This window comes from Stegostoma tigrinum, chromosome 4, assembly GCF_030684315.1.
Source record: "Stegostoma tigrinum isolate sSteTig4 chromosome 4, sSteTig4.hap1, whole genome shotgun sequence".
Taxonomy (NCBI): domain Eukaryota; kingdom Metazoa; phylum Chordata; class Chondrichthyes; order Orectolobiformes; family Stegostomatidae; genus Stegostoma; species Stegostoma tigrinum.
The window spans coordinates 96785162-96907057 of NC_081357.1; the positions used below are offsets into that span (position 1 = coordinate 96785162).

Sequence of the window (121896 nt, forward strand, 5' to 3'; positions counted from 1 at the left end):
GTTGTGAAGAAGGCATTCGGTACAAGTGTCTTTAGGGTAAGTGCATTAAGAATTGGAATTGGGATTTCATGTTGCAGCTGGACAGGAGATTGGCTAGGCCATTTGGAGAATACCATATTCAGTTCTGGTCTCCCTACTGTAGGAAAGCGATGTTGATAAACTTTAAAGGGTGCAGGAACAATTTATAACGATGTTGCTGGGTTTAAAGTTTTTGAGCTATAGGGAGAGGCTGAATAGGCTGGGGCTATTTTCCTTGGAGTGTTGGATGCTGAGGAGTGACATTGTCAGCAACGTTTGTCTGATTTCTCAGCAACAAACCCAAACAAACAGACAAAACGTGCCCAGAAACCATAACCACTCTGCCCAACTTCAAAGACATCTCGGAAATGACTGCCAGACTACTCGGACCTCTTGGCATCAGGGTAGCCCACAAACCCACCAACACACTAAAACAGCAGCTAATGAACTTAAAAGACCCTATACAGACAACAAGCAAAACGAACGTCATTTACAAAATACCTTGCAAGAACTGTGACAAACACTACATTGGACAAACTGGCAGGAAGCTAGCCACCAGGATACACGAACATCAACCAGCCACAAAAAGACATGACCCACTATCACTCATATCCTTACATACAGATAAGGAAGGACACCACTTTGATTGGGACAACACATCCATCCTAGGACAAGCCAAACAGAGACACGTACAAGAATTCCTAGAAGCATGGCATTCCAACCGGAACTCCATTGACAAACACATTGATTTAGAGCCAATCTACCACCCTCTGAGAAAAAGAACAGGAAATGACATCACCAACCCAAGGAAACCTAAACATATAAATAGAAAGCGGGACATAACACCAGTGCTTCACCAGAGGCTCACTGATGATGTTACCTAGAATGGTGATGAAATGTCTGAAAATGAACCTTCCAGCTCAGTGACCAAACCTACATCTGGGAGTGCAGAATGGTTGGCAAGTGGACTCTGATTAATACAGACATTGCTATGGCGAGTGTACTTGGTAATTCTGGTTGCCAGTTAACATCGTAGCTTTGTTAAAGTTTAAACCAGGCAGGCTGACTCTGATTGATCATGACACTGCCCTGAGAAATGAACAAGCAAAAAGTTGTCACCTATTTTGTTGAGTTGAAACAGGGGCAGTATGTGGACATGTTCTCTCTGTTTGAAAAGAACAAAGGCCTTGATCTTAATATAAATAGCTTCTATTAAACACAAGTGTGCCATGTTATGAGCCTGACTGATATGTTAAACACTGAGAGAATTGTGGATGCTGTAAATCAGAAACAAAAACAGAAGTTGCTGGAAAAGCTCAGCATGTCTGGCAGCATTTATGAAGAGAAATCAAAGTTAATGTTTTGGGTCCAGTGATACTTCCTCAGAACTGATGATGGCTAGGAAAATGTCAGTTTATATGCAGAAGATAGGAGAGGTTGAGGGGGTCAGGAATAAACAGTAGTAGAGACCAAAGAGAGGGAAGAACAGTTGGACAGACAAAAGAATTGATAACAATCTGGCTAGGAGGGTGAATAGCTGTTAATGAAGACTGTTAGTGGCTAACAATAGGTAATGTGTAATGGCATGCTATGTGATAACAAGGCCTGGTGTGTGGGATAGGGGTCTAGGACATGACAGCATTCAGGCCCTAAAGTTATTGAATTTAATATTGAGTCCAGAGGGCTGCAGGGTCCCCAAGTGGAAAATGAGGTGCTGTTGTTCCAGCATGTGCTGAGCTTTGCTGGAACACTGCAGCAAGCCTGAGACAGAGATATTGGCCAGGGAACAGGATGGTTTGTTAAAGTTGCAGACAACTGGAAGCTCTGGGCCATTTTTTGTGGGCAGAATGTAGATGTTCTGTGAAGCAGTCAGCTTTTCTTTGCTTTGTTTCCCCAACATAGAGGAGACCACATTGTGAGCAGTAAACGGAGTAGGATAGATTTTGCGAAGCGCAGGTTAAGTGCTGCTTCACCTGTAAGGTATGTTTGGGCCCTTAGATACTGAGAATGGAGGATGTAAACAGGCAGGTGTTACACCTTCAGCATTTGCATGGGAAGGTGCCATAGGGCTATGGGGGGGCGGTGGGGTGGTTGGGGTGAAGGAAGATTGGACCAAGATGTCCCAGCGGAACCAGTCCTTGCAAAAAGTGGACAAGGGAGGGAGGGGGAATATGCGTTTGGTGGTGGCATCTTGCTGGAGGTGGCAGAAATGGTGTCTGATGTGGATGCTGGTGGGATGATAGATAAAGATAAGCGGAACCCCATCATTACTGTGGGAAGGAAGAGAAGGGGGTAAGGCGGAAGTGTGGGAGATGGGTCAACCCAATTGAGGACCCTGTCGACACTGGTGCTAGGGAATCCTTGGTTGAGGAAGAAAGTGGACATTTTGGAGGCTCCTTTGTTGAAGTTGTCCTCATCTGAACATATGCGACCGAGATGGAGGAACTAAGAGAATAGGATGGAGTCTTTCCAGGAAGCAGGTTGCTAGGATGCATAGTCCAGGTAGCTGTGGGAGTCAGTGGGTTTCTAATGAATATTAATGGCCAGTCTAGCCCCAGAAATGGAATCAGAAATGTCGAGGAAGGGAAGAGCGGAGTCAGACAGACCAGGTGAAAGTGAGGGCGGGGTGGAAATTAAAGGCAAAATACAAGAACTTTTCCAATTCTGGATGAGAGAGGGAAGCAGCACTGATAAGATATCAATATAGTGGGGAAGGAGTTTTGTGGGGGCCGGAATAGGACTGGAACAAGGAATGTTCCACATACTCCACAAAGAGACAGGCCTAACTGGGGCCCATGCGGGTACCCATGGCCAACCCTCTTACTTGAAGGAGCACTTAAAAGAGAAGTTGTTGATGGTGAGGATGAGCTTGGCCAAGCAGAGGATGGTGGTTGTGGGTGGGGACTGTTCAGGCCTTTGCTGCAGGAAGAAACAGACAGGCCTGAAACCCTCCTGGTGTCGGATGGACATGTAAAGGGATTGCATGCCCATGGTAAAGAAGAGGTGGCCAGAAATTCTCAAACTAGCATAAATTCTCACAGGAATTGTGGATGTACATGGGCAGGTACTGGACCGGGGATAAAAGACTGAGTCAAGGTAGGAAGAGGTGAGTTCTGTGGGGTAGGTGCAGGCTGAAACAATGGTCTGCCCACGCAGTCCTGTTTGAGGATTTTATGGGAGGAGGTAGAAGCAAGCTGTGCCAGTCTGCTGGACTATCAGCTTGGAGACACTGCAGGGGACGTCACCAGGTGAAATGCAGTCAGTGATCATGGTGGATACAATGGCCTGATGTGCCATGGTGGGGTCATGGTCCACCCAGGATTGCTGGTTTTTCTGTGATGTTTAATGCTCCACAGTCAGCTGCTCTCGTCGCATCCTGAGGTACACTCAGTGCCATGCGGTGCCACATGCACACTCTCAACCTTTCTCTCCAACAACATCACATTACTCTGCATCAGGGTTGCATCACACCGCAGTTCCACTTCATACTCCAGCTCATTCATCATGCTGACAAGAAACTTTTTATTTTCCTTTTAGGCCCAAGATACACAAGGTGCAACAATTCAGAGATATTCATGACCCTCTGGAATCTTCCTCTCTCTCCTTCCTCTGACTCCATCCCCTTCCCCAACTCTGCCTCCTGTCAGGTATTCACCATCCCTCCTAACACTTTGCTGTCGGAGGCTGAACATTTTGTACCCAGCAGAGGTTTCAGCTTGATCCCTCTGCGTTCCACTTTAACGAATTTTGGGCATGACATGATGTTGAACTCTTCTTCCAATGTCTTCGCCACAGTGCCCATTTCTTTGTACAAGAGTATGCTCCCTGTCCCACAGACCCCTTCACCAAGTTCCAATACTGTCCCTCCTCTTGGACCCCTCCCCCTGGCCTTTTACCTGCACTCGAGCTGTTCATTGAGAACTGTTGATCTGACATTGGTCGCCTCAGTTTCTCTGCCGTCCTCACCAAATCCAACCTATCTCCCTCTGAACTGATTGTGTTCCATGCACTTAGAACTAACCCTGACTTTGTTATTAAACCTACCAGTAAGAATGGTGCTGTTGTAGCCTGGTGTATTGACCTCTACCTTGCAGAGGCTGAGCACCAGCTCTCAGATACTTACTCCTATTTTCTCCTGGTCCATGACCCCACCATGGCACATCTGGCCATGTATTCATGCTGGTTGTGACCTTATTTCATCTGGTGACCTCCGCACCCCGCACTGCCTGCAAGAAGATAATACTCCAGGCCTGCACAGCTCGCTTCTGCCTCCTTTCAAAAATCCACAAACAAGATTGCCTGGGGAGACCCATTGCTTCAGCCTGCTCCTGCCCCACAGAACCCATCTCTTCCTATCTCAACTTTTCTACCCAGCTCCAATCCCTGCCCATGTACAATTGTGATTACTCTGATGCTTTAAACAAATTTTGGAATTTCCAGTTTGCAGGCTCCAGCTGCGTCCTCTTTACCGTGAATGTACAATCCCTTCATACATCCAACCTTTGTTAGGATGGTCTCAAGTTTCTCCACTTCTTCCTGGAGCGAAGCCCTGGACCATCCCTGCACACCAACATACTTCTCTACTTGGTTGAGCTCGTTCTCACCCTCAACAACTTCTCTCTTAACTCCTCTCATTTTCGTCAGGTCAGAGTGGTGGGTACCCACAAGGGCCCAAGTAATGATTATCCCTTCATTGGGTACAAGGAACATTCCTTGTTCCAGTCCTATTCCAGCCCCCACCCACAACTCTTTCTCGATATATTGATGATATCATCGGTGCTGCTTCCCTCTCTCATCTGGAATTGGAAATGTTCATTGATTTTGCTTTCAATTTCCATCTTGCCCTCACTTTCACCTGGTTTATCTCTGACTCCTCTCTCCTCTTCCTCGACATCTCTGTTTCCATTTCTGGAAATAAACTGGCCACTAATATCCACTGTAAAACCACTGACTCCCACAGCTACCTGGACTGTCCATCCTTGCAACCTGCTTCCTGTAAAGGTTCTATTCCATTCTCTTAGTTCCTCCGTCTCCATTGCATATGCTGCAATGATGCCAACTTCGAAAAGGGAGCCTCCGAATTGTCCACTTTCTTCCTCAACCAAGGATTCTCTGGCACCAGGGCCCTCAACCGGGTCCGACCCATCTCCCGCACTTCTGCCTTCATCACCTTTCTTCCCTCCCCCAACAGTGGTCGGGTTCCCCTTGTCCTTACCTACTATTCCACCAGCATCCACATCCAGAAGATCTTCAGTCGCCACTTTCACCACCTCCAGCAAGATGCCACCATCAGACACATATTTCCTTCCCCTCCCTTGTCCGCCTTCTGCAGGGACTGTCCCCTCTGGAACACCCTGGTCCACTCTTCCTTTACCACCAACACAGCCCCGCGGCACCTTCCCCTGTAACAGGCAAAGGTGTAACACCTGCCTGTTTACCTCCTCCCTCCTCAGTATCCAAGGGCCCAAACATACCTTACAGGTGAAGCAGCACTTTACCTGCATTTCCCACAATCTATTCTACTCTGTTCACTGCTCACAATGTGGTCTCCTCTACATTGGGGAAACAAAGCAAAGAAAAGCTGACTGCTTCACAGAACATCTACGTTCTGCTCACAAAAAAGACCCTGAGCTTCCAGTTGCCTGCCACTTTAATGCACCACCCTGCTCCCTGGCCAATATCTCTGTCTCAGGCTTGAAGCAGTGTTCCAGTGAAGCTCAACGCAAGCTGGAAGAACGATACCTCATTTTCCACTTGGGGACCCTGCAGCCCTCTGGACTCAATACCAAGTTCAATAATTATAGGGCCTGAATGCTGCCATGTCCTCACCCCCTACCCCATACACTAGGCCTTGTTATCACACAGCCTGCCATTACAGACTACCTATTGTTAGTTGCTAACAATCTCCATAAACAGCTATTGACCCTCCTAGCCAGACCATTGTCTACTCCTTCATCTTTCCAATTGTTCTTCTCCTAGTTTGGGCTCTGTCCCTACCTATCATTTACTCTTGACTCCCTTCCCCCACTCTATCTTCTCCATATAAACTGACATTTTCTTAGCCACTATCAGTTCTGAGGAAGAGACACTGGACCCGAAACATTAACTCTGATTTCTCTTCATAGATGCTGCCAGACCTGCTGAGATTTTCCAGCCAGTTCTGGAATCCAGCCAGTCAGTAAATTGGTTGTCAGTGCAATAGGTTACTCATTCAGGGTTATCCATTGCTGAACAATGTTTGACGCTGGACATCGTGTCTCCAATTTTGCAAGCTCACGTTGGGTGGGTATGTTCAATACTTTGTCTGTTGCAAACAGCAGAAGGGACATTCTGTTTGATGTGATTTGCTGCTGTTTGAGACATATGGCCTATGTACCTGGCACCATATACCACATTCCTCATATGTGAGATAGGCAGAATGTCCTTTTGGCTTGATGACAGCAATCCATTAGTAGTGGACACCACTTTGCGTAGTAGCAGTGTGAAACAGGTATTGTTCAAACCCGGAGGTACCTTATTTTCCTGATCATCTGAGGTAGAATGGGCACTTTTCAGGATTAACACAAAGGTGATGAGAACTTTATTTCACCTCAAAGAGTATTATGAATCTTTGCAACTCTACTTTAAAAGGTTGTGGAAGCAGAGTCTTTGAATATTTTTGAGTATCAGTGAATGGATTCTTGATAAGTAAGGAATGGAAGGTTAATGGGGTGTGAGGCTGCAGGAATGTGGAGTAATTGAGATAAACTGGAGCATACTGTCAGCAACAGAATAATTCAATTAACAGATTCTCACCACTGCTTTGGGAAAACAGTGTATCTGTCCCTTGGTAATGAAGCAGCATTCCAGATGGAGTTTCTGCACTTACATGCGGAGCTAGTATGGAATCCAGGGAGAGCTTGCCAATTGGATAGAAATTGTCTTGAATGTTGGAAACAAAGAAGGATGATAAAGGGTTGTTTCTTGGACTGGAGGCCTGTGATCAGCTGTGTGCCAAAAGGATCGGAGCTGGGTCCACTGCTTTTCCTCATTTATGTAAATGATTTGGATGTGAATATAGCAGGTAAGGTCAGTAAATTTGCAGATGACACCAATTTTGGTGTCATAGTGGACAGTGAAAGAGGCTATCTCAGAGTACGAAGGGCATTGATCAGATGGGTCAAAAGGGCCAAGGAGTGGCAGATGGAATTTAATTTAAATAAATGTGAAGTGTTACATTTTTGGTAAGACAAACCAGGACCCCAAGGAGCATTGCTGAACAGAGACCTAGGAGTGTACGATTGCAGGAATGTGGAGTAATTGAGATAAACTGGAGCACACCGTCAGCAACAGAATAATTCAATTAACAGATTCTCACCACTGCTTTGGGAAGACAGTGTATCTGTCCCTGAGCAATGAAGCAGCATTCCAGATGGACTTTCTGCACTTACATGCACAGCTAGTATGGAATTCAGGGAGAGCTTGCCAATTGGATATAAAGTTGTCTTGGATCGGTGCTGGGTCCGCTGCTTTTCCTCATTTATGTAAATGATTTGGATGAGAATATAGAAGGTAAGGTCAATAAATTGCAGATGATACCAAAATGGGTGTTATCTCAGAGTACTGTGGGACCTTGATCAGATGGGTCAAAGGGCCAGGGAGTGGCAGATGGAGTTTAATTTAGATAAATGTGAGGTGTTACATTTTGGTGAGGCAAACCAGGGCCACAAGAGTATTGCTGAACAGAGACCTCGGGGTGCAGGTGCATAGTTCCCAGAAAGTGAAGTCACAGGTAGACAGGGTGGTGAAGAAGGCATTTGGCATACTTGCCTTCATTGGTCAGTGCATTGAATATAGGAGCTGAGATGTCAAGTTGCGGCTGTACAGGACATAGGTTAGGCCACTTTTAAAATACTGTATTCAGCACTGGTCTCCCTGTTATAGGAAAAATGTTGTTAAACTTGAAAATGTTCAGAAAAGGTTTACAAGGATTTTGCCATGATTGGATGGCTTGATCCAAACAGAGAGGCTGAATAGACTGGGATTATTTTTCCCCAGGAAAATCATTAAGGGTATGGGTATCCGAGGATTTTTTCCTAGTGTCCTAAACTAGACGGCATAGTTTTAAGTTGGGGGGAAAGGTTTATAAAGGATCTAAGGGACAACCTTTTCATTCAGAGAGTGGTGTCTATATGGAGCAAGTAACCAGAAGAAGGTGGTGGAGGTTGGTACAGTTACAACATCTAAAAGGCAACTGGACGGGTACACAAATAGGATGAGCTCAGATGAATATGGGCCAGATGAGACTAGGTTAATTTAGGATTTCTGGTCGGCATGGACAAGTTGGACTGCAGGGTCTATTCCCGTGCTGCTGTGACTATATTACTACGAAACATAGTCCCGTTGAATGAACCAGCTTCTGGACTCATGTATAAAGATTGATCATGTAAGTGAGCCACTAGGGGGCAGCTTGTGGTCATGCGAATGTATAACAGTAAAAGTACAATTTGAAGAACAAAAATCTGTAAATTTGAAAAAACGATTAGCTCAAAAGTTAAATCCATAAAATTATTGACTTGATCTTACCTTCCCATATTTATCCTCAATTTTAAAGCTCTGCTTTCTGCGTTCAAATCCCTGTATGTTCTTGTCCTGCAACAGTGCTGTAACTTCCAACAGCCCTCTCATTGTCGAAGCCCTCCGTTTGTCCACACCCAATTTCCTGAAACTTCCTTCCTAAAAGTATTCATTTGGTCACCTGTCCCAAAACCTCCTGAGAGCCTGGTGTTGAATTTTTTTTCAGGTTATCTTAAGGTACATTTTGGACATATCTTATAACATGTTAAAGTTATATTTCTTAAGTGGGACAATGTAACTACACATTTGTTGCATAAACATAGTGGGATGGATCAAAACTGACATTTTCAATGTTCTGCGATCCCCAGTCAATTTGCCCATTTTCACCATGTTGGACATTGCACCCTTTAGTTGAACATGAGAAGGTTCTGCATGGTAGACTAACTAGGAAAGTTAGCTCACATGGGATTTGGGGTGAAGATGAGCTTGCCAATTGGACATATAATTGGCTTAATGGCAGGAGACAGAAAGTTGCTTTTTGGATTGGAGGCCTATCACCAGCGGTGTTCCACAGGGATCAGGTCTGGTTCCTCTTTTGTTTGGCATTTATATAAACAATTCAGATGCGAATATAGAAGGCATTGTTAGTAAGTTTGTGGATGACACCAAAATTGGTGGCACTGTAGACGGAGAAGAAGGTTTTCCATGAGTAATAAGGGACCTTCATCGAATGGGTCAATTGGCTGAAAAATGGCAGATGGAGTTCAATTTGGATAAATGTGCGGTAATGCATTTTGGTACAACAAATAGGAGAGATCTTATTACAATTAATGGTAGGGCCTTGGATAGTGTTATAGAACAGTGGGACCTAGGAGCTCAAGCACATAATTCTTTGAAGTTTGCGTCACATATAGATTGGGTGGTTAAAAAGGTGTTTAGCATTCTTGCCTTCATTGCTGAGTACTTTTGAGTATAGGAGTTGGGAAGTCATGTTGAGGATGTACAGGATATTGGTGAGGCCTCTTTTGGAATGCTGTGTCCAGTTCTGGTCACCCTGTTATAGGAAGGGTATTATTAAGCGAGAGAAGGTTCAGAAGAGATTTATCAGGATGACAAGATAAGTGTGGAGCTGGAGGAACACAGTAAGCCAGGCAGCATACAGTCTGGAGCTGAGGAACACAGGATGATGCCTGGAATAAAAGTTTGAGTTATAGGGAGAGGCTGGGACTTCTTTCACTGGACTGTAGGAGGTTGAGAGGTGACCTTAAAGAAGTTTATAAAATCATATGCCAACTGATCACATCCTTTTTCTGAAGAAGGGTCTAGGCCCAAAGCATCAGCTTTCCTGCTCCTCTGATGCTGCTTGGCCTATTGTGTTCATCCAGCTCTACACCTCATTATCTCAGATTCTCCAGCATTGGCAGTTCCTACTATCTGATCACATCCACTCCTGTTTACAATTGGATCCTGCTTGCAAGACATTTGTCAGTGGAGTGGGTTTTGTAAAAATCACAGCTCATGCTGCAGACAATTTATCTTACAACCAGTAAAGCCTAACCACTCTTGTAGGAAGTGGCTGAACCACAACTATTTTCCTGCTTTGACAACTTGTATTATGTAGTATCTTTAATATAGTAAATGTTACAATGTGTCCTGCAGAATTCATCAAAACCAAAGCCACACAAGGAGAAATCAGGACAATAATAAATAGTGAGTCCTGAGGAAGGGTCACCGGACAAACCTGCCAAACTTTTCCAGCAATTTCTGTTTTTGATCAAACAGTTTGTTTTACGAACTGCTCCTGAATGTGAACAAGAAGTGAAGGCACAGAGAGATTTCAGGCCGAATTTCTAGCGATTAGAGCCTATGCCTGCAGCTGAAGACTCAATCATTAATGGCAGAACAGTGAAAATCAAGGATACTTGAGGTGCTATGATGTTGTGGCCATAACAGAGACATGGGTTTCTCATGGGCAGGAATGGTTGCTGGATGTTCCAGGGTTTAGAACATTTAAAAAGAATAGGGAGGGGGGAAAAAGAGGAGGGGGTGTAGCACTACTAATCAGAGAGGGTATCACAGCTACAGAAGCTTCCATTGTCGAGGAAGATCTGCCTACTGAGTCAGTATGGGTGGAAATTAGGAACAGCAAGGGAGTAGTCACCTCGTTAGGGGTTTACTACAGGCCCCCCAATAGCAGCAGGGAGATTGAAGAAAGCATAGGTCGACAGATTTTGGAAAAGTGTGCACGCAGTAGGGTTGTTGTAATGGGTGACTTTAACTTTCCTAATATTGATTGGAACCTCCTTCGAGCAGAAGATTTGAATGGAGCTGTTTTTGTAAGGTGTGTTCAGGAGGGTTTCCTAACGCAGTACGTTGACAGGCCGACGAGGGGAGAGGCCATTCTAGACTTGGTGCTCGGAAACGAGCCAGGGCAGGTATCAGATCTTGTGGTGGGAGAGCATTTTGGTGATAGTGACCATAACTGCCTCACATTCTACATAGCTATGGAGAAGGAGAGGATTAGGCAAAATGGGAGGATATTTAATTGGGGAAGAGGAAACTATGATGCGATTAGACATGAGTTAGGAAGCGTGGACTGGGAGCAGTTGTTCCATGGTAAGGGAACTATCGACATGTGGAGACGGTTTAAGGAACAGTTGTTGGGAGTGATGAGTAAATATGTCCCTCTGAGACAGGCAAGAAGGGGTAAGATTAAGGAACCTTGGATGACGAGAGCGGTGGAGCTTCTAGTGAAAAGGAAGAAGGTAGCTTACATAAGGTGGAGGAAGCTAGGGTCAAGTTCAGCTAGAGAGGATTACATGCAGGCAAGGAAGGAGCTCAAAAATGGTCTGAGGAGAGCCAGGAGGGGGCACGAGAAAGGCTTGGCAGAAGGAATCCGGGAAAACACAAAGGCATTTTACACTTACGTGAGGAATAAGAGAATGGTCAAAGAAAGAGTAGGGCCGATCAGGGATAGCATAGGGAACTTGTGTGTGGAGCCTGAGGAGGTAGGGGAAGTCCTAAATGAGTTTTTTGCTTCTGTCTTTACGAAAGAAACGAACTTTGTAGTGAATGAAACCTTTGAAGAGCAGGTGTGCATGCTGGAACGGATAGAGATAGACGAAGCTGATGTGCTGAAAATTTTGTCAAACATTAAGATTGACAAGTCGCCAGGCCCGGATCAGATTTGTCCTCGGCTGCTTTGGGAAGCGAGAAATGCAATTGCTTCGCCACTTGCGAAGATCTTTGCATCCTCGCTCTCCACTGGAGTCGTACCTGAGGACTGGAGAGAGGCAAATGTAATTCCTCTCTTCAAGAAAGGAAATAGGGAAATCCCCGGCAATTATAGACCGGTAAGTCTCACGTCTGTTGTCTGCAAGGTGTTAGAAAGGATTCTGAGGGATAAGATTTATGACCATCTGGAAGAGCATGGCTTGATCAAATACAGTCAACACGGCTTTGTGAGGGGTAGGTCATGCCTTACAAACCTTATCGAGTTTTTTGAGGATGTGACTAGAAAAGTTGATGAGGGTCGAGCTGTGGATGTGGTGTATATGGACTTCAGTAAGGCATTTGATAAGGTTCCCCATGGTAGGCTCATTCAGAAGGTCAGGAGGAATGGGATACAGGGGAACTTAGCTGCTTGGATACAGAATTGGCTGGCCAACAAAAGACAGCGAGTGGTAGTAGAAGGAAAATATTCTGCCTGGAAGTCAGTGGTGAGTGGAGTTCCACAGGGCTCTGTCCTTGGGCCTCTACTGTTTGCAATTTTTATTAATGACTTGAACGAGGGGATTGAAGGATGGGTCAGCAAGTTTGCAGACGACACAAAGGTCGGAGGTGTCGTTGACAGTGTAGAGGGCTGTTGTAGGCTGCAGCGGGACATTGACAGGATGCAGAGATGGGCTGAGAGGTGGCAGATGGAGTTCAACCTGGATAAATGCGAGGTGATGCATTTTGGAAGGTCGAATTTGAAAGCTGAGTACAGGATTAAGGATAGGATTCTTGGCAGCGTGGAGGAACAGAGGGATCTTGGTGTGCAGATACATAGATCCCTTAAAATGGCCACCCAAGTGGACAGGGTTGTTAAGAAAGCATATGGTGTTTTGGCTTTCGTTAACAGGGGGATTGAGTTTAAGAGTCGTGAGATCTTGTTGCAGCTCTATAAAACTTTGGTTAGACCGCACTTGGAATACTGCGTCCAGTTCTGGGCGCCCTATTATAGGAAAGATGTGGATGCTTTGGAGAGGGTTCAGAGGAGGTTTACCAGGATGCTGCCTGGACTGGAGGGCTTATCTTATGAAGAGAGGTTGACTGAGCTCGGTCTCTTTTCATTGGAGAAAAGGAGGAGGAGAGGGGACCTAATTGAGGTATACAAGATAATGAGAGGCATAGATAGAGTTGATAGCCAGAGACTATTTCCCAGGGCAGAAATGGCTAGCACGAGGGGTCATAGTTTTAAGCCGGTTGGTGGAAAGTATAGAGGGGATGTCAGAGGCAGGTTCTTTACGCAGAGAGTTGTGAGAGCATGGAATGCGTTGCCAGCAGCAGTTGTGGAAGCAAGGTCATTGGGGTCATTTAAGAGACTGCTGGACATGTATATGGTCACAGAAATTTGAGGGTGCATACATGAGGATCAATGGTCGATACAACATTGTGGGCTGAAGGGCCTGTTCTGTGCTGTACTGTTCTATGTTCTATGTTCTAAGCCTAAATTAAAATTCACCTCCTCAACTGAGCTTGGGGTCAGCTGACACTATGGCACGTTATGTAACTCAGTATCAAATTGTGTTAGATAATACGCCCATGAAATGCCTTGGGATGTTTGACTCCTTTATAGGTACTGCGTCTGTTGCTATTAATGATGGTGGCAGGTTAGAGCTACTGCTGTAGGCCTATTCCACAAATCAACTGCTGCCTGGCAAGATAGATTGACAACTTGATCCCAACTGGTGAACAGCATTGGAAGGAGTGGAGAAAAGCACTATTAATTCCATCAAACCATAATGCATTTAAGACAGGTGACAGAGGAAAAAAAGTTATGAGTGTTGATTCAGATGCCATAAGAATCATATGGGACCAGTAGACCACGTGCCCCTTTATGCATGGTTGGCCATTCAATATGGTTATGGTGGGTCTTCTACTCTAACTCTGCTTTTCCCAAACATTCCATCATGCTATTGTACAGGGACATGAATTTTTTTAAAAATTCATTCTTTAATGGAATGTGGGCACTGCCAGGAAGGTAGCATTTATTGCTATCCCTAATTGCTCTCGGATGGTTTGCTTGGCCATATCAGAGAGCAGTTACCAGTCACCCACACTGTTGTTGGCCTAGAGTCGTATGTTGGCCAGGTTTCCTTCTTTAAATGATATTAATGAACCAGATAGGTTTTTACAATGATCAATGAGGTAATGCAATGAAAATCAATGCCTAATTCCAAAGTCATCACAAATTATTGTGTCAGTGTGCACAAAATCCCCTCATACACTGGTCTTTTAGACCCAGGTTAACAGAAAGCACAGACCCGGTTTCTGTACTTATCAACAATTATGACTTGTTACAAATAAATAGATTCTAGTTCCAGATAAACAATTATGAACTGCTGGCATATAACCCTACTACTTAGCACAGGTTCAGGCGCACACACACACACACACACACACACACACACACACACACACACATACATAGACGTAGACAGGAAAGACAAGGGTATGATGGCTGGAGTGAAAGTCAAGGAAGTGAGTTTAATGGTCCCTGTTCGTAAAGTTTGCTAAGATGGTACTTTTGGCTTGTCAAGACTTGCTGCTCCTTGATCCACCTGTCTCTGCCTCCCTAACCGGTTCTTCCTCTCACCATCCCTTCCTCCCACCCCAAGCCGCACCCCCAGCTACCTACTAACCTCATCCCACCTCCTTGACCTGTCCGTCTTCCCTGGACTGACCTATCCCCTCCCTACCTCCCCACCTACACTCTCTCCACCTATCTTCTTTACTCTCCATCTTCGGTCCGCCTCCCCCTCTCTCCCTATTTATTCCAGTTCCCTCTCCCCATCCCCCTCTCTGATGAAGGGTCTAGGCCCGAAACGTCAGCTTTTGTGCTCCTGAGATGCTGCTTGGCCTGCTGTGTTCATCCAGCCTCACATTTTATTATCTTGGAATTCTCCAGCATCTGCAGTTCCCATTATCTCTCTCCTTTTCCAGGTACTTCTTTGCAGGAGACGCAGGGCAGTTGGTGAACACTGTTAATGTCTCTGGCTTGTTGGTTAAGATTCACAGCTTACAGCAAATGAGGAAAATGAACTAGTTTTCTTCAGGCTTGAGGTGATTTTACTGCAGAAAGAAGGATCATGTCTTTCAGAGATCAAATGGCTTCCTCCTCAAAATTCACACCCACAAGTTGTTCAATAATTGTGGGAACCAATGACTTAGTTGTTGGCAGGCAAAAAGCTTTTGCTATTCACAGCTGGTCACCACTCCACAGACCAACCAGCTATTTGAGCTCCAAAGCTCCATTGCTATATTTCCCTTGGCTCCAGCATGTCTCTAACTAGACTTCTCCCATTATTTGAACAAGCAGCTGTGTAAACAATCCTTACTTTTTAAAGGTGCAGCAAACCATCAGCTACCCTTGGCTTTTAAAACAGTCCTTTTCCCATTTCACTCCACAGTCAAAAACAAGAGATATAGAAAGAAATAATCTTTCCATTTATGATAGTTTTATGCTGATCATTAACTGAATATGAATCCATCAATTTCTGTGTTGTAATTCAAACTGATGTCACCATAAGCATTAGATTGGGCTTCTGGAATACTAGTTCAATATCATTTCCACTATATCACCATCTCCTGTCAGAGGACTTTATGGTAATAAGACGATTTGTGAGATGTATGTAAAGCTGTTTCCACTTATTAAGGTGGCAAAAGAAAAAAGGAAAACTGACGTAAACAGTGAGATTTATATACATCATTTTTAACAATACTTGGTTCTGGCTTTTGAGTTAGTACCCAGTGAATTTTCCTGTCTGTTAAATTAATAGTTAACATGTAAGTATTTCTGCAACCATGGTGATTTCTTTTAGAAACACTTTTTGAAGGCTAGGTGTAAAGTGAGTGAGGTTGTTGATTTGGTCACTGAGCTGGCTTGTTCTCGTTTACATGTTTCATCACCATGCTAGGTGGCATGCATAGTTGAAGAGGATGGCTGCATAGAGCAATGCTCCTAAGAAGTGATGGATGTGGTGATTAGGTTAAAGTGAAAGGTTGATGTGGGTTCCAGACCAGATTAAGACCTAGAAGTGTCTACTTAAGTTGAGTACCCACTGAAACTTAAGTGAAAGATATCTTGAGGAAGATGCTTTACAAATTTTCAATCTATAAGGTACTGGTTTGGGATTAATGAGATCTAACCTTTACAGTGTGTATAAGCTTGCATCTGTATTAGTGGTAGATCATTTAGATTATTCTATTCTATTGTCATCTCTTTTGTAATAAACTTCTGTTTTGTTTGTTACAGCACAATCTGCAGCATTGTGTGCTTATGGTTCTGTGAAAGAAACTTAAAATCAAAGCCACTAATGTAGTGATCTATCAAGCTGGGTTTCTGTCTAGGATGACTTGTCTGGTACAAAACTGTCAATAATTCACTGTACCAGCCACATTTACTTAGACATGCATGGCTTAATCTTTGAGACAAATACAGGCTACTGGCAGGATATATCAGGTATTACGATCTGCTCCAGGTTATCTAGAGTCACCAAAGCTGCTGACTGAGACTAGATTGGTTTTGGTCTGATAAATGCACACATCCCTGTGTGAGTCAGCACTCGTTTGCTCAGTAGTGAGCACTGCTGCCTCACAGCTCCAGGAACCCAAGTTCGATTCCACCCTCAGGTGGCAGTCTGGGTGGAGTTTGCACATTCTCTCCGTGTCTGCATGGGTTTCCTCCCACTGTCCAAAGATGTGCAGGTTAGGTGGATTGGCTGTGCTAAATTGCCCATAGTGTTCAGAGACGTGTAGATTAGGTGGGTTATAGGGGGATGAGTCTGGGCGGGATGCTCCAAGGGTCTGTGTGGACTTGTTGGGCAAAGGGCCCGTTTCCACACTGTAGGGATTCAATTAATAATTTAATCCAAAATAATTCAGAAAATAACCTCTACAGAAATATAATGACAATATGGAAATTACCATCACAAAGAGTGGTTGAGATGAAAAGTGTAGAGGTATTCAAAAGGAGTCAGGTTAAGTGGATGAGACAGAAAAGAATAGAAGCACTAAGTAAGATGGAAGGTGATTCACAAGAAGCATTGTTACTGATCTTTATCTACACTGTACAAGAAGAGCTGTTATTGCTAAAAGCAACTCAAAAAGGAGGAAGGAGGAAGACATGGAGCAGAATAGGTTTGACAGGAGAAAGCTTATTGCAGCTACTGCCTGGAGTACTACAGCTTGATGATGGATGGAAACATGCGGGTGAGTGAGAAAAAGGTTTAGTTCTTTGTTTTGCATCTATAGCTGGAGTTCATTACAGCAGCAGTAATTCTACAGAAGGGAAAAGAAACAAGTCATACTTGATGGAAGTGAACCATAGAGGAATGAGTAAACCCTGGAATTGCCATCAACTTTTTCAAAAGAAAGGAGACAGCACGGTGTAAAATATATCAGAATGCAACATTGTTATGAGTAGGACATGAATAGTTGATGCCCAGTACTATATACAACAGATTGCAGAAGGGGTGTGAGAGGGAAACTGAGTCATCTGTAATATTTATATTTGAATTGAATCTAAACAAAAATGTAGGACAATGTTTTGTGACAGTGTGGGAAATGACTCTTTCATAAACTTAAGATAGGTCAGATGTACTTAGTGACTCTCAAAAATCTGTATCTCATTGACATTCATCGGCATTCCAATGTTGTGCAGTCTGGTCAGGCTTTTGTGAACAAGAACAATGTGATGCAAATAACCACAGAAATTTTTAAAAATCTGTAAACTATATCTAAATAACTTCACTAATAAAGCTAAAAGGCTGCACTGAAAACGTTGAAGTTCACATTTAGGAATGCTGTGTATATGGAAGGTAGGCAGGTCCAACTTGGCACCATGTATTGCAGGCTGGTAATCGGGGTTCACCTCCCAAAACCTCCATTTCCCTTTCCTCCTGGCACTCCGTAGAAAGCCCATCACCACTGAATCCCCATGTTTACACCCATCACCGGGAATTACAACTGAAACTGTCATCCTTACCCCTGAGTCGCATCCCTACACAGTTTACTGCTGCCCACCATCATGGCGCACACTCCCCCTCAATGATACAGTGGTGGTGACTACCAATAACTTCCCCAACTCCGACAACATTCCATGTCCTCCCATGCAGCACCATTTCCCCCATCTCTTTATATGTTGAATTGCCCCCCTCTCCTTTTTTGTCCCCTCTCCATCCCAGGTTGCCATCTCCAATCCACAACACTTTCATACGACAGCAGAGGCCTCTCTCCCCACCCTGACTTTCATTCCATTGATCTCCAGAGGAGTCCCCTGATTCTCCTATGGCCTACCCTCTGGTAACTTGAATAGAAAGAGCTGACCCCTGATCAGTTTCCATACATCTCCCAACTGACAAATCACAAATTTTTCACCATGACCCATATTTTCAGAGGGCTGGTAAAATTCAGCCCAAAAACCGAATGCAACCGGCAACCCTTCGCAGTTCGGTACAATGAAACATACAAATTCTTTCATAGCGATGCGTCAAATAAGTGAACCAATCTCACTCTTAAATAAAATCTATAAGTGAATCTTTGCTATATCACTCATCCAACATGTGGAGCTCACAAGGCGATTTCACTGGTAAAAGATTGTTCATTTAGGAGATGAGTGTTGTTGAATGGGCCAAAATTTATTGCCTATCCTCCTTTGCTTTTGAGAAGGTGGTGCTAAGCTGCCTTCTTGAACTACTCCAGTGCTTCTAGTGTAAGTACATCCACAGTGCTTCCCAGAATGAAGTTCCAGGATTTTGACTCAGTGACAGTGATGGAACGGTGATACCTATTACAAATTGGAATGGCGTGTGGCTTGCAACTGGTGGTGTTCTCATATGGTAGAAGAGGAAGCAGGTTTGGAAGGTGTTGTCACGGGAACACGGGAACATATGCTGTGGTATTTCTTCAGATCAGGGGTTTCCAAACAGAGGGTTGAGTCCTCAAGTGGAGTCACAAGCTGAAATTTTGGGGGTGCAAGGTCAAAGCAGCAGTAGCCAACATGGAGTCTATCCCCACCCCTCACTCTCACCTATTTTCACTCACCTGTCCCATTCTCTCTCAGGTGTTCCCCATGTCCAATTCTCAGTTTTCACAAAAAAAGAAATAATTTGGGAAGCAATTTTGGTCAATGATATACACCGCTGAAGGGAACAAATGTTGAAGGTGGCAGATGGGGTGCTAATCAGGCAGGTTACTTCAACTTGTATGGTACAGCTTCTTGAATAGTGTTGGAGCCGCACTCATCCAGGCAAGTGGGAAGCGTTCCATCACACTCCGGACTTGTACTTGTAGATGAAGAACAGGCTTTGGGGAGTCAGGTGACTCAGGATTCCTAGCCCCTCACCTGCTCTTATATAGCAGCATTTATGTGTCTGGTCCATTTTAGTTTCTGATCAATGGACCCATGTCTATACTGAAGGACTCAGCAATGGTTACTGAAAAATCAAGGATTTTGATCAGATTCTCTCTTGTTAGAAATGGACACTGTGTGGTACAAATGCCACTTGCCATTTGTCAGCCTAGACCTAGATATTGTCCAGTTGCTGAACATTGTATAATGGTCAGCAAACATCCTTACAACTGACCTTAACACAGAGGGAAGGTCACTAATGAAGCAACTGGAGATGGCCTAGGACACTACCCTGAGGAACTCCTACAGAGATGTCCTGGAGCTGAGAACAACTGACTTCCAATAACCACAACCACTTGACACCAAACAGCGGAGAGTTTTCACCATTGACTGCGGTTTTGCTGCAGCTGTGTGTGCTTGGTCAATGCAGCCTGGTCCAGGGAAGTCACTCTCACCTGTGAAATTGAGCTCATTTGTCTCTGTCTGAACTAAGGCTGCAACTTGGTCAGGAGTGGTATGGGTCTGGCGGCACTCAAACTGTTAAACACTTGCCCGTAGCTAGCAAAACATTGGAAGCAGCAAGGGAAGAGACCTTAAATGAACAAAAAATTTCTTTTCCGAGAATATACTGACTGGCAAATGCAACCTTAGCGCTGTCTTGCTGCAGCCTTATTCCATTACACAGAAACACGGCTCCTTATTCCATTACTTGCAACCAGCTCAGCTTCAGAGTTTCTGTTCATGCTGGTCAAGCATCTTGCAGGGATCTGGTGTGAGCTAAACTCAAATTACTGGGCACCATGAGACCCCAGTGTCGTCTTCATAACCAGATGACCCAGGACAGGGTGGGTGCATAATTAAGTTGGTGAAAATACTTTCCCAGAGGGCGAGGTGACTACTTAACCAGGTTGGTTGGCAGATAGAGGCAGCTTGGTGAAGACCCCACCCCACCAGAGTCATCTCACAAACATACCGTGGGTATTGATATTTACAAATGCAGGCTTGAGTCTATGGATTGGTATGGAAGGATCATTATCTCTGTGGTCCGCATTGGGGGTTTTATTTAGGGTGAGATACTGTTGGAGTTGTTTAATCTGGGGGATTTTATTTAGGATTTGTTATTTGTCGGAGTCCAACACAGAACTAGGAGAGGAGTCTCCACAAAGCTTCTAGGGACAGAGCAGTGCACAGGGCCTGGCTACAGGACAGTAGCAACCAAGGCCCAGATAACAATGATGAAAGAGGAGGGCTGGTGCAAATTTGGATAATCTCCCCTGAAAGTGACCCATAAAGCAACAGGACTGAGGGATCTGGGATGTGAGGAATTATGAGCAATGAAGAACAAGAGACACTCTCATTGAAACCTACAAAATAATTTTAGATAGGTTGATTCAGCTAAGATGTTTCTCTTGGTTGGAGAGTCTAGAACCAGGGGGACAATTTAAAAATAAATGGTGACGCCACTTAGGACCAAAGAGAATTTTTTTAACTCAGCAGGTTATAAATCTTTGGAATTCTCCAGACTATGGAAACTCAGTCATCGTATATGTTTAACGTAGAGTTTGATAAATTTTTGATTATCAATAGAATAAGGAATTATGGGATAGTGTTAAAAGGAATTCAAGTGATCAATCAACCAGGATCATATTGAATAGTGATGAAAATTTTATCAGAGAGAGACAAACATGAGGGACGGCACTGTTGCTCAGTGGTTAGCACTGCAGCCTCACAGCGCCAGGGACCTGGGTTCGATTCCGGCCTCGGGTGACTGTCTGTGTGGAGTTTGCAAGTTCTCCCTGTGTCTGCATGGGTTTCCTCCCACAGTCCAAAGATATGCAGGCTTGGTGGATTGGCTATGCTAAATTGCCCGTAGTGTTCAGGGGTGAATAGATTAGGTGGGTTTTAGGGGGAATGGATCTGGCTGGGATGCTCCAAAGGTTGGTGTGGGCTTGTTGGGCCGAAGGGCCTGTTTCCACACTGTAGGGTTTCTATGTGTGGATTCTGTGTGTATTCTATGACAGCGCATTGCAACACCTTCACTCATTCAACCATGTCATTGCCTGAGTAAGGGACCACATAGATGTTCACATCACCCATGCCATATTAGGAGCTGACAACTTCTGGACCATTGCCCAATCCAATCCATCATCGGCATGGTGGCTTAGTGGTTAGCACTGCTGCCTCACAGCGCCAAGGACCCGGGTTTGATTCCAGCCTCAGGCGACTGTGTGTGTGGAGTTTGCACATTCTCCCCATATCTGCATGGGTTTCCTCTGGGTGCTCCGGTTTCCTCCCACAGTCCAAAGATGTGCAGACTAGGTGGATTGGCAATGCTAAATTTCCCATAGAGTTCAGGGGTTTGTGTGGGTTATAGGGGGATGGGACTGGGTGGGATGCTGCAAGGGCCAGTGTGGACTTGTTAGGCTGAAAGGCCTGTTTCCACACTGTAGAGAATCTAATCTAATCTCCACCAGCTTGTTCAAAATTCACAGCAGCAGATGCATTGCCACAGGAAATTCAATGCGGACATACTCGCAAAGGAAGACCTACTCAGTCAGTACCTTACGAATCAACTTATGAGATCCAATGAATGGGAAGCATGATTTCTACAGCATTGGTCTCCTCTTTAATTAATCTGTTCTGCATCAGAATGATGGCACTCACGAGCCCAAGGCTGACAAATTAGGCGATGCAGAATCTGCAGAAGAGCTAACCATTTCACGTATCTCTGCCAGGCCCTGGTGGAGACCCAATGGAAGGAGCATGAAAAAAAAAGTACCCTGCCCACTCACTTCAGCAAATGCCATCTGCCCCATACGAGGCAGGGTATGTGGATCCAGTATAAGACTATTAGTCACCTCAGGGCCTACAACACTGGGGTGCCACTCCAAAGGATTACACAAACCAATGACATTGCCTACTCTTGCTGGATTTGCAGAAAGTCCAGTAGAAACAGAATGGGTAGGGGAATGGGATACTGGAGGAGAATGTGAGGGAATCCTAATGACAGGACCTCTTAGGGGCAAGGACAATGATGCCGTGGACGCACCATCACTCACAGGTTTCACAATGTTTTAACTACAATGCAAACCAACACTCCATCATCTCTCAGTCATATCCTGAAAACTCCCCTCCAAAGGTATAAGCTTCAAGTAGGTAGCTCTACCACCAGTTTCTCCAGAGCATGAGGGATGGGCAATAACTATTGGCCCAGCCCAAAATAAAGCAACAAAACTCTCTCTAATAGGTTCCCCCCATGTGAATAGTGTGCCCACTCACAGTTGTGTTGGACCCTGACCTGAATCACCTCCTGTAGCACACTCAGGGGTACGTTGCAATGGAAAACATAAACATGTATAAAAAGTTTTGTTTTATTTGATATATGATGAAAAGCTGTACAGAGCATATCATAATACCTGATGTGTTGGCTTCATTCATGGTGAAGTGACATTACAGTAAAGCACCATAAAGTTAGAATTAAACATCACTCGTAGTACAATTTAGTGAATCATAAGAAAACATATTTACAGTTGTAATTTTTCTTTAAAAATGTGAATAAAAATCCAAATAAAATTTTTTTAAAAACATAACAAAAAATGTTTAAAAAATGATATTTTAAAAATTAAAAAGGGTTTTCAAATCAGAATTTTGACTTTGAGGAAGAGACTTGATTCTAAATAGTAATGGAAACTCCCTGAAATACTTGGTTATTAGTTTCTTTCCACACAGCTGATCCCCACTGAAGCATCAGGACAGCGACAGGACCGGCTCAACGGCGTAGCCAAACATAAATGGGTGCAGCCTCCATTATTTACAGCACAGTGATTCTGTCCTATCAAAATAAAACAAACATCAAAATTGAAATTGTTTTATATACCTTCTCTCAAGACAACAAATGGTATTTAAACTTTAATTTCTGTGTCAGTGTCTGAAGGTTGTGGACTCAAACAACACTGCAGGACTTTCAGGATGACAATATATGTTGATTTCCCCTGTGCTGCACTGCCAGAGATATCAGATTTCAGAGGCTATTTTAAAGGGAAGATCCACTTATTTACAATATTCTGTGTCACGATATCAAAGGGAGAGCAGTTGAGTTCTCTGGTCTCCTGGCCTAATTTTTTAATCCCTGAATCAATATCACAGAACAGATTATCTGGTCATTGCCATGTTGTTGTTTGTGGGAGCATGTTGCATGCAAATGGACTAGTGTGTTTCCTACATTCCAACAGTGAGCACACTTCAAAATGCATTTCATTGTTTGTAAAGTACTTTCAGACACTATGCAGTCATAAAAGGTGCTACAGAAATGGAAATCTTCCATTTTAGCATCTTTAACATAGTAAAACATAGACCATAATATGCAGGATATTTGTTGTTTGAGTTTGTTCTGTCATTCAATAAGATTGTGTCTGATCTGATAATCCTCAACTGCTTTTCCCTCATGATCCTTAATTCCCTTACTGATTAAAATGTCTGTCTCAGCCTAGAATATATTTAATGACCCAGCCTCTGTAGCACTATGCAGTAAAAAATTCCACAGACTCACTGCCCTCAGAGAGAAAAAAATTCTTCCTCATCTGTCTGTGAAAATGACCGAGCTTCCAGTCACGTGCTACTTCAAAACACTGTGTCCCATGCCAAAATTTCTGTCGCAAGCCTGAAGAAGTGTTCCAGTGAAATTCAGACCAAATTTGAAGAACAGAATCTAACTTTCCATCTGGGGATCCTGCAGCCTCTATGACTCAACAATAAAACTTTAGGGCCCAAGTCCATCCTTCTGTTTTTTATTCACTCCACAACAATGTGGGTAGATTTCAGCACAGCCTACCCATTCCCTTCCACCCTCCGTTCTCATTGCAGCATGTTCAGCTTCTCTCTGCCCTGGCCTACTATTAATAATCCCCTTGCCTGCCTACCCCTCTCTAGGCTCTGTCTCCACCAATCCGTTCACCTCTCCTCCATTTCCCCCCACCTCATCTTCAGCATAAATTCCACCTTTTCCTCACTGTTATCAGTTCTGAGGAGGAGTCACTGGACTTGAAATGTTAACTCTACTTACTGTTACAGATGCTGTCAGACCTGTTGAGTTTTACCAGCAATTTCTGCTTTTGTTCCTCCTCATTTGCCTCAGAGTTTGCCCTCTGGTCCTGGACTCTGCCAGAAGGAGAAACAACTTTTCCACATCTACCCTGTCAAGTCCCACAAGAATCTTGTCTGTTTCAATAAAGTCTCCTCTCATTCTAATAAACTCCGATGAGCACAGTCCCAATCTGGTTAAACTCTCCTCAAAAGAAAATCCTCCCGGGCCCAGTACCAATATAGTGAAACTTCCCTGGGCTGCCTCGAGTAGTTGTACACCTTTTCTTAAATAAGGGAACCAAAACTATTCACTGAATTCTAGCTGGGGTCTAACTATGTATAGATAGGAGGATGCAAGGCCATGGAAGGATTTGAACATGAGGATGAGAATTTTAAATTTAAGGCCCAGAAATTCCTAGAGTTGAAGGAGTTCAGTGGGCTGATATGTTGACTGGATCTGGGTACTAATTCCACTCTCACAGAAAGAGGTTAGATCGCAATGGAACCTGGTATCAGCCTGTTTTGCAGCAGATATTCTGATTGAAAAACACTTCAAAGGATAGTCAATCAATACTTATGATGTTAGAATCCAAAATAACCTACTCAGCCATCTGGTCAATGCTTACACTCAAAAGATACAGATGCTGAGACAGAGCATGCAACAGTGAGTGTTACCTGGCGGACACTGTGAGTAAGCTGTGGTTATTCCATAGAGACGAGATTGTTTGGATGGCTGTTGCTCATCGCTCTCTCGACCAAAGATACGATCTACAGCTATGACAGATTCCCTGCATGATTACAAAAGTGAAGACACAATTAGAGGTTGTGCAGTCAAGAGTCCAGCTCTAAGTGTTACATTTCTTTAGCATACTGGTGTCAATACACGTTAGAAACAATACAATTAAGTCAGAACTAAACTACTGTAGATGCCGGAAACAAGAACAAAAAGAGCTCGATGAAACTCAACAGGTCAGGCAGCAACGACGGGGAAAGAAAGATTTAATGTTTCAAATGATTTCTCAACAACCAGAAATGTCAACTGTCTCATTTATCCCCACATATGCTGCTTGGCCTGCTGAATTTTTGTTCTCATTACACCTATGTTAATACACTATGTTCCTCAAATAACAACTTACGTGACAGTCATTTAGCCCATTTTAGTCCCCACCCATCTCATGGTAATTTAGCTGCAAAGACGAAACTTTACTTTGTTAACTGCATAAAGTCGCAGTGGATGTTGTGCAGACACTTCATAGCGATACTGTTTTTCCTCTTCCGAAATCAGAACCTTAGCAACAACATTGGAACAGCTAGCAGACAGCGCCATTGCCAAGCCCAACAAAACAACCTTTTAAAGGAAGTAGGTTTCACTTTTTAAAACTTTCACTGCAGATACACACGTTTTACAATTTTATTTGGATGCAAAGGGTGAAGAAACATTTAATTTGCAAATTAAGGGCACAAAAGCTTTTGAAAATAAATCAATGAAGCTGAAACTCAACTTGAAATAACTGCATGCCAGGTAATGGTACATCACAATTACAGTAAGAAATGTTTCACAGCCTAATGCAATGGGATTCCTCTAACATGGTGCAGTTTCAGATCAGTTATTTGGGTTCAAATGTTCGAAGTCTGCAACACAAACATTAAATTCTAGAAATACCAAACAGATTTGTCAGCATAGAGATAGTAGGAACTGCAGATGCTGTAGAATCTGAGATAACAAGGTATAGAGCTGCATGAACACAGCAGGCCAAGCAGCAGAGGAGCAGGAAGAATTGTTTCTGAAAAAGGGTCTAGGCCCAAAACGTCAGCTTTTCTGCTCCTCTGATGCTGCTTGGCCTGCTGTGTTCATCCAGCTCTACACCTTGTTATCTCAGATTTGTCAGCATCTTTGGAGAGAAAGAGTTCATGCTTCAGGTTGTTGGCAGATCACTGATCTGAAACATCACTTCTTGTTCTCTCTTTTCACAGATGCTGTCACGTGGGTAGGGTGTTTCCAATATCTGTGACAGGATGATATGTTAAATGAAGTTTATGTCAATTAAATTAATTATGGTCACAATTTTAAATGGTCCAAGGCCAGATTTAGGTCAGACATCAACAGGTGCATTTTTCCCGAGAACAATGAAAAAGACCCCTGTCTCGTGCATAAGGCACCAATTTGCTGAATCCTAAATGAAAACTGGACTTATCTCTGGTGGGTCGGTTGGGGAGAAACAAAAACAAATTTTCTGTATTAGGTTTTCCTAAATTGGCCCAGGCATTTGATCCTCCCTGGAAATCACATGGTTTTGATTAGGGTGGGATTGTATATACTGCGATGGTATCACAATTCTATTTGACCTCTCTGCTACAGTTTGTATATTCAGGAGAGACTGAAAAAAGCTGGGACTCCTTCTGACTGGGGGAAAAAACATGTTGGCAAATGACTCATCAGACATTTTCAAAACTATGAAAAGCTTAATTAAGACAGACATAAGGAAACCATTTCAGCTTGTGTGGAGTCCACAACTAGGGTCCATAAACAAAAGACAGGCACTAATAAATCCAAGTGAGTTCAGAAGAAATTCATTTACCAAGAGTGGTTAGTGCAGGGACTCACCTCTGCAAGGAATAGCTGGGACAAACAGCTTAGATATACCCTAAGGGTAAGTTAGTTTAAATGCATGAAGAATAAAGGAACTGAAGAATATTCTCACAGGGGTTGATGATGATGGGTGCAAGGTGTTTTATGTGAAGCACAAGCAGCCAACATGGAGCTGTTTTAATCGATGGCCTGTCTATGTGTCCTAAGTATAAATGTCATTCAAGGCACAATCTGGTATAATCTCAGAAAACCTCACTGTAATGGACATTGTACCTTTTCCAGTCTGTATAGTACAAATTCCTTCCATAACTTGTAATCCCAAAGGGATAATGGATGCCGTCAAGTATTCTTTTGCGTCCAGGTCGATTCGGGTTCATGCATTCCAACCTTTGAGTTCCTGCAGAGAGTGAACAGTTACAAACCCCGCATGGAACAGCATAGATCAGGCGAGAGAGAGAGCGCGTGAGTGGGTGTAACAGAACAAACAGAGGTCTTGTCAGCAGTTTAAAGGGAAGCTGCTATCCATTATAGATCGGAAACATGGTCCACAGGCAGCTTTGTTTTGGCAGCTCATTCATCGAAATAAAATTAAGCTAGTAATCATTAAATACGCAAACTGTACTGCAAGAATTAATCAAAGTTAAATCCTGAGAAACTTCCAGAGGAGATTTCAAAAATCTATCACATTAAAGCAGTTTTCCACATCAGGAAAACATGATCTGGAATAGTAAATTGGTCCTCTAGCATTTATTCAGTAACATTGTCACACAACTGCAACATGAGATGCACACAGCTTTAGGCCAAACATTTACAAGTATTTTTGAAATTAGAGGCTAACTTGGTTTTTATCCCTCGGAGAACCTCTGATATTTTACTCCACTGTTGTTGTTGAAACTCTATTAGGATAGATTTAGTGCTTCAATATCACAGACACAAAGGGCACTTATAAATCAAGAGCACAGCCTGTTTATTTACTGTCAAACGTTACATGTATGTCACCCATCATCCCTGTGCTTGCTGGCTGAATTTGGAGGTGTTCCTGGATTGGGCACCAAATTGAATTTCTCATCCTGTGTGGTCAAAACCATGACCATAAATGGCCAATAGATCTCTCTTAACTATAGCGTGCTCTAAAACTGCTTGTGCAGTGAGCGATACATCAGCTCCATCTGAATGTTCCCATACAGAGAAAATGATCCAGTTTTGTCTATCGCATGGACCAAAAGACTAAATGACAACAACTTACAAAATACTTACAATGCAATAAAACATCCCAGGCTGTTTGAAACAAAATTAAATATTAGAAATATGTGAGGCAACATTAGACAACCAAACATTTTCAGGAGGTGATAAAGAGGAAAAGGAAGAAAAAGGAAGAAAGAAAAATAGAGAGGCTCAGAAGGTTTTGAGAGCAAAATTCAGAACTGAGGGGCTTGGCACATCAGCCAAGGTTGCCAACTGCAGAGCCATGAAAATGAGAGATGCACAAGATACAATCAGAGAAGGACAGAACTCTCAAAGCGGTAGTGGCTGGATGATGTTACAGACAGTGATAGACCGGGCCATGGAAGAATTTGAAAAATGGATAAATTTTACAACTGAGCCATTGGACCAGGAGTAGAAGTAAGTCACCTAGCCCAAGGGTGTTGGGGAACTGAGATGGGGCACAAGTTAGAACATGTACAGCAGAATTTTGAGTGAGATTATGTCCAATGATGGAAAATGTAAGGCTAATCAAGGAAGTAATGGAATTATAAATCCGCAAGTTAACAAAGGCATGGATGAAGGTTTCAGAAATAGATGAGCTGAGAAAGGAACAGAGATCAGCAATGTCAAGGAGAGTAAGTTACATCCTCAAAGAACCCAATCAAATTTATGAACGTGATTTCCCTTCCATAATCAACCAGTCAACATGGTTTGTGCTATGATCTTCCAAATGCCCTGCTACCACCTTAATAACATTTTCTAACATTTCCTCACAACAACAGATATTCAAATAAATGGTGCGTGGTTTCCTGCTTTGTCTCTTTGCTTCCTTGATTACAGATATGACCATTGCAGTACTGGATGATTACAACCAGTGCCTTCATTACTTGTACAGCCATTTTCTTGCAGATCCAGGGAAGTTATCAGCATTTAGTCCCATTACTTTGCTTAAACAATTGCACAAAATCTCTGCCTTTTCCTTTTTTCACATCACTAATTTCTCAGTTCACCCTCTTTGGGGTCAATGCCTATTTTTGCCACTCCTCTTTCTGTATACTTGTAGAAGATTTTACTGTCTGTTTTAATATTGTGTGCAAATGTTCTCTTAAGCTTCAATTTCTCCCTCTAACCCTTTTTTGTTTTGGTTTGCTGCTTTCTAAAAATTATCCAATCTTGTAGTTTTACCCATAATCTTCGCAGTATTTCAACTTTGTAGCATCCTTTCTTTCAATTTGACCTTTTTAGTTAGCTATGGATAATGCACTTTTCTTCAGCTTTTCTTTCTCAGTGGCATATATCTTTCTTGAGTCATAAAATATCTGCCGCTGATTCTTTATGATCTTGCCTTTTAACCTGTTTTGTCATTCCACCTTAGCCAGTTTCGTCTTTTATAGTTTTGTAATTGCCTTTAAGTTTTAAGACACTACTTTCAGAACTACATTTCTGACCCTCAAACTGTATGTGAAATTCTATGTTAAGATGACTCTTACTTAGGTCATTCTTTACCACAACATACTTACTTCTCGCTTATTACACTACACCAGGTCTAAAATAGCCTGCTTCTGTAACTTATATGCAATTCTACAGTATCAGAAGTTACACGACACCAGGTTATAGTCCAAAAGGCTTATGTGAAATCACAAGCTTTTGGAGCGTGGCCCCTTCATCAGATGAAGCACTACATGAATCAAAATTCATTCTTCCCACGTCAATCCTTGAACTATGTATTCAGCTCTGTGATCGTATTTACCCTGTGGCAATTTGCTTGCAGGTCCAGTAGTAATCCAGACATTACTACCTTTCGGGTTCTGCTTTATTAACTTTAGTCCTTAGCTGTTTATAACCATCAGTATAATCTCTTTCTTGCCCTACTTATGTCCTTGGTATCCACATGGACCACAACTGGATCATCCTGCTAGCACATCAAGATCCCCTCTACCCCTAAGGTGAAGCATTAGCTCTTACACCAGGGAAGATGACATAGCCTTTTGGATTCTTACCTTCAGCTGCAGAGAATGATGTCCATCCTCTCAATTTATACTGTGTTAAACTACAATTACATTCCTTTTCATTCCCACACATTAATGGTTTCCTGCACCACAATATCACAATCCATTTGCTCATGCTCTCATCTACATAGGCTGCAATACCAAATCTGCTGGACAACTTCAATGGAGATAGCAAGAACTGCAGATGCTGGAGTCAGACACAATGCAGTATGGAGCTGGAGGAACACAGCAGGCCAGGCAACATTAGAGGAGTAGGAAAATTGACGTTTCAGGTCAGGATCCTTCTTTAGAAATGGGGAGGGGGAAGGGAGCTCAGAAATAAATACAGAAAGGATGGGTGGGACTAGGGAAGGTAGGTGGGATGATGATAGGTGAGTGCAAATAGGCAGTGGTGGGGATTGGTCAATGGAGGTGGGAGGAGAGAATAGGTGGGAGAGAAGATGGACAGGTTGTGTCAGGTCAAGGAGGCAGAGATGAGAGAGGGGGTTGGACATGGAATGAGGCCGGCAGGGGAACAGATTTTAAAACTGGTGAAATCCATGTTTAGGCCATTGGGCTGTAAGTTCCTGAGGTGGAATATGAGATGCTGTTCCTCCAGTTTGCAGTTGGCATCGCTGTGACACTGGCAGAGGCCCAAGATGGACATGTCACCCAGGGAGAGGGAGAGGGAGTTAAAATGGTCTGGTTCTGAGGAGGGGTCACCAGACCCAAAACGTTAACTCTGATTTTTTTCTTCACAGATGCTGCCAGTCCTGCTCAGCTTTTCCAGGCAACTTCTTGTTCCATTTAAATCCATTTGTGCTTTTAAATCATCGACTTTGTCTGAAGCTCAGACTCTAGTTCATCATCTCAAAGCTAAGATTATAGGAAATAAAATTCAGATATTAACTTTATAAATCACATTTTAAACATTTCTTGTGGAAATTGTATCTAAGTTCAACATACCTGCATCAGCCCAGCACAACAATGCACTATAGGGGTCATAGGTCAATCCATTAGGAAGGCCAAGGTCATCTTTCACAAGGATCCGTCTGTTAGTTCCATCCATGTATGAGGTCTCAATTTTGGGAGCAGCTCGATTCCAATCTGTCCAGTACAAGTTACTAAAAGAACAAGTTTGAGAAATAGGTCAGGTAGCACAATGAATGAATTAAATCCGCATAGACCTCAGGGGAGGTAGGTGGGCTTGCATTTTGGGGAGTGGAATGAGAGTTGGAAACAACATACTAGTTTTGGTTTCTCCTCTTTTAAGGTTGTATTCACCTTGCAGGGTGCACAATTTCCATCAGATTGACTCCTGGACTTGGCAATACATACTTACATTCTAGGACTATCTGGAACATATTTTGAAGACTTTGAATTATTTGGGTTGAGGGGGGTTTCATGAAGTGACTTGTTGAAGACTGAGTTAACATTTTATAGTGTGCTGTAGGCCATTAATTTTTAATGGAAATCAAGTGAATTTGGAGGAATAGCTAAGGAATGCTTTCAAAGGAGATTAGAGATGGAGTTTAATCCCTTAATTACTGAAGAAAAACTGTCTTTGAGAGATCTAGAGGCCTTTATGCTAATTTTTGTCTAGCAACCCGCCGTTCACATGGATTGCCGTTCTACAGACAGGAAGCAACATACAGACAGAGAAGCTATAAAACTCTTTGCCGGAATCTTGTTCTCAGTTGAAGGTCCTGGGAACTTGACAGTGTTCCTGAACACCAGCATTTCTGTCTACTTAGGAAACCCTAAAGTGACCAACTTTCAAACTCTGGACTCCAAGTTGGTTAGAATCAGAAGTGAACATATGTGATCAATTTAAGCTGCCAGCAATTCAACTTAGTCAAAAAAAAATTCTGGGAAAAAGAAAATACTGGGACTTGCTTTTCAGCATTTTGCTCCTCTCATAGGTGTACCACTGGTATGGCAGGATTACCCTATATGGGGAGATCAAGTAGGTAATCAAGTTAACAACAATGAGAGCTGATCCAATTGATATATATCAAGACCTTCAAGAATTTTGTAAGGTGAAAATGTACGTCCCTTGTTGGCGCTGCAGGTCTTAGTTTTTAAATAAAGCAGCAGCAATTTAGGACAGAGACAAGGAGAAATTTCCTGGTGTAGAATTACCTACCACAGAGGGATGTAGCTCATAGTCAATGATTTCTGTCTTGATTAAAACTCTCAATGAATTTTTTGCATGTTAAGGAAATTAGGGGACATGGGGAGAAATTTAGAAAGCGAACTGGAGTAGAAAATCAGACTTGAAGGGCTAAAGGATCCACTTCTGTGCTTACTCCCTTTTCTTACATTCAGCCATTCAATATTTCAATTAGTTCTAGTCCCCTGCTCTTGCCACTTTGTCCTGCATTTTCTCCTTTTATTGTAATGTACACCAGATCATAACTTGCTGCACAAAATAAGCAGCAACTCCCATCTGATTCCACTTGCCAAGCAACTTAAAACAGCATCTTCTGGAGATTGAGAGATAGTAGGAACTGCCGATGCTGGAGAATCTGAGACGACAAGGTGTAGAGCTGGATGAACACAGCAGGCCAAGCAGCATCAGAGGAGCAGGAAAGCTGACGTTTCGGGTCTGGACCCTTCTTCAGGCTTCCTGCTCCTCTGATGCTGCTTGGCCTGCTGTGTTCATCCAGCTCTACACCCTGTTATCTCTTTTCTGGTGACTGATCCTCGTTATTGACCTTCTCTCCTTTATGGAGAATAATCCCATCTCTTTTACTTTGTTACATATCTGAATTCTCTCACCCTTCGCACCATTTCATCAAGCCTTCTCTGCACCTACTCTTACACTATAAAACACAAAACATTTGTTATGACAACTTTAATATAATTGTTGTAAAAGATTAGTGTCGATGTTTTAGCTGCCCATCTCAACATGCTCCTACATCTGAATCAGCACTGCTGTCATAAGATCCTGTGCTTTGACCAGTGTTAAGCTGAACTCCAATCTACGTGAACCAGAAACATGATCCATTGCCATTGACACTGACCAGATTTCCCTCATTTCCTTGTTCAGTTTGCAACAGCTACTCTCTCTCGCTAACGATTTCTCTCATATTTGCTTATGCAATTTTTGACTCAGGTTATATTAAAAAAAAAATCAGCTGTGCTCAGCATGATGCTCTTTCAACACTTCAAAAACAGGACCAAAGGCTCCCAGTACAGAAGTGTCTATTATACAAGGCTTGGAATGCACCACGTGAGATTCAAACACAGTGGGATGCAGTTGGAGTCACAAATGTGCCATACCAGATCTCCACACACAGGAACTGCATCTTACTCTTTTATGTTTAATGAAACACAATTAGCGAGCAGAACAGGAAACCAGAAAAATCTGTTCCACTGAAGTTCTGAGTGGGATAAACTATAGCTGATGAAGTTTATTGCAGATATGTTATATTTTACACTCACTATTGGGTTGTGGGTGTTGCTTGTCTACTGTTCATTCCTAGTTACACTGTGGTGATAGTGAGCTACCTTCTTGATCCACTGGTGGTGGTTTGATATGACTGAGTGGCTTGTGCGGGTCACTTCAATGAACAGCTATTCACATTAACGTGAAAATGAAGTCACAGACAGGCACAAACTGGCCACAAATGAAAGGTTTTCCAATTCATAAAGGACATTAGTGAACAAACTAGATTCACAGGCTGCAAAGGACCTCTCCTGTTTTTTATTCTTTGTAGGATCCACAGCCTGAACTCTCAATTCTACTCGCCTTTTTTTTGGACACTAAAAACTGAAAGTACTTTAAATTTACTGGAGCCTGCCACCCTACCCAAGACCTTCCCCACCATGCCCCTGCCACCATGTGGCCATCTTCGCAGCACCCACGGATTCCACCGATGACGTCAATCCGCTGCTGCCCGGTACGCCACTTCCGGTACAGCCAACGCCATCAACACCACTACTGATGCTGCCGCCTCTGTTTCCAAGGCCGACACCACAGACACTGAGGACACTGCTGCCACCAACATTCAAGATTTACCAGCCTACAACACTCCGCCCGCTGCCGAAGCTGACATTGCTCCAGCTACCGCTGACGTCGCTCCCCCCACAGCCAGCAGCTGCAGAGGAGACAGCTACACTGAGCCCTGCCGAGTCTTCACCATCCCCCCAGACCTCCCTCTGACTGAGGACGAACTGTCAGCCCTCAGTAAGGGGCTCACCTTTGTCCCCCTCCACCCACACATCAACAAATACCGGTCACGTTTGGACACTGAACAGTCTTTCCACCACCTTCGCCTCCACACTTACTTCTTTAACCGTGGACCTAACCCTCCCTCTACAGACCCCTTTTCCCGCCTCCAACACACCCACACCTCCTGGACACCAGCCCCAGGCCTCCTACTCTCCCTCGACCTGTTCATCTCCAACTGCCATTGAGACATCAATCGCCTCAACCTCTCCATCCCTCTCACACACTCCAACCTCTCCCCTGCAGAACATGTAGTCCTCTGCTCCAACCGCAACCTCACCATAAAACCCACGGACAAGGAAGGCGCAGTTGTAGTATGGCGCACTGACCCCTCCACCACCGAGGCCAGACACCAACTCTCTGACCCCTCCTCCTACCACTTCCTGGATCATGACCCCACCCCCAAGCATCAAACCATCATCTCCCAAACCATCCACAACCTCATCACCTCAGGTGACCTCCCACCCACAGCCTCCAACCTCATTGTTCCCCAACCCAGCACCGCCCGCTTCTATCTCCTTCACAAAATCCACAAACCTGACTGCCCTGGTCGACCTATTGTCTCCGCCTGCTCCTGCCCCACCGAATTCATCTCCACACATATCAATTCCATTGTTTCCCCCTTGGGGTCCAGGAACTCCCCACCTACGTCCATGACACCACCAAAACCTCCGATTCTCTGGTCCCCAACACGTCAACTTTACATCTGCATTCCCCATGCAGATAGCCTAAAGGCCCTCCGTTTCTTCCTGTCCCGCAGGCCCGACCAGTCTCCCTCCACTGACACCCTCATCTGCTTAGCTGAACTCATCCTCACCCTTAACAACTTCTCCTTCAATTCCTCCCACTTCCTACAGACAAAGTGGTTGGCCATGAGAACCCACATGGTCCCAAACTTTGCCTGCCTCTTTGTAGGTTACGTGGTACAATCCCTCTTCCAAAGCTACACTGGCCCTATCCCCCACTTCTTCCTCTGTCACATCAACGACTGTATCAGTGCTGCCTCCACTTCACTAACACTTTCCACCAACCTTAAGTTCACTTGGACCATCTCTGATACCTCTCTCCTTCCTGGAACTGTCTCCATCTCTGACATGCACTTGGAAACTGATATCCATTTCAAGCCTACAGACTCTTGAGCTACCTAGAACACATCTCCTCTCACCCACCATCCTGCAAAAAGGCCATCCCCTATTCCCAATTCCTTTGCCTCTCAGCATCTGCTCCCATGATGAGGCATTCCACTCCTGGACATCCCAGATGTTCTTGTTTTTCAAGGACTGCAACTACACCACCACCAGCCCCCCCAACACCACACCCCCCCCGGCCAGTGGTCAGAAACACCCTCGACTGTGTCTCTCGCATTTCCCGCAATTCATCTCTCACACCCGCTACCCGCAATAACAACCAAAACAGAATCCCCCTCGTCCTCACGTACCAGCCCACCAGCCTCTGAATCCGACACATCATCCTCTGACACTTCCGCCATCTGCAATCTGACCCCACCAAAGACATTTTTCCCTCCCCACCCTTGTCTGCTTTCCAGAGGGACCATTCTCTCTGTGACTCCCTTGACTGCTCCACACTCCCCACTAGCCCCACCACACCCGGTACTTCTCCCTGCAACCGCAGGAAGTGCTACACCTGCCCCTACACCTTACCCCTCACTCCCATCCCAGGCCCCAAGAAGACCTTGAACATCAAACAGATGTTCACCTGCACATCTGCTAATGTGGTATACTGTATCCGTTGTGGCCTCCTCTACATCGGGCAAACCAAGCAGAGGCTTGAGGACTGCTTTGCATCGGTTCACAACAAACAACTACACCTCCCAGTCACCAACCATTTCAACTCCCCCTCCCACTCCTTGGATGACATGTCCATTCTGGGCCTCCTGCCGTGCCACACTGATGCCACCCGAAGGCTGCAGGAACAGCATCTCATGTTTCGCTTGGGAACACTGCAGTCCAAGTGTATCAATGTGGACTTCACAAGCTTCAAAATCTCCCTTCCCCTGACTGCACCCCAAAACCAGCCCAGCTTGTCCCCGCTTCCCTAACCTGTCCTTCCTCCCAACTATCCTCTCCTCCCACCTCAAGCCCCATCTCCCTCTCCTACCCACTAACCTCAGCCCACCTCCTTGACCTCTCCGTCCTCCATGGACCGACGTATCCCCTCCCTAACTCCCCACCTACATTCGCCTTTATTGGCTCCAACCGGCCTCTTTGACCTGTCTGTCTCCTCTCCACCTATCTTGTCCTTTATCCATCTTCTATCCGCCTCCCCCTCTCATCCAGCTCTACACCAGGTTATCTCAGATTCTCCAGCATCAGCAGTTCTACTATCTCTCTCCAACAGCTTCATGATTATTTTTACTGACCAGTGAGTGATCACATTTTCTACCACAGAATCTATGGAAAGTTGTGAATTATGTGCTTCCTTCTGTTCGTTAAAGGTAGTTTAATGTCAACTGGTAGAAATGTTACCTGACAGTTGTTGGGAGTTAAGTAGTTCAATTGAATCATGAAGATACAGAAACCGGGATGGCCACTTGTACTTTTGCTGACTCTTTATAAGAGCCATCTATTAGGTCCACTCTTCTTTCCTCCTGTGTGTGAAAGGACTTTTTCCCCCAATTATGCCATTTTTCAAATGAATGAAAGACAAAATAATTTACTTTTAAAATAGGTAGCAGCTACAGCATCAGAATCCAATTTATGTTTTGGAGGGGTGGGGATACAGCCAGCTTTCTAAACACCACTCTGGGGCTTTTCAAAAGGGAACCGGTGAAAAGAGCAGAGAAATACTGGTTTGAGTCAATAGCGAGGCATTGATATTGATGGTAATCCCATAAACCAGGTACCCACCTTTCAAACATTTCCTCAAATAAAAAACGACTGTTGAATTATGTGAATTCAAGGTATTGAGAAATCATAACAAGAGGTGCAAGGAAGGAATTCCTTGCACTTAGTTGGCCTGGAAATGCTTCGGGACATTGAGGATTAGAAAAGCACTGAGGAAATGCAACTTCTTTCTTCCTGGTGCATTTTGAGGTTTTAGAGGAGGTTGGGAGAGCTCTCATTCTAGTACATACCCGTGGACAGGATCTGCAACAATTGCTCTTGGATTCACAAGGTCATCAGTAAACAGCACCCGCCTCTGGTCTCCATCCATTCTGGCCACTTCAATTCTGTCCAGTCCAGAGTCCGTCCAGAAGATGTTGCGGCCCAGATGATCAACAGCGATTCCTTCAGGGCTCTCCAGATCTTTAACACAATAAGACAGACAAGTCCTAGCACATAGCGAGTGAAGATCCATACAAACATGATCCAGAGCAGATATCAAATTAAAATGTTGATATTAAAACTACTGTATCATTACAAGTTAATCAAGGAATCTAAGCCATTTCCCACTCTCAGCATATTAACTATCTTCCACTATTAGTACGTTGGCAGTCTTTAACTGGAGAACTTTTATTTATATAACTGGAATCTCTCCTCTAAGGTGAGTGACACAGACTGTGTCAGTATTTCACATTTGAGAGAAGTGGAAATAGCAGAAGCTTAAATCCATGATCATGTTCAAGACAGACATCAATATATTTCTGCATACTAATGACATCAAGAGAGATTGGCAGGGTGGAGTAAAATAGCAGAGATAGATGATCAGTGGGCCTTCTGCTCCCTTTACCCTGCTCCTGTTTGAAAGAGGTTTAAAGTATAAGAAAAACAAGTGAGGGTGACCTTGAGTCAGAGCTGCATTATATGTAAAAGCAAAGCAAAACTTCATAGAAAAAGTTTAGTTCTCAAGTTTCAAACTTCCAGATTTTGTAAAATGTCGAAATGGTCTCTGTTCCCTTATCCCAAAGTGACATTCGCAGTTTATGTAGGACAGGTGGCCGGATAATTGACAATTCACCTTAAAGGAAAAGGGAGTGGTCAAGAGATGGAGACACTGAGGAGGGAATTCAGGAGCTTGCAATCTAGGCAGCTGAAGGTGCAGCACCTACAATGGAGCAACAGAAGTCAGTAATGATCAAAAGATCAGAACTCAAAGTATGCAGAGTTCTTGGAGGTTGAGGGAGTGGAGCTAGTTACAGAGATTAGGAGGGAATGAGGCAATAGTGGGATTAAATAATAGGGCATTCAACATTTTTACCAATAAAGACCACCAGGAGGTTGAGAGTCAGAAAGTCAGCAATGAGCAATTTTGAGCAATGTCTGTGTGTATCCATCTTGTAAGAAACCAACGCCCTTGCTTATTTCTGTAACCTCTGTATAGAAAATAGTCGTATTAACAGATGGTAACTGTATGGACAACTAACCAGAGAAGTCCACGTATGATAACTGAATATTCTTTGGAGGGGGCGAGGGTTTTCTGACAGAATACTGCTCCTTTGTGGTCACAGTTTAGGACTAGGTTAGGGCACAAATGCAATAAACAAGTTGCATATTAAAACAAAGCTGCCAAATTGCATCTGGGATCAAAGCTACAGATAATGACACATTAATTTTCCAGATTGTAAATACCAAGCATAATTACCTGCAGTACTATACAGAAGTACTGTTGAATTTACATTTAATCCTGGTAACCAAAATCACAGATTACACAAACAAGAAAAAGAACAAATTGTGATTAACAAGTTATAGTGTAGGCTTAGGGACTACGCCTACCAGGTCTCAACTGATACTGCAGCCTGGGAGAACACAGGAAATTAGGAAAGTCAGCATCCAGAACTCGATCACAAAGTCAAGTTGTTTTGTTCTTGGCATGTCGGTGTTGTTGGCGGGGTCACATTTATTTCCAATCCTCTCGTTGCCCTGATAGGTGATGGTGAACCTTCTCTTTGCACAACTATAGATATCATGGCGAGGATGCAACCATGCAGAGTTTAACTGAACATGGAGTGAATTCCTAGCAGAATAGGCAGTCAGATAGGTAATGCAATTTGAGACAGAGATGGGTCAAGGTAAGAAAAGCAGATAGGAAAATCAAGAAAGAAAAGTATACTTTTAACAAAAATACTCTGAAAAGCACAAATAAACAGACACACCAGGCAGGTGGATAAAAGGTACATGACACCAGGATCTCATTGTTTATAAATAGGGATTTGGAGTACAACAGCAACAAGTGAAGAAACACATTGATTCTTGATAACTAGAATGCAACAGTTTCACAGACTCAAGATACCAGAACTATTTGTACAAAAGAAATTACAAGATTGATAAAGGAATCCGCAGCATCAGTGATGAGGACAGTCAATTTAAAATACACATTAAATTCATAGAAAGAGAGAGGAACATTTCTTTATTCAGATTTTTGCTACATGAAGGAGCTGGGATCAATACAGTTTTTTAAAAAAACCTGGATAAATATTTGAGGCAGATAACAATTTAGAACTAGAGACATAAAGGGATGATGTAAACAGTTTGCCCTAACAAAGGTCCGGCGTAAACATAACGGACAACCATTAGATTTGTTAAGTGCTTAAATCAGATAAGATCAAATGAGCAAGAAAAATCACAATTCCAATATAATTGCTGTGGCCCTGAATTTCATCTCCAACCATCAGCTGTCCTGCTCCCTCCACTTCAATCTGATCCCATCATTCACCAATGCAGATATTAAGGTCAGACATTTCCACAGTGCCATCCCTTCTGTCAACTCCATGGCACGTGCACTCTTTGCATGAGCCAGTAGAGCCTTCATAAAAAACTGGCCTCTTAAAAAAAAAAGCAAATGGAATGGGATATTTTCTGTTTAATAGCGAGGCAAGGCCTAAACTTTACTGTCTCATCCAAATGACAGCATTGCCAACAAAGCAGCACTTGTTCAGAAGTGTACTAGGAAATGAACTCAACCTCCTGATTCAGTGGGTAATACCACCAACTAAACCACAAATGATGCAGAAAGGCATGCAATACCAATTAACCATACGCCAAATAACTCCACTGAAAATTGAGATTAAATCTACAGACATGATTTGGACTGGCTTCAAAAAAAAAAGTGGGCCCAGTGGAGTCTTCATTTCCATACCAACCTATTCCAATGATAGTCGAGGGCTCCCCTCCATGGAGGCTGGCTCGATTGATAGTGCGGCCCGCAATGTCAGTCCAGTACACCATCTTCTCTACACAGTCATATGCGACACCAATCACCACTTTATCCTACAAGCAGAAGAAATAACAAGTTAACAGAGACCAGATACTTTATAGGACAGTGAAAGAAGAGTCATGTGAATAATTTAGTGGCTTGTGACAAAGAATCATTGAGGTGATTATCATTACAGCAATAATGTCCATGAGTATCGCCTTCAAAGAACTTTGGGAGTGAACTATGAACTAATTTCATGTTCTACTAAATTTCACCTCTATCTGGTTGCTGATTTTAACAGGTCTTCCAAATTAGAGGCCAATAAATTTCAAACAAGGCAAATTAATCAATGAGGAAGATGAGAATAAATTCATGTCTGAGCCTTTGAAGACAGGGCTGCCAGGGCCCAGTGTTACATGTGGCCTTTCTGGACAAAAATGTTTTCACCAAACACGCACTTCTGCATTCCAATGATGCCTTTATGGACTGTGATAGTTTCTTCCAGATGCTGACAAAACATATACATCGTAGTCAGATTTAGTCCAAAGTTAAATTTTACTCCAAATACTCTTGCAGCTGTGAACATTCCCACGCCAAGTACCATGTGGCTTAGACATAGGAACTCTGAGCTGCTGCTAGGCAGATTAATTCACTACATCAATCTAGTTTCACTAACTTATGTCAAACATGGCTCAGTTGGAATTTCCTTGCCATAGTATATTTTGGTTCAGGGTTCACACTATGACTGGAAAAATCCAGGTTGACACTCCAATATTGCAGTATTGAGGGGGCGCTGTTTTATCACAGGTACTGTCTTACGGTTACAACGTTAAAACAAGATCCCATCTGCCCTGACAGGTGGTTCTAAAAGCTATTGTGGTACAATTTTGAAAAAAAAAATCAGAAAGATACTTGTGGCCATTATTTATTTCTCTATAAACATCACAAATACAGATTGTATGGTATAAAATTACATTGCTGTTTACCTGAATTTGTTGGGGCAAAATTGGGAGGTCTGTTTCATATATTACAAATTGGATGGCTGTAAAGTGTTTTGGAAAGATGCTGAGACTGCAGGATTGACTACATAAACAACAGCTATAAACCCGCTTTAATTCAATACTATACATAAATAAAATGAAGCAGCTGCAGAAAGACACAATGCATGAATGCTTTCTCCATACCAAGAAAACTGCAACTCCTGCTTCTGTTATTGTTGGTGCTCCCCAGCCTTCGAAGTGAGTGCACCAACACTGGATCAGCAACATGAATATAAATAGCACCTGTAACTAAGTAAAATGTCCCAAGGCACTTTATATAGAATGCCTAGACATAAAATTGACACAAGGCCAAATAAGAAGATGTTAGAACAAATCACCAAAATCTTGGGGCAGAACATGGATTTTGAAAGGTTTAGAGGAGAAGGGAGGCAGAATGATGAAGATTTTTAGGTAGGAAATCTCAGAATACTCAAGAGGCCAGACCAGAAGAATATAGAGTTTTCAGTGTATTGGAAGGCTGAAACAAGTTACAGAAATAAAAAAAAGGGGAAAGATCAATGAATGATTTGAAAGCAAGCCACACATGACATACAAAACCTCCAGGATTATTATCACTTTTATAAATGCTAACTGTGTTTTGAAAATTAGCAGATGGAGGGGTTTCTACAGTTGGACCACAATAGTTGGCCCATTGGTACAGTCCTTCTACAGATCTAAAGAAATTTCTTTTGAACAAAGCCTGCAGAAGTAACAATGTTTCAGACCTCATAGTCAGTGGTGACACAAAAGGAAATGCTCACCAGTGACCTCAAAGAAAGCTGACCAAAAAGATCTAACGATTTTTGTGGTATGAATTTCCCCTTTCCTGACCCCAGTTTGAATCTGATAGCAAAACAAGGGGATCAGGAGGCATCCTGCTGATGCAGTAATACCACCCACTAGAATAAGCAGTCAACCACAAAGGAGTATTCTCACAAAAAGCAAATAAGGAAGCAAAGTACCTTGACTTTTCATTTTCAATCAAAAACTTTAAAATCAGCAAAATAGATGATTCAGGCACATGGTATAAAGGTAGAAGTTGGAATATAAACAAATGTATTAAAACAAGAAAAATTAAATGTGATTGTTCTATAAGAATCAAATTGGAGAAATTTGTCATTCCAAATATAAAACTAGTTATCCACAGTCAATTAAGACTCTTCAGCTGAATTTTATGCAGCTACATTTCATTGAACAAACTGCAACATTTGTTAGGGATTTACAAATAGCATAATTGCATTTGGTTGGTGATCTCTACTTGCGTGCCATGCAGGGAAGTTTCAATAACGTAACCAAGGAGCAGTGTAAAATCAATGGCAGTAACTTCTGGATTCCCACACAAACCTGCACATGTGCAAACTTCACAAGTTTTCTGCCAATTGCAGAGTAATGACTACAAACATTGTGGCAGTATTAATAGCAAAATTGTCAAAGTTTAGACCATTGATTGGATTTAGCAAATTGCTGCCAGTTAACACTGGAAGACACATGAACTGGAACAGACATAAAATTCCAAGTTAACATTTGCTACGTAGTTTGGCTTTTGGTCAAGCTTATTGAAGTCTGCCTCGTGTTTGGATGATACTTGACTGTTGCACAAAATGTAATCATTTACAAAATACATTCCGACATAACTATGCTCAAATAATTTCATGAACACAAATGGAAAAAAAAGTCACTTGGATGGGAAGGTGTTTTTTGTTTTTAACTTCTTGGTTTTTTTCCCCCAAAGACAAATATGACTACTGAAATCCCTTCCAAATATTGCAGGAGGAATCTGAATAACGCTTCAAATTTTTTTTAAAACACTGAGGTCTGCATATGTTTTGAAGAATGTAGCACGTATAGTAGACTGCCCTTTAGCACATCAATCAAGTAGTACACAATGATATCAACTTCCAATATAGTGAAGCATCATTTCTTTTATGCAATAGTATGGGTAGGAGACACAATTTTTCAGCCATTCTCTTTTGTTGTAGTTATACAGAGGAAACCACTTTGAATGCTGTGCCTAGATAAATAATTTGAGGATGGCCAAAGTGTTATCTGAATCAATATTCTTCACCTACTCATCTTCCCTCCAAGAGAATAATGGCCCACTGTAAACTTGATATTTTATATTAGCACAAATTCTGTAGTATTCTGCAATATTGGCTGATGACAACATGTGAAGGGATTGTGACTGTGAATAGTAGACTTCAAGAGGGGTAGACAGGCAGGTGGAATGGCAGATGTGATTTGATGCGAAGAAGTGAGAAATGATACATTTTGAAAGGAAACACAAGGAAAAGTAATATAAAAAATGCTACCCTGGGTGCAGGAGCAAAAGGGCCTAGGAGTATATTACTGAAATTATTGAAGGCAATAAACAGATCCAGAAAGTAATTAAAAAGATTATAATATCTTGGGCTTTATGAATACAGATATATCACAAAAACAAAGGATTAATGATGAATGTTTAGTTCAGCTTCAGCTGGAGTATTGTCTTCAATTCAAGGCATCACACTAGGATGTGATGGCACTGGAGAGGGTGCAGAAAAGTTACAAGAGTTCAGAGATGAGAGACTGTCATGTAAATAGATTTGCAAAGCTGGAGCTATTCATCTTTAAAAAGGTTGACAGGAGATTTGTTAGAAGTACTCAAAATCATGGGAGGTCAAGTCAGAGTAAATAATCAGGAACCACTCCCATTAGCAGAAAGGTTAAGAACATGAAGACACAGATTCAAGGTAATGACCAAAAGAACTAGGGAAGTTATGACATAACTTTTCAAGTGCTGAGGGTCTAGAACATATGAAATAGGAAGACGAGCAGGCCGTTCAGTTCACTGAAGGTCATTATTCAGTAGAATTGTGGCTAATCTGATTGTGACCTCAACTCCACTTTCCTGACGTGTGATAATCTCCCTTCTTAGTTAAGAATCTGTCTTGGTCTGTTTTAAAACTCTCCAATGACCCTGCCTCCACTGCGCTCTGGAGGAGTTCGACAGACTCATGACTCTTCGAGACAATGTACACTTGAATGCAATTTGGAGGCAGACATAATTGTGGCTTTCAAAAAGGACTTACATAATTATCTAAAGAGAAAGATTTTTTGCAAGGCCCAGGGGGAATGGCAGGGAGAGTGGAACCAGCTGTGTGTGTAGCTCTTATAGAGGCATTGGGAGATGCAAGAGCCGGCACAGAAATAGTGGGAGAATCAATGTCATTGTTCTGCTTCATAAAGTGACTGTATTCTGTAAAATATTCTAAAATATCCGTGCATCACCCCATGCTTGAAAATTGCTCATAACTGTCCAGATGAAACTTAACAGAATTAAGTTTTACCAAAGGTTCCTCATTTTTGTACTCTATGAATGTATCTATAGATCATGGCATCAGTACTTATTGAAAATATAAACTGTTTCAATGAACTTGTCTGCTAATTTCAAAAGGATCTGCATCAATACAGCCCTAGGTCATTCTGCTCCTGCACTCCCTTTATTGTTGTACCATTTAGTTTACATTGCCTCTCCTTACTTTTCCTTCTAATAGAGAAACTTGAGACAAAGCAACTGTTCTTATTTGTTTCCGTTGACACCCATTAATACAGAATATGCAGAAAGAACGCACATTTTCAGATACTCTTGTGCCTTTTGTGGATTTTTACAACAGGTGTCTGTGAGGGGAGGGTGGGGAAGGGAAAAGAGGAGGGATAGTGAAGGAATGACATTAAACAGCTGCTGACCTCAGTGTGCCCAGTTAATGAGGGAGCTGGAGGGGAGGACCTTGTGGGGGTGCGAACTGGAAATGGAGTGGGGGCTGGGCAGCGCTAGCTTTAACAGTACTTCAGAGCACACTGCCAAATCTGGCCAAAGACCAGCTGTTTTCACATTCTTGCTTAGACATTGGATAGCAGTAAAATCTGTTCAGGTAAGCGCATACTAATAACATATTGGAGAATCCTCTGGATACAAATAAAATTATACCCCTTGAGGTAATGGAATTCTTTTGCTCAGATAGTAATCAATACTACTACTTCAGAATCAGCAAACAATCCCAATAAAAATGGCCAAATAAAATGTCTGCAAGTTCCTGCCACTCTCCAAAAGGTAGGTGTTTTAAAAAAAATGGCAGTGACCAAATTAATTGCATTCAGTTGTCTATATGTCTCAAAGCCTTCGAGTTAGGAGTGTAAGGACTTAACCATGTCAGCCTCAGTGGACATTGTACAGTGTGCAACTTGTTTAAGATCAATACAATTGGTTCTTGCACAATGCCACCTTTAATTGCTCCAATTTTGATGACTCTACCCTCAGCCACAAAGACCTTAGCTTGAAACTTTCTCCCGACACATCTCCAAGTTGCTCCTACTTTGAGACAGTGTTAAAATCTGCCCCTTGGACCAAGCTTTTGGTCAGCACTGCTAATATCTTTGGTTGAGGGCAGGCGTCAATTTTCACCTGATTAGGCTCCTGTGGATGACTTTGAGACATTTACAAAGTTAAAGCTCCACATACATAGGTTTTGCTGTCGCAGTAACAGACACAAACTGAATGCGAGTTCAAACCTGATTGATCCCCGAGAGGAGAAACATCTGAAAATCAGACACTAAATAACCTCTGCTCAATGGGACAAGGATGGGAAAGAGAGAATAAGGTTAGCATCATTTTAACAAGAGCAACATAGAGAAAGAATAGTGTTGAGAAGAGTGACGTGCTGAAGTTTTACACTTTGCATTCATCAGGACAAATGTAAGAATGTCAAATTTTGGTGGCACAGCGGTTCAGTGGTTAGCACTGCTGCTTCACAGCACCAGGGACCCAGGTTCAATTCCAGCCTCGGGCGACTGCGTTCGCACATTCTCCCCGTGTTTGTGTGGATTTCCTCCGGATGCGCCAATTTCCTCCCACACTCCAAAGATGTGAGGGTGAGGTGGATTGGCCATGCCAAATTACCCTAGTGTTCAGGGATGTGTAAGTTAGGTGGGTTATACAGGCAATGGGTTTGGCTGGGATGCACTGAGGGTCGATGTGGACTTGTTGGGTCGAAGGGCCTGTTTCCACACCGTAGGGATTCTATGATTCTAGTCAACTGATGATGAGAATTTGTACTACAGGAAAAAACGTGCTGATAGGTTAACAGTTTGACTGATTGGCTGAAGCTTACCATGCAGACAGCAACAAGCAACTACAGGCTCTTCAAGTGCGTGATTAATTCAAAAAGGAGAACGTATCCCTTGGGTTTGCACAGAACAGGTGCCTGTGTATGAATTTCTTAAAAAAAATTGTCCTAAATTTGGCACTCAAGTGCAAGGTAGTAAACTTCAGCAACTTGTCTGTCTTTTCAATAATATTCAATTTCTGTACTAACAAGTGACTGTTTATACAAAAAGGCATGAACCTGCTTTAAAATACCACATTTTTATGACCTCAAGATGATCCAATGCACTTCTGGTCATTAATTAATTTTTGAAATATAGTTACTATCATTATGCAGGAAGCAAAGAGAGACAACTTGCACAAACAGCAACAAATGAATCATTATCTCATTGTTGCCTCTTCTATCATGCCATAAAATTTGGTAAACCCACCCAAAATCAGACAGGACCTAAGTTGAATGTCTTATTCAAAGTTTAGCACTTTCAAGAGTGCATTTCTCTCTCAGGTCTGCACTGGCAGAGGTGCTGAGAATGCATGTTCAAGTTTAGAATAACAGCTTAATCTATTACCTAAACTTGGTACCTGAACAATTTGATAACAAATTAGTTACAAGATGGCACCACCACGTACACTGGATCAGTTAAATGTTTAAAATAAAATTCATGAAAATTCTGCACAGATCATCAGAAAACTGTTCTGTTCCACTGCATTTATCTAACAGACTTTTGACGAAGTAAGAAGTTTCGACACACTGCTTACAGGAACGTGAAGTAAAGTCTTTGCTTCGTTTTTCTTCAGGCTGGAACCCTCCACTGGGATGTGATCTATTTTTCCACTTTGTGCATAGAGGAGGTGTGTGCCTGGGGGCAGTGGAATGACATCTGGTCTAGGTGTGGGCCCAACTATAACAGTAGGAGTGACTGTCTCAAGGCCTGTCAGAACAGTGGAAGGAAACCAGATGGTCAGGTTTAGATAGCACTACATCATACCATTTAAACAAAAGCAGGGCAGTACATAAATTAATTCAGCCAGTCTCTTCTTCAGAAATGGGATAGAATACTAAAGTATCAGGGTACAGACATTCAAATCATTAAGAGTAACAGCATAGGTCTAACAAGGCTTTTAAAAATGCAAGTTGGGGTTCTTTTCAACCCAAACTGAACCAAAAAGCAGGGAGGTTTTGTTGAATTTACTTAGAACTTGGTGAGATCACACTTTCAGAACTGTAGATAGACAAAATAACAAATGTAATATTGTCTTCCATTATTACAAAAAAAATTGAGATTTTGGAGAGATAGCAGAGAAGATTTGTAAGGATGATACCAGAGTTGAGAGGTGATAACTATTAGAAAGAAGGTAAATAATGGGAAGATAACAAGGTATGGAGCTGGATGAATACAGCTGGCCAAGGAGCATCTTAGGAGCAGGAAAGCCGATGTTTTGGGCCTAGACCCTTCATCAGAAATGGGGGAGGGGAAGAGGATTCTTAAATAAATAGGGAGAGAGGGGGAGGTGGATCGAAGATGGATGGAGGAGAAGATAGGGGGAGAGGAGCCAGACAAGTTAAAGAGGCGGGGATGGAGCCAGTAAAGGTGAGTGTAGGTGGGGAGGTAGGGAGGAGATAGATCAGTCCAGGGAGAACGGACAGATCAAGGGGGCAGCATGAGGTTAGTAGGTAGGAAATGGGGGTGCAGCTTGAGGTGGGAGGAGGGGATAGGTGACAGGAAGAACAGGTTAGGGAGGCGGGGACAAGCTGGGCTGGTTTTCGGATGCAGTGGGAGAGGGGGAGATTTTGAAGCTTGTGAAATCCCCATTGATACTATTGGGCTGCAGGGTTCCCAAGCGGAACATGAGTTGCTGTTCCTGCAACCTTCAGGTGGCATTGTTGTGGCACTGCAGGAGGCTCAGGATGGATATGTCACCTGAGGAATGGGAGGAGTTGCCAGCAGAGTGGTAATATTTTAGGACTAGTAACTGAGAGGCCCAGGCTAATGGGCATATAGGGTCAAATCCCATCATGCCAGCAGCAGAGATAACATGTGTGAAGCTGGATGAACACAGCAGGCCAACCAGTAGAGGAGCAGGAAAGTTTGATGTTTTGCGTCAAGACCCTTCTTCAGAAATGAAGAAGGGTCACGACCCGAAACGTCAAACTTTCCTGCTCCTTTGATGCTGCTTGGCCTGCTGTGTTCATCCAGCTCCACACATGTTATCTCAGATTCTCCAGCATCTGCAGTTCCTACTATGCCAGCAGCAGAATTTAAATTCAATTAATAAATCTGGAATATAAAGCTAGTCTCTGTAATAACAACTGTTATTGGTTGCTAAAAAAAACCCTTCTGGTTTTTAATACCTGATAGAGAATGAAATCTGCTATCCTTACTTGATCTGGCCTACATGCAATGCTATAATGAGAGATTATGTTAGAAACAGCAATTCCATGGAGTACTTTTAGACAAGGACAGGATGAATTACAATTTGGAGGAGCGGAAGAGACTTCTCAATGTAATGGGAGTTACTACAAGACTGTGAAAAGGATAAAGAATTCAGTTCAGAGTGGCAGAGAATAATTCAGTTGATGCTCTGTTACAAATCTTTACATCGTTCTTGGCCTTGAAACTTTTTTTTTCCTTTATTCATTCAGAGGATGAAGGTGTTGCTGGCTAGGCAGCATTTATTGCCCAGAGGGGAGTTAAGAGTCAACCACATCACTGTGGGATGGGAGTCACATGTAGGCCAGACCAGGTAAGGATGGCAGTGTCCTTCCCTAAAGGACATTAGTGAACCAGATGGTTTTTCCGACAATCGGCCACCAATTCACAGTCATAGTTAGATCGGTCATTCCAGATATTTATTGAATTCAAGTTCCACCATCTGCCATGGTGGGATTCCAACTAGGGTCCCCAAACATTATCTGCATGCCTGGATTAACAGTCCAGTGATAATACCACTAGGCTATTGCCTCTTAGCAGTGCTTCAATTGATTACGATTTTTAAGCTTTCCCAGTCAGAATTTAGCTGTTCACATATTTCCCACCAATATCCTGTTCTCTGTCCTCTATGCGGCTGTACATCAGACAACTGGGAACGTGTACAAACCTTAAAAGGGCAAGAGCCTCACCTCCAAACTGAAGACTTGTGTTAATTAAGTGCTATCTTCAGTTTAAGTACAGGCTTGAGACAAAATTACTGTAAGGAGTAAAGTCTTCATGCAGCTGTGACTCTGACCTCTGAATGTGGAAACCCTTCTTCATAAAAGTAGACTATTATATCAAGAGTTGTTTAAAATAAAACACACATGTACTGGGACATTTGTCTCTCTTGGAGCTGTTTGCCAGATCAAAAATTTTCAAGTGCTTTCTTTAAAAAAAAAATTCACGTGATCAAAAATAGTCATCAATCTATTGCTGAAAAGGTTCAGAAAGTGATGATCTGTTTTTGCACATGTTGCCTTATAAGTATTAAAAGTTCACTTCACAATTAGTTGTACTATGAATAACACTTACTTGCAAGTATTTATTGCAACAAATAGCAAATTCCAGAAATACCATCTCTTTTGCAAACGTAGCAGGAGGGCAGGGGGCAAGAAAATCTTTGCGAGGCTCAGACTCAGTCAAGTGCTTGGCTGTATTTATGCACAGGCATTCTACTGCAATTCAGTTCTTGTTTCCATATAAGAACGGGAGGTCAGAACTGCAACGTATTAACTGGCCAATCTACCAATATCCACTGATGCTGCACAAGATAAACTTGCAAGCTGAGAACCATGCTTTTAAACTTTCAAGTGGACTAATACTTTCTCAAGGAATGTTAAAGGAAGGAATGAGGATAGCAGGAGAAAGTTGGAAGTAAACACTTCAAGCAATTTTATTTCCCATAGGATCTATCAAAATGACTCTTCGAAAACAACAAACTCAAGCTTTCATTTTACGCATCTGGTGAAGCTGTTCAGCTGTATAAATGGTCCACAAACAAGGAATCCAGCAGTAAATGGAAAATTTTAGATACACATACTTTCAACCCTATTCAATTTTGACAGCTTACACAGGCCTCACTCTTTTCATGCTATCATTAGCAGTGCCTTCAATTATCTAGGCTGTAAGCTCTAAAATTCCCTTGCTAAGCCTCATTCTGCTTCTCATTCCTCATTCATGACCCTCCTAAAAATCTTTGGTCAAGCTTTTGTCATCAATCCAAATGCTCCCTTCTTTGGATCAATATTCCCGTCCCTTCATAGGGCTCACCAGATTTAAAAGATGCTAGACAAAAGCAATTTGATGATGTTAGGTAAATATTGCAAACAATACCTAGCCCCAGATAATTCCAATATCACATAAATATTTAGAACATCTACTACTGACGTCTCCGGTTTCAAACTGGATTTAGTGGATTATTTGTATTCATTTAGTGGATTATTTGTATTCATTTATCATTTCTATTAACTTAACCCAAGAATGCCAATACTTACATGGGGGTTGCACTCCATGGCTAGTCCTGGTTCCTGCAATTTCATTACCATTTGTGTCCACACACCAGCAGTTCTCTTGGTTTGAGAGGCACTGGACTGGCAAGTAATTCCCATGAACATCACACTCAGGAATGTAGAAGCCAGCAGGCCTGGGTCCTCTTGGCTGCAAGTTACTCCGAATACTGTCCCTGTGAAGCTCACATTGCGTTTTCCCTGAGCCTATTCAGCAACAAATAGAAAATGCAGTAGTTTAAGGGTCAAGTGCACACAGAATGGCCATCTATCCAGCCCATGCCCAGGTAAGGTATTCAGATAACTCAGACACAAAAATAGCATGATTGAAAAAAAATACACAGCCTGGTCTTAATAATGTTTTTAAACGGACTCTTTATTTCACTGTTGTCTTGATCCATAAGTTGTCTGCTATACCAACAAAGAAGTTGGCATGTAGAAAACACCTGCCAATCAAATGAGCAGAGGAAGTTTGAAGAAGAATCCATTCATCATTAATGATTAAATCGATCCCACTGAATAGAACAGTACACTCAAATTCTGCGAAGGCCTAATATCTGTTCTCGACTTGTGACCCTGCTCCTATACCCAACCTCCCATCTAATCCTTAATCTTACTGATGCCCATCCATAGTTATCTTCTGGGACTACATTCCAAACAATTCCCAAGCTAACACAAGAAAAAAATTAAATGACTCCTAGCTTCTCCTAAAAATTTAATTCTGCAAATTTTCTCAAAGTCTGTTCCCCATCCTCCAGTTGAGATTTGTAACGTAGTCTCCATTGGATGGTTGAAGTCATCAATACTACGTGGCACCATGGCTTGTTTTCCTTTCTTTCTGGACACCAAACATGCTCACAAGACCAGAATGAACCACTTTCAACACAGTCCATCCCAACCTCCTCCACATGATACTACAATCCAATGGTTCCACTTACATCTACCTGTCCATTAAGACCCACCACATGACTAAATGTAAGACTTAGTGTCCCTGGTCAATACGTATCACTCAATCAATACCATTGAAGCATATGTCTGCATTTGTCATTCGTGAACAAGTCAGATCAATCCTAAAATGGACTCATTGCACAAAGATATCTCCTCCCAGTACGGCCACAGCTTTCTATTCATAAACCCAACCTAATCAAAGCGTCACCGGGCCTGAAACGTTAACTCTGTTTTCTCCTCCACAGATGCTGTTAGACCTGCTGAGCTTTTCCAGCAACTTTGTTTTTGTTCCTAATCATCAATTATATATGAACCCTTGGCTAAAAACAACAGGAACAGCACCCATAACATACCATCCCACACCATCCCACAGATGTCCACCAGCTCCCACAAACTGTCACTCCTACCTGAACACCTTATCCAGCATTAGGTTTTGGATCAGTAACAGCCGCCATCAGACTGTAACTGGGAAATAAAAGCCAGTCTCTAAGGCTGCCAGTAACAAAGATAGGCTTTTTCATCCAGTCCAGCTGTCTCCCATACCCTTTTAAATTCCTGGGAGTACAATTTTGGTTTGTGCAATGTCTCCTCAGTCCAGATATCATTTTGAAAAATTTACCAGATTTACAGTTTCCAAACAGAGTTTGGGAATTGGACAGCCAGCTTTGAATTGGGCCAGCACATCGATACTTCTGCAAGGAACTAAGTATAGAACAGGCTCATTGAAGGTCAAGCCCTACTCACGAGAACTAGTGTCAAGGTAAGTCAGTCAACATGCTCATGATTAGGACCAAACCATAATTATAAAATTTTCTTATTTCATCCTCCTATGTCTGCTTTCAGGAACTGGTTTGTGGGAGCGTAAGCACCCAGGGAATGAAGTGCAATTATTTTATATCTTGGCTAGACACGCTATTAGGTTATTCTTTTCTGCATGCAAATTCCCTCTAGCTTCCAGCCACATGATAGTTTTTATCTCCAACCACAGTCTGCACTACAGTCATGCTTAATGTTTACATGTTGTCAGGTTCTGGAGCTAATTAACAATTTGAGTACACCATTTAACTGGGATTAATTGTTCTCCACTTACTCAGCATGTGCTTATTGAAGTTTCTTTATGGCTTGTAAAATAGGAATCAATAACATATAGCTGAAACATGTAAAATATTAACTGGGACATAGCTCCAAAAGATGATTATGGGACATTGGCTCAGACGTGGCTCCAAAACAACCATTGGCTTAATGGCTGTCAAATCTTGTTGGGCCAAAGGGCCTGTTTCCACACTGTAGGGAATCCAATCTAATCTAATCTAAAAAATATTGATGTGTAAACCGTCCAGCAATTTCTCCTGAGGACGCAACTTCTGGATTGTGATTTGCCACCAGTTGGAGGATTAGCATGGTCCACGTACTGACTGTTTCACAAAAAATGTTGTATATTAATTACCTATTAAATTTGCAGCAGATATTTAGGTATTTAGGGCTGGTATGTAAAGACCCTTTTAATTAGACAATTTATACTCCTTGATGCCATGTAACTTGCTGGCTAGAAAAAAGTTAACAGCTTGAACTGTGGTGTTTCATTTCTACAGTAATTATTTTTCAAAATTTGATTATTTGTGAAAATTGCTTTCCCTTTTTCTCTTTTCCATCTTTCTTGATTCAATCCTTCCTTCTCTTGATTTCTCTTTCTGTACCGAAATTTGACTCCAACTCATCCTCCTTGGCTGTTACAGTCATAGATGCCCACAGCACAAAAAAAAATCCTTCGGCCCACTGAATCAAAAATGAACACCTAACTCTTTTAATTCCATTTCCCGGCACTTTGCCCATAGCCTTCAATGCACTGGCATTAAATATGCACATTAATCATTCTTAAATGTTATGGCACTTTCCATCTCTACCACCCTTACTAGTAGTGAGTTCCAGATTCCCACCAATCTCTGGGTGAAATCCACACATTCCCTTTAAATTACATTCCCTTTAAATTTCCTGCCCTTTACCTTAAAGGTATGCCCTAGGTCATTGATCCGTCCACCAAGGGGAAAAAGTTTCTTACTGACTACCTATCTATGCCTCTCATAACTTCATACATTTTCACACAAAGGGGGAACAAGCCCTACATGAACAAGTGTCCAATTTCCATGGTTTGAGCTTCATTTACCAGAAACGAACGGCTGTCTTTATGACAGGCAATTGTGATGTGAAAATACACTGTTGGGACAATGAGTGCTGATCCAGTTAAACCTTTCAAGGCAGAAGCAGATAAATGTGGGTAAAACCTGCAGGACAGTTTAGAAAAAAAGGAGTGTAATTAGTTGGATAGTTGTTCCTGATTATTCTTCAGTCTTTTAATCTTATTGGTTAAAAGAGGTAGATTGCTGGCCTCATGGTTCTCATCATACCATTATCACTTCTCACTTTCAGAGGTATACAGCAAAAAGCACAGGGCTAAAGGATGAAGCAATAAAATGGAACACCACGAGCTGTACCATTCCAGAAAATTCTGTGGCATTAAGTTTACCATCTACAGATATTCATTTACGCGTCCACTATCAAGGGCCAGTAATTCTGCTTGTGTATTGCAATGCAACAATTGAAACCAGTCTAAAAATTTGTGGCTGCACTGGAACATATTCCCATTTTGTCAGTTCTGGTATCACAGGGCAGCACCCTCAGCTGAGTCAGAAGATCTTGCATTCAAGGTCTATTGCAGAGGCACAATAACGAAGGAGTGCTACATTGCAGGCTGCTGGCCTTTTGGATGAGACATTAAATCAAGACCGTGCTTTCCCTCTTGGATAGCCATAAATCCCACAGCACTATTTCACAACAGTAGGTGAGTTCTCCCCACTGATCTGGCCAAGATTTATTCCTCAACCAATGTCATTATCTGGAACTTTGCGAATACAAATTAACTGCTGCACATCCTATATTACAAAATACACCAAAAGTAGTTAGTTGGCTGTAAATTGGATTAGGAAATCCTCATGTAGGGAAGTTTCCAAAAAAAATTAAAACTTCTCTTTAATAGCTGCATCTACTGCTCAGAAAGCAAAAGGTGTTTCAGTCTTAGAATCTCATATAGAGAGTGTGGATGATGGACAGAGAAGGTACCTAACTATGTAAAACATCCCTCCATATTTGGCCACACCTTCCTTTACCTATTAGAACTAAACTATATTCAGAAATAAAAGGCTTATTAAGTAATTTTCCCTTCTCCAATTCAAAGAGCTTAAAGTTAAGTTCTGCTAACATCCCTTCAATGTTTCAATCTGTGCTCTTAGAAGAATTATTCACCTCACAAATGGCTAAATTCTGCTGTAATTCCTTGCATGTGATATTATGACAGTTGCATTTTATAAAAGTAATTTCTGACTCACAGACCACAACGTTGATTATTGTCTTGACAAAGAAAACTATTTAAATAATAATTGACTTTAGAGAAGGGGACTGCACATTTTAACAAGGACTTTCTAGTAGTTTGCCTAATCTGGGGTCAGCATGTCAACTACACTGCTTTCGTGCTTATAAACTGTTTGACTTTAAACATTACAACACCAAAGAAGTTCCAGGTATTCATGTTTTAAATATTTGTTATATCATCTGCTTTTGGGAAAATTAGCTTAAAATCAGTATACTTTCTCACACTCACAAGCAGATGTGTATTTAGATCATAGATATTTTATTAGATATTTGGATAATATGTAATCCATAAAAGTTATTCTGTTGATATTATATGTTGTTACAAAAACTTGGTCTTTTGTTAATTGTGGGCTTAAGGTCCACTCCAGAGACTTGAGCAGATGAAGCAGGTTAACACTCCCAGTGCAGTTCTGAAGGAGTGCTGCAGTGCCGGAAGTTCTTTCTTTTCAATGAGGTGTTAAATTAAGGTTCCGTTTTGCCCAGTCAGATGGATAAAAATATACTATAATTTCGTCATTTTCACATTGATGGCAGTGTGCAAATTTGACCCAGCATTTCCAAGATCACAACAGCAAATGCATTTCAAGAGCTACCTAATTGTCTGAAAAGAGTTTTTGGATATTCTGATGTTAAGAAAGACACCACAGAAATGCAAGTCCCTTCTTTCTTTGGCTTTGCAGAAACAAATTCAGTTCATCAGGTGATGTGCAAACTAAAATTTAAGGATTTATCATTACTGATTTTTTTCCCTGTTTTATAAGAATATAATAAATGAGTAGAGGGGCTCACATGGTGCAGCAGCAGTGTACCCATCCCCAAGCCAGGAGGCCCAGGCCCAAGCCCCACCTGCTCCAGAGGTGTTATGCTGAAAATTAGTGGAATAAGATGGTTAACATTAGGCGATAGCATTCCAATTGAATGAATTGGATACATTAAGCATTAGCTACCTACAACTAAGAGTCAAACTTATTTACCTGGCTGGGCCATTGGGACAGAGGTTAAACTGCTTTTCAACAGTGATGGGAATTGGATAAAAGTGACGGGGATAACTTGTTGGGCCATGAGAAACAGCAGGGAAGTGAGAGACTAATTAGACAACTTGCTCAAAAAAAAACCAGCATAAGTATAACCAGCTGAATAGCCTCACTGATCTGTATGATTCTATTCTTACAGCGCAGAATTCCAGGACTTTGTGCTGCATAAACATGTGGCTGGTGCATTTGGCAGGTTCGCCACAGAAGACTGTGTTCACAGAAGAAAATGAATTGAACTATGGCTTGAAACAAACCTCTTGTAAATGCAAGATTATGTTGAAAATCACAACTGTGCCAAGTAACAGTGTTAACTACCATCACTATTTCAGATGTTACTCATCTGAATATAGATATTCCCTAAAATGAAAACTTCATTTCAGAAAAAAAATACACAAGACACATACTGCATCTCACTTTAATCTTCAAGATCTTAAGAATGGAATTCACTAACACTAATTCATTGGCCTATTTCTAATTTCACAACGGAAACAATGATAACCTCAAATAATTTCTGACTGAATAAATGGTTGAGAAAAAAAAAGATGAGTTTGTGTCAAGGAATGTAGTGGATCAGTATTCCAGAGAGCTGATTGTGTGGAAACAAAATCTAAAATTTAATGTACAACAGAAATCTTGCATATGATAAATCGTTTACCAGTCCCTAGTGTTCTTATTTAGATTGCTAACTTTAGAAACTTACAGTGCTGGTTCATGAGGAAGTGACTAAGTGAAGATTAAAGTGGGTGAAATAATTTCCTTACCTACAGGTGTACACTGGAACCCATCACCTTGATAGCCAGGGGAACAGCGACAAGTGAATGATCCAGGCGTATTGTAGCATTGAGCATATGGATGGCATCGGTTTGGTTGACATTCATCAATATCTTGAAAGAGGAAAATTGTTTTTTTGTCACTGAAGACGTGGCAACACAAGTAGCCATTCAGCACCTCAGCCTGGCTTGTCTATTACTGAACTCCATCTACTATTTTTGATTTTGTGACTTCTTCTGACCAAAATTCTTATTAAATTGAGTTTCCAACATTGAACACCCACCAAACTCCCCAAAAAGCTTCCAACCTCAACAGGATAGAGGGATAGCGATTCATATTACTGCAACTCTGTGAAAAATGGTGTTTCTTAACGTCATTCCCACCCACACCCTCACCCCTATAATCTCTCTCTAATTTTAAATATATTCCTTTGTTCTCAAATCCCTCACCATCATCAGAAATAGTTTCTCTCTACCCTTTATTCACCATATACAATGCAATTAAAATCATTATCTCATTGTGTACCCAGGACAAAATAAATCTAGGCTTGCCTGCGTTTAGCCTTATTGAACTATTAAAAATAATCAATATTGTCATTTCAACAGAGGGCCCAGTTCTCTGAAACCTATGCAATTGATTTTTCATATGCATAAAATAACTCCAGTTAGCTAAATACAGAAAGAATTACATAATATTGTCTTTGAACAAAAAGAAAGAAAATTATCTTGGCGTTAACTTCATTCAGTTACAGCGATCTAACTCTTGGTTGCTGTTAGTCAGAAACATGGGGCACAGTGCAGCCAAGTTCAGAGCTTTTCATAGAGCACAATGACCATTTTGTCTAAATAAAACCCGAAAGATCTGCAGATGCTGTAAATCAGGAACAAAAACAGAAGTTGCTGGAAAAGTTCAGCAGGTCTGTCAGCATCTGTGATGAAAAAATCAGAGTTAACATTTTAGGTCCGGTGACCTTTCCTCAGAACTTCATGTTCCGAGGAACAGTCACTGGACCTGAAACATTAACACTGATTTTTTTTTGTCATAGATGCTGCCAGACCTGCTGAGCTTTTCCAGCAACTTCTGTTGTTGTGACTATTCTATATACCTTGCTTGTGCTAGCTCTTTAAGTTACTTCAATGTTTTCCCATGGCTCTGCAAATGTATTGTTTTGAAATATTTTTCCAAATTCTCTTTCAACCTGCTTTCACCAGCTTTTCAAGCAACACATTCCAATTCACAATTTGCTGTAGAAACAAATACCCCATCTTCCCTCTGGGTATTTTACTGATCATTTTAAATCTGTGTCCTCTAGTTACTGATCCCTGTCAGTGGAAACCATTTCTCCACTTATTTACTCCATCAAAAACTCTCCATTTTCTCTTGGCTTCTCCCTCAGAGTACAATATCATTCTGCTTGCATAACTGAAATCCATCATTATTTATTATGGGAAGAATATTCAGTTTCACTGCATCCCTATTTGTTTACATGTCCCATTTCCATCATCATTCCTTTGTCATTTGATCTCTTCTGCCCTCTACCACATCACAGGCACCCTTCTCTCCTTCTTCTCTCCACCTTCATCCTCCTTTCTTGCAGTTCTGTGCTTACTGATAAATTGTTAAATCCCCATAATCTTCTAACAACAGACTGTACGTCTAAAATCTTTCTTGTCCCACAGTTGCTGCTTGATCTGTTGCACATTTCCACTACTTAGACTTACTTTTGGAATTCCAGTATCACCAATAATTTGCTCTTCTATCTAATCTCAATTGACCCAATTGCTCGGTGAAACTGTGCTTCTTATTAACGTATTACCTTAAGGCATTACTTCCACCTTTAGAATCCTTTGGGAGCCTCTAAAAAAGTTGTGCAAAAGGTGGACCTGGCTCCTCTCAAATGGGCCTGCAGCACCTAGATGTCCAAAAGCATTCCGGCTGATACAATTTTCGGTATAAGTGTGTGAAAATCCCTTAAGTAAAGGCTGATGATGGAAATCTGAAACAGAGAATGCTGGAGAAACTCAACACATCAGGCAGCATCTGTGGACAGGGGAAACAGGGAGTTAATGTTTTGAATCCAGTATGACACTGTTTCAGAAGTACCTGCAATAGTTCTGAGGACTGGATTTGAAACATAAATTGGTTTCTCTCCCCATGCATGCTGCCAGATCTACAGAGTTTCTCCAGCATTTTGTTTGTTAAAATATCTAGTCCTTCCCCATCTTCCACAACTCTGATTTATGCACGTAATCAGGAAGAAAACTAACATGCGTTTTATTGAAACAAGTAATTACATACCAACGCAGGATTTTCCATCGCCCGAGAAACCAGGTAAGCAGACACACATGAAATCTGAACCACCAGTGTAAATACAGCGAGCACGGTCAGGTGAGTCACAATTGTGGGTTTCAGTTTGGCAGGGATTGTCAGGACGCTGAACAGCTGCAAGAATAAAAACAGTCAATAACTGTAGGTTATTTACATTTTATTCATCATTGGGAAGAGGGGATCTTCCTGCTCATCACTTTAGTAATGAGAAAGGAGGCAGCAAAGCTTGCATTTATTTTGGGTTTTTAACATTGTAATACATTCCAATGTGCTTCACAGCAGTCATATCAAAAAATGTGTTGACACTAGGACACGCAAGAAAATAGCAGGAAAGTGACTAAAATCTTTGTCAAAGAGACAGACTTTAGGGAATAATACAAAGGAAGAGAGAGTGGAATAGAGAAGAAGAAATGATAAAGTCTTGGCAACCGAATGTATGATTGCCAACAGTAATGCAATGGAAATCAGGGATGTGCAAGGGGCCAGAATTGGGGGAGTACCAAAATCTCAAAGCATGGGCGAGCTGGAGGATGTTAGAGATTCAATGAAGGGATAATGCCACAGATGGAGTGGCAATAAAATCCCCTTAATCCTGGTTTATATTTTATCAGTGAAACAGCAGGACATCTCACTTCACTAGACTGAACATTGTAAAAACAAGATCTTAGTGTCTTAACGTCTTAGTAATTGAATAAACCAAACTGCATCTATTTGTCTTTTTTCCCCACTGCAAGTTGTTTTGAAACATGGTTCTGAATTTAAGTCAAAGCTGGAACAATGAGCATTGGAAGAAAGGGGGTTGCAATGTAGAGAAATTTATGTTAAAGGCAACAATGTTAGGCATTCACGCACTCCAAAAAAAACCGAAGTATCAGATGCTTAACAGTCAGAATGTATTTGACATTGTCCACCCACATTCACACATGACTTCAGCAGCTGCAATCCGACCGCAGGGCACTGAACTAATTAAGACAGGAAGCCAGGGGACGGGGGCGGTCAGATCAGGGTTTGGTGGTTTCTGATGGGGGGGGGTGCATTTTTTTGGGAGTAACTTGTACTGGGTTTGACTTTGACTTCATATTACTTTGGAATTTGGCACTTTGAACATGGGCTCAATCTACTTAGTGGCTTCATCTTTATATAAACAAGTAGTAGAACAAGTTTTGATAGTTTAAATTTTAAACATGTGATCTTTGTCATTTCTTCTGAGTCCTTGATGACAAATCTTTTGTCTCAGTTTACTTGTACACATATCTCAGTCCAAATCTCCCAAATGTAAAATTAAACAACCACACAGCCAGTTAACCCTGTCTTTACAATGCACTGGCAGTTTAAATGATTGGTTAAAAGCCCCTGAGATGGGCAGCCTTTAATGACTACATTGTGCATAGTTAGCTGATCTCTTGTGAAATGTCGGCACTCTCAGTTAGGAGCAGGTATCAAAACGAATTATATATATATATAAAGTAATAAGGAAAGCTAATGAAATGTTATATTTTATTACAAGGGAAATTAAATGCAACAGTAGGGTGGTTATACTTTTGATATACAGGACATTGGCAGGACTACATCTGGAGCTTTATGTATAGTACTGGTCACCATACTTACAGAAGGATGGTAATACATTAAAAACAGTTCTTAGAAGGGTTACCAGACCTGAAATAAGCAGATTGCCTCAGGAAGAATAGCTGGCCTGTATTCTCTGGTGTTTAGTACACTCAGAGTTGACTAATTGAAATACAAGATCCTGAAGGGATTTGCCAGGGTATATGTGGAAAGGATGCTTCCTCTTAAGGGAGAATCTAAAACTAGGAATCACAGATTGAAAATAAGGGGTTGCCCATTTAAGGCAGAAAATAAGAAACCAGGGTAAGGTTTTGCAGCAAGAGTAATTTAGGGCATGGAACAGGAGGCCTGAAAGAGAGAGATTTGGGGCCGTGAGCATGTGTCTGCATGTGTATTTGTGCACGCACACACGTGTATTTGCACATTTGCATGTGCATGCATGTCTGGTGTTAAGCAGTAGAAGATACAGAAAAAAAAATGCATTTGTTCCTAGGGCCAAATCCTGCATAATTATTTCCTTTCTTTTGAACTTGTTATCTACTTCCTGTTTTAATCTATTTGGATACAATGTTTTTATTCTCTTTGTTTTCAAAGACACTGAATTATTTTGACATGCCTAAATGATCCTGGTGAATGATATTCCAAATCTCAGCTCCACTCATTCAGGTTTCTCCAGCCAACTGTAGGATAAACTATTTTGCTGCTGTGTGGGGAAATGGTGAGTGGCCATGATGAATTACAAATTGCTGCTATTTAAAGTAGTAAAATTACAGCTCCATGCACATTTAGCTCACACTTGAAACTCTGGTCCTTGAACACTGGGGGGAGAACTGTGGGTCTTTAAAACAGCTCAAAGAACAGTCTCTACTGGTTGATTGACAATCTCATCTCCATCCAATCCCCATACCTCTCATTCCCCCAATGTCCACAAATCCTATATATCTCCCACCTTGAATATATTGATTGTTTTAACATTCTCTACACCCAAGAACTGAGGATGCTTAAGATTTACAATCTTCTTAATGAAGAAATTATGAAGTATGAAGACTTAGAGGTTGCATATACTATCTTGAGATGATGCCACAAAGTTGAGAGTCTCAGAAGTTCTCAGAATATTGTGCTGTTTTTGTGGTATTCCCTCTTTTCAGAAAAACACAGAACTAATTGAAGGCAGAGACAGAGGTTGAACAGTGAGCTTTAATGAAGCTTCAGCTTCCACATGCTAGCATGCACATGCAAAAGAAATGAATCACACAACAGTACATCACTTCCTTCAATATTAGAACATAGAACATTACAGCACAGTACAGGCCCTTCAGCCTTCGATGTTGTGCCGACCTGTCATACCAACCTGAAGTCCATCTAACCTACACTATTCCATGTACATCCATACGTTTGTCCAATTAGCATAAACATGTCTAAATATTACTCATACCAACACTATACATTATCTTGACATTGCTAATAAAATCCAATATGGTATAAACAATACATCCATTAATACGCAACCCCTAAGAGACATATGAAATCTGACAGTTATAGCACCTGTTAAATAAAATAGTACAAGAACACTTGGACCTCTTCTCATCAAGGTGGTGATTACATTTCATTGTTGAATGATTTTTTTTACTTTATTCGTTAATGGGAAGAGGATGTCACTGGCTAGGCAGCATTTAATTCCCATCCCTGACTCCCCAAGGGCAGGTCAGTCAACCACATTGCTGCAGGTCTGGAGTCACATGTAGGCCAGACCAGGTAAGGATGGCAGTGTCCTTCCCTAATGGACATTAGTGAACAGACGGGTTTTTCCTGTCAATTCGCAATGCATTCATGGTCATCATTTGACCAAACCTTGTGACATCAAAACATTAGTGTGTTCCAGTTATCCATCCCAATCTGACTGAAGATTGTCCTCAGCCGTCGGTGCACTGCTTATAATCTCTTCATTTGCAAAGTGAATCTGGGTACTCACAGGTGATGTTGATTGCTTGCCTTGGTTAACAGAGAATCCCCTGATATGGTGTCATCTCCTTTGAGATATCTCACCACTTGGCCTATCACCTCATTACAAGTGTGGGTCTTTACACACTGCTGCAGGAATCCCTACGTTGCTGCAGGTGTAGAACCCTCACCTTCTGGACAACTGCGGTGGCAGGAAATCTCCACCTGGATGCATATCATATACGGGTTTCATTTCAATCTTGTTTCTGGTGTTGACAGTCTGTCATCAAATACAACTTGTTAATGTGGTTCTCAATGGGTGACCAAATGAAACGTCAGCAGATGATTAAAACCTGGAGTCTGCTGGCATCACATGAAGAGATAACGACACAACTTTAGTATCTGCATGGTTTCCAACTGTCCTCACCATAAATTCAGTCACCCCATTTGAACAAGATTATCATAGTGATATGATGTAGCAATGGTCAATTGTTCATACATGCCCTAAAACTGTTTCCAACGTAGCAATTCCGTCTGGACGCTGAACTGTTTGGATATCATCTTTACAGACATTTCAGACCATCAGGCTGCAAGTACTGCCTCCCTCCCAGTCTTGTATCTGCACGTAGCTTGTAATATACTCTCGACATCATGTTCCTCGGGTTTTCCAAGAAATTGAGGCAATAGTAATTTCCATATTGTGTTCTATCACTTCAGCAGAGAAGTTCTCACTTCGTTGGTTAATAAAGTTGTCCAAGCTGTTGTTGGATTTCTCTCCATATTATGAGTTCCTCAGTGTACACAAATTTACTTCCATGAGAAACTGACTTTATGCTGCCCATAACTTTGGATTCTGCTGGTCAGCTTCTGATAATTGCATCAATTCTGCACAGACCTCTATTTCCTATATCGATCGCAACTTTTAAAGCCTCCTTCTCTGCATTCGCAACCTGGTCTTCTAGTAAGCATGGTGTGCACAATAAAGTATTTAAATTCACAGGCATCAGATACTTTCCAGTTCGTCCCTGAAAAGCTGATAGCACTAAGACTTCTCACGTAGAACAAAGCTTACTTTAAAAGATGCAGCAAGCTGTGATGTCTGCAGAGCTGTGCAGGAGCTGCAATGTGTGGCTGCAGTGCATGTTTCAAATTTGTGTGGCCTTATCACTGGGGTCAGCCAAAATCATCCAATGCAACAAAAGCAGGAAGGAATCCGCATCAAAAGAATAATGCTGAAGAAATCTCTAAATTTTTATTGTTAGCTCAGTGCAATACAAAAAGTGCATCCAGATTGCCTTCCACCAATGGTCAATGTTATCCTGATACAAGAGTTGTGATCGAGTCTCAGTACCTCAGGCAGGTCCTCTGCTTTGAATTGTCATTTTCTGCGGCTGATCAGTGCCCTCAAGTTACTTCACTACCACTATGTTGCATTCTCTCTTTCTACGTTCATACAAGGGAAGTTCAAGGGCAGGAAGACAGATTGAACACAGCACTTTAATGAAGGGTTGTTACTTCAGCTTGTATATGCGAGCTTTGCAAGAGAACTGAGTTGCATGGTATTATGCCACTTCGTGAAAACAGGTATATTAGTATAACCATATTTAAACGATAATATACATGTCATTACCTACCAATAAATGTACAACCAAAACACATAACGATTTCTGTATTACGCAGTTCGAGCATTTTATTCGATTACACTCTTTGCTCCTCTCTGTCGGGGAGGTACAAGGTAGATCAATAATGGTTGCCTGTTGCAAGTCCACACATTAATCTTTTCTCAGTGCAATACACAGAAAGATTGCAACAAGGTGGAGGTGGAATTTTCCTTTACTTGTTTTTTGAGAAATTGAGTGAAGAAAATAGAAGTTCCAAAAATATGTTACTAAGTTTGATTTTGAAGAGGTTTGAACTATTTGAAAGATTAGTTTCTGTGCACACAATCGGTCAGTATGTTACGTAAATAAACAAAATAGCAGTGAAGGCATTTTTGGGAACAATGGGAAATTCAACCCTTACAAAAAGAGGGTCAGTACAATTATAAAAGGCTCCACACCTGGCTGATGAATTGAATAGGTGCTTTGCATGTCTTCAGTCTAGACGATACAAGAAATATCCAAGAAGGAGCTATAAATCAGGAAATGGGAGGAAGGGCAGAACTCAGGAAAACTACAAATCGCTAGAGAAGTGGTACTAATTAAATTGTTTAAACTATGGGCTGACAAGTGTCTGGGTCCTGATGAACTTCATCCTCGGGTCGTAACGGAACTGGCTAGTGAGATAATCAATGCATTGGTTTCAAAACTCCTTTGATTCAAGGATGGTCGCTTCAGTATAGATAGCAAATAACTCCTGCACTAACAAAGACAGTGAGACAAAGTAGGAAACTACAGGTCAATCAGCTTAACATCTATGTGGTGAAAATGTTAGAATCTATTATTAAAGAAGTTACAACAAATATAAATTCAATGCAATCAGGCAGAGTCAACATGGCTTTCCAAAAGAGAAATCAGGGAATAATGGGCCTTTTCTGAGTTAGCAAGTGACGTGCCTTTGGAATTAGTGTTATGACCCCAACTATTCATAACTTATGTAAATGATAGAGATAAAGAAACTGAAGGTATGGTTGCCAAATTTGCTGACGACAAAAATAGGAAGGAATGTAAGCTGTGAAGAGGACACAAAGAGGTTACAAAAATATATTAATACGTTAATTGAGTGGCAAAAATGTGCAAATGCATTACAATTTGTGAAACTGTCAAGTTGTCCTTTTTGGCAGTGGCAGATAGTATTATTATCTAAATATTGCGAGACTGCAGAGTTCAGGGATTCAGAAGGATCTGGAGGCCCTTGTACATGGAATGCAGAAAAGAGTGATATGTAGGTACCGCAATTAATTAGGAAAGCTAACAGAAGGTTATCATTTATCAGGAGGGGAAGTGAATACAAAAGCAGGGCGCTGATGACAGCACATTTAGAGTGCTTTGCACAGTATTGATCACTTACTTAACAAAGGGTGCAAATTCATTGAAGACAATTCAAAAACAGAAACTGAAATAATGTAGAACTGGAGCTACTGTTTTAAAGTTACAGGCTGTCCTCTTAGGACAGAGATGAGTGGAAATGTTTTTTCTCCTGTTGCGCTACTTTGGAACTCTGACTTAGGTGGTAGTAGAGAAAGGGCACTGGATTTTTTTAAAGAGATGGACAGAATCTGGTTAGGTAGGGGAATGAAGGGTTATTGGAGAAAGATAGATAGATCAGCGAGGGTCTTATTGAATGGCAGAGCAGGTTTGAAGGGCTGTGTGGTGTACTTCTGCTCCTAGTTCATGTTTGTGTGACATGGATGATCACTACGACAGAGAAGGAACACAAAAGATGAACAAAGTCCAAGATCAACTTCAAGGACACAAACTGTTTTGACCCACTATAAGCCCAAGAAATGATTGGTTTAAGTATGTGATACCTCACTGTGGGAGTTTGATGTGGGATTCTCACAACGTCAGATGGTGTGGAGAGCCTTGTAGTATATGCTTTGTCAACTTGAACAAACACAGGGACTTGGTCATTTTTTTGAATAATTTTATCATCAACAATCGCATACTGTGCTCAGAGTTTGACAAATACTTTTGCAGAGCAAGCTCACCTTCTTAACTGACTATCAAACTCCCACAATCATTTGGTTCAGAGAAGGAAGCACATCCTTCCAAAATTATGGCCTCAGAAATGGGCATTGAATTTGACAGTCAATAAGTAAAAAACATTTAATATTAAAAGTCAGCAGATCAAATGTGGCTATCTTTTCAAATTTCCAATGAGACTTATTCATTCATAGCCATGGACTTACAATTGTCATCCCAGTGTCTTCCAGAAAAAGCTTGTAACAAAACTCACAAGGACACAGCTCAGTTAAGCATTCAATTATGTCATGTATCACCGGCCTAGAGTGTATGATGAGAAATTCCAGGAGTATTTCAAGAGTAAAAGTGAATTGAGCCGAGATTAAGGCTGTCTCCTACAGGGTGCAAGGTTTTGTACCACCAAGGCTTTGACAGAGATGAAGAACTTCACCAAAGACTACTTCAATAGTCCAGGAATGCACAAAGATTTTGCTAGTTATTCAGCAGGCAACAATTTCAAAAGGATATCAGGGAAATAACAGTGACTAACTGGTGGGATGACTTTTGGGACTGGGCTCAAACATGCGGACACACCCATGGAAGTGTCTCCTATCATACCTGGCTGTGCTGTTCATCCTATTTATTTCGATTACTTAACCGTCCTCAGTTAAATTCATCAGCTGGAAGAAGAAACTCATCCAGAAACTAACCACAGACTACGCTCCTACAATGGGAGCCAAGAAATTAATGAAGGGTGACTTCGTTGTGAAAGAACTATGTAAATTGTTGTGCAGAATGAATTTTCGTTTATCAAATGCTGCTGATTGCCAAGAGGCTCAAGGGTTAGCCAGTGTATGTAAACAATGTTTAATTCTCAATTTATGTATTAAATTACAATTAAGCTTATTGATATGCATAAAGAAGATAGTATATTGTAGTCTGTATACAATGGGGAATCCAGATATTCAGGGAGTTAGGCTATCCATCTGATACTTGATTACTTGCCTGTACAAGAGAGTGTGCTGAGCCTGTGATCCCACTTTCACTAGACACTTCAAGGGATCAACGGAGGGACCAGGGTCAAGTGACCATGGGCCCAAAATTGGACATTCTAAACTGACCGCACTGACAGAAAATTGGCCAAACTAAATTAAACTCCAGCAGCTAACGGCTACATGAGGACAGTGGAAGTCCAAAGAGGCACAAAGGTTCCGGGCAGCCAGTTAAACTAGCCCAAGGATTGTGTACTGGAGAAGCAACAATCAGACTTTCAGGCACCCTGACTTCCAGCCAGGCGTGACAACAATGAAGTGTCTTGGCATGATATCAGTAGATGATTCAATCCAGCTCAAAACCCCATCAGCCAAAGGCCACAGAACATTTTGTGGTCCAGGGCAAAATGTGATAAGAACACACACCTGGAAGCCACCCCCTTGGCAAAGACTTGCAGAGAAGACTCATAACAAGACTCATGACAGAAGACCACGTGACAAACAAGATAAGCCACAGGACGATCTGGCCAGACCCGCGAGATCCACTTTAGTGGAAGAGAGCCAGCCCTACGTTGGAGGGAAAGATTGCAACAGCCCAACTTAAACACATTGATCATTGCAGGTAATATTCTTTATCAGACAGGCAGAGCTAGTGTAATTATTATGTGAACTTGGGAAATGTTCACATGGTGTTTTCAATAGGAAATATTTTATTAATAGAGTTGAACTGCAAATCGAAGTCTGTGTCGCTTTGTCCACCTAACCAGGTGCTTGTCAGTGAAAGTGTATTTAATACATGAACTGGTCAAAGTGTGCATAGCTCAGATAATACCACTCTAGTGCCACCATATAAAGTCATAGAGTCACACAGCATGGAAACAGACTCTTTGGTCCACCTCATCCACGCCAACTGGACATCCCAATCTGACCTAGTCCCACTTGCCAGCACTTGGCCTGTACCCCTCTAAACCCTTGCTATTAAATTTTGTCATTTTGCCTGCCTCCACCACTTCCTCTGGCAGCTCGTTCCATACATGCACCACCCTCTGTGTGAAAAGGTTACCTCTCAGGTCCTTTTCAAATCTTTCCCCCCTGACCTTAAACCTGTGTCCCCTAACCAGATGCCTCCATCCAAGGACAAAGACCTTGGCTAATCACCCAACCACGCCCCTCATAATTTTATGAATCTCTAGAACGTCACCCCTCAGTCTCTGACACTCCAGGGAAGAAAGCACATCATATTCAGCCCCTCCTGATAACTCAAACCATCCAGTCCTGACAACAGCCTTCTAAATCTTTTCTGCATTCTCTCAAATTTAACAACAGCCATTCTTTAGAAGTGAGACCAGAACTGTACAGCATTCCAAAAAAAAAAGGGGCCTCACCAATATCCAGTACAGCCATAACATGACATCCCAAATCCTATGCTCAATGTTATGGCCAATGAAGGCAAACACGCCAAATGCCTTCTTCACCACCCCTGCCTCCCTGTAACTCCATTTTCAAGGAACAACATACCTGCAACCCTAGGTCTCTTTGTTCGGCAGCAGTCCCCAGGACCTGACCATTAACTGTATAACTCGTGCCCTGGTTTGCCTTACCGAAATGCAACATCTCACATTTAAGTAAATTAAACTCCATCTACCACTCCTTGGCTCATTGGCCCATCTGATCAAGGTCCTGTGGTACTCTGAGATAATCTTCTTTACTGATCACTACACCTCCAATTTTGATATAATCTGCAAACTGACTAACCATGCAGCATATATTCACAACCAAATCGTTTATAGAAAATGACAGGAACGGGCTGACCCAGGACTGATGCTCGTTTCATCTCGTTCTGTTTCTTGCTGCAGAAAGAAATGTACAAATTGTAAAACAGAATTATTTGCAAAGTGACAAGCCAGGCAGGCATGGCCACATTTCTCTTTGCCGCATGCTAGATGATTCTCTGTTCTCTTATAGATTAACTCCAGTCTCTTTAAAAAAATTGCTCATCTTACCTTATGAGTTAGTCATTAAACACATTCCTAGGACAAGGTTCAATTTGATTAAACCAATGTCAATAACAAGGTAAAAGGAAAGTAAGACAGAGTGAAAATGAGTCACAAGACACAAGCATGAAACTTAAATGATCAGAAGGTCATGATGAAAGACCACTGAGTTAAAAAGTAGTATGTGATTGGAGTTGTTGTAATAGGTGCATTCACTAATCCAGTGAGGACTGGTGAGAATCTGTCTGTTTCATGCAGATTGATCCCCTTGAAAGGGAAAATCTGACAAAGAGAAAGCAGGAGAAACCTCCTATATTCTAATACTTCCTTACAGCCCAAATAAGTGCCAGAAAGGAAGGCAAAAAGACAGTGGATGTCTTCTCAAATCACAGAATTCATAGGGAGAGCAAAGTAAGTCAATGCCGTTGAATAAAACTGAAAAAAAAAATCACTGAATCTCACAATCCTAACAATTATGTGCAGTCAAGCTAATGGAAACGGAAGGAAAAAACCAGAGAGAAACAGAAAGAAGCCAATTAGGTTAATTGAGAGTATGGAGGAAAGAGGAAATAAAATGTTTTTCTTTTTATTATTCCTTGTCAAATGATAGTATATTTGTTAAATACAACAAGAACAATTACTTTGGTAGTATCAGTTGTTTGTATTTTGGTGCAGTTACAGCTAAACAAGTATGCCATGACAAGCATTGCAGATGTTAGTTTAGTCATAAAATATCTTGGGAACATGTACCATTTTATATTTGTTTTAAGTGGGAAGTGTAATGCTGCAAGTCTGAGCATTTGATATTGCCTTCCTTGCCACCCTGTATTGGGGAGGTGTAAATAAACTTAGTTCAAAAATGGCTGCCTGGTCAACCCCACCTTAATTCTCAGTGTAATATACAATTCTGCCTTATGAAAACTCCTAAACTGGGAACAAATGCAGTGGTTCACCAAAGGTCACTACAGCAATGGATTAAATAATTTGATAAGGAGTCTGAATTGTAAATCATTAAATGGAGGAAAAAAGAATGCAGCCAAATTGATAGACAGGCACAGAGTGTTAATGGGTCCTGCAGTAGAGGCGAGCCTTGCATTCCAGCATAAACACTGAATGAAAAGGGGGAATCTATTGTCCTCGAAGTTTATAAATTGACTCCTCATTCCACAAGCAGAAAGAAGGCATGAATCTTGTAAAATGGAGTGGAAACAACCAACAAGGGTTTTGGTTGAACAGACATGGATCAAGTTCTTAATGTCAATATAGTCAGTAACCAGAGGAGAGAGATCTAAGTCAAATCAGTGAAAGAAACAGAAGGGAGATGAAGTTTTTATTTTTAGTTTATAAATTTGGACATGTAGCTAGTTTTGATCTGGAATGCACTGCCCCAATTTCCTTCAAATAGGAATTGGATAAATACTTGGGAGACAAAAAAAAGCAGGGCTGCAGCATATGTCTAAGAGAATGGGTATAATTAAATTGCTCTTTCAAAGAGTCGGCACAGGTATGATTAGGGCTGAACAACCACCTTACCTGCCATACAATCTTAGGTTTCTAATGCCTCATTTACTGTTTAAAATAAAACAGATTTTCCATTTCCACAATCATTTTGACTTCCATAAGCTCTTCCTAAGTAAACTGTTTAAAAAAAAACACTGCAAACATAAATAATACAAAGTCAACAAGCACAACTTACCCACACAGGTTCGGCCGTCGTCTGCAAACTGATAACCTGTGAAACATTCACATCGGAAAGTTCCTGGCTGATTGTTACAGACAGCATAATTTCCACAAATGGAAGGATCATCTCTGCATTCATCAACGTCTATAAAGGAATCATGAGACACGGAAATTTATCCAGCAGAAATCAAGAAGCTTACTTGCTTTTAAAAGTTGCAACAATTTTAAAGGTAGACATTCTTTCACATGTTAACAGTTCTATGCTATTTAATTTGGGCAATTTAATTATGCAAAATTTAAGGTCTTGGTTTGAGGGCTCTTGTTGTGCAATGGTAGTGTCCTATCTTTGGACTGGGAGGCCTAGATTCAAGTCCCAAGTCCCATCTGCTTCAGAGATGTTAGTAACATCTCTGGTTTGTGAACTTTTCTTCAAAAGGAAGAACTTAAATTTCTACAGCACCTTTTAAGCTTAGTGAAATATAAAAGAGCTCATCATGGATTGGTTATCAGACAAAGTGAGATACTGGGCCACAGAAGGAATTACTGTGACAGGAAGGCCATTGACTTAAAGAAGCACCCTGAAAGGAGGACATAAGCAAGAAGCGATAGGCTTAAATAAGAATATTCAAAGCAAACGGAGAAAACTATAATTTTAACTTCCCCATTTCAGTATTTCTTTAGGCTTCTCCACGAGGAGTCATTCCACATCAAAAGCAGTCTCGTGTTGTGGTTCTATAAACAACAACTAATATGCTTCACAGGATAACAAAGTTTGAAGCTGGATGAACACAGCAGGCCAAGCAGCATCTCAGGAACACAAAAGCTGACGTTTCGGGCCTAGACCCTTCATCAGAGCCTCTCGGTCTAGGCCCGAAACGTCAGCTTTTGTGCTCCCGAGATGCTGCTTGGCCTGCTGTGTTCATCCAGCTTCACACTTTATTATCTTGGATTCTCCAGCATCTGCAGTTCCCATTATTTCTGATGCTTTACAGGATATATGTGCCCATCTTTCAGCTAACACTCCTAACACATCTAGTATGTAAAGAATGTAAGCACTATAGAAACCAAACAAAACGCAGCCAAGTCAGCACTATTCTGAGTTATATACCCTTTGATCAGCGATTTCTGTACTTTGCTTTCGTCCCAAGCCCAAAACTCCTGATTCACCCTGCCCTGATCCTGAACTCATAGCTTCAGTTTTTTTCTTGCAATACCTCAGGCCCTCTCATTTGTTTTAGATGTTTACTGACTGATGTGCTTCTGCAACTGGGCAGGACTTGCTTAAGAATCCTGCCTGCATTAATAGAGACACTGGCAGCCATTTTAAAATAATTAGTCTCACCTATTTAGTAACACATTTATTTGCAGGAACTTGCTCTCTGAGGAAACAAGATTTTTTCAACACTTCCACCTTTTCTTGAAATACCTGGAATCTTGGAGAGTTTACAGTTTACTGTCATTTGACGTTCTTGTCATTCTTGTGTTTGCCCTCATGAATCAAAGCCAAATGCTTGAGCAGCATGTTGTCTTTCCAACAAGATAAATAGATTGTAGATTTCCCTGTCCCTGAAATTGACCAAAACTGAAGAGTCCCCATGAAATGTAAATACAGATATCTGCAACTATTCTGGTTTCAACTTGTGCAGATATTTACAAGTAACAGGAGAGACAGAAACCTCACCACCACTTCAGATTCTACAACTCCTTCAGGCTAAAAATCACAGATTTGTCAGAGTGCTGTGGGAGACACTTCAGAGCATTGCTTTTGTATCAGCTCTCCAAATGAGCAAATCCTTTAGTGCCATTTTTCTGCCTACTCGTGGTAACCCTGCAGTCGTCTTTTCCAGTTAATTTAATTCCCTTCTGAGTACTTCGATTGAATCTTCCACCACATTCAGGCAGAACATTCCTGACCTCAAAGATGAGGAGGGACAGTGCTTTAGCAGTAATATTGCTGCACTGATAATCCAGAGGTCCAGGCTAAAGCTCTGGGGTCACAGGTTAAAATCCCTCCATATTAGCTCGCAGAATTCAATTCCTTTTACAAACATGGAACATAAAACTAGTATCAGTAGTAGTGACCATGAAGCTATCAACAATTGCTGTAAAAGACACGTTTGGTTCACCAATGTCGTTCAGAGGAGGAAATCTGGCATCCTATTCTGCTCTAGCCTCCAATCCCACAGGCATCTGTTTGACTATTAAATACCCTCTGACTTCACCCATCAAGCCACTCAGCTCAAAGGCAATTAGGGATGGACAACAAATTTTGGCCTTTCCAGTGATGCCAACATCATGAATTCATAAATTTTAAAAGACACCCCCGACTGAAAAACAAACTTTCCTTTCCATAATTTTGTTAACTTATAGTGATGAGTACATGGTAATAGGGTAAAATAAATTCTGCTTAGAGGAGGCTCATGTACAACATAAACACTGGCTGGTTCAGAAGGACTTTGTGTGGTGTAAACTCAATGCAAAATGACCAGCAACAATTCAGGCTCCCAAACATGATCACATATGGGGGCAGGACAATAACATTGGTCCTATCCAACCTGAGAGAAGAACAAAGGACATAAAAAAGTGTTAAAGAAAAAAATGTAAACGTAAAATATTAAAGAAATTGCAGCCTGTTTCACCAGTTTCCATCTTACCATAGCAAGTCTGGCCATCTCCATAAAAACCTGCAGAACATTCACAAGTGAACCGATTCCCCTGCTCTGGGCGACATGCAGCATTGGTGTCACATCCATGAGTTCCTGTGTAGCATGGGTTCTGGTTTACCGAGCTTGAATCGGCTATCAAAACAGGAAAGAATTAGAATTCACCCCCACAAGCAACACTTTTTCTCAATCTTCTACCTTTTCCACAGTAAAATGGAAAAAGAGTATTACATTGCTTATTCCACCTGAAGCATTAACACTTACATGGCTTAAGCAGGCCTTCTGATGCATTGTTACATTTTAGCTTTCACAACAATTGATGTAGAATTACCCATTATTCAACTGTGCTTTTCCAGCCAATAAAAACTTGTTTTTATATAGCACCTTTAATGTAGGAAAATAACCAAAGGAACATTTCCAAACATTTAAAAACATTTGACACAGATCCACATAAGGACCCCTTGGGCAAATGAACAGGAGCTTGGTAAGAAGAGATAGATTTTGATGGTGTCTTAGAAAACAAGAAGGCAGAAGCATTTAGGAAATGCCAGAGCTTTGAGCCTTCACAGCTGAAGGTACATCCAATAAATTGTAAGATTGAAATTGGGATACACCAGAATGAGAACTGAAGGAGCACAGGAATCTATGCTATTCATTCAAACATTTTCATGAAAAAATTCTGCTGCTAAATGCAAGTTATCTTGTGATTTTTAATGTTTGGGTGCAAATCGATACCGTCTCCCAGTTTGGCGAGGTAGGTGATCAAATGAATGTTTAATCCCTAAATTTAAAAGCAAAGGAAAACAAAAAGCAGAGACTGAGTGAAATGCAATGTAACTAATTGCAATGAACAGCAATTTTGGGAGCACGTCAATGTGAAAGTGGCCAGATGACCTAGGATTGAGAACTTGATCCAAAATCACTGATGTCAAGCAGTGCAAGGTCCCTAGCAGAAACTCGCTCCCTCTCCTTCCCGCCTCCCTGTCCAACACCACCCACTCCCACACACATAGTTGTGGCTGAACTCTCATTTCAAATTAAAAGGTCATGGGTTCAAAGCTCTACTGAGTCAAATTGAACATACAATTGAGGCAGGACTAAAGGGGCTGCTACTGAGGTACCAGATGTACGTAAAAGGATTTCAGAAGCTTTTCAAAGACCTTCCTGGTGCGCTGACAAACATCTCTCTCTCAACCAACATTGTTAAAACAGACCACCTGACCATTGATCCGTTGCAGAGGTCGGGAAATACTTGTGACACAATTTAACTTATTTTATTCTGATCTCTCTTTTGCTTTTCCTATTTAATGAACCTTACTAATCATCAGCAGCTTCAACAACAAGATGACTGACTGTTCTGTTTACTGAAGTAACCAATATGGCGATACATGATAGCAGCTAGCAAACCAATTTCCAGGGTTATCAACCTCTGTGCAATTAAATGAATATCTGATAACAGACATGGCTCACCTCTAGCCTCTGATAGTGGAAAAACATACCCAAAAGGTACGTACTAGCAGCGGAGGAGATTGATAAATCAAACATGCAGATAAACCAGTTACTGGAAAATCTGGTGAATAAGTGTCTAAATTCTAATTATAGATGCATCAGTTTGTCTACAGTCACCATAATATAAAATACTTACTATTGATCTGTGCATTTCAGCAACTGATTCAATACCCAGGATTTTCATGAATAAGAACATCGACTTAAGAGTGGCCACAGAAATCATCTGACCATAGCCAGCCAAACCATATAGGGTAATCAGACAGTTACTTCAGGTGAAAGGCTTTAAAAAGGATTGTATTTTGAATCCCAATTACATAAAGATTAAGCCACAATCTAAAGTTCCAGGGACGGGGTGGGGGAGGTTGTCACAGTTCGCCAAGGGCGCCAAAAGGCCTTCACCTGACCACACGAGCTGGAGGAGTCATCTAAAATGTGGAATTGATTGAAGATTATCTTCTGCTAAAATTCACGTTTTCTTCAAGGCCAAGAAAATCGACAAGGCCATTTTGCTACGAGGCCATATTGACAACCTTTTGGTTTTGTTGCTATTTAGACAATCTACAACCTCCACCTTAACAAAGATTTCCATACAATGACCATTAGATTCATTGGTCAGTGTCACTACAGTAATGCAACAATCCCACAGAGTGTACAGAACTATCAGACAAAGTTTTGAGCTAGGGTCTTGAATGTAGCTTCAACCCCCAAGCTTCTGATTCCAGGCAAGAGCCCTACCAATTATGTCAAGTTGATGCAGCAGATAGCAGTAAAGAGCTTTGAGCAAATAAGATAGCTATCTTGTAGCTTTAACTCTTAAGCAATTTTTGGTACTCTTAATGTGCAGTACAGATTTCTTTCATTCATTCTCTAGCAGCATTCTTAGTCAAACAAAGCAGATAAGATTTTGGACAGATATGGAATCAAAGAAATCAGACACCTTCAGGAGAAAATGAACCACATTTGCTATTCACAAGATTTTTGACATATCAATTGTCAATGCAGACTGCAGGTTACAATGCTTCCATTATGAGATCAGTTCAGGTTTTGCACTGGATTTATTTCTCCACATTGCACTAGGTCAACTTTAAAACTACTACAATCCTGTAGCATAGGGAGGAACTTGATATTTCACAGAATCAAGGAGCTGAGTAGGAGGCTATTTGGTGCCTTGTCACAATTTTGCTTCTTTGAAAAGATATCCAATTAGTCTTCCCACTTTTTTCTTTTTCATTTCAATCTTGAGAGTTACCACCAAATTTACTTCCATCACCTTACCAGCTTTGCATTCCAGATAACTTCCTGACTAACAGTAATTCCCTTCACACCTCCTTCCCATTCTCATGCCAATTATCTAACATCTGCATCTTGTTGATCATCCCCTCCTGCCAACACAAACAGTGCTTCCTTACTTTAAAAAAACCTATCAAAATCATTAATCATTTTGAACAACTATCAAATCTTTTCTTGACCTTTCTGGTATATGCAGAACATGCCCATCTTGCCCACTCTATCCTCACATTTGAGGTCCCTCATGCCTGCTGCAAACCTAGTAAATCTCCTTTACACTTTCTCAAAGGCCTGAAAATCCTCCCTGAAGAGAGTGGTGCCCTGAATTGGCCATTACGCTCTAACAGGGGTCCAACCCTCATTTTATACAGATTTATCTTAACTTTTCTGCCCTGCACTCCTGTAGTTACAGGGCTAATAATTACAAGATCAGCAGCTGCACAAGAATCAAGTTCTACAGATTCTTTGGTTATTGGTCTTATATAGTGATCCAGGCATTCTAACAGCAATGAAAACACCAAATAGACTGTCCAAGAAGGCACTGTGCTGATAAAGCATGAACCTAAGCAGACAATTTAGCAGAGAGAAATTAACAATCCTGCCTCAGATCATTACTCCAGGAATACTTCCATTATGCTCAGGCATGCAAGAAGCTTAAATACTGATAACAGACCAATTAAAACTTCGAGACACATACACTGTAATTCTACTCATTACTATCTTGTTCAAGCTTAGAAATTTCAAGCCTGATGTTCAGTCCTTGGGTAAGCTACAGAAAGTTAACTACTGAAATACAAGCCATTCAACATTATCTTTACTGGCTGCTTTTGGAGTACATCAGTCTATTGAAGTGCAGCCAAACAGATCTCCTTCCCATCATCAAGTGAATAAAAAGCAGCAACTGGTGAAATATTTGTGGCTTCTTCATAAATAATTGGGCTGACTTGCTACATTTGGTCTCAACCCCCGAATTGTGCAGGTAAAAATGGCAAATTTAGAACAACCAAACTTCAGATCTAATTGTTCTCAACAGTGTTTAGTGCCTTTCTTTATAAAGAGCAACTTCCTCTTCCTTAATTACCATGGCCAGAAAAAACATCTCCCCTCAGGGCAACTTTGCAGGAAATCCCACTCCGGGCCCCCTAATGACTCAAAAACCAACAAATGCCTCTTAGAGTTTATATGCCTGTTGGAAACACACTATGGAACAAGAAAGGCTGCCTCAAAAAAAAGGCGAAGTTAACTTGTCTTCTGTGGAAGCTCACTGCAATTAATGGAACAGCACAGAAACAAGCATTTTGCACTAGCTGATTAAATGGCAATGAAGCAGTAATTACAATTTTAACTTTAAGTGAAAATTTTGCTGCACGATCAGACGCTTTAACCTTTAAAAATAAGATGCATCTGATCTGGTATTTCACAAATTCAGGACATACAAAAACCTTTGACAACAAAGTACTTTTTGAAGTGTGGACACTGCTGTAATGTAGGAAACGTGGCAGCGACTTTACAGAGAGCAGGCTCCCACAAACAGGAATGCAATAATGACCGCACAATCTGTTCGAGTGATATCGGTTGAAGGATAAATATGGAACAGCATAGAGGGTCGACCCGCTCTTCTTCAAAATAGCATCATGGGATCTATTTCACCTACCAAACAGTATAGACAGAACTTAGAGTTGTTGCATTTAAAGTTAACCCTAAAAGTGAAGCCCTCCCTCACTGTATTAAGAGGATTATTCAGGATTTTGCAGTCATGTTCGAGCGTGGGATTTGAGCTCACAAGCCCTGAATGACTAATGGGGAGATTTTTTTCTACCTTCTTCACAATGCTGGGAAGATTGTGCTTTTAACTTTTCTCCTCCAATACAAAAACTTGATAAACTGTCTGTTGAGCTAGAAATGCTGTAGCACTTCTAAAATAGATGGAACCATCCCAATAAATAGTTATCAGTTCTAAAAAGGAAAATGTAACATTTTGAATACTCAGGATTTGTGATATCTTTAATCAAGAATAAATGAAGAAAGCCAAGTGAATTAATGAAGGGTAAAGAAGAAGCATTTTTACAAGTTTTGAGTTAGTTATAAAGCCCCAAAACTGGTAGCACAGCTATTCTTGCTCTCTGTTCAGGTACCTTGCCTAAGAGGCCACTGGCTATCATGGACCTACTCTGGGTTTATGCCAGTCCATGATTATATTTGGCAAGATACTCCAGTGATTTGTCATGCCTTCTGGTGGATAGCTGACCAGGAAATCCTCCTGCTCTAACCACCTCTCTTCAGACATATTGTTTACGTTATGATTGCATCTCCCTTGACCATCAAGTCCTGTGGTAGGGCTTGAACAAAGTATACCAATGAAACTCATAGAAAGACAAAAAGAGGAAATGTTTTAAGTCTGCATAAGTATAAGAAACAAGCCGTGACCAAACTTCGTATGCAGTTGCACAGCACTAATTGTGAAATTAACTTACATTCTTTGCACTTTTCACATGATCAGAACATTCCAAAATTATTTATAGTCAATGAATACCTAAGGATTATTGCCATTATGTAAAACAGAAGATGTGGCAACCAATCTTCTCAACAGAAGCATTTCAAAACAATCCCACAAATGAAGAACTTTTGAAGTATACTTTTTGACCTTGCCGTATACAGAACAGATGGCCTAATTCCCCACGTAACAAGTTACTGTACTTCAAATCTACTTTCCTGGCTCTAACAATGCTTTGAGATCCCTGCAGATGGTGCAACATAAATTCAACTCATTCTTGGGCAAACAAAATTTGTGCCAGATAATAAAGCACCTTTCTTTAGAAGAGCACAGCCAGGCTGCAAGAGATCTCAACTCTCCTATATCTACACATTAATTTCAGCTGAGGTTGCTCAAAGGCAACCAGGAGTGGCAATCTTCATAAAATTGAAGTTTTAAATTGAATTCTAACTTACTACAATTTAGAACAATTAAAGATATTGCTCAAATATGAAGAGCCTTCTATGCAATAGTAGTCCTGGAAACTTTTGCACCCTCTGGAACTAAGAGAATCAGGATCCAACGAAGTGCTTGAAATGTATTTATGCTAGGAACTGTTTTGGGTTTGACTAAGCACTTTTCTTTTAAAAAAAAAGGACAAATGCTGATTTAGCTAGCAAAATGAAGCATTAACTGCCTTTGCTTACATAGTATTAACTACTGGAAGCCTACAGAGTGCAAGCTTTTCATTGGTATATTACTAGGAATGTAAACTGCTCAAGAGTTCCAGAACTTACTGGTGTATCAGTTTGGGGTCAGAGAGAGGCTGGCTCTGGTATGTTCCATTTTCAAGCATCAGTTATCTAACAGACCATCTACAACAAGCTTCTAAACTGATCCAATTTATATTTGTTTTTTTAAACTAAAATCCTATATTTTCCAAACAAACAGAAGATTACATTTTTACCCTGTATACCGTGACAGTGAATGGGAGAACAAATGTCAAATTTACATTTCCTGTTGGAGTGCACGTAACCACAAACAATTGACTCTGAAAAAAAGCTTCTCCTCATTACGCTTTCACTTCACAGAATCACAGAATCCCTACACAATGTGGAAGAAGGCCATTTGGCCCATCGAGTCTACACCAACTTTCCAAAACTATTCCGCCCAGACAAACCCCCACCCTCTTCCTGTAACCATGCATTTCCCATGGCTAATCCACCTAGCTTGCATGTTTGGACTGTTAGAGGAAACTGGAGCACCCAGAGGGAACCTCACATGATGAGAATGTACAAACTCCACACAGACAGTTGCCCGAGAATGAAATTGAACCCAGGTCCCTGGCTGTGAGGCAGCAATGCTTACCACTGAGCCACTTTTGTAAGGTGCTTTAAAACTTAGCAAGACATGAAAAGGGTTAAGCCATTTAGTCTCTTAAGCCTGTTCCACCATTCAATGAGATCATGGCTGATCTGTTGCCTAAGTCCATATATCTGCCTTTGTCTATATCCCTTAAATGACTTGGCTTAGCTAAAAAAGTTCTCAGATTTAAAATTAACAACTGATCTCACATCCACTGCCATTTCTGGAAAAGAGTTCCAAGCCTGTAACACCCTTTGCGTGTAGAAGTGCTTCCTAATATCTCTCCTGAATGCTCTGGCCCTAATTCTCATACTATGCCCCCTAGTTCTAGAATCTTCAAGTCAAGAAAGCAATTGATCATTATCTACCCTGTCTGTTGCTGCTAATACCTTGAAGACTTCAAATCAGATCAACCCTTAGCTTTCTGAATTGTAGAGAAATTGGGCCCAATTTGTATAATCTCTCCCAATAACCCCTGAAGTTCAGATATCATTCTTGTAACCCTGCATTGTATTCTCACCAACGCTAATACAGCCTTCCTATGGCGTGGTGTCCAGATCTGCTCACACAGTGCTCCAAGTGGGGACTGACCAGGATTTTGTATAACTGCAGTACAACTTCTCCATCCTTGTATTCTAGTCCTCTGGTTATAAAGACCAGCATTCCACTAGCTTTCTTGATTAGTTTCTGCACCTGTTTGTGAAACTTTAAAGATTTATGCACCTGAACCCTCAAGTTTCTTTGCGCATCATATGTATTCAACTTCATACCATCTAGGAAGTACCCTGATCTATCCCTTTTTTGGTCCAAAATGGAGAACCTCACACTGGCTTATACCGAATTCCACCTCCTATAGTTATGCCCATTCACTTAGTCTATTAATAACCTTTTGTAAGTTTATGCTATCATCTATACTATCTACAATGCTGCCTAGCTTTATTTCATCAGCAAGTTTAGATATGGGACTTCTGTGCTTTTATACAAGCGGCTAATAAATAACGTGAATAACAGAGTCTGACACAGATCCTTGTGGGACACCGCTGGTCACCTCCTACAAGTTGAGTACCTACCCATATGGTATCCCTGCTTTGTTGTCTGCCACTCAACCAATTTCCCAGCCATGACAGTAATCTACCCTTAATTCTGTGGGCTTCTACCTCTGTTAATAACCTTTTACATGGGACTTTTACATAATGCCTTCTGGAAGTCCATATAAACAACATTCATGGACATTTTCCTATCCTTAGTCACCGCTTCGAAAAATCCAATAAGGTTTGTCAAACATGACTTACCCATCATGAATCCATGCTAGCTACCTCTGATTAACTGAAAATTTAAAGGTGTTCAGTTATTTTGTCCTTGATTATAAACTTTAACAGTTTCCCCAGCATAGTTGTTAAGCTAACTGGTCCGCAATTCCTGGTTTTCCTCTTTCACCCATCTTAGAAACTGGATTGAAATGTGGAATTTTCCGATCAAGAGATCGGACTCCTGCATCTATGATTATATAGTTAGGAAATCTACAATGTGCTCTCCTACTTCCTTTAATACCCTCTAATAACTGATGAGATCTTGGGGATTTGATATTTTTAATTCCATTAATTTTTTCACAACCAAAGTTTTACTTATGTTAGTTTTATTCAGTCCCTGCCCTCAATCTAGTTAATTTCCTTGGGTTTTCTGGCAAGCTATCCTTCTTTCTTACTATAAATACTGAGACAAAGTAATAGTCAACATAAAAGGCCAAAGAACTGTGGATGTTGGAAATCAGAAACAAAAATTGCTGGAAAAACTCAAGAGGTCTGGCAGCATCTATGGAAAGAAAGCACAGTTAATGTTAGAACTAATTCTGAAGAAGAATCATTGGACCCGAATATTAACTCTGCTTTCTCAGAGATAGTAGGAACTGCTGATGCTGGAGTCTGAGATAACAAGGTGCGGAGCTGGATGAACACAGCAGACCAGGCAGCAGCAGAGGAGCAGGAAAGCTGACATTTGGGGTCTGGATCCTTCTTCAGAAATGGGGGAAGAGGGCTCTGAAATAAATAGAGATGGGCAGGCTGCGATAGAAGGTTGACAGAGGAAAAGACAGGTGGAGAGGAGACGGACAGGTCAAGGGGGCGGGGATGAAGCCAGTAAAGGTGAGTGTAGGTAGGGAGTTGGGATGGGGGTAGATCAGTGAGGAGGGAGGGGCAGGTAGGTGAGAGGGAAGACACACAGGTCAAGGAGGCAGGGATGAAGCTAGTAGGTGAGTGTAGATAGGTGAGTGGGGGTTGGTCAGTAAGGTAGGAGGAGCAGATAGGTGGGAGAGAAGATGGACAGGTTAAGGAGGCAGGGACGAGAGGTGGGGCAGCTGGTCTTGGGAGGAGGTTGGCGGTGGGGAAATTTTGAAGCTCATAAAGTCCACATTGAGGCCATTGGGTTGTAGGATTCCAAGGCGGAATATGAGGTGCTGTTCCTCCAGTTTTTGGGTGACACAGGAGGTGGCCCAGGATGGAAATTTTGTGCAGGGAGTGGGGGTTGAAGTCGTTCGCGACTGGGAGGTGTTGTCATTTGTAGCGAATCGAGCATAGGTTCGCCACAAAGTAGTCTCCGAGTTTCTGCTTGTTCTTCCCGATGTAGAGGGGGCCACATTGGGAACAGTTGACACAACAGACCACATTAGTGGATGTGCAGCTGAACAGCTGTTTAATGTGGAAGGTTTTCTTGGGGCCTGGGATGGAGGTGAGGGGAGAGGTGTAGGAGGAGGTGTAGCACCTCCTGTGGTTGCATGGAAAGGTGCCGCTGGTGGTGAGGCTAGGGGGGCATGTAGAGCGGATGAGGGAGTCACAGAGGGCGCGGTCCCTCTGGAAGGCAAATAAGGGTGGGGAGGGAAATATGTCCTTCGTAGTGGGGTCGGATTGCAGGTGGTGGAGAATGATATATTGAATCCAGAGGTTAATTAACACCTTCCAGTCGCGAACCACTTCAACTCCCCCTCCCACTCCCACTCCCTGGATGACATGTCCATCCTGGGTCTCCTCTTGTGTCACAATGATGCCACCCAAGAACTGGAGGAACAGTACCTCATATTCTGCCTTGGAACCCTACAACTCAATAGTCTCAATGTGGACTTTATAAGCTTCAAAATCTCCCCACCCCTGACCTCATCCCAAGACCAGCCCACACACCGCTCATCCCTGCCTCCTTGGCAAATCTGTCTTCTCTCCCACCTATCTGCTCCTCCCACCTCACTGACCAACTCCTACTCACTTACCCACACTCACCTTTACTAGCTTCATTCCCGCCCCCTTGACCGATCGGTCTTCTCTCCCATCTATCTGCTCCTCCCTCCTCACTGACCAAAACCCATCCTAACTCCCTACCTACACTCACCTTTACTGGCTTCATCCTGCCTCCTTGACCTATCCGTCTTCTCTCCACCTGTCTGCTCCTCTATCCACCTTCTATCTCCGCCTGCCCCTCTGTCTATTCATTTCAGAGCCCCCCCTTCCCCTCCCCCATTTCTGAAGAATGATCCAAACCCAAAACATCAGCTTTCCTGCTCCTCTGATGCTGCCTGGCCTGCTGTGCTCATCCAGCTCCACACCTTGTTAACTCTGCTATCTCACCACATATGCTGCCAGATCAGCTGAGATTTTCAAGCAATTTCTGTTATTGTTTCTAATTATTCCATGTCTGGTATTTTCCCCTTCCCATTGACAATATTTTCACTTTTAATCTTTAGTGGGCTGACACCATTACTAACCATCAGTCTTCCCTTTATATAATAACAAACTTTCCTCATTCATTTTGCAGTCTCTGGCAAGTTTTCTTTCATGATCTTTATCGTAACTCTTATAAGCTGCTCTCTGGCCCTTTGCTGACTAATGCATCTTTTCCATTCAGCAGGATCCCGGGGTTTTGTAAGCCCATTCTTTTAGTTTTATGCTGTCCCTTATCTCTTTAGCAGTCCATAGCTGTTTTTTTTTCCTTCTGAAGTGGAGCTATTCCCTTTCAGGGGTAGAAAAAACATTTCTGAAATAAGTTCCTAAGTGGGAACAATTTCTCCCCATCTACTCCGTTGAGTAATTCTACCTCTTTGCAAAGGTTCAGCTCATCCACAGTTCAACGGTCTGTATCCTAACCCATTCACCCTTCACATTGCAACATTTTCAGGTATTAAACACAATTTAAAATCATCCTTATTTTCAAATCCCTCTAAGGCTGACAAACCTTCTCAACTGTGCAATCTCCCCCTACATTACCAATGACTAAGAAGTCTGTGCTCATTTAAATCTGGCTTCTTGTGCACTTCAATTTGCTTTTCTCTAGCCATGCATTCAGCCGCTAAGCTCCAAAATGTCCTAAATCTTGCAGATTTTCTCTCCTCAAAATGCCTCCTAAAGCAATTTTCGACGGTGTCTTGACATCTCCCTACATATCACTGTAAAATTTTGTCCGACTGACTATGCTCCTATACTGCACTTAGATATTTTGTAACAGTGGGAATGCTGTACAAATGCATGTTACAGCTTTTCCAATCCAATCCAAAGCGGTCAACTGGGGGGGCAGAAAGTTAATCTTACAGAAGCAAGGATCAAATTATCATCATGCCTCAGAAATAAAAGAGTTCAAATCTGCACTGGCAAAGATTTGAGGATTGCAACCTGCTCTCTTAGCTGACAATGGACAAGGATAATGGAAAATAATGCCTTTAAAAGAACTCTCAAGAAGGGAAGGAAAATCTAGATGCATACACCATGTTTGTACCACGTAATGTAAAAACCACAATGAGTAGCTTCAGAGTATGACAGAATGTTTCAGAAATTTCTCAATCTAAGTTAATACTCTCATTCTCTTGATTTTCATTATCTAACGATTAGTCATTAGGCTGCTCTTTGTAAAACACACTAAAATACTTCAATAATTTTTGGAGAAATCATCAAAAACCTTAGCTTAAAGGGCAAAGGAGGTTTTGGGATACAAATTCCCGGCCTATATTTAGGCTACACGTGAGATCTTGACAACTGACACAGTCTTATCTACAACATTATTACAATCTCTGATCACATCTCAAAATACTCATCCACCTTTCAAGCTCAAATCCCAAATCCTGCTTAAGGACTCCCTGGGAAATAAAAACCCAATTCAACTATAACTACACTTTTTAAAACTCAACTGGCAGACCTCTGGCCACATTGCTGCAACTACTGATCTGCTCAAACACATCCTCACTTCCGCTTTTCATTTCCTAATCCCTACAAAAACTATTATTTGCTCTCTTGCCATGCCCATAACTCCTCGGTATGGCAGTCACCTAAGCTCCCTTTGGTCCAAGGGGCACAAGCTCGAAAGGAATTCATCCATCATTAGATTTGGTTAGATGACTTCAAACACTGGCCTCCCTGATCATCCTTGTGCTCTTTTACTGCTCACTGCTTCGGGATAATTCTAGAATGTAAAAATAATCCAGTTTCATTTCTTTACTGCAAACCATGTTCTTAAACTCCCTTCACTGTCCTTTACAGCTTCAACTCCAACAAGTGTAAAGTGTATAATGGTCACTAAGATTGAGATAATCTCATCAGCCGTCTCTTCCATATTAAGGAACAGGAAATAAGAAAAGGAGTAGGCCATTCAGCCTTTTGAGCTTTGTCTGCCAGCCAAAATGGTCATGGCTGATCATCCAACTCAGGACCGTGTTCCTGCTTTTGCCCCATACTTTTTCATCCCTTTAACCCCAAGAACTAATGTCTAACTCTTTCTTGAAAACAGTCAAGATTTGGCTTCAACCACTTTCTGCTGTAGAGAATTCCACATGCTGCACATTCTGGGTGAAGAACTTTCCCCTCATCCAAGTCTTAAATTGCCTACTCTGTATCCTCACCATGGTTCTGGCCTCCCTGATCATTTGGGGAGATCCTTCCTCAATCTACCACCAATTCCTGCTAGAATTTTATAGATCTCTCAGAGATTCCCCCCCTCATTCTTCTAAACACCAGCGAACATAGCTCGAACAAAGCTAGCATCTTTTAGTACATCAATAGACCTTCCTTATGCTTGCCTACCTTGTCAAACTTTCATTAATATTTGTCCCTGCTCTAGGCCTGAGCTTGAACCCTAATCTAATCTCATCTCATGTCTCTGCTCAACCCTTCTCAGATGTCTTCCCTTTCATGAGACCCTTCTGCTGCTCCCTTGATCATGTTCCCATTAAAGCAGTGAAGCCTTAAATACTCTAAGCTGAACTGTACCAAAAGGTATCTATTGATTGAGGAACACGGGAAATTACTCGATGCTATTTATCTGCTGGTAGGTCACCAGGAGGGGTGTAAGCACAATGGGCCAAGTGGCCCCCTTCTGCACTATGAAACTGCAATTTGACCTCTTGTGTTTCATTATAAAGTAGGCTTGAATATCTGCTTTCATGCTGTAAATTCCACACAACAGGATGAACAACAATATTTCTTAATATCTCCAACACAGCACATGATCAAAGGTCACAAGACATTTTTAAAGTGTCTGTAAATTGAAACAAGTCAACTCCATTGTCATAAGCATACAAAATAGTCTCTCTTCACTCTATGCTCAAAGTCAAATGTTGTACTGTAAAACTGGTAATTAGCTAACATTCATCATGCATGTCTCTTTATTCTGAAAGCAGAACAGACAAATACCTTGAACTGGCCCAATCTTGTTGCTCATCGCATATCGGAGTATCTGCTCATTTTTATCATATAGGACAAACGTGCGGTCAACAGACAGCTGCTGAGTGGCAGGCACAAGTCGAACATCATCGTCATAAATACAGCCCTGGAAGCTGATAGTTTGTTTCAATTGGAAGGAATAGCTCTGGGAGGCTCCACCAGGAAATTCTACTGTGTACTGTACGTTTGAAGAGGAAGTGATCGCTGTAGGAAGAAAATAAAGCTAAATCAATCAATCATTCTCAGATTTCAGGAATTAGTTACATTGTTAAAGTAGTAATTTTTAAAAAACTTGATTTCATACCACAGCTTTCACAACCTTATTAGGATGCCTCACGCTTGCTCCATCATTTTTAATATCATGGCTGATCGGATTACTGTATATCCCCAACTTATTATCTCCTCGCTTACTAAGAATACAGCCAGCTTTACCTTAAAAAAAAATTTAAGAGTCTCAAAGACTCATGATCCTCAGTAAAAATATCTCCTTACCTCTGTCTTAAATGGGAAATCCCCTTATTTTTAAACATTGATCCCTAGTTCTAGATAGTCCCAAAACAGTAAACATCCTTTCTATATCCATCCTGACCACGCCCCTCAAGGCCTTGCATGTTTCAATCAAGTCATCGTCTACTCCTCTAAAACTCCAGTGGACTCACCCCTACACAGTTCAACCTTTCCTCATTAAACAACGCACCCAATCCAATTATAATGTGGTAAACTTTCTTTGAACTGCCACCAATGCACTTCATCCTTCCTCAAATAAGGAGATCAAAACAGTATAGATAGGACTCCAGTTGTGCTGTCAATGTCAGAGAAGAGTAGAATCTCTACAATGCAGAAAGAGGCTATTCAGCTTATCAAGTCTGCACTGACTCTCCAGAGTAGCTGGCAGAACCCATGCAGACAGGGGGAGCATGTGCAGACTCCACACAGTCATTTGAAACCGAATTGAACTTGGGTCCCTGGCACTGTAAGTGGCACTTTAAGATGGTACTGTTAACATCTGTGCCATTGTGTTGCCCATGGGTAACTATATATCTTGTGTAACTGAGGCATAACCTGCCTACTTTAGTATTCAATTCTCCGTGTGATCACTTGATCAAACTATTCAGGACTTATTACACTGCAGTAAGGCACCCCTCGCTCTAAATTCCAATGGAAACAAATCCAGCGTGCCCAACCTTTCTGCATAAGATAACCTGCTTATTCCAGGCAATGAATCTACTAAACCCCCTCTGAACTACCTCCAAAGCAGAGGATCAAAACCACAAACCATATTAGAGATATGGTCTCACCAATGTCTTGTATAACTGAAACAACATCCTTACATTTAGGTTCAATACCCTTAGAAAGGATAGCGTTCCATTAGCATTCTAATTACTTGCTGTGTCTGCATATGAACTTTGTGATTTACGCACTAGAGAACCTAGAACCCTCTGCACCTCAGAATCCGGGAGTTGTTCTCCATTTGAGTAAGATTCTGCTTCTTATTCATCCTGCCTAAGTGAATTTAATCAAACCATCTTTATCAGTTTGCATCTTCCTAACATCCTCCTCACAACATGTTTTCTGACCTTTGTGTCATCCACAAATTTAGCTATCATACCTTTGTTCACTCCAACCAAGTCACTTATGCACTTTGCAAAATGTGAAGGAACATCAATTCACAAAGTACACCTTTTAATACATCTTGTCAAGATGAAGATGTCCTTTAGGCCATGCTATTTACTGTTAGCTTGCCAATCTTTCATTCTTACTGAAATGTCCTTCCTGACACCATGAGTTTTTAAATTATTCACAATAATCTTTGATTGAGGCACTTTATCAAATCCTTCTGGGAATCTAAGTTCAGCACATCCAACAGCTCCCCTTTATCTACAACATGTTACTTTTGTAAAGAACTTGAATAAAGTTATTTAAATATGATGCTCAAACAAACATCTGAGGAAAGGTCACCAGACCCGAAACGTTAACTCTGTTTTCTCCTTCACAGACGCTGCCAGACCTGCTGAGCTTTCCCAGCAACTGTGCTTTTGTTTCTGACGGAGTGCCACAAGAATCAGTGCTAGGGTCACAATTATTCATGACAATAATACTAAATGACTTGGATGATGGAAGTGAATGCACTGTCACCAAGTTTGCGGTTGACACAAAAAAAATGTGGAAAAGCAAGCAATAAGATTAGATTAGATTCCCTACAGTGTGGAAGCAGGCCCTTCAGCCTAACAAGTCCACACCGCCCCTTGCAGCATCCCACCCAGACCCATTCCCATACAACCCACACACCCCTGAACACTACGGGCGATTTAGCAGTCCAATCCACCTAGCCTGCACACCTTTGGATTGTGGAGGAAACCTGAGTACCCGGAGGAAACCAACGCAGACACGGGGAGAACGTGCAAACTCCACACAGACAGTCGCCTGAGGCTGGAATTGAACCCGGGTCCCCTGGGGCTGTGAGGCTGCAGTGCTAACCACTGAGCCACTGTGCCACCCCAAGGCACAAAGAGTCTACAGAGGGACAGGAACATGGGAAGATGTAAAGGCTATGCACTTAGGGAGGGAGAATAGATGAACTAAACATTACACAACTGAAGAATGATTGTAGAAAGCTGCAGCACAGTGGAGAATTTGTGTATCCTTGTGCATGAATGAGAAAATCCAAGTTCAGTAGGTAGGAGGGAAGGTAAATGGAATGTTGGCTTTTATTTCAAAGGGAATGGAATGTAAAAATATGGAAGTCTTGCTAAAACTATACAATGTACTAGTTAGACCACAACTAGAGTATGGAGAACAGTTTTAGATCGCTTATCCAAACGGTGATCCAGATACGGAGTATCTGTCTAATGAGGAGAGGTTGAGTAGATTAGGCCTGTATTCACTCAACTTTAGAAGAATGAAAAGTGACTTTATTAAAACATACAAGATTAGGGGACTTGAGGGTAAATGCATAAAAAAGTTATTTCCCTTTGTGGGATAGTCTAGAACCAGAGGGCAGAATCTCTAACCCTAACCCTAATCCTATTGTAGGGGTCACTCAATTAAGACAAAGATGAGGAGGAATTTCTTATGTTAAACATACAAAAGCTCTGATAGATTTTTAATTAGTAAACAACTGAGGGTTACAAGAAAAAAGGCTGGAAAGTGGAGTTGAGAATTATCAGATCCTCAATGATCTCACTGAATTGCAGAGCAGAATTGATGGGTTGAATGGCCTAACCTTGCTCTTCTCTTATGGTTTACGTATGGGCAACTGCACTGAGATCATTAATTAGTCCTGTTGAGTTGTACACTCAGGTCTAAGAAACTATATGAAATGCATTCTATAAGCACATGTACTTTACCATTCCCCAACAGAATCTGCCAGTCTATTTGTGGATTTAATCAACAACAAAAACAAAGTTGATGGAAAAGCTCAGTAGGTCTGGCAACATCTGTGAAGGAAGAAAACAAAGTTCTCATTGAGTCTGGTGACCTTTCATCTGAGGGATGGTCACCAGTCCTGAACCGTTAACTCTGTTTTATCTCTTCACAGACACTGCCAGACCTGCGGAGCTTTTCCAGCAACTTTGTTTTTGTTCCTGATTTACAGCATCCGCAGTTCTTTCGGTTTTTATATGTGGATTTAGTCTCCTATGATTATCAGATGACATTTATGAGAAGTGTTCATTACATCTTGCTTTACACTCCATCTTGCAGCAAGATTATTGTTAGAGGGCATGTACAACACTCCCACAAGTTACTTCTTGTCTTCATCATTTCTGACCTCCTCAAAACAACTTCTACATCCTGGTTTCTTATAGTTAGCTTATCTCTGTTTTTCTGCTGTGGTAATACAGTGGGTTCTGTAGGCACTGGTAAACAGTACTGCCCTCACTTTTCCTGTAATTAATTACAGGAGCCACACCTCCATCATTTCCTCATTCCTGTGCTTCCTAAATGTCATGCGGCCTTCAATATTCATGTCCAAGCTAGGTCACCCTGCAGACATGTTTCTGTAATGGCTGCTAGAACAAACACATTTATTTCTATTTGTGCTTTCAGTTCATCTTTTATTTTTGAATGCTATGTGAATACAGAGCATCTAGTTTTGTCTTTGTATTAATTTGCAAGGTCTTCATTCATCAGTTGACTTCCATTTATATTTGTTCTCTAAACCTACCTGCTTGTCATTTCCTGTATTAAATATTTTTCTCTCTTGCCTTGCATCTAGTTTTTTTAAAAACCATATCTTCTCAAATTTGATTCATTCCTCCCATTATTTAGTTTACAACTTGATCTACTTCCCTACTTATGCAGCTTATGGGAACACTGGTTCCAAAAACAGTTTGTATGAAGTATACCTTCACTTTCTCTGGTACAACTGCCACTGCCTCACACAACTGATTTGTCTATGAGACACATATCCATTTCTCTAATTTTATTTGCCTAATGGCAACCCAGAGATTATTACCTTTGGGGTCCTGTTGCTTCATTTGCTGCCTAGTTCCTCACATGGGGTATGCAGAACCTCTTCTTATTCTGTTTAGATTGTTAGGTCTAACCGCCTTATTCACCCAACATGTACTGCTGAGATACTTTTATTTTTATGCGCCAAATTAGATATTCTCATGTACAGAAGAAACAATTTCAGCTTGTTTCATTAATTAAAGAATCTTTTTCTTACTTTGCAAATGTAGATCGCTCTCATTAGTAAATTATTCCAATTTTCCTCATCATAAGTTATTATCAGAAGCAAGATCTTGGATAACTTTTCCCCTTCTTACTTCCTTGTTTGGGCATGGTAGAAGACTATTCAACAACACTAAGGAAGCTCAACACCACCCAGGTCAAAATAGCTGACTGATAACTCACCTACAGTCTCCATCACTGCTGCCATTTCTGCAAAATATATTGTCTATGTAAGGTACGCTACAGCAAGCATCAAAGCCTCTTGATAGAAAAATCTTTAACTTCTATTACCAAGAAAGAGAGGGACTTCAGGCACATGGGAACGCCACTTGCACATACACATTCAAACCACACACTGTCCTGATGTGGAAACAGATTACTGGCTTTTCATCATCACTGGGACAAAATCCTGGAATTCCTTCTGGATCAGCACTGTAACTTAATCTTCACTGCATGTAGCAGTTTAACAGAGATTCATCAACAATTTTACAATGGCAGTCAAGGATGGGTGATAACCAGACTAGAATTTAACAAGGATGGGTGATAACCAGGCTAGAATTTAACAAGCCCCACACCCAAAGACTTGTTTTAAAAATTGTAGCATCCATCCTGAAGTCAGGTAGACAATGAGGAGGAATCCGTGATTCGAGTCTGAATGGCTCAGCTATCCGATCACTTACCTAGCTGCACCAACAAGAAACAAACCCGATATTAATGTCACTGGAGTACTGATTTAAAAGACACTCACAACATTATTTGGGAAACTTGAATTTCACCAAGATTCTACATAGATCAAGCAGCTTTAATTAGCTTTTCACAAAGGTGTTGCTCTGGGCAGTAATAGTAAAAATAAAGCCACTGTCATCTCAGAGAGCCAGAGGGCTGCTCCCTCAGAGGGACACAATTGGTGTTGAGTTTAACTGGTGATGGACAAAGTTGAGAAGGTAAAACCTTCAGGGTCACCCCAGCTGTGCAGGAACTGATCCTGGGCTGTTGCCACCACTCTGTATCACAAACCAATAACACACTGTGTGGTCACAAAATGCCAGAATGGATTTGGAGGAAGAAAAGAAACTTAAAAGGAATTTCAACCCTCCAAGCTGATAGCTGATAGCTGATGTATCATTTTGACCTGCAGTGTGACTCTCATCAGAAGCACAAAACGCAGCACACTACATCATCTGCAGTCATAAAGAATCTACATTTAAAATGATTAAAAGAAGGAGTGGTTAGAGTACAGAGGGAAGATATTTCCTGTGGTGGACGGAGTTCAGAACAAAAGGAGCATAAATCATAAAACTGGAGCTGACTATTCAGGGAATGGTGTCGGAAAACACTTCAGATGAAAGGACAGAATATTCAAAGACACTGTGAAGCAAACCAAACTGAACAATTTGTTAGAAAAATAGTAAATGCCGGAGAAACGCAGCAGGTCAGGCAGCATTGGCGCGCGCGCGCACACACACACACACAGTTAACCTCCTGATTCTGATAAGACTCTTCAGAAGAAGAAAATTGTTGAGTGCCCAGAAATGTCACAGGGAATGCATTTTCTAAACGACCATCATTGATTGTTTAAAAAGAAACAATGTTTGTAATCCTGATGTGGCAGAAGGAAGCTAGTCTGTTGACTGCTGATTTTCTGAAAGAGCCATTGAATTAGTCCCACTTCCTGCATTTTACCCAAAGCCCTGCAAGTTTCTCCTTTTCAAGTTAATGTCAATGCAATGCATGTTGCTATTATGACGCCCATATTTGCAACATGCCACTTTCCCACACCCAATGGAAATCAAACGAGATTGTAAATGCTTGTTTGTACGATCTTCAACTCACAGACTGTTCAATCCCGTCCACAATGGAAATATCCAAAGGAATTACTTTTTAAATAAACAGTATCTTTTTCAGTGAACTGCCACAATAAATGATCAACTGGACTTTGTTTGCAGCAGCATCTTGGAGATTAATATTAAATTCTTACATTGTTTAACATGCTGGTGTGTGCAAAGTCATTATCAGGCCTGGTTATCATAATGGAAGCAAACTGTCAACATCTGTCAATCATTTGGTTAGGACCTTGCCAGTGAGCACTAGGAGACAAGTTAACAGAGTAAATCAGGCAGACTGAGCTGGGGGTCCTCTATGATGCCTGGAAGGGTGTTCCTGCATTTGTCAAACTATGAGAAAGTAAAAAGAAAAGAAAACTTTCCACACCATTTCTCCAGCAGCCAACAGCTGACACAGAACTGGTGGAGAGAAAAAGACAGGTCCTTACTTCAAAAGGTGACTCATCTGGAGAACTAGATAAAAAGGTTTCTACCTGACTTGTTGAGTTTTCTTCTTTGACCACCTACTGGCTAATTTCCAATCGATCTTAACTGGTCAGCGATTGGTTCAATGTTGACCTACATTGTTTGACTATAAATGATTAAGAATGTTCCTCTGCTTGCTTACCAGAGCTCGAGTAGTGATACAACTCATTGTATGGCTCTATATGCACAGTTGACCCTTGTGGAATTTCAGGCACTCGTCCTTGCAGGGAGGTGGTGATGGTGAGATGGTTATGCTCATCAATTCCACTGAAATGTTGAATGATAGAAAGCTTCTCATTACCAGGTACAAAAGTCACCTCCGCCCGACGGCTGAATTCACCACCTAGTGGGAAATACAAAACCAAGACCAGCCAATCAAAACCAACATCACAAGAATAACATACTACAATTTGCATTTATTAGAGCCTTTAATGTCCTAGGTCACTGCAGGGGAGTGTAAGCAGTCAAACACTTGATACTTAACTACATAAAGCTACATTAGGGGCAGGTTTGGTTAAAGAGGCTTTTTTTTGGGAGGGGTGTCCTAAAAGAGGGGGAGAAAAGACACCAGGGATTTGTAGACGGAATTCAAGAGTTTAGGGCCCAGGCAAATGAAGCTAATAGTAGCCCTGAAGGAAATCAGGGATTCACAAGAGACTAGAATGAGTGGAATGCAGCATGTTATATGCAATAGAGGAGGTTATGCAGAGAGGGAGGGTTGTGGGACTGGAGCAGGTTACAGAAAAAGCAAAGGTTGTGATGAAATGGCATCAGGAATTCTAATACTGGGCCCAAAACTCCAGCGCCTGACTTGTAGAGACAGCGCTGTAGTCAAGGACTAGATCAGAAATTGCACAGCACCAGGTTATGGTCCTGACAAGGGGGCAATGCTATGAAAGCTTGTGATTTCAAATAAACCTGTTAGACTTTGACCTAGTGTCATGTGACTTCTGACCTCATCCATCCCAGTCCAACACTGGCACCTCAACATTGTAATCAAGGACTGTTCATGGGTAAATAAAGGGTGACCTAAGGACAGGACACCAGCCGCTATGGACGACGAGCGTCAAGCATACTTCTGAAGAAACTTACTTGCAACATTTGTCTTTAAGTTGAGGTAAGCATTTCATACATCATTACAATTCCAAGCTTCCTCCAACTCTGAGATGCTATTGCTTTTCCTTGCAAATTCATGAACCAGGTATATCCGTACGAGGATTTTTGACTAGGTTAAGGTGACTGGTAGAAACCGGTGAACTTAGTTTAACACTTAATGAGATGCTTAAAGACTGTCTGGTATGTGGGATTAATGATGTAACTATGCAAAAAACACCTGCTACCTGAAGCTCAACTGGACTTCAAAAAGGGGCTACAACTGGTTTTATCATTGGAAAATGTAGCAAGCAGAGCATGTGAGGTGCAAGGTATTCTGATGGAAGTGGACATCCTTGCCAGGCCGACTGAGCTTGGGGAACACCATCTGGGTGCAGACAATTGCATAGCCTCACTCAGGAAATATCCTGATCAGATGGACTCTCCGCAACCCTAAATCAAAGCCAAACATTTTCTTCAAGATTCTAGCTGGCAATCCATGTAATTGCTGCCGCTGTACTGAGTCGAAGCAGCAAAAGAATCCTGCTAGACCTGAATTTAGTAAGATAGTAACATAGGCCTGTATCCAGGACGGCTTCCAGCAGAGTTCATATCCTGCAAAGTCCCCCTACTTCTGGTTTGGGCCAGTTAAATTGCTTAGCAATAATTAAATCCAAAGCAATGAAGATAAATGCCTGGTTAAAACAGTCATCCAGTTCTAATGGAGGTCAGTATTAGTGGGGCTGTATCAACGATCACAGAACCAGTTTTTAAACAAAATTCATTCTGGACTCCATCCCGTAACTTTGTGCAACACCTCAGCTAGGTTGAGGACCTATACCAGGGAAACTTTATAGATTAACGGTACAACTTCAGCAAAGCAACTGGTTCCAGTTGCCAATGACTGTAGTTAAAGGCTGAGATTCAAGTTTAATGAGGTGATATTGATTGCAAGGTGTTCACCAAGATTGGCTCAACATTATTCAGTCAGAAAATAGCTGCCCAAGTGAAGTCCTAATTAAATATCCAGAGGTATTCAGGAAGGTCTAGAGACTACCAGAGGAGCCAGAGCCACCTTGTACACTTCACAGAATGGGCAATACCGATTGGTCAGTCAACCTTTACGGGATTTTAAACAAAAAGAGTAAACCAATTTTTGCAGCTAGATAAATATCCAATCCCTTGGGTAGAGAATTTTATACGCAAAGCTAGTAGGGGGTGGGGCGCTGTCCTTCATGAAGTTAGTTATGAGCCATGATTACTTGCAATTCTGTTTAGGCCAGGATTCCCAGAAGTATAATATAATTATTAAACATAAGGGCATGTACTAATTTATGAGACTGCCATTTGGGATATCACCAGCCTCTTCTCTCTTTCGGCAGACGGTGGAGAACGTTTTGCAAGGTCTACCTCATGTCGCCATTTACCCAGGTGATGTCCTGATAACGGGAAAACTAACAAGGAACACTTAAGAGAACTTGGATATAATACTAAGGCATTTTTCCAAGACATGTGTATGCCTAAGGGGGGAAACAATGTGTGTTCCAGGTCACTCATAAGTGAGTGACTTTCTTAGGCTACAGAGTTGACAAGACCAGGTTAGACCCTGGACGATCAAAAGTGAGGGTGACCAAAAGTGCCCCAGCTCCTAAAGTCTGTCTAGGAGCTTAGGGCATATCTTAGTCTGGTAAATATTACAGTAAGTCCATACATAAGCTGGCATCCATCCTGGCACCTTTGCATCAATTCCTTAAAAAAAAAGGATCAGCCTTGAAAATGGTCTCACAGACAAGCTCAAACTTTCAATAAAGTAAAAGAAACAGCTAAAATCCTCTGAAGTGGTGGCATACTGTGATTCCATGGAGGATGTGGTATTGATGTGCAATGCCTCCCCACATGCCATTGGTGTGGTATTAGCTCATAGGTGGCCCATTGGAGTGTAACGCCCAATAGCTTACGCATTCGGGACCTTGGTTAATGCAGAGCATAAATATGCCCAGATAGTAAAAGGAGAAACACTGGTCATATTTGGAGCCAAGAAGTTCCACCAATAACCTGTATGGACAAATATTCATGTTTATCACAGAGCATAAACCCTTACTTGGTCTTCTTAAAAGAGGACCAGGCAGTGCTGCCCACAGCTTCGGGTCACATTCAGTGGTGGTCTCTGATACTAAGTGTTTATAAGTACGAATTGGAACACTGCCTGAATAGTGAATGCATATGCACCGAGCTGTCTCCCATTAGCAGGTACACCACCGGTGGTAACCACAATGGAAGAGCTTGTAATGAGGACATTTTCTGGTCACGCCCTCTGTCACAACTAACAACAGACTTTGGACACAAATTCATCCAGCCCTTTCCAAACTGAAACTATTGATATTACACAGGGGAAACCAGAGGCTGTCAAACTAGAATTAAAATCTTTTTGGGCCCAGAAAGACCACCTCAAGGCGGTGGATGGCATATTGTCATGGGAAACGAGACGGATTGCCGCGAGCAAAGGTAGTCACCAAATACTGGGCTAAACTCCATGTGGGTCATTCAGGGGACCCCAAAGTGAGGATGTTGATGAGTATCTGTATCGGCGCCGCCTCTTGCTCCCGGGAGGAGCTCGAACAGTTCATCCACTTCACCAACACCTTCCACCCCAACCTTCAGTTCACCTGGGCCATCTCCAGCACATCCCTCACCTTCCTGGACCTCTCAGTCTCCATCTCAGGCAACAAGCTTGTAACTGATGTCCATTTCAAGCCCACCGACTCCCACAGCTACCTAGAATACACCTCCTCCCACCCACCCTCCTGCAAAAATTCCATCCCCTATTCCCAATTCCTCCGCCTCCGCCGCATCTGCTCCCACGACAAGACATTCCACTCCCGCACATCCCAGATGTCCAAGTTCTTTAAGGACCGCAACTTTCCCCCCACGGTTATCAAGAACGGCCTTGACTGCGTCTCCCGCATTTCCCGCGACACATCCCTCACACCCCGCCCCCGCCACAACCGCCCCAAGAGGATCCCCCTCATTCTCACACACCACCCCACCAACCTCCGGATACAACGCATTATCCTCCGACACTTCCGCCATTTACAATCCGGCCCCACCACCCAAGGCATTTTTCCATCCCCTCCCCTGTCTGCTTTCCAGAGAGACCACTCTCTCCGTGACTCCCTTGTTCGCTCCACACTGCCCTCCAACCCCACCACACCCGGCACCTTCCCCTGCAACCGCAGGAAATGCTACACTTGTCCCCACACCTCCTCCCTCACCCCCATCCCAGGCCCCAAGATGACATTCCACATCAAGCAGAGGTTCACCTGCACATCTGCCAATGTGGTATACTGCATCCACTGTACCCGGTGCGGCTTCCTCTACATTGGGCAAACCAAGCGGAGGCTTGGGGACCGCTTTGCAGAACACCTCCGCTCAGTTCGCAAAAAACAACTGCACCTCCCAGTCGCAAACCATTTCCACTCCCCCTCCCATTCTCTTGATGACATGTCCATCATGGGCCTCCTGCACTGCCACAATGATGCCACCCGAAGGTTGCAGGAACAGCAACTCATATTCCGCCTGGGAACCCTGCAGCCATATGGTATCAATGTGGACTTCACCAGTTTCAAAATCTCCCCTTCCCCTACTGCATCCCTAAACCAGCCCAGTTCGTCCCCTCCCCCCACTGCACCACACAACCAGCCCAGCTCTTCCCCCCCACCCACTGCATCCCAAAACCAGTCCAACCTGTCTCTGCCTCCCTAACCGGTTCTTCCTCTCACCCATCCCTTCCTCCCACCCCAAGCCGCACCCCCCGCTACCTACTAACCTCATCCCACCTCCTTGACCTGTCCGTCTTCCCTGGACTGACCTATCCCCTCCCTACCTCCCCACCTACACCCTCTCCACCTATCTTCTTTACTCTCCATCTTCGGTCCGCCTCCCCCTCTCTCCCTATTTATTCCAGTTCCCTCCCCCCATCCCCCTCTCTGATGAAGGGTCTAGGCCCGAAACGTCAGCTTTTGTGCTCCTGAGATGCTGCTTGGCCTGCTGTGTTCGTCCAGCCTCACATTTTATTATGTTGATGAGAAGTTATGTTTATCAGCCAGGATTAGATGCAGACATAGCTGTATTAGTGGGGTAGTGCCCAGATTACCAACAAGGTCAAAAATTACCACCAGTAGCTCCTCCACATCGGTGGGAATGGCTAGGTAAACCTTGAACTCGGATGCAAGTCGACTATGCAGGTCCTTTCATTGATTCAAAGCTCTTTGTCATTATTGATACCCAACTCCTGACTGTACTTGCAGAGTCCATTTGTCAAACATGGAGATAGCGAAAGAAAAACTGCGCACATCTTTTACAAAACAGAGTTCCACAAGTGTTGGCTATAGATAATGGTCGTCATTTACTGACAGGGAATTTGGTTATTTCTTAAAATTGAATGGAATTTAACATAGAAGGCCAGCTCCATAGCACCCATTAACCAATGGTCTGGCAGAAAGAGCGGTCCAAACTTTGAAGGCTGCATTGAAGAAGCAGCCTACAGCCCTGCTGGATACCAAGATGTCACAGTTTTTATTTGATTATAGGACCACCCCTGCAGGGTCAGCACTGGCAAAGTTGCTAATGGGTAGAAGGCTTGCACCAGGTTAAGTCTGATCTTCCTGGACCCAAGACTCTGGTGCCTGGATCTGTACAAGGCAGTACTACAGTCAAGGACTGTTCACGTGTAAATAAACTTGGTGACGGGGTACTAGCGTCTGTAGAGTTGGAGAGATGAAGTAATGAAGGAATTTGAACACCAGTACTAAATGTTACAGGCAAGGCAGTGCAGTACTGGGATTTGATGTTTAGAACAGGAGATGATACAAAAACACAACATGTGCAAGACAGACTTGGAGTGACAGAATATTACTATTCTGCAAGTTCCCTCAAGGGCTCTGGACTCAATTAATATGGTAACCATATGGTGGAAGGCAGGTGTTAGAAGTTCCCAAATGGTTAGAGAACATCCAATAATCTGCTATTTTGCAAATGTTCCATTTTGGCCCAGTCAACAGGATTTCCACAAGGATTCTTAAATTTAATCACGAGGCCAAACTCTGCATATTTGGAGTCTCTACTGTAACCAAAGGGCATTTCCTGTATTCTGACAGAACTTGTTCAAAGTCAGTATCTACAAGTGGAAAACACAGCACTTTTTTTATTGTTGTATTGGATATGGGTGCCACTAGCAAGGACATCATTTATTGCCCATTCCTATTTGTCCTTTAGCTGAGAGGTCTTTCAGCCATTTCAAAAGGAAAGTTGAGAGTCAATCACATTGCTGTGGAGTCACATGTAAGCCAGAACAGGCAAGGATGACAGATTTCTTTCTTTTAAAAGAAGACAAGTGAAGCAGAAGGATTTTATTTTTAATAATAATTGATGTTAGTTACGTGGTTACCATCAGACTAGATTTTTTAAAACTGCAGATTTTACTGAATTCAAATTATACCATCTACTATGAGGAATCCATGTTTCTGGAACATTAGCCTAGCTCTCAAAAGTGTTGAAGAATAGAATTTTCCAAGTAACATACAAAGAACACAAGATGTCGGTTCTATAAATATGTAATAAAAGGTTAGAACAATCTGCAGAATGCTGAAATGGATTGCTGCAATCATCTTCAAAGCTCCTCCAAGCCAAATTATTCATGTGGCCTGATGACATAAACAATGTTGGTATTCTTGGAAAAGATCAGCTACTTCAACTACTCTCTCTGACAGTGAGGGCAAGGGTACCGTGCACATTCCAGCCAAATGATCTCCCAAAACTTGGGGTCATAACTACAAAAGAAAGTCACTGATAAATCGAACAAGGTGATCAGAAGAAACTATTTCACTTCAGAGTGAATAGAATGCAGAACTCACCACCCATATGACCAGTTACTGTGCTGTAAATTCTACGTAGTTATTTGTAAGAGACATGAAATATAGGAATTACGTTTAGCTCACAGCACACAGATCAAATTGGAGGAGGCATCTGATGTTTAAGATGACTCAAGTATAAAACAGGGTTGACATTTTCTCTGGCAGGGAGTTAAGAACAAACAGGTCTAATATTTAAATTTGAGGTAGGCCACTCAGCTGTGATGGCAGAAGGGTATTTTTATTCAAAACATGAACAGTAACGGTTTGGCAAAGCTAGCTGTCTGAAAAGCGGAGTTTGTGCCAGGTGTGCAATTTTCACAATCCAAGGGAATGTAGTCCCAGGGAAAGGAGGGTGATCAGGCAGAACATGAGCAGTTGTTGAGGCAGTCCATAATGAAGCAACATGAAGGAGGCTTAAAGTTCCATTGTACGATTTAAGGAAACAAATTGCTGGTCTCTAGCCGGATTGTATTTTATACTTGATGGTATAGTCAAGGATTATAACATGGACAATGCAAAAATTTGGCCAGGGAAGCAAATGCTAAAAACGTCAGCTCCAGAAAACAGAACATTACAGCGGTTGAAATTTTCTTAGCCCTTCACTTCCATTCCTCAAGTTTAAAGAAGCTAATAAATTACAGTAGAAAATGTACTTGTAGACTGTCACTGAAAGATTAATATTTCCATCTGTCTGTTCAACTCCTCGGCTTCTCGAGGAGCTGCTTTTCTCTAGTGGGATGACAGATCTAGGATTATTTCAGTACTCCTGGTTACACCATTGTAAAGAGAAAGATCAAGTGGTTTGCTATGTATGACACACTTGGTCATTTTTCTAGGGAATGCTGTAACACAGGTTCCACACAAAAAAAAATGACCAGAGTGATTTGTAGAGCTAGAGCGTCTATGTTAGATTTTACAAATAAGGTTTTTAAAACTATTCCCTCAATCTGTTATCAATTTAAATCTTACCATTACAGACATTAGGATCAATCTTCCACGTTGTTTACATTTCCAGTTAAAACCCAAACCTTCCTACTGTTATCATTTCTAGAAAATACATTACCCTGGCTTGTTGTGCAGCATTTTATCAAAATTCTCTCCCCGTTCCACCTATCAACTTAGTCAAATGTTAACTAGTTGTCTCATTTCTGCTTTAGACACTTGTCTGCAACAGGTTCTTCACCTTTCCATTATTACCTATACAAGCATTCAAAGTATTAAGCTGGGTGACAGCATCTTGGCAACTACCTGCAAAGCTGAATATGACCACCTTAAAACAATGGTTTCTTTTCCTCGTTGCTTTCCACTCAACAAGAAAAAAAAACATTTTTGTCACTGTAACACTAGTGGGGTTTTAAGAAGGGGACTTCAGAGCTTCAAACTGAAGTAGCTGAAGGCATGTCAGCCAGTGGTATAACAATTAAAGTCAGCCTCAATCCAGTTCCTGTATACGTAACACAGTATTTTGGAGTGAATGACACTACTTACCAACAATACTGAATCCATTTTCATAGTCAGGTTGCTCCAGAGCAAACATCCAACCAATGATACTTCCAACAGAAGATAGTGGCAAGAGAGACCAGCCTAGGGTTGTTGGGATTCGACTTACAGCTGTATATGATCGCCCATCATTTACCACCACATATGAATGCAGGTCAATGTTTTCAAACTGAATAGGTACTGGGTTGGTTCCTACAAAAATATTTGCATTCACCTTCCCATTAACACGCTGGGGAGATCCTGTTTAAAAATAAGAAGTCAAAGGATTTTTAAACTCACCTCTGGATTGAATTTAAAAACAAATTACTGTAGATGTTTGAAACATCAGTGAAAGAACAAAATGTTGGAGAAACTCAGCAGGGCTGGCACCACCTATGCAGAGAAAAACAGAGTTGACATTTTGAGTCCAATGTCATTTTCTCAGAACGCATTCAACCTGCTACCCCCATTCAATTAGATCATAGTTTATAATAAAGTGAAATGACCCTAAGGTGGATTACATCGCCATCCCCTGACATAATCATATTCTCCAAAATCTGTCAATTCTGTCTTGAAGATGTTCAGTGACTGAGCTGTCATTAACCTCTGGGGCAGAGAATTCCAAGGATTTACCACCTCCTGAATTAAGAAATCCTTCCTCACCCCAACCTCAAATGGCCCACCCCTTCCTTGTTTTGGAATCATGTCCCTAAATGAGTGAACTCAACAGTTCCAAAGAAGGATTATTTTGACTCAATGTTGGCATCAGCAGAGAGGGAAGCAGAGTTATCAGATTTACTGATTTTTTTTCTAATATGGTCTACTTAACTGAAGAATTAGTCAGCTAGGGCTTTCCACGCCTATCGCTATCCAATGATCTTGCTGGACAGTGTGAAATGGATAACAATTAAGGATGAGAATAAAGACTCGAAATACAATGTTTATTCTCTTGTCCCAGGCATGAGTATGAGAACACAGACTGTCAGCTAATAGTAAAAGGGAATCAAAGAAATTTTCTACAGCCATTAAGGATCGTAAAAGGGTAGAAGAGGAGAAGGTCAATGATGGATCAAAGAAAATCCAGAAATAGATGCTGAGGTACAAAATAAATACTTTGCATCTTTCTTCAACAAAAAAAATTGATACTGGCAAAGTCAAATTGAAAGAAGGGGTAGTTGATATACTGAAATGAGCTTAAAATTGTTAGAGATATTAGAAAGGCTGGCTATGCCTAAAGTTATGAAGTCACCAGGACTAATGGCATGCATTGGAGGATACTTAAAAGGAACACAAGTGAATTGTAGAAGTACTGGCCACAATTTCCAATTCTCCTTAGATATGGGAAGATGTCACAGAATTAGAGAATTGCAAATACTACACGATTGTACGAAAACTGGTGGTAGGACATTATGGAGGGAGCAATTACAGCCCAGCAGTGTAGCATTGGTGGAGAAACAGCTTTTCTAAACAATAACCTGGGATAAAATTAGCAATCATTTGAACAAATTGGATTAATAAACAACATGGGTGGTCACAGGCAAATCATGTTTAACCAACTTGTTTGAGTTTTTTGAGGAAATAACAGAGGGCCGATTAGAGAAAGTCAGTTGGTATGGCATACCTAGGCTTCTGAAAGGTCTTTGATAAAATGCCACGTAATAGGTTTGTGAACAGAACTGCAGCTCGTAAAAGGCAGAGTTGCAGTGTGGATATGAAGGTGGTGGACAAGTGATGGTGAACAGCTGGTTTTGGACTGAGGAATATGGGCGTTCCCAAGGGGTTGGTACGAGGACCACTGCTTCTCTTGATCTACATTAATGGCTTAGACTTAGATGGACAGAGCATGATTTCAAAAGTACTGTGGACTCACAAAGATGGTAATAGATTTCAAGAGGATATAGATTGGCTGATGGAATGCACAGACAAATGGCCGATAAAATATACTGCAGCAGAATTTAAAGTGATATAACTTGGCAGGAGGAACAAAGAGAGCAACATAAAATAAAAGGGTACAATTCTAAAGGGGTGGTGTAGGAAAAGACACCTGCGGGTAGATGTGCTCAAATTATTGACTGAGCTAGAGCAAGATGAGAAAGTAATTAAAACAAAAGGCATACAAATTTGTTTGTCAACAGAAGCAATATATCATGAAAGCAAGGAAGTTATAATAAAGATGTATAAAACACTGGTTCTGCCTTAACTAAAATATCCTGTCCAAATCCAGCACTGCACTTTAGGGAGGATGGGATTTTTTTTAAAAAAGAGATACAGAAATGATTTACAAGAATAGCTCCAGGGATGAGGGATATCAGTTACATGAACAGATTGGAGAAACTAGGGTTGTCCTCCATCATGATGCGGAAGTCAAGAGGAGATCTGACAAAGATTTTCAAGTTCATGAAAGGTCTAAACAAAATTAAATCGGGAGAAATTTTTCACACTGGTAGAAATTCCACACAGCAGATCACTGTACCAAAAGAAAAGGTAATATGAGAAAAATCATTTTTGTGCAGTAAGTGGTTAGGATTTGGAATGCACTGCCTGACAGTGTCATAGGTACAGATGCAACCATAGCTTACAAAAGGGAATTAGATTGACATGAAGGGCAAAACATTTCAAGGCAATGGGGGAAAAGGGCAAGGAAGAGACAGAAGTTAGTCTTAGAGGGAGGTGGTTCAGAAATGACAGGGCAATCGTTTACATTGGTGCTGTAACAATTCTAAGATTCAAGAATCTGTGGGAGCAGAGATCAATTAGAGCTTCAAGACTGATTACCCACTATTATTGATAAGGTAATGGTATCCAGAGATAGTATTTGAGATAAGGGAATAACTGTGGATAAAAGCAGCTGAGGTACAGATCAGCATGATCTCCTTTAAATAGGTTTGAAGGGACTGAGTGACTAACTCTTGGTGAATGCTCTATTATGGTTAAATGAACTGTGATACTCAACTGTTTTTGACTCATACAAAAGGAATTACTCAGATAAGTGCTGCAGATCACCCACAGAATAATCTCATTGGGTCGAACTCTCTCCCACTCACAATTGTCATAGTCCCCCAGTTCTCATGCAATGTGCAAACAGCCCAGACAACTTGAAACAGGCATCAAGAAATACATCATTATTGCAGGCTTTTAATGAGGGTAATAGGCAGATTTGTTAAATTACAGATCAGTCAATATATGAGCTTACTGAACAAAGAACACTTCCATTATTTTTTATTCTTGCCACTGTTTGTGTTCTGCCAGATGCCCACTTGCTAAGCTACCACTCTAAAAAGGGCCCAAAGACTGCTTTTTGTAAGGAATGTGCATTCAAATAACACATTCCATTTCTACAGTCTATTCTTTCACAAAAACAAGCTTTTTGGACTTGGAATAAAAAATGAAAGCAGACCAGACTTACCTTCTGCAACACATTGCTTGCCACTTCCATAATAACCAGGATTACAATGACAGCAAAAACCTGCCTCATAGTCTCTGCACTGGCCATGAATCGAACACACATGGCGACTGTTTGCACAGGTGAGCTGTCTTTCTGTATTGTAGGAGAAAACTGAGAAAGAGGGGGGGAAAAAATACCATGAACAAACTTGCAAAACAAAACAAATTTTCAACCTTAGCTACAATTTGGTTGCATTTGAGTGACACTGTCAACCTGTCAGAGGTTAGGTAGGGATGGGCAGATAAAATGGGTCTTCGTTGCTCTCATTTATTTACGCTTTTAACTTACAAGAAAAAGGCAGGCGGAAGTAGATGCTTTTAATAAAAACTTAATATCAAGAGTACTAGACCAATGAACACTTGCCATGGCATATAAGGCTACAGGCTAAGTGTTGGGAAGTGGGACTAGAATGGATGTATGCTTGATGATTGGTGAGGACACAATGGACCAAAGGACCTCTTTTCATGATGGAAAACTCCATGACTCTGATATAGATTGTAATAATGACTTGGATGAAGGGACCAAATCCATGATAGCTAAAACTGTTAATGATGCAAAGATAGGCAGTAAGTGGTCAACAGGACATTAAAAACTCTATAAAAGCGACTTACAGAGGTTAATTGAGTTAGAACAAATCAGGCACATGGAACAGATTGACAGTATCTGTGGATTTGTTCACTTTAGCAGGAAAGAATTGAAAAACCGTATACAATTTAAATGGATTCAACACTGCAGAACTCAAAAGGTACAGAGGGATCTGGATTCATAAGTCAAGTTTTCACATAGGGTACACCAGTTGATTAGAAAGGCAAATTGATGTTTATTGCAAGGGGAACTGAGTATAAAAGCAGTGACGTGTTGCTGCAGCTGTATAGGGCCTTTGTTAGGCTATACCTAGAATGCTGTGAACAGCTTTGTTCATCTTATTTAAGACAAGATACAACTGCATTGGAAAAATTCAGAGAATTAATTCACCTAATTCCTGTGATGAAACAGCAAGGTTATTGATGAAAGGCTGACCAGGCTAGGGCTATATCTATTGGAATTGAGAAGAATGAGAGGTGGTCTTATTGAAATTTAAAAAGGTCCTAAAGGGGTTTGACAAGGTGAGTGCCAGCAAGGAGTTGGGGGGGGGGGGGGGGGGGGCGGTGGTAGAGAAGAGAGAGTTTGACTAACTAGGAAAACAGGTTATAAAATTTTTGCCAAAACATCATATAAGGCTGATATCTTCATAGGAGAGCAGAGTACAGGAGTGTCACATGAAAACAATTTTCGTATCTACAGTATTGTAACTTCCCAAAGCCTGTCACAGCAACATAACTGGTCAAATTTTGACGCTTAGGTAGGTAAGGAGATATGGGAACAGCTAATCAAAATATTAAAGTGGTAGATTCTAAGAAAAAGTTTAAAATGATAGAGAAGTGGAGAGGTAAGGAAGTTTCAGATCTTAAAGTCTAGGCAGCTGAAGGCTTTGCTGCCATTTGCGGAGTGAAGGAATTTGGGGATGCACAAGACCAGAACAGAGGAACCGAAATTTGGGAGAACTTATAGGGCTTAGGGAAAGATGGGAGAGGCCATGGAGAGATTCGAACATATGGATGTCAATATTAACGCCAAGGTATCAGCTATCAAATACTACGGACTGGAAAAAGGTTCCGATCCAAAATTAAAACCATATATTTAAAATGGCACTCAGCCAACCATCGTCAGACGGGCAAGTTTTCATACAGAATAGGATTTTATCAGTGTAGGAACAAGGAGGTTTGAACATATTTTAAGGCAGAGATTACAAATCCAATAGCACTGTAGAAAATGCAACAAAAACTTACAAGAATTCTTCATCTTGTAAGACATTGTTGTAATTTATTCAGGAGACTGCTATATTTTCAGTTCATTAAAGCAGTGAGCAGATGAGTCAGATTGAAAGAATCAAATCTACTACCACTAGCATCCATGAGTCAGTTGATCTCAACTATAGCAGTATTGAGGGTACTAAATACTATTCCCATGCAACAAGACAGTGGGGGGGGGGGGGGGGGGGGGGGGGTTGGAAAAGAGTGAGAGAGCAAGCAAGCTGGCCAGGATTCCTGTCCCTAAACACCACCCAGCAGAAAAGTGGGTTTCTACCCTATTGGTTGCACTCAATGTAAACATAATGTATACCAAATAAATTTCACACAAGTCCCTGGCAACAGTGATTGCCGATGACATCAAAAACAAAATCTGATGGCATTCAATAGCATTTCCATCTCCAGATCACACTCATCGATTTTCTGTTGTGTTGGGATGTGGAAGGACTGTGTTGGCAGGGTGTAGTCCAAAGTGACCAGAGATTCTACTGGAGAAGCCACAAATTTTTTGGACAAGCAGAACAGCTCAGGCTGGGTATTCTGTGGCTCACTGAATGAATGCACACATGACTGCTCATGACTGCACACAGCATCTCCACCAAGTTACATGTTGGAGGTTTGATCCTCCATGTGGACTGCAATTTGTATTATCTACTACTCATAATGCTGCAACTGGGCAAGACATTTTTGGCAGCATCTCCATGCAAATTCTAACACGTAGAATCACAAGGACAGCAGTGTTCTGGGACACTAACACCTTCATTGCCATTTCTTCACTACTATTGGGAAAAATCCTGGAATTCCTTCCTTAACTACACTGTCAGAGGATCTATAGCATTTAGGCTACAAAAGTTCACGTTACCTTACTGCCAACTTTTCACGGATGATTCAGAATAAATGCCAGTCTTGCTGGCAATGCCTAAATCTTGAGAGCATTTTAAGCTTATTTTGAATATTCATCATAGGCGAGATCCTAGAAGGGCACTCCCATACTGAAATTACATTCCACAAAGGGGTCCTTTCAAGAAAGGTGAATAAGGGAAAAACAATTGCAAACAAAAAGGAAGATTAAAAAAGAGGAAGAACAGTCCACATTTCAGAAAGAAAAATTGAGTAATCAAGAAAGGAGGAAGTGGGATTGAAGAAAAATACAAGATACATTCAGAATCTTAAAATTGGATTGTGGCTTTTTCATTTTCGGAACTGTTTGGTGAAAATAGTGAAAATAACATCTGCGCACATTGCTAGCTTTAGATCAAACACCTCATTCATTGAACAGCTTTATAAGTAATTCAAACAAAAGAGAATTGATTAGGGGTATGCTTTGTGCCACAAGTTGGATTTCCTTTCCTCACCCTTTATATTGTAATATACTTGCACTATATTATGTGCTGAAGTATAAAATATTGATGTTATGGCAAGGAACACAGGGCAGCTGGGACCTCATGAATGTCAGGACCAACAGCATATTTATTAGCCAACTAAATTTAAAGGACTGAGATATACAGAATAGGAAAGAGTACAAATTATTGTAAATTGAATACGGAAAAATAAATATGGGGTTGGAGTGGCTTGGAAACAGTCAAAGCAATATTAAGATTTTTTGATAAAATTTCGCATTATAATTTCTCTAGGAATAATTTATTGCTTGGAGGAGTGAAAGCCCACAGTTTTATTGTTACCTTTCCAGGCCAAACCTCTTAACTTTCACGTCAGGCTCATAAACCACAACATGAACAAAGTTATTGTGGCATGAATCACCTGTTCTAAACTGCTGCTGAGACCTATTCATATTAACAGGACAAATCCAGTTATTTAAAGCCCCTAGTTGGGAGGTCCATGACTAGATAATTCCCTGCACTCCCCCCGGCCAGTTTCAGTGAGGCTAGCAGAAGAGTGACATTCAGCATCTGTGGTAACTCACAACGATATATAATTTGTTCATCACAAATTACTGGATTGTTTTGTGCACTCATCTAATTACAGCACTTTCGGATTATATACTGATCTAGTACTAGACCTTGAGCATTTTGTAAAATGTATTAAATACACGTATCAACAAGTCACTATACCATTTCCAGTCACATCCAACTCTGACTCTGTTAGTTCAACTCTGCGCTGAGGAAACTGTGAATGCTGGAACTGGACTGGCTTTACTTTGATATGTGTGTGAACCGGAAACTGCTCCACATAGTGAGGTTCTTCCACATTCCGTTCGGAAGCTACCTTGTAGACTACAGCATCTTCTGGTATGCCAATCCTTTCTTCTTCTTCAGGAAGACTGTATTCTGGGTCTGACCCATTCTCAGTTATATCTACCTTGGAGTTCCTCCGACGGTCAATGGTTGGAACCGTACTAAAAGAATTCTGTACATAATCGGTGTGCAACTTGCTTACACTGGCAGGAAAAACGGTCTGGTTAGAAGAACTACCAAGATGGAAGATCCAAACTCCTTGTTCTCCAGCATTACTGTCTCTGTGAAAATAATAAACGTGAGAACATGCAGTTTTATTTTTCCTTTATAGAATGCATTGAAGTTGCCAGGTCATAAAATAATCCTTTAAGCATAACAGTGTGGAGCTAGAGGAACACAGCAGGCCAGACAGCAACAGAGGAACAGGAAAGCTGGGTTGGGACCTTTTTTTAAAGCATGTAGTGGAGGAAGAGGTGGGGCGGGGGGAGTTAGTGCCAGTGTAGCAGTGGAAGAGGGACTGCTCCACGTATCCTATGAAGAGGCAGGCATAGCTTGGGCCCATGCAGGTGCCCACAGCCACCCCCTTAGCTATCCTGCTCGGCCTACTGTGTTCCTCCAGGTCCACACTTTGTTATCTGACTCCAGCATCTGCAGTTCTTGCGGCTTTTTTCACTAAATTCAATAGTTGGATTTATTAGAGGCTGCCTTATTTTAAGGTCCCTAGTTTATGAATCTCCTACAAAATAGAAACATCTTTAAAGATAATCTGATTACCACTTTAAAGGCCTCCTTCCGACCACCCCTTTCATGATAATAATCCTTTATAAATCACTTAGTTCTGGTATCATGCTTAAATGTTTCTAGCACTTTTTCCATTGACTCTACATGCATCTGTTGGCTGCACACACCTCTGAATCACAAAGTTCCTGATTCAAGTTCCATATCAGAGCTGGAGTACAAAAATTCTAAAAGAGCTGCAGAAGCTGGAAATCTGAAACAAACACAGAAATTGCTAAAAATCTCAGCAGATCTGGAGCATGTGTGGACAGAAATCAGTTAACAGTTCAGGTCCAGTTCAGAAGAAGGGGTACTGGACACAAAATGCTTACTGATTTTTGTCCACAGATGCTGCCAGATCTGCTGAGATTTTCCAGTGATTTCTATGTTGTTTGAGTACAAAAAGCAAGATTGACACTCCAGGGTAGTACTCAGGGAATATTAGACTGTTGGGAAGTAACACCTTTTGGGTGAGATTATAAACCAATGCCCCATCTGTCTCCTTCAGACTAAACGAAAGATCTTAATGGTATAATTTAAAACAAGAACATTGTAGTTACTCCTGGTGTCTTGGTCAATACTTATCCCTTAATGAATATCAAAAACAAACATTATTGGTCAAGATCACATTGCTGTTTCTGGTGGTTTACTGAGCATAAATTGGCTGCCATATTTTCTCCATTATAATCATTTCAAAAAGTATTCCATTAGCTGTCCAATGGTCACAAAAAAAAACCACTATATAAATGTAAGTAAGTCAGTCTGTCGTCTTTTCATTATATGTAGACTAGAAATGTACTCAAAATTCAAGACTGATCAAACCAAAGTTCAAGACAAGTTTAGCGGTACTTGCCTGCTTTTTAATTCCGAGATATACCAAGTCTAAATAACAATGCAACATTTCACTCCAAGTATCTGAGAGTTAAATTTGTGCATCCATTAGTGGCACTGTCCCCATTTTGATTTTTCTTTTGATATTTATACAGCCGTAAAACAATTTACATTGTTTCATATTCTAATATTGTTGTTCCACCTTGTTTTCCTTTAAGAAAATTTCTTTGCAATCTATTACTCGTAATCCTAATCGATATTGTTTTATTCTAATGGAAAATGAGAAAGAACTGTAGATGTTGGAGGTCTAAAACAAAAAGAGCAGAAATAGTTGGAGAAACTAAGCTGCTCTGGCAGCATCTACAGAGAGAAAATAGAGTTTTGAGTCATGTGTCTCTTCTGAGCTAATCACAGCTGGGAAAAAGATGGTGAACGTAAATACTACTTCCTGCATTTCTGCCTTTGTTTGTTATCATTTTTCACTCTCTTTTAATGTCCATGTATTTAGTGCGTGCCTTAAGTTTCAATTCATCCACACTCCTTGCTCTTCGACATCTCTTTTGGAACTGAGTGCAGAATTTAAACTGCATGATAATTTGTAACTGAAGACAGAGCTGACTAAATGAGAAATAATCAGATTACAAACTATAGTTAACCAAAAATCTCTGGGGACCTAAAAAACAGTAGTATGCGGTCACTAACTTGAAGATAGCCTACTGGATTTTAACGTCATGGAAGAACTTACAACTGTTGTCAGAATGGAGGAAAATGGTTTTGATAACAGGAACCCAAGCCTGAAGAAAACATGCCTTGTTGGCAGTGAAATGGTTTGAGCTATGTGTAATGTTGTTACATCGAAGGTTACAAAAATAGCACTGTAGTAGCAAGCACATTTTTCCACGAGGGAAGAAGGACCAAAAATCTTTTAATGCCAATAGAAAAACCTTAATATTGATTGGTTTGCTACAAATACAGAAGGGTAAGTTTCATCCTAATCTAATATATTAATCTTTGAATTCAATGCAATGGTTCTGGAAACAAACAACGGGGTGCCTGCCCTGCATATGCACAAATACTGTCAGTCCGTAACTGTTTAAAGTGAGCGATGCTTTAAATGCAGCTCTGTTTTCTGTCACTAAACAATGCTCCCTGTTGCATTTGGTATTTTGTAACTCTTTCCTTTTCAACATATTGCGGAGCTTTATTTATGATGGAAAGTTTTATTTTAAGGTAAACGCTTACAATTAGTGAGGCAATGCTGTTTTTTAACCAGATATTCCAGTAGTGAACTCAACAAGCCTGAAAAGTGACACCTGTTAAAAATTTAACTAAAATAAAACAATTCTTAAAAATAATTAGGACAATTATTATGAACCAAATGGAGTTCAAAACCCTGACCCTGGAATTGAGAGTTCCATGACTACCAAATGAGTGAGCCAGGTGGTGCAGGAAATTCCTGCACTTATCCAAATTGCTCTCTTGTTAAAATAAATGCATCTTTTAATAAAGTAGCTGTGGTTACACAAGGCCTGAAGACAGCATCACAAAATGACACCTCTTAATTATTTTAAAATCACTGCAACTCTTGCCATCCCATCAGCGGAAACGGCACCAGAAACAGTTGTGTGTGCACTAGTGATTTTGCTGTAAACTGAACAGACAACAGTTCCCGACCACTTTCTTGTTGTCAGTAGGAGTCTTCTCATTGAAAGAAAAGTCTGGTAAACGCATATCTAACTCTAAGTACTGTTCCTGCTTGAATAATGATTTAAACTGTTGAGAAGATCAGCACTGTCCTTCCCACATATCACAGCTGCATAAAGTATACATTTTATGCATATATGCTTATCACAACTCTCAATTCAAGTTTGGCCAAGCCATGAAAAGTCACCAACAAAATACGTCTATACACAAGATATGCAGATGTTCAATTGTAAAGATTCCAAACACACTACACATCAAATGTAAATTGTGTACCGAGGAACAGTTTGGTCATTTACCTCTTCATGTCTGTTCTGCTATTCAATTAGATCATGGTTTCTCAACTCCAATTACTAGCCTCGGCACGTTCTACTAACTAAAATATATTAGAAATTCCAGCTTCAAAATTTTCAACCAAACTTCAAGCCTGTGCAGTTTTTAGGTGACAGACTCTGAGGGGTTGAAAATGCCAGCCCCAAATTGCGAAGTTTTACGACTCCCATGTTCTGGGCTTTCCCAGTTGGGGCAAATAGTTTATATCTTCCCATTTAAATCCTCAGTCATCTTAAAATGTCTCCGTGAAATCATTTTCTAATCTTCTAACCACGAGGGAACAATGCTACATGTTCTTCAAATGGAAGTTGTCAGACACAGAAAACTAAAGTCAATAAGCTTCCCTGACCACAATAAACAGGATTTGATGGTTAGAACATATTTTCTCTAGAGATTATTATATATTCAAAAAAGTGCCAAAATATTCTACATGAGAACGCGGAACACCAAAAATTTTCTTCTCTCAGGACAGACACCACAACAGGAATAGAATCATGGAATTCTACAGCACCAAAAGAGCACATTCAGCCCATTATGTTATATCAACGAGCTATTTAATTCAGAACAATGTTCCTTCTCAAGGGCCTGGAAGTTTCTCCTTTACAAATATTTGTCCAATTTCTGGACGACAAGAGAAACAAAAGTTAAGAAACATTTCAGATTAAGAAGTGTTAAAATTTGCTTACTGGTAAAGGTTTTTAACAGATTGCTCACTGCTGGATGTAACAGCATACGATGGTCCCTCAAGCGTAAATAGCATGAAACTGCTTTCCCCTCTGCTGAAGCCGACTCGAGCTGGTAATTCTAAGTCAATGTTATTGGCCGATTTGGAACGTGTTCCATAAAACTGCAAGCCATCTTCAGGGTAGAGCAGAATAGCATAAGAGCTGGATTCATCAGAAGCCAATATCACTTGGAAGGTGTTTCTCTGATAACACAAAAAGCCATCAACAGATCATTCAACATGTAGAAATTTACAACATATGGATCAGCTATGGCTCAGTGTGAATACTCTGACCTGAGTCAGGTAGTCATTGTTTCAATCTACACCCCGGCAACTTGATACATTTACTCCAGACTGATAACACCAGACTCCGATGCATTGATGGAGGTGCTGAATTTTGGAGGAGACATTAAATCAAAGAGTCATAACGGATCCCATTGCAGTATTTCAAACACCTGTGAGTTGTCACTGGTGTCCTGATCAATTTATTCCATAATTAACAGTGATCCAGTGATTCCAATTTTGCTTTTTGTGGGAGATTCCACAAAAATCAAAGAGAAACAGGGAGAAAATTACTTCTGTTTCACCACTTGTTTTAAAGCCACACCTCCCACCACCAATGCGCAATGGCAGCAGTACATACGGGAAGCACTGCAACAACTCACCGAGGCACCTTGGATAATACTTTTCAAACCCAATATCTCTACCGTCATCAAGAAGGACAAGGGCAGCAGATACACAGGGACAACGTCACCTGCATGTTTCACTCCAACCGCCACACCATGTCACCTAGGAACTATATCACTGACTCAGTGACATAAAAGGAACCAAGTCTCTGAACTTCCTTCTCACATGGGCTGCAGCAGGTCAAAAAAGCTGCTCATCTCCACCTTCTCAAAGGCAATTAGAGATAGGAAATAAACATCATCCTAGCAAGTGACATCTACTACCACAGAATGAGTTTTACAGGCAAGAAGACAACAGGAGGAAGACAACAGGTGGAGTCAGTGATCGTTCCAAGCATACATCTTGAACAAACCTCATGGATGACTATGTTCGGACAGTTTATAGCACCATTTTCCAATATTTATCCCCAACATCCGCCCACCTCCCCCCATCACCCGAGCCCTCACAAAACCTTGTGACCAAATTTTATGGCTTGAAAATTGTCAATGACATGTCTGTGAGAAAAGTGTCAGAGTGGGCATGCAGGGGAAGAGATCAAGGAGAGCAGGAGGTAGGGAAGAAAGGCTTGAGAGAAGTCGAGGGGCTGCAGTGTAGAGCTATACAGCAACTATGGCTGTCTTTGAAGTCATGACTCAATAACTTCAGCTCTTTAATTCATTTGGGGTCCTGACCATTTCGGAATCCCTGGTTTATTGTCTGAAATGGTAAAAATAATGAGAATCTCGGATTGAAAATAGGAGTACTTTGTTTAATGCAGGAAACCGATTTCAGTAACATATAAAACGTATCAACATTTAGCTCTCACCCCCACAAAAACAACCTAATACTGGGAAAAAAAACACTTTTATAACGCAGGACAATTGACATATTTGCACAGAACTGTCAACAGGTACATTATCCTAATTTGTCACATGCCAGTACCAAACAGGCTGATCAGTGCAGAAGCAAATGCATGGCCCCGGATCATAATCAGAAACTGCTGGAAAAACTCAGCAAATCTGGCAGGGTCTGTGGACAGAAAGCAGAGTTAATTTTTCAGGTCCAGCGACCTTCTTCAGAATTGATTGTAACTAGGAACGGGTTGGTGTATATGCTACAGAAGGGGTGGGGGAGGAGGGATTAAAAACAGTAAACGGTAGATGGAAATAGAACCCTGACAGACAGAAAAACAGTTGAGCAGAGCAAGGAATGAGTAAAGGTCAGCCTGGGAGAATGAATAACTCCCAATAGGTTGTTTGTGGCTTATGATGACAGGGTCTGGTGTCTCAGGGTTGGGATAAGGACGCGAGAGAAGGTGCCCAGTCCCTAAAATTACCCAAGTCGATATGGAGTCCAGGAGGTTGCAGAGACCCCAAGTGGAAGATGAGATGCTGTTCTTCCAACTTGCGTGGAGCTTCAGTGGAGCACTGCAGCAAGCCTGAGATAGAGATGTTGGCCAGGGAAAACAATGGTGTGTTAAGTGGAAGCTTGGGGTCAGTCTTGGAGATAGGATGTAGGTGTTCTGTAAAGCAATCACCCAGTATGTGCTTTGTTTCACCAAAGTAGAAGAGACTACAGCGAGAACAGCAAATACAGTAGTCTAGATTGATGAAGTGCAGGTAAATCGCTATTTCACCAGGCTGACAAGGCAGGGGAGGAAGATGTATCTGCTGGTGGCATCCCGCTGGAGATGGCAGAAGTGGCTGCTAACATCCATTGGATGGGAATGCTGGTGGGACAGTAGGTGAAGACAAGGGGGACCCTATCATTGTTGAGAGAGGGAGGGCAGGGAGTGAGAACCAAAGTGCGGGAGGTGGTTGTACATGGCTGAGGGCACTCAACCACGGTGGTGCGGAATCCACAGTTGATGAAAAAGGTGGACACTTCAGAGGCCCCTTTGTCGAAGGTGGCATTATCGGAACAAATGTAAGGGAGACGGAGGAACTGGGAGAGTAGAACAGACTCTTTACAGGAGTCAGGGTGTAAGGATGTACAGTCAAGGTAACTGTGGAAGTCAGTGGGACTGTAGTGGATATTGGTGGCCAGCTGTCCCCAGAAATGGAAACAGAGATTTCAAGGAAGGGAGGAGACAGATGGACCAGGTGAAGGTGAAAGCATGGTGGAAATTAGAAGTGAAATTGATTAATTTTTCAAGTTTCAGATAAGAGAGTAGGCAGTACCGATAATGACATTGATTTACTGGAGAAACAGTTGTAGATAGGGGCCAGAATAGGACGGGAACAAGGAATGTTCCATGTACCCCGCAAACAGACAGGCATACCTGGGGTCAATGAGATGATCCATGGCCAGCCCTTGGACCTGATGAAAATGAGAGGAGATAAAAGAGAAGTTGCTCAAAGTGAGGGTGAAATTGGCCAGGCTGAAGAGAGTGGTGGTGGATGGGGACAATTCAGGCCTTTTCTCCAGGAAGTGGGCAGCTTTTGATGAGTGGGTAAGACTTTCCTGATGTAGGATGCAAGTGTAAAGGGATTAGACGTCTAAGGTGAAGGGTAGGCAGCTGGAGCCTGTAAACTAGAAATTCTGAAACTGCTGTAAATTGTTAGCAGAATCGCAGATATAAGTGGGAAAAGACTGGATAGGTGAGAGGAAAAAAAGAATCAAGTCAAAGTAAGACAAAGGGTGTTTTGTTGAGCAGGAGCAGGCAGACACAATGGATCTGCCTGGGCTGTGGATTTTAAGAAAGAGTTAGAAATGGGCTGCGCAAGATTAGGAGACTATGAGCTTGGAGGCAGTGGAGGTGGAATGGGGGAGAAATTACTGGATGAAGTGAGATTAATGAGCACTGAGGACACAATGGCCTGGTGTTTCATGGAAGGGTCATGGTCCAGAGGGAGCTGTTTGACAGCTAGCACTTCGCGTCCGCAATGTAGAGGTCAGACCACCAGACACCACCCTTGTCAGCAGGCTTGATTACAAATTCAGGGTTGGATTGGAGAGCACAGAGTGCAGTCAGCTCAGAAGGAGATGGGCTCAAATGGGTAAGGGGGGGGGGGGGGGGGTAGGCCAGAGAAATTGACCATGCCACGTTGATAGTTCTCAATGAACAGGTTGAGAGCAGGTAAACAACCAGAGGGAACGGTCCAAGTGGAGGGAGAGTGCTGGAGATGGACAAAGGGGTCTGTAGGACAGGAGAGGACATTTGTCCAAATAAGGAGGTGAAGGCAGTGGAAGGAGAGTTCAATATCATGTTGTGCCAAAAATTCATTGAGGTGGGGGCACAGAGGGGGCACAAAACAGAGAGTTTTGCTGTGTACAGAAAGTTCAGCATTGGAGAGTGGAAGGTCAGAAAGAATAGTAAATACTTGACAAGAGATGGAGTTGGGAGAGGGGATGGAGTCAGAGGGAAGGGGCGGGAAGGAAGTTTTTAAAGAGGGTGCAGTGTCTCGTGTTCCTTAATGCCTAAAAGGAAATGAAAATGTTAATTATCAGAATGTCGAGTTACCTAGAGGATGAAGTGGAACTAGGGAAGCAGGGCAGCTCTGAGCCAGTGTAAGGTGGTGTTGATCAAGAGCGCGACAGCAGGCGAGTGCAAGACAGTACGCGAAGTGGGCAAGGGAGTGAGAGGGTGCACGACAGCGGGCAGGCAAAGGGGCGATTGAAAGAGCGCGCGAGAGCGAACGTGAGAGACAGTGAGAGCAAAAGCGCAGGCTACAGTGAGCATATGGTGACACATGGCACTGAGTGTGGATCTCAATATCTGCTGAGAATAGCGGTCTAAGGAAAGTCTCTGGATTGTACACTAATTTGCTCCCCCTCTTCTGAAGTCAATTTTATCAGCAGTTACAAAAGCACTGGTACAGTATTCCAAGTGATCTCTGCTTTACCATAATCCAAATTCTGAACATTAGGGGTTCACCGTAGTAATAGATGGGAACTTGTTAAAGTGCAATGGTGACCTCGCCCAAGTATCAGCACATACGTACACCAGGAGCCAGTGGACATCCTCGGGGAATATGCCATATTGTTTTAACTTCCCCTCCCTAGCCTAGGGCATTTATTGCAAATGTGACCCTTTTCCTGGATCATTAGCTAACTCAGCAAAGGACAGATTTACTTCAAATATGAAACCCAGTAAATAACTTGTCACTCTGATTTCTCAGCTATTTCACTCTAAGATAGCACCAACCTTATTACCTTATTCTGAGGTTGGTCTCCTCGTCTGAGCTCCTCGTGAGCAGTCACATTGGTCCAAGTGGCAATGAAAACATTGCCTGGGCTGAAGCTTAGTTCAGTGAAGCCTTTGTTTATCATCAGTGCAGCACGGTTGAGGATTTGTGGTGATGAATCCTGCCTGTAGTAGATCTTCCCCACTTCATCAGAAGTGTCCAGATCAGCCAGAAATGCCGCAATTGCACCAAATCTTAGTGGGAAAGTATCAACATAATTCAGTTCTCTTGGAGGTTTGCTGATGGTCATGATTCCATTTGTGTTCACCTTAATACACACAACAGATAACAGGTATGATTTTAAAAAATTATATATATAGATAGATTTTAAAATCCAAAATAAAAACCAACTCTTTTTGTGCTCTACCAACCTAATCACAAGTGAGATCGCAGGCAGCTGAAACAAGAGATCGTTCAGCCCCTCCACCCAGTACTGTCACTCAAATGCAGTCTGACTGGTCTATATCTCAGGTCCACAGTATCTCCCGATATCCTTTCACACACGCAAAAAAAAGTGACTGGCAGCTCTTGTAAATTTTCTACTAATTCCTCTACATAGACCCTTTCTGACAAAATACGTCCCAGCTTGGTACAATCCGATTTCATTTTTGAACAAGTTATCTGGAAGATATGTCCCTAACGCTGATCTCCTCCACGCCAGTCACCCGTTCCCCCCCCCCCGCCCCAAGAGAAAATAAACCCCGCCAATACACCCTTTTTAGAAACATCGCAATTTTTAAAAAAAAATCACTCAATCTTATGAACTACAGGGTGGAACACAGAAGGTCAGGCAGCATCAGAGGAGCAGGAAGCAAAGTCGACGTGAGAGTAGATGCTGCTTGGCCTGCTGTGTTCATCCAGCTTCACACTTTGTTATCGAGGAAAGTCGACGTTTCGGGTTTACACCCTGCTCTGTTGATGCTGCCTAACCTGTTGTGTTCCACACTATATCGACTCTGACTCCAGCATCTGCAGTTCTTGCTATCTCCCGATTTCCCAACTGCTGGGCTGAAGGATACAGCCAGATTAAACCCGATTTTATCCAATCACCTGCAATATTCACAGCAATCACACACAAAAAGCCACTGGCGGGAGTCAAATTGCCTGACTTCAGTCTCGGGACGGAACTTTCCACTCAAACATGATCAACGGGCTGTTAAACCATGTCAAGAAAGCCAGATTGAAAAAGAAAACACACAAGACGCTGATGATCGAAGAAACACAAAAGCCGTTGAAACAAATTCCTCGGCCGATCATCTAAAATGTGGTACGGTTTAATTTCAGATTTTCCCGATTCACTTAATTTTCTCGCTGGCCATTTCAACATGTGCAGAACTGCACGAATATACGTCTGCCTTCACACAATTTAATCTGGTGTAGCATAAAAACCAAACCAAAGCAGATTATGTTTGTTGTTAACAGAAAAGTCTTCGAAAGTTAACGGGTGAAATTCCAATTTAAATTAACAAACTTATTAATCATTAGATGGTAGGAATAAGTAGCCTTTTTCACCCTCACCCTGGAACCACTGACAAAACAAATAATAAAACATTTGATCAACAGTTTCTCACAGGAATAAAATCCTTCCTCCCGCCCCCCATTAAAAAATTTCATCCCAGAAAATTTGTGAAGATGTTTGTTGTTAACTTTTCTCTGGATGACTAAGTTACCAGGTACTTACATAAATGTTTTTAACAGTTCGGTCGAATAGATGCAGCGTTTGGCCCAAACTGACCGACTCCGAAGTGACATCGTCCCCGGGGGTCAGCAGCTTGTCCCCAGCGCCCTCCCCATGAGGGTAAAGCTCCCCTAAGGACAGACCGCTCACAGCAGCCGCCTGAAGCAGGAGGGCCAGCAACCACACACTCCCCATCTGCAACAATGTCCACAATCCAGGCCGCTCCAGGACCCACTATCTACCCGCTCCCACTCCCCTCAACAAGCAGCTCCAGGACAGCCCCAGTAAATCTGTGCAGCGCCCAATCACCAACATTCACTCCGCCCAGCTCAGCCTGAACGACAGCTTAGCCCAGCCCAATCCAGCCCGTTTCCGCCTCAACCTCTCGGGAACCGCCTTTGGCTCATCGAAGACCTCATGGTCATTCACTCGCAAACTCTTAGCCCTTGGGACGTACAATCTCACACTTACTCTGTCGCGCATATAATCATATTAATTAAAATCATTCATAGACATATTTGCATATTTATATTTATTTTTAACCTGATTTATAAAGGTATTAGAACTTCAGAAGTCCACAAATATAACTTTTATATATCTTCGATACTGCCCTCCAGTTTAAAGAATAAACTAATATTAAATTGAAACATACAACAGCCAAGCAAACATAGTTTTAACTCTTTTCTGTCAAGCAGGAAGAGTGTCCTGCAGT

The 121896-nt window shown here is 41.7% G+C and overlaps 1 protein-coding gene across 1 annotated transcript; it reads right to left on the reverse strand.

The window, feature by feature from the left end:
- Window positions 1–22544: 22544 nt before the first annotated feature.
- nid1a (nidogen 1a) lies at window positions 22545–121463 on the reverse strand. The gene is made up of 20 exons (XM_048530693.2): window positions 121188–121463; window positions 119475–119774; window positions 114616–114857; window positions 110165–110568; window positions 106204–106353; window positions 102807–103058; window positions 94457–94657; window positions 87302–87535; window positions 74000–74143; window positions 71362–71490; window positions 59520–59663; window positions 57212–57334; window positions 51031–51249; window positions 47322–47494; window positions 40330–40456; window positions 37384–37555; window positions 31022–31179; window positions 27135–27258; window positions 24947–25059; window positions 22545–23021 (listed from the first exon to the last, which is right to left on the reverse strand). The coding sequence occupies exons 1-20, from the start codon at window positions 121377–121379 to the stop codon at window positions 22900–22902; spliced, it is 3723 nt and encodes a 1240-aa protein (XP_048386650.2). The 5' UTR covers window positions 121380–121463; the 3' UTR covers window positions 22545–22899.
- Window positions 121464–121896: the final 433 nt, after the last annotated feature.

What these genes read in the sequence shown, in the direction of transcription:
- nid1a (XM_048530693.2), bottom strand. Translation starts at nt 121,379, where the DNA reads ATGGGGAGTGTGTGGTTGCTGGCCCTCCTGCTTCAGGCGGCTGCTGTG. An exon ending in GTTGGATGTGACTGGAAATG is followed by an intron (nt 106,354 to 110,164) that starts GTATAGTGACTT and finishes CCTCTTTCTCAG; the next exon opens with TTTTCTCCTACAATACAGAA. An exon ending in CTCGACTATCATTGGAATAG is followed by an intron (nt 37,556 to 40,329) that starts GTTGGTATGGAA and finishes ATTGTGTTAAAG; the next exon opens with ATCTGGAGAGCCCTGAAGGA.